This window comes from Pelmatolapia mariae, linkage group LG7 (genome assembly GCF_036321145.2).
Source record: "Pelmatolapia mariae isolate MD_Pm_ZW linkage group LG7, Pm_UMD_F_2, whole genome shotgun sequence".
Classification (NCBI taxonomy): Eukaryota; Metazoa; Chordata; class Actinopteri; order Cichliformes; family Cichlidae; genus Pelmatolapia; species Pelmatolapia mariae.
Genome location: NC_086233.1, coordinates 40,322,759 through 40,444,654, shown reverse-complemented (window position 1 = coordinate 40,444,654; position 121,896 = coordinate 40,322,759). Strand labels below are relative to the sequence as shown.

Genomic DNA, 121,896 nt, shown 5'->3' with positions numbered 1-121,896 from the left:
CAGGTTTGAGTGATGAACAAACAGTACATGAGCTCTTTGAGTTCAGACGGTTCTCACAGATGTTCTCTTCTGCACTTGCTTTGAAAAAAAGGGAAAGAAATCCATACTTTTTGTCATTTTGCATTTTTATTGGTTTCAGTTGAGGTTTGTTTTTTTTGTTTTTTTTTGAAAAGCATTTTGGCTAACAGCCAGCTCATTTTCACTGGAGTACCTCAGACTGAACGTCTAATAACAGCCACTGTAGAAGTCTGACTTTTTAGATGCATTTTGAATGAGTGTGGAGCATGTAACTCCCGATAGCCAAGCAGTTAGCAAGAGTGAGACAATACACTCCACTCCAGACTGGAATAATTTGAACAAGCCAAATTGAACGTAACTGTTGATATTAGCAAATGTTATTCAATAGTTTTGAAGAATCAAATTATAACCATACTATAATTCATTATAAGTTCCTCATTAATGTGGTGAAGCTGCTGTTAGAACTGCTCTGAGCTTTTGCAGCACTCACACAGGCACTCCAAAGGCACACTGATGTATCCTCGACCAGCATGTTGGTGCTGGGGTGAGGCCTCCAGGCCACCTCATAGCCTCCCCAAGAAAGACAAAGCATCCCATCACACTGTAAAACCTGCCTAGGAATGGCTCAAGACGCACAAGTCTGAATGTCAAAGTGTCTGGTGCAAAGGGTTCCCAGCAGTTCGTTTGATTTTAATGACATGCTCGTTGGCTTTTACTTTTTATTTATTGTGGCTGTATGTGCCAAACTAGGAGATCAAGAGCAATAACAGCAGCTCATTAAATTAGACTTCTGCAGTGGCTTCATGTGTCTTTTTGGATTTTTCTTTTAAATAAAGCAAATAGTCCCAAATTCCTTCTGTCTATAGTCAGTCAGTCTGACCCTGAAGTAACTTAACTGACGTCCACAAAACAGTGACGCTGCTGGCTGACGCTAATAGTTTGTGATGACTCTGATACCCTTATTTTTCTATGTGTATGCACTTTAGAGACACCCTGAGGTACTCATCAGCTTTCACAGCAAGGAAACATTCACACAATTAAAAACTCTGCACTTTCATGTCAAATCCTCAATGAAAAGTAGAATGATGATATTTGAAAACAATTATCTTTAATTTCTCAGCCGCTATTGTTTTATGATTTATGGAGAGAAGCTGGTAATTTGTCCAAAGTAAAAAAAAAAAAATGTGAGAGAAACTTTTTAAGCGCTACTGCTGTACAAATGCAAAGCATTTCGGTTTTCTTTGTTTATCAATTCTCACAATTTCTCAGTTCTTCGCTCTAGACTTGTCTAACATTCATCCTATTTTGAATTATAATTTTGTAAAGCACCACTGCAGTAAATGAAGGTACCTTGAAGAAATGCCTCAATATGTTAACTGACATTTTTTTTAACATTGTAAATTAAGAACAAAACTGTTTCTTACTCATAGGAAATGGGCAGAGATGTCCAGAAATGTATAAATGTATTTGTCAATCAACTATATTTCCAGTAAAACTAAAGATTTTGAGAATTCAGATGTGGTCGTGTTCTTTTTCTTAGATGTTTGTATGGAAAACATTTTCATTTTTGGATCTTACATCCTTTAAAAAAACACCAAATGTAAATCTGTATATATATACAAACATTACACCCATATAATTTAAAGGAAATGAGCTATGGGTCATTTTCAATGCTTAGACCTTACTAGGGTGGCTTTGTGTAATTCACAGTTCAGTTGACCTTGCCTCCTTCTCCCTTTCACATTCTTTTAATTGGTGCATATTCTTAGCTCATTATTTTAATTGTATTGTTTGACATGTAGCTATGTTTAATATGAACATAGCCCTTCCTCTAACCCAATTCTTAGTTAATGTTACACCCCTGAAATTTTAATGTGATTAGTCAAATATTCCATACAAACCTTTAGGATTACCTTTTGTGTTACAACGCTGTCTAAAGACAGTTTTGTATCTTACAGAATTCTTATCTGGCATTAAAGGTAAAATTCTTGTTTTGAAAAAGTTTTAAAAATTCCAGAATGACCTGAAGCGTACAGTGGTAGTGAAGGTATGGTGGAAATACTGGGAGACTGATGTATGGTTATGTACAGTTATGTGTGTGTGTGAGTCAAACAAATAGTTTCTTTTTTAAATTTCTGTTTATAGTAACTGATTGCATTTATATTATTACATTCATTGAGTTCACTTCTTGAATGCAGCTGAATTAGGTTGTTGCCCCTTGGCTGGGCGGCCTTGGCTACCCACTGGCTCTGGTTCTCTAGTGCTCCTGCCCCTTTGGTTGTGGGAGCTCCGTCCGAGGCCTCTTTCTTCCCTCTGCTCGTGTGGATGCAAGGTTGTCATAGAGATTACTGAGTTTGGTGTGCTCCTCATGGCATAACAAAGCCTTCAGAACATGATTCAGCTAAAACTGTATACTTTTTTTTTACAACGGCAATAAAGAATTGAGGAGACATGTCCAAAAATTTCTCATTATATTGCTGAGTTATTGACTAAAGCTGAACTGTCCTGGTATTAACCATGGACCATATAAAAGATGGACGCAGCTCCAAAGTCCTGTTTTCCAACTTCTGGATGAGTCATCTTTGTTTTGAAACTATGTGATTAGAAAGAGAAACCACAAACTAAATGGTTAAAAACTTGTCAATTACATGTGGTTAGCTAATGTTTTCTGGATAACCCAGATTTACAAACATACACAGAAGATTTAAAAACTATAAACCACACAGAAATTTCACTAAATGTGACTTTGTGAATACATATATATAGTAGTAGTAGTAGTTTTCAAACATTTACTAGTACTCATCACCTTGTAAATAGCCCAACAACTATAAGGACAGTGTAATAAATAAACATAAGTAAATGATTAATAGCCAGGAGAGGTGTTAAAATATTAAATATTCAGAATAATATAATTTTTTTTTAAAAACACTTGATACTTGAGATTAAAATGTCACAATTCACCATATTTTATGACATGGTTGGTCAACTCTTTTTAAGTCTTTTGACTCAGGAGTGTGCCAGTTTTAAAAAATGCAGATTAAAAAACAAACAAACCAACAATAACAAGAAAAAACAAAAACAAATAAAAAACGAGAAAGGCTGACGGGGGTTTTGACAGTGCCGTGTTTAATTTTTGTGCTTGACAAAAAAGACAATTCTTTAAACTTCAAACAGCTATCGTACAGATCAAAATCATATGTTGCCTAAAATCTCTCCTGTACATATGTATAGATATATTTATATATATGTACATAAACGCTTCCAATAAAACATGTCCTTAAAAATAAAAACACACACAGTAATAATGGGAAGCGTGAATAAAAAGTGAGTTACAGAGTTGGGGATCAGCTGAACACGAGTCGGGGTAACTGATGAGCTTTGAAAATATTTATTATGGCTTACAATTGACAGAGGACATCCTGTATTTATACAGTTCTATTACTTATTGCCACAGCCACCTTCACTATGAAACAAGTGAAGGGCTCAGAACCAAAACTCAATTTACAAACACTATATACAAGTAGCCTGCTTTTCTCAGCTGTTTTGCTTTAAGATTTAAATCACTGTACAAGCGTCCACATACCACATACACCGATCTATAGAGCATTTAGACTTACTAATTCTTATGTACAAATATTTGGTAAAACCCTGATTAATTTCAACAGTATTTTAACCAACCTTGCAACTATTTAAAGATAAAACACGTGAATATTTCAAAATACTTAATACCAAAAAGAAAGCAAAAAAATCAAAAACAAAAGAAAGAGAAAAACCTGCTTTTTCCTTCTTTGATCCAAAAACACTCAGTGGCTTCAGAAGTACAGCATTTCACTTTAAGTACACAAGAATACTGTGCCAGGGCTGTTTTGAGGCAGGTTAAATACTATAAGTGAGTCAGTTCTTAACCCGTCTCTGAATACTGTCACGTACTTGCTGCAGGTTGATGCACTGGAATTAAGGCAACAGTAAAACAACCTGCTGCATTACCTTGTGTTGTTTCCCACACACGAGAAGCCACTTTTCTTTAACCCCAAGCAATCACATAATTCAAATACTGTAATAGAATGAAACTATGGTCCCCAAGTACACAACTGTATTACAGTGTAACAAGTACTAGTAACAAGTACAAATACTAAGAGTCAAAGGTTGTCAGGTACTTAGTCTTTACATCATGACAGGAGGAATCGTGGGGAGGAGGAGGGAGGAAAATGTCTATTTGTTTTCATGCAGGTCTCTGTGGAGAATCCAGATCTCCTCATGTGATTGGTTGTTGTTGTCAATGTTGCTGTAGTAATTGTTGTTGCTGCTGCTGCTGGGTGGAGCCTGCTTTGTTCTGCTGTTGGTGCTGCTGTTTGTAGTTCTGCTGCGGCTGTGGGGCGTCTGGATTCGGCTGGGGCTGTTGCTGCCATTATTGTTATTGCTGCTGCTTGGGGTGGCCGCAGAGACGCGGGTGTGCTGCCCTCGGCTGCTGGCGATGGGGAGCTGTGACTTGACACGTGGGCCCGATCGTCGATCGCTGCTCTGGACAGACGCCTGGTTGGAGCTGCGGCTGGACTGACTGACGGTCTGCGGGATCAAAGATTGAGCCCGCTTTAACGTTTTCATGTCAGTGGACAAAACTGGTGGGGGCAATAATGCATGAAATTACAGAGATCTGAAACGTAATCAAGTTACTGCTTCTTACTACTTCTAGTTATAAGTAACCTGTTTGTGGTGTAGTAGACGCAAAAGGATTAGCAGCAAGAGTAAGCCAAAAGCTCAGGATTCAGACTGCTCTACACAGCTACATTCAGACATTGTTTTTTACTCTTCCTCTGTTTTCCATCAAAAAGTTTGGTTTGCACCTGCTGCAATACCATTTAGATTCAGTGGAGGGCCAAAAGTTATAGTGATGGTTTAAAAGGAGAGGAGCTAAATGTTTCAGTGAGCGGATCAACTCAAGGGCTCCACCAAGGCCCACTATAAGATAAATAAAGGATTAATAACAACTGTTAATTGTGCAAGGCTGTTTTAGTTGAGTGGAAGAACAAAACAAGAGAGTTGGAAATTAGCTGGAACAGGTCTCGTTAAATATCAAACCATCACTAGAGTTCGACTTACAGGCTAATGTATTCATTGCTTTCTGATGCTATTTACAACAACTATTATTTATCATAGTGTTAAGCTGCTAATCGCCTTTGCCTCTTACTCTTTCCATCTGTGGTCGTTGCTGGACTGCGGTTTCTTGCTCAGCCTTTCGTGGGAGCACTGCTTCTCTGGGCAAGCTGGAGAACAGGATCATGTCATCTTTGGTGTGAGAGATCTGTGAGAGATAGAGGAGAGTATTTCAAGCAGCAGCTCATACCTGGAGGAGTTTAACAAAAGTTTTGACCCCCCCGCCCCCTACTTTTCTACACAGCCATTTTCATAGGTTCAAAAGTCGCTGGACACCTGCTGACCAGCAGTTTTATGGTCAGGTGAGGCCAAATTACATATGACGCAGATAAATATCTTGAGTTTCAAGAGTGATTCCAAGTGTTGAGCTTGCATTTGGTATGGTTTCATGGGAATTCTAAATATGATGTCCAGAAAGATGGAGGTTATCATTATGCTGCAAAACCACAATAAACTTATCAGAAAGCTAGCAAAAGAATCCAGAATGATGGGAAGAAGAGAAAGGTATGGAGAAGAAAAAAAAACAGCTCATAATCCAAAGAATACCACAGTATCTGTCCAGCATGAGGGGGGAAATTTGTATGCTTGCCAGTGGAATTGGACCACTAATGTGTAATGATGTGAGTGCTTACAGAAGTAGCAGGAGGATTTCTTTAGTGTTCAGGGCAATTACTCTCTGCTAACATTCAGCCAAATGCTGCAATACTGATCAGAGAGTGCTTCACTGTGGAAATGGATAATGACCCAAATCATACAGCAAAAGCAACCCAAAAGTTTTATAAGCTGCAAAAATATGATCTTCTTCAATGGCTGATCTCAAACCAACAGAACATGCTTTGCATTGTTACTGCAGACACAAGTGAAAGCACAGAGATCAGAAACAAGCAACAACTGAAGGCAGCGACAGGAAAGGCCTGGCAGAGTGTTTCTAGGCAGGAAACACAGTATCTGATGTCCTCCATGAGTTCCACACTTCAAGCAGTAACTCACTGAAAAAGCATGTTCACCCCAAAATTCAAAACAATCCTTATATTTAAAATGATTTTAGTTTATCCAGATCATTTTTAGCATTAAATACCAGTCTGGTCACTCAGCAGTAATCTATATGTCAGTGCAGTGAACTTTAGGTTCTTACTGAAATGGTGGGAAGTACATTTCAAGTTTTTAAAACCTTCCTGGGTCAAAAGTCAGTAGTTGACAACATTTCACATTCAGTATTTATATAAAATTATTAGTGCTGACGAAATTAACTTGTTAACGCACATTAATCCGCCATCACGGTCAACGCGATCAAAATTTTTAACGCAATTAATGTCAAAAATTGCAGAATGACTCAAAATCCCTGAAATGTTTCTGTCAATGCATTTCAGGCAGTTTGTCCAAGTAGAGTTACCTTTGCACATGCGCAAATGGGCAGCTGATCTGGTAGTGACGGGCAGCTGAACCAATCAACTCAATATGGAAGATGATAAACGCACATTGGCCCTCTCAATGGGAAATTTGAGTATTAAAAAAATAACAAGACGGAACAGTCGACCGAAATAAAGTATTATGCACATTGTTCAAGAAGGAATTTTCTTTTCACCGAAGCACCTCCAGCTTAGAATATCACATTGACATGAAGCATACGTTAGTCAGGTATGCTGCTAGGACTTTGTCTAACGGGTCACCCAGCTTGCGACAAACCACTCACGGAGCATCAGGGACTCAGTAAGTCTACCTCGGAAATATTGACCGACACAACTGCCAAGTGGATTGCAACAAACTGCAGACCTATTAATATCGTTGAGAACAGGTGCTTTGGTTCCTCGTTTCAAGGACTTGAAGTGCCTCACGAAGAGTGAGAGTGGATAAATGTTTACACAGTTTTTTTTTGTTAACACGAATGTTCAAGATGTTCAATAAACATGTTAAGTCCGTATGTTTTCCCTTTTTTCTCGAGTCTGTTTGCTCATGCAAAATGAAATGTGATTAATATAGAATAAAAATGAATGATATTTAATCGTGATTAATCAGAATTAATCCACAGTAACCCTGTGATGAATCTGATTTAAAATTGTAATTGTTTGAGAGCACTAATACACATATTATATATTAGTGCATACTTACCTATTAGTATGTAGGGTTTTTAAAAAGTTGTATTTCACAGAAGAGAACCTGTGCTAAAAGATTGAAGAAAACTATTCAAATTCTCTTTGAATTTAAGCATACATTCGTTGTGTTTATTCTGTATTTACTTCATTACATTGCATAAATGTCAGTTACAAGCTTAAATATAAAGTTGAAAAAAATGTAATTGCAACCAGGCTATTGATCAAGAAATTGCGATTAATTACAGAAAATTGTGCGATTAATTTGTTTGTTTGTTTTTTAAATCTATTGACAGCACTAAATTATATGTCAACGGTCTCCCCACTATTTCAGTTTGTCCTGGTCATAAATTATTGTTAACGGCACATTTCCACTGGATTGATAATATAACCAGCATTGAAACGTCTCTTTTAAGTTAGAGTCAGAGTAAATCCATTGTGTCAATGAGTGAGTGGAGAAATGTGGAAAGGCTTGTGAGTGTGAGTACCTTAGTGATGTCTGGCTCAGATTTGCTGGAGCACATCGTCTGCAGTTCTCTGATCAAATCGGTCTCATCATCAGAGAAAACAGACAGACCTTCGGGCTGTCTAAAAAAGTATAAAGATAAAAAAAATTAATGAAAGTAACAATAATTTTTACAAAATATATATGCAAAGGCACCTAACGTACTGTAACAACTACTTAATTAAGCTATTTAACAAAATATGTTTGCAGGTTCTGTCTGTCCACATATTAATATAAGGTACTGATGATAATGCTGCACATTTATATTAATCAGACACAGAACCAACCTCTGGACTTTGCCATTGGAGATCAAGCTGACATCAGAGCTCGAGAGAGAACCTGAAATCATAGGTTAATGTACAGCTTTATTCATACGACATGAAAAAGGGCAGTTCACTTAAATGGCAACAGGAACAGAGCCAAAAGCCTGGGTTTTATTAAAAAGGATTATCTATAGAAACACGGAAGGTGAGCTGATGAGTACACAAACTGTGCACGTGGACACAAACAGACCTTCTACTAATAGTTTTAATTAGAAACAACTTGCTTTCAAATATAAAAGATGGGGATTTGTGGTTTCTCCTGAGTAAAAAGGAGAAAAGAAAGAGGCAGGCAGCAAATGTTAGGGCTGGTAAACAGTGCCACCTTGTGGAGATTGAAGACATGTGTCCTTAATCGGGGCTTTCAAATGTCTAAATCTAACGCTTTACGCCTTACACCTGGTTACCAGCACCCATCGTATTTTAACAAGCTCCTCATATGTGACTGAAAAAATGCTTTATCTGAAGTATCTGAGGACTTTCATTGCTCTGTTACATCCAGAACGTCACAGTGCAATGGTTTTACATTTAAAACACTTTAAACCTTCCAAAATAATTAAAGCTGTCTGAATGTGAAGAAATAACCACTATGACAGAATGTTGAAAACATCTATGTGTTGTGGTGAAGAGATATCGTCTGCACTTGGGTTGGGCCACACGTTCATGTAATACCAGTTTGTACCATAAGATGGTACCAGCGAACCAATGTAACTTTTATTTAATCAGGAAAATCATCGAAAAAAGAATTTACAGCTGCAACCTGGACAAAAGCAAAGGTGAACGATGGGAGTAGATAACAAAGTTAAAAACAACAGCATGCATCCAAAATCAGGTGCCACCCTACTGTTATGGACCAGTTTTAGTTAACACTTACAGAATACAATCATGCCTTGATACCTTTAAATTATTCAAGTAAACCTGCCCCTCCAAAATGACAGATTTTTAAAAGAATATTCCCACAAGTACAAATACATTGTTCATCGTGATCCAATGCAGAGCAGCATTCTTACCCTCTCTGAAGGAACTGCTGCTCCAATTCAAGGCAGGGCTTCCCTTCTTCCGAGGGCTGGTGTTGGATCGTCTCAACTTGCCACTGTCCCGTCCCCTTCTACCTCCTCCGCCGCACACGCTTCCTTTATAGGGGCCAACGGCTGACAGAGGGAACGTGCCACCCTGAAACTCTAGCAGGTATCTGTCGATTTCTGAGGAATAAGGGAAACACTGTCCATCAGTACATTTTTAATCTCATGTCATGTTTTTTCCCTGCTCACTTATTCCCTTTGGGAACTTGAGCTAAACATCACATGTGACGCACACGCACCGTGTCGAGGCAGGGGGCATCCCAGGAGTACAGCCTTGTTGACCAGGATGCTGAGAGCGGCTTTCACCACAGCCTGTTGTCCAGCACTCAGCCCACAGTTGCTAAGACACGGTCGTTGTGATGAGGGGGCTGGAGAGTGAGAGGTGGAAGAGGAGGAGCGCTTGGCTGTTACCCGGGAGATGATGGCTTCTTCTACACGGGGGACGACCACAGCATTCCAGAGACGTGCCAGCCACCTGCACGTATGTGCACACACGCAAACATGTAAGCTTCCAAGCACGCACACACTTCATAGTTCTTCCCTTAAGTCGTTTCCTGATCTTTTTCCTCTAGCCGCAGATTATCTGGTCAACACTGAGGTCGTTTCAGTTCAGTTTAGAATGTTCATTTTATGCAGGTAGAAACCTAAACACTTTATATGGAAACAATCATAAACCATAAATGTGTAGAGCAAGCAGCACTTTTTAAAATGTAACCAAATCAACTAAAAGCTCATTTACAACACATCTACTAAGTAATTCAGTCACTTATGTACAAATATTCACTGATTTTGTGTTTTTCATCGCAGCAAATTAAACTACTCTCACCCTCAAATTTGCAATTTGTATTTTTCACTTTTTTCCTGCTCATTTTTTCATAATGAAATCATCTAATCAGTGATACAGTCAGATGAAGAGGAGCTAAAAGGCACTGCTGACAGACCCCCAGGTCTACCATGTTTTAGCATAAAGAACAGGGAAATATTTCCTGTGGCAACATAAGGAATAGACAGTAACACTGATTCTGATTATTAGCAATAACTAAAATGCTTAGAAAATGAAATACTGATATTGTTTTACCAATATTTTCATCATACTGTAAATAATTAAGCATTACTATCAATGTAAGAAAAAAAAACTTTGTCCTTTTCATCCTATAATGCACCATTATAAAAAACCTGTATAATGGTATGTATTTAGTTGTATTTAGTTCGGCTAGTTTAGTTTTTTGAACAACATTTTTTTATGACTGTGCCTCTGTACAGGTCAAACAATCAACAGTGCAGGGTTTCAGCTTTAATTCAAATCACATAACTCCTTCACTTCACAAATGTGCACTGGAAACAAACTATTATTTTTTTCTAGATAGAGACATGTTCACACACCTTACAATGGCCTGCGTGTTGTTTGGGACCACAGGGCAGGACAGGAAGAGCTGCGGGCCCAGCAAAGCCTCATGGGTCCCCAGACGGGACAGGCAGGCATTGAGCTGCTGCCAAACCTGGCTCACCCACAACACCAACCGCTCCATGACGCCATCAGGAGACCAAAGTCCAGTCCCCATCTGGGGGAAAGAAGCAGGGCAACAGAACTGAATATGTTCTGCTCTTATGATAAAACACCATGTGGCTAAAGTGAAATATCAAAAGGATATATGGGAAGGAATATCACAGACTGGGTTTCCTGTGAACAGTTCTACTATGTTTTTGATCACGTCTCCCTGTGCTACTCTTAATGATCCTTTTCCTAACATTTGAGCTTGTTTGGGATTACAGGTGGGAAAAAAAATATGATTTTGGTTGTGATTAAAACAAAGCTGAACTGGCCGTCCACAAAAATGATGCAGTCTCTCTGGCAGCTGCAGCTAAACCTCTGTCTGACCTTGTGAAGCAGCTTTTTGCGGAGGTGCCTTCCCAGCAGGCCGTGCAGTGGCTCCTGATCCCAACGAAAAGTTACCCAGCGGAAATGCTGCTGGAGACGAAGCTCTGCTCCCTGCAGGCGGGGCTTCGATAATGTCGCAATCAGAAAGTTACCCTCTCGGAAGTGGTGGGGACCTGAGAGAAGGAAGGACAAGACAAAAAAGCCGATTTATTTGGCATCATCTTCCTAGTCAGTCTCTTATATTGTTGTTATTATCTGACTGTTGGTTTTGTGGTCGAGCACAGGGAGCGCGTTCGCTGTCCACTCTAGGGCCTGCCTGTCTGCCTGCAGTGAGCTATGTTGTCAGATGGAGGCGGTGTACAAAGTATGTCCTACAACCAGTCTGTGGTCCGTGAGTCAGCCACAGAGTGAAGTTCGAACATACAAAGAGCTGAAGTGTTAAAAACAATGAAAAGTGTCCACTGCAGTCACTGTCTGTGCTTTTCATGATCTTTTACGCTTTTTTGCCGTTCTCCCATTCTCGGTGAACTCCACTATCACTACCATGTCTATTCTGGCCCACATACCTACCAATCAAAGTTAGGCAGTTGCATATGTCATCCACTTCCAGCGGCATGCAGTCAGGATCTTGAAAGAGTGCACGGGTCCCTCGTCCCTCTCTGTCTGACCAAAAGCTGTGCACAGACGGACACACTTGCAGGACTATAAATCCCACTTAAGACTTCCTGTTTACTGAAGAGCACAGACTCTTGTACAAAACAAATTAAAATTACAGCTGCAAGCTGCAATGACAGAGCTCTGATCGAAACTTTCCATGGCGCCTTGGACATGCCCTTCAACGAGAACTCATAAGCTTTGTAATTTAGCTTGGCCAACGTCAACTGACCAAATGTGAAGTTGATCCCATATAAACTCATAACCCCCCCCCCAAAATCAGTCGACTTACTGCTGGGCTTAGAGCAGGGATTCAAGAGGATTTTTGTGCCTCTTGGTACCAAATTTCAAACAGCAGTGGGACTAAACGTTTGACATAAAACTTTCCTCCGCCTATGTGTGAGACACCAGACCTTACGTGTGTGTGCTTTACTACACTGTCTGTATCTGTGCTACAGACTCTGTCTGCAGCCTTACCAGTGTTCAGGACCAGTGATGAAGCAGCGCTCCTGCTGTCCAGACTGTGGCAGAGGTCTCCAAGCAGGCCTGTTAGGGATGCAGCTTTCTCCAGTCCCTCCAGCAGGACTATCACACAGTGCTCAGTATGTCGAGCTGGTAGGCTGACCCCTGACCCCACAGCTGGCACCAGGAAACCTGGAAGAAGAGGAGGAAGGAAAATAAACAGCAATACAACATAAAGCACCATCAATACAAAGACAGGGGAAACTGCACAATCCTAAATGTTGTCACTGCTTTAAATCGCTGTATTTCTGTGAGTTGATCTGAGGCACTTTGAGAGTGGAAGAATGAGTGATTTCCTCCCACCCGACCCTTCCAGAATCAACCATAAAGAGACAGAAAAAAAATTTCTTTTGTGCAATAAATGTAGCTGATTAAATTAAACCATGACTTTTAAATATGAAGCTTTCCGTCTGTGTGTCTGCTCGTGTGTTTTCCTACCACAGCTGATGAAAGTCTCAAGCAGATGCTCTTTGGTCAGGCTCTCTTCCACCTCCACCCTCACCACGTCACAGCTGAGCCCCCCTGCCTTCTGCTTCGACTGATGGAGATACAAAGAAGAGGTGGGGTGGGGGGAGATGAGTGAAGAAGCACAAAGAGGTACGAAGGGAGCCCGTTGTCATGGAAACAAAGGAAATGTACGGTTACTATGTGCCGAGTGAAATGGAGCAGGAGGAAATTCTGAATGAGAAAAAAAGGGCTTTTCCACATCAGAGCTATCAAAGATATTCCTCTGTCCTTCATTTGCTTTTTAAATATTGTGGCATTTCATTGTGATACACAGATTTATAAAAAAAAAAAGAAATCAATAAGTAAATGAATAAAAAGGAATAATTATTACTAAAGCAAGAAATCATCAAAACAGGCACCACAAATAAAGAAGAATGATCATTGTCACATGACTGATTAGACACAAGACACTGTACAGGGCTTTCATTTACATGATTCCCTATGTTTATGTAGGTAATGGTTAATACCGCTCTTATGAGTGAGAATTTCACTTTCTAGTTTAACAGTCGGACAGTTCGGCTTCTGTTCCTAATTCACAATTCTTCAACCTAACCTTATTTTTTCATGTAGCCACATCTTCTTTTGTGTGCATGTGGAAAATACAGTTTTTGATGCCATTACCAGACTAACGTGTCAATCTGAAAGCAGCAGTGATTCAAACAGTTTTTGCCCATGTGCTGGCCAAATATTTAAGAATTTTTAAAAAAGCATCACTGATGATGAATTTGAGTTCCACTGTGTGAGTTCCCCCTATTCCTATTAAATCTGTGGCCTGTGGGAAGGACCAGTGGCTAGCCTTTGGTGTGTTTCATCATGTTGTAATGAGACATTGCATTACTGTTTGCCAGCAATTTCGGTTTCATTGCATCAGCCTGTGCAACAGAGCCAAATGCAACTTTGTTTAAAGATGTAAACTAGACGATTTTCCTCAGACTTAACTGTCGGCACTCCCTGACATGGAAGAAACTCACAATTACACCTCAGCTATGAATGAATTTGCTTTCATGAAACTTTACTTCAAAGTAAGACCATGTTCTCTCACACATTCAGCTGTTCAACACTACCCCCTCCCTTCACATGACTGGCTGAACACACACAGTGGTCAGGTTTTAAGATTGGATCGTAGCACTTCTTTGAGAGCGCAGCTCTCCGAAACAGCGTTTAAGCCGTGGTACCTTGATGTAGTGAGCAACCAGACCGGCTATGTACTCCTGACAGCTGCCCTGAAGCCCATGAAAGATGAGGTTACCATACTGCTCCACCTAAACACAGACACAGACAAAGAAACAGGCAAAGACTGAGCTGACAAGAAGAGAGAATAATGTGGTAGCATGACAGTCTGTCTACATTTAATCCTGTTGTTTAATAACAATTCCAATTGGATTGAGATCTGGTGACTGTGGAGGCCATTTGAATACAGTCAACTCACTGTCACATTCAAGACACCAGTTTGAGTGACAAATATATTGTCCTGCTGGCAGATGGGTACACTGTGGTCATAAAGGGATAGATATGGTCAGCGACAATACTCAGGTAGGCTGTGGAGACACACCCCACACCATTACACCACGACCAGCAGCCTTTTCTATCCAAAAAGCTGCTGGACGAATCTAAGCATTGAAATTCTTTTGCCTGTATATGGGGTTCTGCCACTGATTTTTTTTATCTACACATGCTATTATCTCCTTTCCCCCCCTTTTTAAAACAAACATCTGTGATGACAAAATGCCTGCTTTTGATGCAGCCAGCAGGGGGCAGCATAGCTGCTAGAAAATCACACCCTCCATTTCCTTTCATCTGTCCATCACCCACTCCTCTTTCTTTGCCTTCTCTCTCACTAATGGTGTATCACTTCCTCTGTATTTTTCCAGCATCTTACTCACCAAATCCCCCCAATCCCTCACACTCCTTTGTGTGTATTTGCATAAATGTGTGCAATGTGCGCGCTTACCAGGCGGACATAGTTGTGCAGCAGTGGCAGGGGGAAGAGGGATTCCAGAGCCAATTCATCGAGGCATGACTCAGACAGACCTGTCAAAAAAAACCCACAGACGCACAAATAAATCCTCAAATCCAATCTGCTTTACATGCGAGGTTCCTCTATGCGAGCTGACACTCGCATAGAGGAACCTCAAGGTGCCCTTGGAATAAGAATGTCCTAAAAACTAAAAACACAGCATGTTTAATAGCCACATTATTTATTTCCTCAGTGCTTTTAGCTACAGGCCTGCAATACAGTAAATGTAAACACTGCTGTCAGTAAATCAGAGCAGAGTGAGGGTATGGTCTACGTGGATATTTACTAATAGCTCTTAATGCTTTCTGCCAGTGAGCGGGATGAATTACAGTTGTGAGAGATTTAAATCCACATGCTGAGGAATCTCAGTTACTCATCCTTCCTCAAAGATTTTCACCTAAACCACAGTTTTTAGATGAACTGGAATAATTCTCGACACAATCTCTGAAAGCTTTGTCACTATATTTAACATATCTAAACATTAGTTGAATCTAAATCTTTAAGATCTTTCATATAAAATATAGAAGATCATTTGCTTCAAAAGCAAACTGTGGATGTTGTCCCAGTCTGCCCTTCATAAGAAGTACACACAGGGGTCAGTGAAGTCAGCTGTCTCTGTTTACAGATTCATTTACAAGATAATTTGCAATTGCAGGCAATGAGTCGAAGACTGTGAGGGCAAAGTAAAAACAGAAACAGAAGCTATTTAAATAAGGCTGTACGTATGCCAGTACTGTGGAGTTGGATCGTTGGGATGATAATGTGAAGGATATTTCAAGACATCAAAACCTGCTTTTAGGTATATCTGCCAGCATCTCACGTGCATTAAAGTGAAGAATGTACAAAGAAATGTAGACAAAGAAACATCAAAGTTAGAGCCGTATCTAATATGGGACCACGTCTGGACTCAATCAGAAACGACAGGTTCAGATTCCATATGATTTGTCCTGCTCCAAAAAGTGGGCTGATTCAGTCTCGTCCTGATTCCCAAAAACCATGAAATACGACAGGACCAACACATTTCTGCTGTTAATCTGAAAAAAGAAAATGATTCTGGGGGGCTCGGTGTGCTTTGTGGTAGACGCTGTTTTCTAAATTTCCTCTGATAGTTAAAATTTGTATATTTTTTCAGGATTTGGGGCTTTTTGAAGCTTTGAGAGCATAATTTACATGATATGTGATATCAAAAGCGTTGCCGTCTGAAATGTGCTGTGTGAAAAAAAAGAAAAAAGAATGTGTAATAAGCCAAAGCTTCAGCCTTCATCTGCTCAACGAATATTTGCTTTATTTGTTTTATTTACTTCCATGGGAATTTTGTCATTGATTAAAAAGGTTATTGCATTCATTTTTTTTAAGGCGGATCAGTGAGTGTGGCTGCAGAAGGAAAGTGATGAAGCACAAACCTTTCAGTAGCTCAAAGAAAGCAGTTAGGATTAAATATGCAAAAGAACACGCACAGAGAGAGAGATTTTGGATGCATGTTATTTCAGGATCAACCTAAATTGAATTTCCTTAGATCTGATGGTAGATACAGCAGAAAGCCAGAAGGAGAATACAGACCAGACATTGCTAAAAGCACACAAAAGTGTCAACTAACTGCTTTAGTCACACAGTCTACAGTACACATAGGAATCCTGGATGCAAGCTTAAAGAAACAGACCAAAAAAGATTCAGGTGATGATGATCTAAAGATCGCACTGTTCCTTTTCCAGGGTGGAATGTTTTTAAAGATGTTTGCTGTACAATCATTCCACCCTGCAAAAACAGCAGCCTAAAGAAATCATTAATACCTGCTAACATAAGCTGAAAGTTGTATTTCACTGTGTATGGATCGTGACTTAAATGTAGGCCTGAGAACAGAGCTGGTGTTGCATCACTCAAATAGTGAATTTGATTAATTATAATCTTTTATTTATTCAACATTACATTTAAAATGGGTATTGTTTCATGAGACTAATTATTCTGAAAAATGTTCTGGCTAGAGTTTTCCTTCATGTGGTGCGGCTCAGTAGGTAGAGCCTGTTACAACACTGCCTACGCTGCAAATGCATCCAAACAGATTTGTTGGGCCCTTTCATCCACCAAATGGCATTTGTTACCAGTGATGGCGGCTCTGATTCTGGTGTGTGCTCTGAGCTGCTGAATGAGCACCGACTCTGATCGCCAGGTTTTTTCGTGTTGTGTGGTTTTTTTGTTACCTTTTAGGCGGATGGTGATGCACTGGCTGAGAGGTTTCCTGACCAGGTCCCAGGGGGATACAGGCAGCTCCTGACCTGGTGACCACTCAGTATCTCCTGAAAGAAAAAATAAAAACAGACCCATTACAATCACACAATCTGAGCACACAGTTGTTAAACAAACAGTTTACTCAAATGGTAACACAAAAGGACTGCATACACAATTATAAGTAGCCTATTGTGCAGTTTATCAGCATGTTATGTAGTTGTCCTTATCTGTTCTGCCTATTTGTGGCATACCTGTATTAGAAAATGGGATTTTTATATACGTGTAATGTAACAAGGCCAGAGACGGAAGAAAAGAGTAGAAAGAAGAAAAGAAGAAAAATGGGCAAAACAGGAGAAACAATGAGAATAAAAGAAAGTGCAAATAAAGCACAACAGGTCACCAACCGGTGCATCAATAACATAACAGTCAAAAGACAAAGAGCTACTGAAAAAATAACAGATACACAAACAAACATAGGATCTTCTCTGTGTGTGTGGGTGTGACTGTTTGTCACGAAACGTACTTGATAATGAGGGTGAGAAGCCATAACAACACCCCCCAGGAGACCTGGACCGCCCACAGCCCCCCATCAGCACTGAAGAACCAAGGCCACATGTCCTGATGATAACCGCATGCCCTCCCTAGACGGAGCCTCCGCAGCCAAAGGGCAAGAACGCCAAAAGATCAGAGGCAACGGCCAGCTGATCCGCCAGACACCAACCATGGATTTAAGTATTTTAATAAAATACAAATGTTTTTATGAACGTCATTCATGTAAAAGAAAACAAAATTATAATTACAAAATCATTTTATTAATTTCAAAATATCTCCGATCATCCCAGTGTGCGTCACAATAAGAAAGCTTAAACAAAACGTTCACCACCAGGGGGCAATGTTTTACCAGTGAGTGTGCTGACATTTTTTTCAGGAGTGCTCCTGTTCTTTAAACTTTTTTTAAATTTATTTTTTCATTCCAAGACACTGTGGCTCTTGATTGCATTCCCTGCTGTCATAAATAAGAATCTATTTTTATGACTATGTTGATTCATTGCCCGATCTTGTGGTCCAAATTGATATTACATGAAAGTATACCCCAGCTATGCTTACTGTCAGCTGATATCTCTTCAACACGCTAGCACGCTAGTTGCCCACCAGCCCTAAACTGATCATCCCACTACATAGATGGACCGAAACCTTTTGTATTTTAAGGCAGAAGCTGCACTTGTTACCATTAACCATTTTTCATGGAAGCTAGCTAGATCATTTGAGGGCTCAAGTCATATAACATGCTTGCAGTATTTTCCTGCAAGCAAGCACTTGCAGAAGAAAACCTTTCAGGAAGAAATCTTCTGACACAGGAAGAAGTCTCCGACCGAACCAGTAACTGCACTGCTTCATACGTATTAACCAATTCTCATAACATCAGGGGAGGAGCAGCTTAATGCAATTGCCCTGAAGGCTGTCCCACTGCCGGCTGAATAAACATTCAGTGAACGTGAACTAAAGAATGTGGAACACGTAAAAAGTTCAATATAAAAACAGTGGAGCACATTTTTTTAAATTATTATTATTAGTAGTAGTAAAGCTGTGGTAGTACAAAAGCACTGCAACTGTTATAGGATTGTACTACTGTAGTGGCTTTACAATACTATTCTGTAGTCACCAAGTTTGGGGAAATTAAAAAGCTAATTGGTGATTCAGCTGTGAGGCTAACATTTCACCTAAAGAGCCAATGACAGATGACTTCGATGAACAGTGTTCAGTAAAACTGCCAGAAGTTGGGGCTAAATTGCCCTGTGCTGACTACAGCTTGTGCTTTTGTACAAGTCTCCATTTGTACAGCAAACTGAGACTCAGCTCCACTTTCACTTCAACCCAGAGACAAACTGTTCAGGAAAAGGGTTGAGAGTTTTCTCACTGACTGGACATCCAACTTCCTTTTTTTAAATTATATTTTAAAAAATATTTTCACACTACTGCAGCAACAGTTTCCATAGCAAAGCCAGCAAATGAACGATGTAAGGCATGGGACTAACACTGCTCCCAGACCAGCCTGGCAGTAGCTGATACTAACTTGATTAGTGATGATTATTTGTACATTTTTCAATTAATTAGTGAAAATAGCAATAATCATCAGTACAAACCCCCCAAATATTTAGTTACAGTAAAAACAGAAATTAGGAAAGCAACACATACATCTGAATCTAAAAGGAACACATATCTGCCATTTTTAGGTGTTCTGAAAAGCTCAAAAATGTCACAAAGAAAAACAGATTCACAATTTAAATACTGGGAGCTCTCTTTTTTTTCTTCTTCTGATTTTAAATTTGAACAAAGATTAAAGCTAAGTGATTAGTATTCAAATATTTTTCAGATACCAATAATTTAGTTTCCCTGTTTGTGTTTGTTATTCATTCTGTTTTTGCCCCAGGCAAACAAAAACAACAGTTAAATATCATGTTACTGTTAAATCATAAACTGTTAAATAAAGGCTTTTCATATTATCATCACGCCATCTTTGCTGTGACACAACAGCACCGATACAGGTAAATGTCACTGTATCAGCAAGTCATCAATGCCAACATCCTTACTTGGAGCAGATTTGGGTGTGTCCCTAATTTTTATCAGCTATATTAATCGAATTCCCCGCAAATGCAGCAATTTGATCTTGTGCAGAATATTTCTGCAACTCTCAACTTATAAGTCTTATAACGTCATTAAATTTCACTCATCTAATAAAACAATAAATTGCACAAACTGAGACGTGTAAACAGTTGCAGAAGTCAGCGCTCAACATAAAGGTAGCTTAACTGAACGTAAACACCCCGGTAAAGAGCCCAGCATTGAGCAACAAAAACACAAAGGGAAATGTATGCGACGTGCTGAAACAAATGAGACGTGGATGCAGACTCTCAGATAGAAAGTCAGACACCAAAAAGTGTCTCTGTGTCTTAAGTTTGATCCCGGTTGACACAGAAGACCGTCATTTTCTCCTAAATTGCCGTCTTCCTCCCCTTTCTTCGATCCCTTCCCCCCCAACTTCATGCATTATGCATCCCTCTTCTGCTCATGCTTTCTTTCATCATCATCCCCAAAACACACACAGAAGCCTAGCAGTCGCTAAGCCTCTTTAAAGACAGTAACAGCACAAGAGACAGTAAATATGTGACAGAGAGCTGTAACAAGAGACTACAGCAAAGAGACGAGCAGTCCTTTGCTGGCCGAGGACATCGATTTCCTTTTTATCAGTCTGGAATTCAGAGGGACCTTTACTGCAGCACACACACACACACACACACACACACACACACACACACACACACGTAACTCTAGCCCTGAATAAGCCTCAAGCTCAAGAAAGGACTGGCTTCATAGCGGTGACATTTGAGGACCAAAAAAGACACAAACATAGGCGCAGCACATAGACTCTCCACATTTCCCAAAAGATTAAATATTCATTATTTCAAAGAAGAAGAAAAAAAATCATGTGAGAAGCTCTGAGCATCAGCCAAACAAATACAGTCTCACAGCAGATGGCTACAGCTGAACATACAGGAAGCTGATAAAAGATTCTACTGTGGATACATTTATACAGACTACAAGCATTCAGTAGAATGCTTTTACACAATTTGTCCACTTTTTCTTCTGGACTAGTTTGTAGCAATAAAAAACAAGGAGTCTGAGGATGGACAGCTCTGCCAAGGCTGAAAGCCTCCACTCCATGCATAAAATTTTGAACCCAGAATGTTTTTTTCTTGAGCACATCAAAACAATGCCAACCAATCCTTCTTTTTTTTCAAATTTAATATGAATTTATAAGGATGTGATAAGAAATTTCTCATTTTGTTCAAGCGCACAATAGTAAAGAATCCTTCCAAAAACTCTGAGCTCAACCTCCAATAAAAATAGCACCCAAAGCCTAACTAACTATGCCTGTTAAGTAAGAAACTGAACTAATGACAAAACCTTGGAAATTGTTTTTATTAACATGCTGATGTAGCTGATCTGACTCTCAACTTACCTGTATCAGAAACTTTGTAAGGCATTATTTGATAACTTGCAATAAAGTTTGATTTAAAACCATTGATCAGTCTGGTAAGCTACTAGCTAGCATCTGAATGACTTTAGCTTCAGGTGTAACCAGTAAATATCTCCAAATGAACAACCAGACCAGGAAATCCTGTTAGATGTGACAGTCATTGTTTGTGCTCCAGTTGTGCTTTTAAATCTAATTATTTTAGGTGATAGCCAATGGTTTGTTCTCCATATGGACTTTTTACCTGCATGTAGCCAAAGTACACCCACTGATAGCAGTGATACTGCTCGGACTGCAAATTTACTACCATCAGAGCTAAAAAGACTTAATGTAAGCAAAGGTTTGCAGTTTTAGAAAAAGAAAGCAATACAGTGGAGTATTAGGCAGACCTAGCCAAAGCAGACTACTTCATATGACTGTAACGAAGCTTCTATTTGTTTTAGTGTATTAATTCAAGAAGTGTGTTACCTTTACACTGCAAGGACAGCCACTGCCAACATTAATCTGCACTTGAATGAAACAGATGCACTCCTGCCAACAAGCTCTTTATCGCATTTAAGGGCATGCAGCCTCTGTAATAGAGCAGATACATGAAAGAGTAGCAGCTTTTACACCAATAGAACGAAAGCACAGATGAGTCCTATTCTTTGTCCTTTCATTTTGCTTTGAGAAGATTACTGAGCCCAGTGACACCAAGTTCGAGGAAGATTAAAGGATGTACATAAGAACGGGAGTGCATGAAAGGATGAAGAAAGGATATATGGCAGGTAAAAGAAAAAAAGAGTAAAGAGTGAAAGAAAACAGATGTAAGAATTCTAAGTGTGTTAGGAAGGTGAGAAAGATGAGACAAAGATGCAAAGGAAGGAAAAGAAAGACAAAGCAGTGAAGGAACAACAGAAAGATAGAAATACAGAGAAAAGGATAGTGTCTCTTCACCTATGAGGGCGGAGGCGATACTGGCAGGACTGAGGCCTAGTGGGGGGCGCTGCATCTCTTCTCTGGCCATCTGAGATTCTCCACACAGGATCTGGAGGTGGGAGGTGAAGGTGTGGTTAAGGGCAGCGCTTAGCTGGGCCCAGCGTGTTGAACGATCAACCGACACTCTGCCCAGCACCCAGTGGGTACTGGAGAGCCCCTTCGCCACATCTTCTTCTAAGGCCTCAATGGGGCACATGGACCCTGTCCCTCCTCCTGAACACTGGAGATAAACCTGGACCCGATATAATTCTGTGAAGACAAAGGAGAAGAAAAGCATGTGCACAGAGTGGGAAGAACATCAGCACTGTGTGTAATTACATAAGGAGTTAAAGCCACATTTACGACACGTATTTTTGCAATAATAACACAAGCTGAAAAGTAGACCTCCGTGTGATACTTTTAATTTAGTGTTGCACACAAAATGAGCAATGCAGTGGCTTACCCAAAAAGCCTTCAAGCAACCAACACAGCAGTAAACAGATAAAGTACTCCACCTCCTTCCCCACACATCACACCATGGTGACTGGGTGCAGTTTTCACAGTTTCAGTTGCACAGTGGGGAAATAACCTGGAGACTACAGCTAACTTTCAGTTTTACCTTCAGATGAAAGTTTTCTGCATCAGCTGGCTAAATTTCTGCCTGCTTACATTTTGTTTGAATGTAAGCAGGCAGCTTAGATTCAACCAGCTTGTGTATCTTGCCTCAACTGCACCAATAAAAATGATGCCCCAAACTGCAAAACCTAGTTCCACGATAAGTATAATGTGGTTCAGAGGTGCACAAGGAGATGAACCTGAAGAGCAGATCAGCCAAATTCAAATCAGGAGTAGTTTTTTTTCCCCCACACAGGGCTCATTTGAACACAGATAGACACACAGCAAACACAGGCAGCTACTCACGGAGGTTTTCAAGCAGATCTTTGCAGTCATCAGTTGCCACGTCATGAATAGTGCGATTACACTTATCCCTCCTCTCAATGTCCTGTTCACTGTGACTGCACAGCACCTCCAGACACTCCTATACACACAAAACAATAAGAATAAACAAAATGGGATGCAATCACATTATTTTTTTGTCTTTATCTCTATTCTAGTCAGACATTCTAGCAGAAATGCAAACTCGTCTATCTATTATTCAGTTTTGGTCTGCCTGTATTCCTCAATTTCTTGTCCTTAGCTGACGGGAGTGGTACCCAGTGTGGTCATCTACTGCTGTAGCTTGTCTGCTTCAAGGTTTGACATGTTCTGCATTCAGAAACGCTTTTCTGCATACTTTGGTTGTAGTGAGCAATTATTTGAGCTACTTTTTTTTCCCTGTCAGTTCAAAGCTGTCTGGCCTTCTCCTCTGATCTCTGGCATTAACACTTTCACCCAGAGAACTCACTAGATATTTTCTCTCTCTATAAATCCTAGACATGGCTATGTGGGAAAATTCCAGCAGGTCAGCAGTTTCTGAATAATCAGATCCTCACATTTGACACCAAAGTCACTTTTCATCCTCATTCTGATGCTCAGTTTGAACTTCAGCAGGTCCTCTTGATCATCAGCATGTTCATATGAGGAATTATAGAGTGAATATGAATGCAAAAAGCCAAAATAGGAGTAGGAGGATGTTGAAAAGCTCTGTAAACATGCAAGGAGTTGACAGGCATCTTCCACATGCAGACTCGCTATAATCATATACATATTTTTACAATTTTTACCTTAAGGCCCAGGGCTGCAGCCATGTGTGCAGCCGTCCAGCCATCACTGTTGGCCTGGTTCAGCAGGGCAGCAGGCAGTGCCAAGGTGGCAGGAGTCACAGTGGGGTCACTTTGGGGTGGGTGGTATAGGAGGAGACGCAGCATGTCGGCGTGTCCCGAGCGCACAGCAGCATGTAAGGCTGTGCAGTTGTCCTGCAGAGAGATAAAGGTGAGCATGTACGCTGTGTTGTGTTGGAGTTCAACTGACAGAATCTATTAGTGATACCTGACACCTTTCAAGTGAAGTGAAGGTGTTACACACTCATATCAACTCTGCTGCTTAGATATACAAGTGAAACAAAATCACCACCATCTATTATTCTAAGTTTTAGTGGTTTCAGTTTATGAGAAGCATTAAGAAGAAAAAAAACCCACAAACACCCAAAAGACCTAAAAGACAATTCAATTCAGACTTTTTTGGCATTTTCTAATTACAGGATAAAAAAAACAATGAAACAAAAGATTTTGAAGAAAATTAGCTCTGACATACTACACATTCAAGCTGTACTCTTAACCCAGTTCAGGCCTCTATGTTAAATCATTACATTTGACTGAACACACTGGCCAACATTTTCTTGTGGCTAAAAATACCTCCACGCTCAAAAGCTTAGATATGCTATAGAGACTCTGGCAGCTCTCTGGCTCAGCAGGGAAGTCAGGCTAAATGAAGACCAAAGCAGGTAACTAAATATAGGGGCTTCGTCACACACTGTCACAGTAACTAGCAGGCTCCTATGGTTACCATGGAAATCCAGAAAGCCCATACATCAAAGGGCTCTCAGCAGAGAACAGCCCCCCAGAGAAAGCTGCGATCCTTTATGTGAAATGGACAAAGTGTTTAACAGTGAACATCATTAGTAACAAGTGACTAAATGGAAAAATGTGGAAAAGGAGACAGCGGTGTGTGTTTTAATGAAAGGATTACATTCTGTGCAGTATTATCCACAATATACGCTCAGGGCAAAATTATTAAACAAGGATTAAAACTGTAGCAAAGTGTGGTTTTTGTGAAATCACACACTTATGAACTTTTAACACAATATTATATGCGAACGGTACATCTTCTCACTTATTATGCAAATGATGACCTTCAAATCTGAAAATTGTCTAAACATCAGTTACATCGGCAAGCAATTTAAAACATTAGCATTAAAGCATCTTACATCACTTGGAAATATCTGTAAGGAACTGATGATGTTAAAAAAAAAACACACCAAAAAAGATATTAGCATGAGTCAACAACCTAAAAAAAAAAAAAAAAGCCCATATAGCTAAATTTTCTTTTAAACGAAATGAATGCTCGCTTATTTTGATCTATATGAGCTGAACTGCTGTGAACTTGTACTGCAGTGATACAATGCTACTAACCTACAAGTAAGTTTAATCTGTAAACAAAAAAAAGATATCTAGTTGGTGGATATTATTATTATTTTTAAGACAAATGAGCATGGCTATCTATACAAGTCACAGGAAACCAGGTTTTCCTATTACGTAGAAGTCAAACAAAATTCATTATTGAGTTGTAACTTAGACTTACCACAGTAGTCAGTGAGCGATCAGCTCCAGCGCTTAGCAGGACCCGGGCACAGACCAGCCTTCCTGCCTCACAGGCCAGGAAGAGGGATGTCTGCCCCCCCACTGCCACTGTGTCTACAGCAGCTCCTGCAGTCAACAGCACCTCCACACAGCTGAAAAGAGTTAGGCAATGTAAGTATCGCAAGAGGCGAATAACCTTGGAAAGTATTCATTATCATTCAGCTCATTCAGCTGACTAAACTAAAAATGAAACATTACAAATGATATAAAGGACATATAACAACCATGGTGGTATCCCACGGGTATCTAAATCAATTTAGGTGTCAAAATTATGGCCAAATAAAACTGAAGTGCTTCAAACGACAGCAATCAAAGATTAAATTACATTAATGTATACAAATTCTGGTAATTATTCGAGATATTTTGTTGCATTTATTCTTTACTAATCATTTACAGTTGTTACTCCTTATGGTACACCACCTGTTCACAGCTATGGGAAGACATCATTCACATCAGTCTGCTACAAAACTGATGGGAGTCCAGATCATCTCAGGAAAACTAAGCCTGTCAGCTAACACTGGGACTAAGTCATGATACCCAAGGGGGAAAAAAACTTCACACTGTAAAACAAGCTGTGTGTGCGTGTGTGTGTATAAGGACGCCTTTTGGATATCCCACTCTATAAATAACATGGTGATCAGATATTACAGCATTGCACATTCCCCAGCTGGCTCTGTGCATCCTCGCTCAGTCCACTGTGGCTGACACAGCCTGACTCTAAGCACTGGGTTCATCTTGGCAACGCATCACAATCAATACGAGTGATCGCAACTGACAGTGAAGATAGTGTAGGAGCAGATGTTTCACTCATCTTTCACGGCTCATAATGAAGGATGTAGTAATGTTTGAAGAGGAGAAATTAGATAAAGTTGCAAACATGAACAGGTACTGCCAAGTCAAGCTGACTTTATTTCAGTTGGTTTCAGAAGAGGAGCAGAGCTAGTCTCAACTTGATTAATTAGAAAATTCCCTTCAGGCATTATTGAAGTTCTTACTCTTAGAAGTTAAACTATGCTCTACCAAACTACCAGTTTGAACTGGTGTCATTACAGAACTGAGCAAACAAGCTGCCATCGCTCTGGGCAGTGGAACCCAGCACAGTTAGCAGCATCTGCCTACCGGTTGTTTCACACATGGGAGGCTCCAGCTGTGCTTGTCTTCCAGCAAAGTATGCATAATGAGTCATCAATTGACAACACACAAACTGACTTCAGGGACCAGTGTGACAACAAAAAAAAGAGAGCTCAAGTCCCGAAAATACCAGTAAACAAAACCAGGATAACTATTAACAAAGTCACACTTCACGGTTTCTGAGACTTGACACTTGTTTTACTCAGGAAAGTGCCAACTGAGCTACATTATCTTTTTTTGTAATTTAATTTGTGAAAGCCAACTGAATCAGATAGAAAGGAAAATAATACTTAAATGTAATTAAATAAACACACACACGGACACACACACATGGACACACACTGCTGGTGTTGCTGCTTCTCACCAACCATGATCTGTCAACAGTCAGCGGTGGCTACGTTACATGATCAAACCAATGAGTTCTTGGGGGTTCTAGTAAACCTTTTCATAATCCAATGAGAAAATAATGCAACCATCTAACCATGGAAAGTAATTAAATGCTGGCTGTGTTCTTTGTGTGCACATCCACCACCTTTTTCTAAATGTATGTGAACATAAAAATCCACCCAAATCAAAGTGAGAAAATCTGATTAGAGCTGAGCTGATAAGACCTGTACCAGAGATGCATTAGCAGCTGAAAAAAACCATTTCAGTGCATGTTTCATGTTTTATTTAAATGCATGACCATTAATGAAAACGTGACCTAAAATGTTTCTTTTGTGCATCACAGTGAGTAGTCTAGTTTCTGGACTACTGGTGAAATACAACAAGCACTTGTAGACTTCAGCTGGGAAACCTTTCACAATTGACCAAACTGATGCATATCTGTTTTTTTTTAGAAGTGGCAAAATTGTGACCACTCTGGCTAAAAGGCTTTAAAACCATATGAGCTCACCTGCTATGGCCATGGGCAGCAGCAAAGTGTAAAGGTGTGAATCCATTCTCATCCGAAACATCAGCAGGCGATCCCGAAGACAGCAGCAGCTCCACACAATCTGACAGAGAGAGGAAGATGGATGAATCTTTTGTAGTCTGCTGCTACACAAACATGACTCAGAATTAACAAAAATACTGTAAAAGATTTATGACATATAATACAAATACGATCCATCAGGGCAAGCAAGGCAAGCAGCACTTCTCTAAAAGTCTATAAATCATCAAATAAAATCAGAGTGAAATTAATCTATCTAGCTCAGTCTCAAACAGTATTCTGCCCCATATGCACTAGCCTTTAAATTAATATATTATCTTATAGCAACAGTTGCCTACTGTGTCTGGACCTCTGCTTGCCCCAATTCTACCGCAATCTAAATTTGATGGGTATGTCCGTGTCCTGTTAACAAAGACTCAAGCTGGGCAGGCCAAGAGGCCACAAGCTTGTTTGTTTGCACATCTGCATTGTTGATAAACCTGTGACAGGAAAGTGATGGGAGACAAGTAGACTAGAGAAGGTGCTAGAGGCTCTGCTTTCACTGTTTGGAGATCAGTCACCACCTGTGTTTGTGAAAACAGTGCTGTCATTAGCAAGGACAGTCACACAACAAGCACAAAGAACTGTGCAAGTCTTGAACTATCCTTCAATTTGCACATTTCAGCATATTTTGCTTGGGGAAACAGGAAATAGATGCAGTGATGTATTGAAACATAAGCGAACATAAATGGAAATACAGTATATAAGGAAAAACCAGAGTTTGTACAATTCTAACCAGCTTGAAAGTCCATATTTGGAATGACTATCTTCATTCTTTAACACAGCCTGAGCTCTCTTAGGTAGCGTTCCTATACATTCTTTAAGCAGTCTTCAGGAATAGGTCTTAGGGTTCTTCAAGAACATTCCAAAACTCTCCTTTTAATGTTGACGGCCTTTTGTTCCATCCTCTGTCTCGATGATCCCACACTGCTTTAATAATATTGACTTCAGACTTCTGTGGAAGCCAATCCATGCTTTTATGCACTGGCAGTGCGTTTGTGATCTTTTCTTACTGAAAAATGAAGCCAATCAGACACTTTCCAGATGGCATAGCATTGCAGATTAAAATCTAACAGTACTTTTCTGGGCTCATATTTCCCACCAATTTAACAAGATTCCCAACACCACTGCCTGAAATGCAGCCCTAAACCATGACAGAGCCTCCACCATGTTAGTTTCACGGCTGTAGATTGGCTGTTGTATCTCTGTCTTGACCACCTCTGTAAGTATTGACAATTTGAAACAAGCTTTGATTCAAACCTCTATAAGACATGTTGCCATTGATTTTTTTAGTCCAACTCTATTGTAATTTGACACACACACAGAGAAAGGACTACAATGTCAGAAAACCTACTATAACATCTCAGAGTGAGAACCACAGTGTACACTGAACTCAACAGAGCATAAAAGCCTCTTTATCTTGTTGCCATGGATACTGTAGGTAGTGTAATATGGATGGTATCGCTGGACAAAAAGAAGCAAAACAATTATGAGAGAGGACTTCTGTGAATCACTGAATCCCTTCGCAGTTATTGAATTGAAATTTTAAAAAAGCAACTTGTGTATTTATTACAAAGACACAGTTTTGTGTTACAAAGACACTTCACTCCAAAAATCTTTTTCATTTTGTAGAGCATTTGTCCATATAGATTTTGTTTTAAATGGGGGGGCGGTGCTCAGGTTTGGGGTAACTGATGTACAAATATCTACCTAAAATCAACCAATTGGCACTGTTTTATGCCAAAATGTATGTGTGTTTATAAAAATATATCAGAAATCATGACCCAGTAACTCAAAATTCTATAAACCTTGGGAGGCCAGTTTCATGTACATAAACACACACACACACACACACACACACACACACACACACACACACACACACACACACACACACACACATTCCTTCTGCACAGGGACACTGTGAGGTTCATCTCAGCATGACATCATGTAAACATTGATAGTGTTTGATTAATGCTAGCAAAATGCACGTGTGTGTGTACGGGTTCGTACTATCCTGGTGGGGACCAAAATCTGACTTTTACTATCCTGGTGGGGACTTTCTGCACCGTGGGGACCAAAATCCAGGTCCCCTCGGGGTTGAAAGCAATTTTCACACTCAAAATGCGGTTTTACTGTCAGGGTTACAATTAGGTTATGGTTAGGTTTAGGGTAAGGGTTAGGGTTAGGCATTCATTTTTAATGGTTAGGGTTAGGGTAAGGGGCTAGGGAAAGCATTATGTCAATGGGATGTCCCCACGAGGATAGCAAACCAGACATGTGTGTGTGTGTGTGTGTGTGTATGTGTGTGTCAGGGGGGTTGGTGTATCCAGGTCATGATTTGGGAAAGGCATGTAAACAATGGTGCTGAGTTTTTCCATTTCATGTTTGGAGCTTTGTGCAATCCATGACAAGTGCCCTCTAGTTCCACTATTTTCATGTGAAGGCAGTCATTTCTAAAACCCTTTCATCTTTTGAAATAAGATGAATAATAATGATTATCAGCTACTATGGACCAGAAATTTAATCTCTAGAAATATGCTACAAGAAAAGGTGTTGTTATCTTAAAGTCGCGGGTTTAACGAGTGACTCTATCTTATGCATTTGTTTGGCTTGGGTGTATTTACTCTGTCCGAGTTCTCTGTTCAGTCTGATGATAGTCTGCGTATATCTGTGAAGATGAGAACTGGGCCCTATGTGAATAGCTGCTTCCTCTGCCCACTCTCTTTGTTCCCCTCTCTGTCGCACAAGACCTTTTTCTGTTTTTACTTTGTTTTTGGTGAATAAACTGTTCATCTTTGCATCTAACCTTGTGCTCTGTCCTGGGTTGTTTGAGGCTTTTTGAGCCAGCCATATTTAAAACATATTTGAAACAGGGAACTCAAACCAACTCTCCCTTTTAACATTTATCATAGAGAGTTTCTATCACCAGATCCTCCGAAATGTCCAATATTCTGAAATATTGCAAATATTGGACAAAGAAAGGACAATAAACTAAAAACAATACCAATTTGTTTTCACACGAGTGTTAGCCATAGGGGTGGTTTAAAAAAAGTTGCACTGTTATTGTACTGTCAATCTTTAAAGAAATAGAAAGAAAATCCCATTAAAATGTTGTATGTTTAAAAAAAAAAAGCAATAAAGGAAACTACTAATGAGATCCTACAGTTTTGAAAGCTTGTGCTCTCTGTTTGCCAAAACAAAATGTTAAAGTACCTGGAGGTATGTTGTGGTATATGTTCCCTTATCAAAGTCTCAATACGTATATATAGTCCAAATACACAAATGTGCCTTTAGCTTTGGAAATGTCCAATTTGTAGAAGAGTGAAGGAGGATAAGTAAAGAGCATTATTCAAATAATTAGATCAAATCAGAAGGAGAGCTCTTATGTGCATTTGGGTATTTCTGAGAGTGTCCTCTCTGTGGTGGCACACCTAATATAAGCCTTCAGTTCAGCTGTCCTTCAGCTGCATTTGTCATGTTCATGGATCAATGATTCTCAGCTGACAACTGGGTATTATTAAACATCTCAGCAGGGAAGCAAATCATAAAAGACCTGTGTGTCTGTGTGTCATTATTCTGCATGCATTAATTATTCTGTTTTTGTATGCAGGGTACTGTGTTTGTGTCAGGTGGATGAGCATATACTCTGTGCTGAGGTTACAGCCTTGACATGAAAGGCTCACAATCTCACTTAATGGCAGCCAACATAATGCGATGAGTCACAGCTCACCAGCACATGTCTAAGTGTTTATCAGCATCAGGCCTTTGTCCTCACTACATCTTCATACAGCTGCTGCAAAGAGCACGTCCTGCCAATGCTATGCTACACCTTCTTATCACCTAACTCAGCAGTTCCCCTTAGAATGTTTCAGTTCATGATTTTGGCTTCCCAGCTCTTGCTTTTCTGTTTTAGTATTATTTCATTTGGGTTACAGCTGTCAGCTCTTTTCAGTACGAAGACCCTAATACTGTCACTCTATACCTGCTTCTCACCAACAAACAGCAGAGAATCTCCGAAATTAGCTGGTGAAATTGGGGAACAATTAGCAAGCCTGGCAGCTCCCTTTGAAAGTGCAGGAGACCAAACCAGGGCACTCCAAATACATGCAGTTTTGCTAAATACACAGTGGATGTAAAACAAAGGAAACGTTTGCAAATAAGCCCATCTTTTTGCTAGGTTTTGGGCCTAGAGATTCTTCTTGAGATACAACTACAAATACACTGGTGCCAAACACCGACACTTTTATTAAAACATGCAGGCACTCTAAATGGTATACCTTAAGATTTGACTGACCGTTTTTCTGATTTACTGTTTTTTACTGATTTCTGTGAGAATGTGAATGTCAATGCGAACCTGTCCAACTCAGTTTATGGAAGTGACAGCCAAGTGAAATTGAATAATTAAACTGATACGTTACTTGGGCTTTTTACCAGTTTATTTTACCAGTTTAGTTTAATCACTTACACTGATAAGTATCTTCAAATGTATTGAGTTATTGAAGAATTTCAGTACACTGATACCACTGTTATTGTTGTAGGATCATATTGTTTGCTCCTCTGACTCCCTCATGTACTTTTTTACTTGTCAACCCCAGTACATAACCTAACACAAAATGTAAAACCTAAAGAATAATCACACCGTAAGTAAAGCCGTATGACAGGACAGAAAATCTGCTATTCAATCTGACCACAAACTGAGCAGTACAGCACTACAGGCTAAGAAAAAGGAAAAAAATCAAGTTAAATTTAGCTGAAATTACAAGATGAAGCTGCATGTCAGCAGAGTATTAGCTGTGGTAAATACAAGGAGGTTTTGTGGTTAAACTGTTTTACAGCTTTTAAGTAATGTCACAACTAAATACTTTTACAAGAAACAGGGAAATGGCAGCAACTCAGTCATTAAATCAGTTAAGCCTAATTTGTGGAGGCAAATGAACAAAGCCTTTGTGTTGTTCCATATGGTCACATCTGAGTGAAGAAGCCTCTTCAGCGTGTTATTCAAATGCAACTCGTAGATTGCTGCTTACAGGAAAAGCACTATTGTAGCCGCATATCTCGTAGTTAATTCAACCTCTAGGGTCTTTATCGAGTTTGCTTGTTCATTTTATTCCATCCCACGGCACCCATGAAGGCACAGGTCCACTAACAGAACTGTGTGCTTGTTAAAATACACAGTGAATAGAAATGCTGATAAGCTAGAAGTTATTTGAAATGGGACAAGAAAAACGTTTGAGTAACCGAAGCTTAAACATATATTAAAGGCTTCAAACTAGAGAAAAGTAAACAAGAACAAACCTCAGTTTGTAAACCGTCTCTCAGAACGCAATTCACACTTTCAAAGCCATTATCATTTTATTTTACTTTAATGAGCAGCAAAAAGAAAATACTAGGAGCAGGAGGAAAAATGCACTGTTTAACTATGGTGCATGCTATTTATATATACAATGTCATTAACTACACAACCCACTGAAGACCTTATGCATCATTGTGATCAGCAGTTCAGCACAATCAATCCAGTGTTAATCCTTTCTTTGTGTTTTAGCCTATCACCTCTTATTCACAGTCAATACAAATCATCACCAGATCCAGAGTGCTCCTTAACTCTTTAACAATCAATAAATAAGTCAGCCCATCAGCCAACCGCTCACCAAACATCACATTAGATCTCCACTGACAGTGGGTGAACACACTATATTAAATTTGCCAAAAAGATAGCCACATTAAAAAATTCTGAGTCTAAAAGCCACACTATCCATCTACATCTCCCAAGTTGCAAAAAAGTATCGAATTCAAACAGAACTAAATCAGATTCAGACACCAGGACTGATGAATCAAATTCCACTTACCTGTGTGTCCATTCTGAGCAGCAGCAAACAAGGCAGAGGTTTGGTTGTGGTTGAGGTCATGGTTTTGATTAAGATGACTGGATTTTTTCTCCATGGTGGTGGTAGAGGTGATTTTGGTGGTAGAGGTGGTACTGATGGATGTGGTGGTGGTAGTGGTGATGTCGTTGGTGGTTGGTTCTGGTTGGTTAAGCAGCATTGACAATAAAGTGACATTTCCCTGGGAAGCAGCTTGGAGGAGCAGGGGTCGCCCGCCGTCCAGGGCAGCAGGCCCACCGCCACTTAGAGAGGAGACTACGGAGGGACACCAGCCTGCAAGGGGAACGAGGAGTAGGAACAGGACAGGTTAAACTGGGAGGAGGAAGAGCAGAAGGTAGAGGAAACAGCTAGAAGTACTAAGTGTTGGAGCACAAGGGTGTAAGAAGGTGGAAGGGAAAGGACAGCATATCTGTTTCACTCATTCAAAATAGTTTGCTTTGTCAAAGCAGCAGACAAAGTTGCAGTAGTTAACCATTTCCACGACAGAAACAGGTGTAGTAGATGAATTAATCCTAGAATAAATGCTGTAAACAGCTATGCTGCTAAACACTGTTCAAACTCTTCAATCTTCATTCTTCTTATTGTTGTGAAGATCCCACAATTTTAAAAATAATAAAAATGAAAGCTGAATTTGGAAGAAACACCCTTCAGTCATGTTATGAGGGTTGACTTTGCACAGTGTGTCCATCAGAGGGCACTCTGCAACTAGAAGTCACAAACACAAAAACAAGCTGATCCAATTGGACAGATGAGTAAATAAATAACTACACTCATTCCTTAACAAAACATGATGAGTATATCAGAATACTGGATTTTTAGATCACCAAATAACTTGAAAACAAAATCTCAAAAAGTCTGATTAGTGTCTAATGAAACTGAAGCTTCTTAAAAATGTATAGTTTTAAATTACTCACCTTAAACCAAGACAGAGACTGTACTTAATATCAGAATGTCTGGAATTGCTAATTGCTTAGTTTGTCACCACAGAAAGCAAACCTTTTAAAATAAGCTCTCAATTTAGCTTCTGCTATTCTACCTCAAAGCTATTACAAAACCTATGTGGTGTTTATTGTAATATATATGTAATATATGTAAAATATATATATATACACACACACACACAAACACACACACACATCATTAGGATTCTAAAAAGATTATGGGAGTAACAACTAAAGTTACATCCTGCAGTTTTGTTCCAGGAATCTGTGGTTTCCTCGGCTCCACTTTTCTCAACCTGAGATCAACTGTAATGCCTAAAATATTATCCTTGTTACAAGCAAGCTAAACTCTAAAATCACTCAGTCTGCATAAATGTCCTTTAAGGTTTAAGCAAAAATTCTAACCAATCATGCCCTGCACTGATGACAATTAGTGCATTAATTTGAAATATTTTATACATCCCCCTGTTGTGTCTTTGGTTATCTGAATTTTAAAGTCTAGCTTACCAGAGGGTTTGAAAGAGTTCTTAAGGTGACAATATTTATTTTTACCATCTACATTTTTTTCACATTTTTTTCTGTTGAATTTGTTACCCTGCTGTGAAAAACAGATATTAAACTGAAAGCTTCCTTACAGGGGTGGTTCGAAGTCTGCTAAAAGAAGCCTGCTAAAAACGGCTGTGATTTAATCAGCTTGTGAAGCATCCTGCAGTCTGGACAGAAAGCCTGTCATCGCATGTGATTAATGCACAGCAAGAGGACAGATAGGTCTTTAAGTACCATCAGTCATCCACAAACACAATAGACAAATATATATATATATATATATATATATATATATATATATACATATATATATATATATATATATATATACATATATATATATATATATATATATGTATATATTTATTATTTAGTCAGATAATGTGAAAACATACACAGACTAATAAATTACCACTGCAAACAGACAAACAGATGAAGTGAAGAAAAAACATCTAATTACCAACCCCAACAATTGCGCTATGACTACTAAACATGGGCCTATTCAGAGTTGTCATACTTATTTTACTGTGGCAATTTCTGAACAGTCAGGGTTAAAAATAGGCTAAAGAAAGTGGAGAATTTGAGTGCTGAAGTGTGTCAAGACAAAAAGAGACAGATTCAAAAGAGTAAAGAAAAAGTGCAGCATCAAATCTCAAGACGAAGAAAGCCCCAGCAGTTGTTCTGGTTGGAATTTTTGTGGTTTTGGTGCAAAAGCAGGATAAGAACAAAAGCTACAGAAACATGTATGCTGACAGCTGACTTTATGGTTTGGCTTATAACTGTGATAGATAATTCAAAGTGCGGAATTTCTTTTCACACTACTCCACAGCTTTGTCAGATTTGTAAGTGGGACATGCTGCAATCGAATGCAAGAATTTCATATAGGCTGGCAATAAAGGTGGTGGATCTGCTATTTTCAAAAGAAAAGAAGAAAAAAGTAAGATATGGCCATAAAAACATAGTCAGGTTTTTCAGTTGCATGCCAGATTCTTAAATATAAGGTGCTTTTCCATTTAAGGTGTTTTGCTCGTGCCAAAACATAGTTACATGAACAGACAGATCACTATATAATGCATATACTATAATATATGATATATATTAAATATACCCTGGTAATGGTTTTGTAGCTTTTGCTATACCCTCATGGAAATCTGGGAAAACACACATTACTAAGTGTTGCAACCAGACAATACAGAAATATTGAACCTAAACATCAAAAAAATACCCAAGTTCTAATAAGCTGGATTTAACTTTAATCACACCACACAGTGCAACCAATCAAAGCATGAAATTCACATTACAGTGAATAGAAATGCTAACATTTATATCAAAGCAAACAAGTTGCATACAGAGTGCTGTCAATGGCAAACAGTCAGTCGGACTAGTTAATGGAAGCTGAAACAGGAAGTAGTGCAGGAAGTGGAGGAGTAATCATTGCATGCTACTGGAGGATGGAAAAGGGGAAGGGAAGGAGAGAGCAGCCTCTGGCATCAGCTTCAGAGAGGATAGGGGGTTACTTTTAGAAAGCCCAACAATATGAATACATGAGAGCACCGGGAGGGGCGCTGGCCTGTCTCAGTTCACCCTGAAATTCTCCTTCTGTTAACCTCTTGTCTCTGAGCAACAGTCAGACACATCCTAGTGACATGTTCTAAATGTCTGCTGTTGATACTGATGCTGACATGTCTAATGTGACATCATGGGAGATGAAAGGTGCTCAGGGGGAGGGCATATTAAAGGCAAAGAAGGAGAGATAAGTTGAGAGAAAATGCAGTGAGTAGCATTGGATCTTGTAAGGCTTTTCAGGGTTGGGGGGCAAGAACATAAACTGAGCTGACCCATGTGTCGTTTCTGCAGTTATACCAGTTTTCCTGTGAACTGATCCTTATGCTGTGCTAAGCTAGGCAAGGCTAGCATCTTGGAAAGACAGGTAAAGAAAAGAGGCAGTGGGCAGAATTGGAGGGAGATGCAGCAAAAAGGAGCCCCTTTACCTGATGCTGTTGCCAGGGGGCTGCCTGATGAGGCACGGGGACTACAGGAGGATGGAGCACTAATGGAGGAGGAGGTGGAGGGGGGGTTTATGGAGGAGGGGCTACTGACAGTGGTGGCAGAGCTGATGACTGGGGGGCACTCTGAACATGCTGCTGCTGGATGCTGCTGAGGGCCCCGGCCAGGCCCTGGGGAACGGCACGGGGGGCAGGCACCCACCTGAGAGGCCGTCAGGGCTGGGACCAGGTCCAAGGCCGGTTTTGGCGGCAGCTGGGGTGTGGCTGGTTTTAACCCAGCCCCAGGGGTGCGGCTGCTGTCTCCCACCCCCTTGATGGGTGGATGAGGAGGAGAAGGTGTCTGGGAAAGCCCTGGCTTTTTGGGAGGTATAGGAGGAGGGTTTCCCCTGTCGATCCTGGCCACCGTGGGAGACTTGAGGCCAATGGGGTGGCTCAGGCGGCTGGGAAAAGGGCCTCCCTCTGAGGCAGAATGGGGCAGGCCTGGACGCAGGGGTCCAGTCCCTCCTGCAGGAGGGCTGGTGAAGCGTGAGAGGACCTGCGTGACGGTGTGACGTGCTTGCTGCTTGGCAGCAAAGTTATCGCGGTTGGTGGGAGAAAGGTCACGGGCTGGAGGACTCTGGGATGCCGTGCCATTTTGGTCCTGTTCCTGGAACTTGTAGCGGGCAGCCTGGACACGGGGACTGACCCCGCTGGGTAAGCCGTGGGGGGCATTGCCCTCTGAGCCATTTTCTGTCTGTGCTAGTCCTCCTGAGCTGCTGTGGATGATCCCCCGGCCAGTCGTCTTTGGCAGGCTCAGGCCCACATAGTTGGCAGGGGTTGGTTTGACAGGTATAGTGAGAGGGGTCTTCTTAGGACCCTCCACCTCTGTGGGAGGCAGGTCCGTTTGGCAAGACGCTGTTCGTGAACTAATGGGCTCTGTAGCTACAGAAACAGACGTCAGAGCTTTAGGTTTGGGTGGCGTACTGGTGGCAGCAGCAGGTTCTGGTCTACTAGCAGCAGGCAGACCAGCTCCATCCTTGCCTTCACCCCTTTCAGTCCTGAGCTGCTCCACCTGCTGCCGCAGACTCAGGCTTTCTGCCTCCTCACGGCCCAGCCTTGCACGCAGCTGTTCGCGCTCCGTGTCAAACTCTGACAGCTGCTTCTCCATCTTCGCCTCCATCTGTTGGCTGCGCTGGCGCTCCGAGCTCAACTCATCCTGGAGTCGGCCAGAGGTGCGACTCTCCTCATCCAGGCGAGCCTGGAGCTCATCAAAGCGCTGTGACTCCTCTACGACCCGTGTGGCAAGCTGCTTGCACTCTCGGACTAGCATCATGACAATATGCTTGTTCTTCTCACGCTCATCCTTCAGCTGTGCCGTCAGCTTGCGGTGCTCCTGCTCTAAACTCTGGAGCTGCAGTTTCTCCATCTCCAGCTGAAAAAGGAAAGAAAAGACACATGAAGTCTGAGAGCAGTATTACAGATCACAGACATTACAGCTGAAACTTGAATATATACACAATAAGACACCAAAAAAGAAATCACACTAAGTAATTCAGGTTACATGTGTGCAGATACAAGAGGATATAATTTACCTCTACAACGTCTTTAGTGACAGTATTACCACTGGACATGTGACATAATGACAACTCACTGACATCTTTCAAATAAATCAATTGCAATCAAGCATACCACAATACTCACAGATTGTATGTGCTGTACAAGCTCAGTAAGTGTCACACGTATGTCAAATATCCAATCCCCAGCTCACACCTCACCAGCACCATGTCTTTGATATGATCTTATAAAGCAATCTGACACATCTTTTAATACCATAGTAAACTTCAGGTTCAAATAGCTGAACCTGAATTGAAAATCCAACTGCTTACATTCTGAGGCAATGCAGCACCTCAATTGTGAATGCATTAATAAATCAAACAAAAACTGAACTTTTTTAGGAGAACAGGGAACATAGTTTAACACAGATTAATCAAATCAGCCAGACAAAGTAACTGAATTAAAACAGACAGACAAGACAGGTCTTATTCCTCTACAGGGTGGTTGAATTTATGTGTCTCTATGTCAGAGTCTCTGCATACGGTTGAATTTCGATGACTTGTCAGACCAGTGGCCTCTATATCTGGAGCATCGCTGCTATTATTAGCTCAGAGTTGGCTTCACAGGGGGGGCTTAACTGGGGCTCTCCACCCAACTGACCCCATCTCTCTAACAAGCCCCAAACAATAGAGCTGACACTCTGCTGCTCCTATCCCAAGTGAGACCCCTCCCAGCCTTAGCTAACTCCTTCACTCCTGCTGTTCCAAACCATCAGGGAATAGATATCATCACCAGCTGATGCTGAGGAGAAGTAAGGGCTTTATAAGCAGGAGGAGAGCCAGGGGAATGCCAGTTGTTACTCAAAAGGAGGTGTTACGACTAGCTGCTAATTGGGTGAGGATTATGTCTGCTGTAAGTCAGCCTAATGCCTCAGAAAAACACATTTAGGAACACTGTACATGTAGAAACACACTGGGAGGACTAGATTAAAACCATGTGGGATTAAGATAACTCTGTAATATGCATGACTCCATGTCTCCGATTAAGGACAACTGGAAAAAGCTACGGAGTCTTTTATTATATTCATTTCTAAATGGTTTGGCGTATTGTAGACAATGGTGTAACAGACAGAATACTTTGCAGATAGAAAACTTCCCAGCTTTAGATTTCTTTAAATTCCAGATTTGGAGACTCACACCCCACCAGCACCATACCACACCAAGTTTTTTTTTTTTTACTGTAGGTGTGATTTTCAATTATCTTATAGATTGTCTATGATGATTTTTTAAATTACTGCTATTGCTAACAGCACTCTTAATACAAGTGGGCTACAAAGAGTTTCCAGAAATCTTATACTATGCCTACAGATGATACAAATTGTTATGTAAAATCTCTTTATACAGGTTAATGCTGGTCCTTTAAAGTGGCAGTAGGGTGTTAGTTGTAGGGTGGGACAGGGTCTTTCTCCAACTTCATGACTGATTCATGGAGAAGGAGATAGCAGGACTTGGGGATTGCCTTTATTATTCCCATGAACAAGTTCAGAGTGTGTTATGTATTAACTGCCTGATTGTCTTCAGCTTGGCTAAGACCTCATGGATAATTCAGTAGCTTACTCACAGGAGGACAACAGAAGTGGAAACAGACGGAGGGGATAAAGATAGCGCGAACTAGCCAGGTGAAATTCACTCTACCCAGCAACCAGAAGATCTCTCCAAGCATGCTAAGCCTGTGTCTTTTAGCAGTGCTGGTTTGTTGTTGTGTCACTGGTCATTTTAAGAGTTCCAGTGAAACCTGCCTGACACATTTGCTGATTGATTGTTTGGCTACAACTGGGCAATCAGTGGTGATATGGTGATTTATTATACACTAAAAAGAGTACACAGCTTCCATCTTAGAAGAAGATGCGCTCTTCTAGTACGTTGCTCTGTTGTGCCAAACCAAAAATCATAATTTAGCACCACAGCAACTGCAAAAAACTTAAGGAACAATCTCATACAAATCTCAATTTCACCAATTTATATTCACCATGTCAAATGAGAGTACATTGCTGTATGTTGTTGCTTCTTTTACATTTAAGTGTGTTTTGGGGGGCTAAAAAGAAGCAAAACCGCTGTAGTTCAAAGTCATACAACCATGTTTCTCAGCAGTACTGAGAGTGGTTTCACAGGTGAAGTGGTGCACTTTCTGTTTTCAGGTCAAACTGTCTTGTGAGAATGTTGAATCTGCCATGTGATGCACTGTGTAATCCTAAGAAAATAACCATAATTTTCAGTTTTACTCCTCAATCCCAGAAGACTCCGCAAACCTAACTGCAGATAACACTACAAAAATGGTACATTCCAAATCAAAATACCAGTCTTGGCATTGTGGTACAAATCACATGGTTAATTAGGAGATAGGTTAACTTTCGGGCAGCTCCATCACTCAGTCCGCATTTCTTATTGTTTTGTAACATTTCTAAAGGCATAACCAAAGAAACCAAAGAGCTTTTCATGGTGAAGAGATGCAGTATCCATAAAAGTTCGCTGCAATTTACTTATTTGGGACCAAACTAGATGCAGAAAACCCACGACAAGTAAGTGATCCTTTAAAATAAGACCAGAGTGGACTAAAATAAAACCTCAGATATTGTGGTACAACTCAATGAAACTGTTGTATAGTAAAGATGATCAATTTATTATTAAATTATTTTTATTTTAATTATTTCTATTTATTTAACCAAAATATCACCAGAAGCTATTCTCCTGCCCTTTCATAAAAACACGCTTTTTCCAAACATTTGAAATAATCTTTCACCAGTCTCTGACATGAAATTTGAAAAAACAAAAAAAACAAAAAACTTCATTGGTCTTTTAACTTTTTTGCAAAATTTTAAATGGCTTTAAATTCTGGGATATTTTTTATATATATATATATATATATATATATATATATATATATATATATTTTGGTTGAGCTTTCCAGCAGATGGCTTCACAGTATCACTGACTGGAAGCTGCTGAGTCCCAAGACAGCAAATCAACCTGAGAATCCAAAGATTTTAAAAAAGTTTGCTGTACAGCTGGTGTGAAATTGTTCTTCTGAAAAGCTGCCTTTGATCAGCACCGAACATGCCTACAGTTACTGTGCCCATATAACTCTCTTTGGTCTACCTGTCCAGAGAACATAAATTGTTTGTCTGAATCTTCTTTGGCAAACTAAAAATTGGTTTCACAGTTATCTGCAGGGCGTGTGATGACATTGGGGCATTGTGAGACTTCTTTTTGCATTAAACCATCTGTTTTTTGGATGAGTTTCCTGTCGCAGCCAGTCCCAGCCAAACACATACTTTTACTGCAATCATTTTTTAATTAATTTGAAATTCCATTCACAAACTTTTCCTCCTTAAACCCTTTAAGAGACCTTTTTAAATCTTCACCTGATGACAACAAACACTTGTCAGTAACAGAGAAATAGTAAGACAACCTCTACATGTCACAGGTTACTTCTCTCACTTCCTGAAAATGTTCTAATCTTTGCTCCTAAACTGTAACATCTGATTCTAACTTCATGGACAGAGGCATCATTTGTCATTTTTCTATTTAAGATCTGGAAAATTCAATTTCTTTTAAAAGTTACGTTTATATTTTTATGCACACACACACACACACACACACACACACACACACACACACACACACACACACACACACACACACACACACACACACACACACACAATCTATTTAACCAGCTTTCCTGTCAAAACAGCCGACTCCTACCTCTCCCTTCCTTCCACTCCTTCCTTCGTCCATACCTCCTCTCTATGTATTTATGTGTGTGGTTACTTACAAAGGTTCAGTGTGGCTTCGAACTAAATCTGTATTTCAGAGTTCATGGACAGGACATACACATAAACAGAGTATTTTCTTTATTGTTCACACACTCAGTCCTCCAGCCTCATGTCTGAACACTTTGTGTTGAAATATATGAGAGGAAAAAGAGAAACAGCGAAAATGGGACAGAGGGATAGCAGACATCTGGCTGCACAGTTAATCAGGGCTTTCTAATCCTAAAGAGACCTCGAACAAACACACACTCAAATACACACACTGCATGTGTGTATATGAGTTTGTACACAAAAGCAGAACTGACACACCAGAAAATAGGTATTAGGTTTGCACACAACACAGACACACTGTTACTCCACTCTTACCCCATTCATATAATACCCATGCATTCATGAAAAACATTAATATACACAGACAAGCGTCGAATTTTCTCTTTCCCACAACTTCCTTTGGAGGATTTCAGCCTCAGAGATTTGAATTCTGTGTAAATAAACTCAATCTGTGGTCAAACAGAAGATGCAAATAGATTTCATTAAACTTGACTGAATATAGCCACCTATTCACTACAATTTAACTTAAAAGAAACATAAGCTCAGAAATTAGACATTTTGTAAAATGCGACTGACCATTCTCTGCTACCGCAGCTACACGGCTCTAATGATGGTGGTGTTGGTTTTTCTGCTGGTCCAGCTCACAATGAAATATCTCAGTAGCTTGCGGTTAAATTCTCCAAACTTTCACCGTCCACAGGGCACGATTCCTGATTATCTTGGTGTTCCCTTGGGTTTTTTCCTAGCAGCACAACTTCAGCTTATGACAAGATGATTTAAAAGAAAAAAAAATTCTGCCAGCCTTGGCTTCACTTGAAGACTAAAGCTAAAAAGCAGTAATGCTAAACACTGCAGTATTATTGCTGGTAAGGAAATGATGTGAGCTCAGAGGCAGCTTAAAACATAAATATACTATTAAGTCAATGTAACAATATAGTGACTATTTATATCTTTCAGTCATATGACCAATGCAGAACTGATGACAAAACATGGTTTAACATACTAGAGCATTTGCTTCAAGACATTGTAGATCACCTCCAACTAAAGAAAGTCCATGAACAAGCTACAAATTCTGACGCACATACAGCTCCTTCCATGTACTACATTTAAAGGCAAGAATTTCTTTTATGTCAAATCCAAAGTAATACTTTTGGAAAGGATACAACACAAATTTAATCAAAGCTTCTTTCATGTGTTCAGATTCAACAACCATTCGGCATTTTGGACACACAAACCTTGTAACTGTCTGGCAGCACAGGAAACACTGTTCTATGTGTTTCCCTCCTATAATGATTGGATATCATGTGAAATTTATCAATGGGCAGTTCATGAACCTCTTCTAAATGAATAATGTCAACATTTGTTTGACTAATTATACAATATGCGGTGCTGCAGGAAGCAACACCATAAATAAATAAATGCACTAGTTGCTCTTTAATCCATTTTGTTCCGACGCCATGCAGCAGCTGATAATCGTTCCAGTAGATTCAGTCCTTCAAAGCATTTCTGCACAAGGACTGTTTACAAAAAAAAATCCAATTAAGTTACAGTAATTATTGTCAATGCCAATGCCTGCAGTAAACATCCTGAGACGTTCAGCTTCCACTGTTGTGCCTGGTTGGGAGTTCTGGTTTAAAAAAGCAGAAGTGAAGAGATTGGATTTCATGTGAGAAATTAAATCTTTCCTTAGCAACCATACAGGTGGCGTTTTAGTTTCAGTTTCATGGTCACAAGGCCATGCACTCTCTATTTTTGTTTTCAACTCCAACCTTCTCCACCAACAGAAATCCCCCCCGCAATGTCTTACCCTTTTCTGACGGCTTTCGGCAGCAGCCAGCTGGGCCGACATGCGTTCCTGCATCTTTCTGCAGTGTGCCATGACGGCCTCCAAGACGGAGATGGGGCTGGACCCTAGGGGACGCCGTTCCTTGTCTCCTCCGGGGACCCCGCCTTCGAAGTCCCTCTGAAGTGCCAGGTAGGGGTCAGTCAGGCTGTAGTGGCTGTACCGTTCTTGGAGAAAAACCTCCTTCCGCTGAGCCTGGAGGGGATACAGAAAAAGCAGAAAAGGTGCTATTTAACTTGTTTACACTACATGAAGTAAAATGATTTTGATGAAAAATAATATATAGAATGTTTCCAGGTTTTCAACCAGAATCACACATATAATCTCATACTGTAGATATGTTATAGAATTAGCGTACAACCAGAAAACAATGCATTAACTAACAGTACTTTGACATTGTTATAATGTAAGACAAAAACAAAAAGCCTTTGATAAGGAATGACTTTCTCTCCTTAACCTCATCCAGTGACCTAGATCAAAAGTGTACGTGTCCAAAAAGCACACGGGGTAACAACATGAAAGGCGTCAAACTGTGGTTCATTTTCTTCACTTTGTTAAGCATTCCTCAACTTTATTTGGAGATCTCTCTGCTACCCATGGGAAATTTATGTCCCAAAGAGGTTGAAGCTCAAGCAACACTGAAACTTTATTACTTGACCAACTCGTCTGGTCCCGTGGCCGTCATCAGGGTCAGGCTGTGTCCCAAACAAACTCACCCGTAATTACATTACATTAAATAACAGCTAACGAGCAGGAGAGGACATATTTATGGTGATTTGGAGAGCTCAAAGCTTTTACCAGTCCACCATTAACACCCAACCTACCCTTACACAGTGCTTCAAAAAACAAAAAAAACCAAGCAAAATAAAAGGAAGCTCAGGCCATGCTGTGGAACTACGAACCAACCAACTCTTCCCCCCTAAATGTTATTACCCCAACCGCATGACTCCACAAGCATTCAGCACTGAAGCAGGCACAACTGCGCTCAGGTTACACTGGTACATGGCGATGGGAGATACCTCTGACCAGCTTGGAAGACTGTACACACAGGAGGGCTGTGGTATAATAAGAGAACACGGCTATACTGGCATGACTGTTTCCATTCTTAACTGAAAACACGACGTCCCTTTGCAGTTAAGTAGAAGATCCTTTGCCAACTACAAACTTCAAGCATGGCTGAAAATCTTTTCAGCTGCACAGCTGCAGACTCCAATGTTTATCATTCATCTTCCAGCTTTGGACTTCCAGTAGAATGTAAACAGAATGCTTAATGCTTCAGCAAATCAGCGTCCCAAGACAGCACGTCTTTCCAAACAGCATATGAATGCAGCAGACTCGTGATTGGCCAAAAAACAAAAACAAAGCTAACAGCGGTAGTAAACATCTGACTTGTTTTCAGCAAAACTTTGTCAAATGTATACAGACACCAGGGGGAAAAAATTCACATTATCCGTGTGGCTTTAGAGAGTCTGGGTGTACACTTTTGCAGGTAGAAAAAAAAAGAAGCTATCAAACAGAGCTGGCTGTACACACAGCAGGGGCAATGTGCTCTGAGTGAAACACTAAAACTGCGAGTCTACACTTGTGTTGGGTTCAGTAGTCAGTGTGTACCTATGTTAAATTATTTATTTTTTCTAGTCATAGCCACAACTTTCCTGTTTACGTTACAGTTCTTGCCAACTTATCTTTTTTGCCAGCAACCACCAGGCTGACCAGTTGCTCTTCATAGACTCTCATTTTGCAGTTGGACCGACCCTAAAGACTCTAAAGCAGTGTTTCCCAACCACTGTGCCGCAGCACATAGGTGTGCCGTCAGAAATGATCAGGTGTGCCGTGGAAGATTATATGGTTCCACCTGATTAGTACTCTAATAGTGCTAATAATACACTGGTTAACAATACATTAGCATAATAGCTTGCACGCTATATTTTCAAAGAGGAATTTGTTTTTCTTGATGTATATTCCCCTGAAACAGCTCACTGCATCAAATCCTGCAGGTTATAGAGGGGAAACATCTTCTGTAAGATCCAGTGTTATTCACGGCTGCTTCAAGCAGAATCTGGCATTTATTAGCCTCAGTAACATTACCCCTGTTGAACCGGTCTTCTTCTGACCAAAACCAAATGACCATCGATTGGCCAAATACTGCCTAACCAAAATCCACTTGGCGGCAGTAAAGCGGCTGCAAACCTGCACAGACCATAAGTAGTGCTGAAAGAGTAATAAATGTTTCAGGAATACACTGCAATAAAACAAAAGCCATCAGAGTTGGGTGAAGGTCGTCTTTCGATCTATAACATATAACTGAGTCAAGGCATTTATGAAGGACAAACCATTTGATGTGATCTTTAAGCAAAAGGGAGGTGCCTTAATCTAAGATTTGAATTGCAGTTTTGGAATGATTTTACAGTCATGATTCATATCTATCAGCAGTAGAAAAATGGTGAGTAATTAATAACTAGGGTTACTTAAAGGGTTGGGACTTAAATTTTATGTGGGGGGAGGGGAAGCCAAAGTGTGGGACAAAGCCACAGACAGCAGGGACAGAGAGGAACGAATGGCAGGACGAAGCTGCAAGATGCGTTTCCAAAGAAGGAAAAGTAAGTCTGGAGAGTCAAACAGTAACACGCTCACATAAAGAGCACAGAGGATAGAGATTGATGGTCAATTCTAAGAGGGCTGAGGCAGGTCTGGATACTGATGGCCGACTGTGAGCAGGCCAATATAAACATGCCCCCGAGGAAAGGTAGGTGTGCGTGACAGAGAGGAAGAAAGAGCACGAGTAACCGAAGAACAACAACAAAAAGGCCGTGTGGAAAGACTGGAAAGAGGAAAGACTTGACAAAAAGCTGAATTTTCTCACAAACACTTCAAACATGAAGATAATACCTGCAGGAATAATTTGATACTTTCAATAAACTTTGAGTTGACATTAAAAACCACAATTATAACTAAAACAAGCAGTTTTCCGTATTCAATTTAATTCTAGAGTGTCTATAAAATGGTCAACAGCAGTTAAAAACTCAAAATTCATGTCTTTAACCCTTTTTTTTTAATCTGATCAAAAATTCCAAAATTCCAAAATAAACCACCCAGAACACAGAAATCAGCAAAGTGCAGAAAATGGCACCAGTGTCACATTCTTCAGTTTCCACACCAGAGGGAAGTTTTTAGTTAAAATGGATGAATCTTAAAAAAAAATCTTAGTAAAAATACTTATTACAATATATTTTCTACTTAAAGTATTTTCTATACTCAAAAATCTTTACTGACATCAGCTGGGTGAGTACTCGGAGTAGGGGTGGGCGATATAAACGATATACGATAGAAACGATATAGATTTGGCCAACGATAGAGATTTTGACTATATCGCTCTATCGCGATAGCGCATGTTGATGATGTCATCAAGCTGCGCCTGTTTTAGTCGAAAGTATTGCAGCGGCTACAACCATTATCATCTGTAAATTATGTTCTCCTGACTGAAGTTTGGCCCGTGTATAGCATCCTGCTATGCGATTGCATTTGTCCCTGACAACCAGAATCCCTCATGTTAACTTTTATCGAGTGGAAAAAAAGTTGGCGTTCATCCACCAGCTTCACTTTGCTAATGTTATGCTAACATAGCTGTGTCGCTAGCAATCACGTAGCACAACATTATATACCAGGTAGTCCAACTTCGGTAACCCTGCAAACGCCACTGCTGTTTAGTTTTCTGTCTTCATTTATGTTGGGAGTGATAGCAGTGCTGTACGTTTGAATTAGTGTCAAAAACCTCTCATTCAGAACATGGTATGAAATGTTTAGGTATAAACTAGCGAGCTAACTTCCTGTTAACTTCTAACTCCGTTAAATTTAATAAATTCTGTTTTCATGGATGCATGGATGTTAAACTTAATTGTTACACCCGATAAAGCAGCAACGCTGATGATTTTATTAAAGATGAAAGAATTTAGACTGTTTAACTCTCAGTGTTCGTTTGACTTTGGGACCTGAAGGGGACTGAGTTTTTGGACCCAGATTACTCCTCACTACGGCAGCCGTAATGCTCTGACATTCCATCAAGCAGTCCATCAGCAGGCTTACCAAAGTTGTACTAAAACATTTTTTAACAGATTTCTACACGCCAAAATCGGTTCAAGGTCAGTGAGCACAACAAGAATTCATACATAAGGCACACTCTCGATTTTTGAGAAAATTAAAGGATTTTAAGTGTGCCTTATAGTGTAGAAAGTATGTTATACAGAAGAAAAGAATATATCGTGATATATATCGTTATCGCACATGCTTCAAATTATATCGTGATATGAATTTTAGGCCATATCGCCCAGCCCTAACTCGGAGTTAAGTTTTGAGCTCATACCATAGATGCTTATGCTCTGAAGCTACATAATCCAGCTTCAGTGAACGTATCATCTAAACCATCTTAAGGGAATCCATCTGTAAAGCTCAGGAAGAAATAATTAGGAGCAATGTAGTGCCATCTTTCAATTCAATTTTATTTATATAGCACCAAATCACAAGAACAGTCACCTCAAGGCGCTTTAAACTTCCTTTCACCTCTCAGGATCTCCCTGTAAATGCTCACATAGAACCAGGGGCCATTTAAGTCCAGTTCAGTCAGTCAGCGGCTCTTTATGCTCACATTAGGAACATTATTTATCAGGCTAAAGGTTTTTGGGTGGTTAGGTGAGCATTCCCATTAAATATCAGTAAACTATTCATTTCACAAGCCTCAACTTACTAGCATGTTGTTTCTTTCCTTTCTCATTATTATTAAAAGAGCCATTTATGATACGTGAGTAGTTCGACAACTTTTTCCTCAATCACCTCTGTTTTCCCTTCGTATTTAAACCTGTGAACCAGATCATCAAGATTTCCTGATTGGGGGCAGGGGCTCAGCCCTCAACCCTATTTACAGAGTCAGGGCTTGGACCAATAGCACGAAATCCTTTGAGACCTCTTCAGCTGTCAAATGCTAAGCTCCCCCGAGGCTCTTAATTCCATAGATACATTGATTATCACAGGGAAGCTACGACATACAATAGGCTTTGAGGGGTATATGCTTTAGGAGCAAATCCAAAGAAAAGATCTGTCTTTCTTTTCTTAAAAAAGATAAAAATTTAATCAATATGTTCTGGTCATCTGTTTGATAATGCTGATGAATAATAGCAAAGACAATATTAAAAGTCTTCTTAGAATAAATGTTTGTAATAAATTTGGGATCCAGGGTTTTAAAATGCAGCTGAAATAAATTAATAAAAGTAGGGCTAAATCACCCTTGAACTGTAAGTTTCCAGTGACTTTAGGATGTAAATATGGTTAACATCCCTATATTTTAGTTACATGTCATGAGCCATACCCCCTGCAGTTTACTAAGGTTTAAGATAAGATGTTTATATATTCTGGTTTGGGAAAAACAGAGGGGTGATTATGCGCTAGTAACTCTAGAGTATTTACTAGTGTAGCATTGGTGGTGTGCTATGAGTGAGATGTCAGTATTATTAGCATCAACCTTTATAGGCATGCTGCACTCGCTGGGAGATAGGGTTCAAAATTGTGGCCAGAAAAAGAAAGGTGGTCTCAGAAGAGCAGTAGGGATGGACTAGAAGAGAAGGCAGAAAAAGGAGAGTTGTAATGAATAAAAATCAGAGAAAAAAGAGAGAAACACTGAAGTGAAGGAGGGAAAGAAAAAATCTATTTGAAAAGAAATCTGGAGAGGGTAATCCAGACATTGCATGGTGGAGAAAGAAGCAGCATGTATTCATGTGGCTCATTTAGACCTACTCATAAGCATGTGAATATCAAGTCAGCAGTTGGCTCCCAACTCAATCCATATAAAAAAAATTCAAACAGAGGAGCTGTTCATGTCCGGAAGAACACACACAAGCATTAGACCAAAATAGAGGGATGTGCTTTGAGGGCACTTGATTTGAGTGTGTGTTGCTTGAGATGCTGCTTAGCTCGGTAGTCAAAAAAAAGGGGTGTGATAAACTGATAAAAAAACTACTATTCACATGATTCATGAACACCTGGATGGGAGGTATATCCTAAAAGGCTTTGCTTCAATGAAAGATTTAAAAAAAAATTTTTAAATAAATAAATACATCAGATGAGAAGGTTAACTTTATTCAGATGAGTGATTCAAGAACTATAAACACAGTCACGTGTCTAGATTCCAAAAGACACCTGTACAGCTCTTTCTGCTTAGCATATATATATACGTACACACATTTTTATAAAGCCTCCTGTCATGAACAGCCAGCTGCTGGTTGTTTTTTGCCCTATTGAAAAGTGACTCATGTATTCAATCGTTATATCACCAAAAACACCAAACACCTTCTAGTTCCAGCTTCTCAGATGTGATGATTTGCTGGTTCTCTTTCTTGTTTGGAGTTCAGTATTGTGTGTTGGGTTGAATAGGATGACATCAGATGATTGATTTGTGGCAGCAGTTTCCTTCCCTGAACAATACAATCGATCAATTGTACCTAACTTGAAGAGCTATCAAAGAGCATTCTTAATATTGGCTTTAACCACTCAGGTTGGTCTTATTTCAGTCAATCAGTTTATTATTTAATTGTTAGAATAAACAGAGTAAAAGTCAGTGTCAGTGCTGCTTTGTTATAATCATAAGAAAACAGACACTCAAGGATTAGATCAGTTAAACTGAGAGTAAAAAACCAAAACATAATTTTGTCTAACAATTAACATGATTTATTGAATTGTTTTCATCTAATAAAAGTGCTGCTAATTAAGTCTAAACACATTCATCATTACTGTCAGATTGTTGTCCACACTCTGCCTTAAAATAATTTTTTTTCCTTTCATGTGTTATATTCAAACATTTGCCATTATTTAGGTTATCTGTCTTCATGAGAGTATTTTGTTCTGATGGATTGTCCTGTTTATTTTCTAAAATGTAGCCATGTAACTACCTTTGGCTCATTTTAATTACAGTCCTTATGCATAAGTAGAAGATAATCATAGATACATAATACTGTATAGTATAGCTCGCATCATACACATTGGGTGGGCAGGGGGATATCATACCATCCAAAAGCTTTCCAGTCTGTTTGTGTGTGCATTTGTCACCAGGGGGTGTGGATAGTCCCTCGGGATGAACTGACCCTGGGGAGGATGGAAAATTTCTGCAGTACCATCTGTCATTCACACACATGCACACACACACCAATTAAGTAATCTTCACTTCAACTGTTTTCTCTCAAATTATCTATCAGTGAGCTGATTTGGGTGTCACATTTAAACCAGAAGGCCCTAACCTCATGTATTAAACCTAGGTTATGTTAGCAAGACGGAACCAGTAACTCAATGCAAAACAAGCAAACTAAAGATAAAATTCAATGGCCAGTCTCTGGGCCTGTTTGATTAGGGCTTTGGCAATCAGTTTCACAGCAACTGCCAACAACCTCTATCCTCCACAAGCAGTCAAAGAATTGATACCTTTCCCTTCTAGTGGTTGCAGATGGCCTTTAAGTAGTCTGTAGGCCTGTGTCGCTGAGGCTTTATACTAAAATGAGGAAGTTACAACGAATGTTTGAATGTGTATCTTGCCTGCATTCACACTGTGGAAATGTAAACATTTTTGATGTGAATTGTGGCATTAGGTGTATCTAAAATGTCTCAATAAACTGTATATCACATTCATTTCTGAGGTTAATAGCCGACTGTTTCCAGAGGACCAAGGCAATGCAGGGGGTAAAAAAGAAAGAAAAGAAAAATAAACTTTAGAAACTGAACTAATTCATTCTACTTGGGATATGGTTACCAGGTCCCCACTATGGACCCAGGCCTGGGGAGGGAGCTCGAGGGAGATCTTCAGCTGGTAGCTGGTCTTAAGTCATGGAGCCTGACCAGGCACAGAATAAAGAGGTGGGTGGTGAGCCCATAGGAGGGCAGGCCCATGCCATATGGATTGGGTGCAGTGTGTGTCTACCAATGGTTGGGGCAGAGGGTCTGTCGGTTCAATCCCCAGCTGCTAAAGCTGGCTATTGGGACATGGGACATTATCTCTCTGGTGGGGAAGGAGCCTGAGTTGCTGTGTTTGAGGGTTAATAGATGCTGGCTAGATATAATTCGGGCTCACCTTACCACATGGTTCGAGCTCTGGAACTAGTGTCCTGGAGAGGGGCTGCACCCTGTTCTGGTGTTTGCCTCTAGCATCTGCAGTGTGGACACTGTACTGGTCTGATGGGGTAAAGAGGGAGATGAGAGTAAAAGCAGTCTAAGCCCCTAACCTAACCTAAGGTAATGAGAATAAGATCGCAGATTCAAGCAGTGGAACTGAGCTATCTCCAAAGGGTGACTGGAATCAGCCTAAGAGATAGGTTGAGAAGGAGTCCTTCAAAATGACTGAACTCCCAAATGAGAGTAAAGCTGCTACTACTCCACATCGAAAGGAGCTAGCTGAGGTGGTTTGGGCATCTAATAAGAGTGCTTCCTGGTTAAACAATGTAAGTCAGGTAAGGGTGAGGAGGGGGAGGTCTGAGCGGTTATCGATAAAGGACGGATGGATGGATGGATGTCATATAGTGGATTCATGCCCTAGCTATTATTTCCGCAAAATATTTCATTTTTTAAAACTGTTGCTTAATAACTTCTTCATACATGCTAAAAATGTAAGGAATATGTAGGTTCAAAGAGCTGCGAGGGGTATCCCTAACATTTTAAATCAAATGCACTTGTAAACACTACATATGAATCCTAATCAGTACACAGAATGATGAAGTGTGGTGGTTACTGTAATTAGAAAGCTATCCTCACAGTGAGTGAGAAAGAGCATCTGACACTTGATGACCCACAGTCACGAGGGATTTATCTTTGCTGCAGGGATCAATATGTGCAAAAGGATTAGATCTGACATAGAAGAACAGATGACTGTTGCACGCTGCAGGAGATATGGTGGACTCATAAACAGGGGAGGTGGAGGATGTACAGTATAAATTAGAATAAGATAAAAGAAAGGAAAGGAAAGGAAAGGAAACTCAGAGGTAAAAAAAGAGGCAAACAGAATGTTTTAAAAAAGTAACTATCAGAGAGAATGTGAGAGATGTGTGCATTAAAGGAGAGAAAGAAAGGGAGGATAAAAGGGAAAGATGATAACAGGTGAGAACCAACAAAGCAGATGTTAGCTGTCACCTATGCTGTGTTCACACGCAGCTATGACCCCACTATGAGCTGACAGTTCAAAGCTTCAGAGAACTTGAACAGCATCATGTTGTCAACCACCAAAAACTCAACCAAAACACAGATCATCCTGCATTTCAAGGTATGGCAAAGATTCAACATTGTGTATGAGTTTCAGACTCAGATTAGTTTTCTCTCTTTTTTTCTCATGAACTGATGATGTGTGAGTCAGTGTTTGGGTTAAAAACAAACAAAAAAGAAAAGCCCAGTATGTTTTCAAAAGACCATAATGAGTATTTATGGGTTAATTGCCTGGACTAGAATTAAAGTTACTTCTCACAAAACAAGAGCAGTTATGGTTTCACATTAAACAAATTATAAACAAAAATAGTTTTTGCCATTTTTTCATTTCTTTGTTTTTGGCTTTCTTTGGTTATGTATATTTTTTATTTTCTGTGCACTACAGGTTACTGCCACCCGTCCCTGAAACTGGTAAAAATGACCAGATCAGTCCTACAGCAGATCAGCTGTATCCTAACTCACAGCTGGTAACATTGCTGTAAGTTAGGAAATTTCCCGTTTCATGCCATTCTGTGCATGAAATGTGTAGCTGCACTAAACTATTTTAAGACTTATGCAGCATGTATAGCCTTGGCATTGGCTGATTATTTGCTCCAACATGAGAAGCCAATTAAAGTTTGATGAGGCTCACAAGGCTGTACAAGCTTGACCTAATTTAAAAGAAACCCAGGATGATTTCCACCAAACAGTGAGTGGCAAGCACAGTATTAATTGTTCCAATGCATATGTAAAAGTATGCTAAATAATAATTATATTGAAATTCAAACTGAAAGCACAGTCAAAAATATCATGATGTGAGTGGCATCACATCTGAAGGCTATTTAACTTGACTGGTGTCAGTGGGAGCAATTCAAAAATCCATCACTCATTTATCTTTCCATCAGTGCTGTCAGCAGAGGCATAGCACTGACTGTACACTGACATCAGTGAGGAACCAGGCCACTCTTACATAACCAATCCAGCAGAGGAGAGATAACACCAGCAGTTACAGAACTAAAATGATTGGCTCCTGGCTTCCACCCCCTGCATTTTGTATTGTGATGCAGCTTTAGAGGTCAGATGCACATGTGACATAACCCAACAACTGCAAGCAGAATTATCCATATTATGCACCCCAGTGTTTTGTTGTATCATCTTATCTTCAGGAACCACACTGATATATCAATTACAAACTGGTACTGCTACATGCATTATCAATGCATGGTATAATGTTCTGCAATTCATGACAACTGCTTATTTTAAAAGTTAAAATGTAGAAAAACAAAACAATAAATAATCCAGACATTTTCTTCATCTTATCTGTAGGTTGCGAGGGAAGCCCTGACCTCTGTCTTGCCAGCCACCTCCTCCAGCTTATCTGGTGAAAAACTGAAGTTCCCAGGCTATGCACAGCTGGAACACCTTACCCAGCATGCGACATAGCTGGCTCCTTTCAATGTGGAGAAGTAGTTGCTCTACTTTGAGCCCCTCTCGAATGACTGAACTCAATGCTAAGGATTGAGTGCTCATTCACCCTTTAGAGAAAACTCATTTCCGCTACTTGTTTCTGTGATCTTGTTCTCTTTTCATTCAAATTACATGATGTCTAAGTTCCTGCTTCTAAATTTAGATAAAATTGAGGGTATTGTACTCTGCCTTTAAAGTTTTAGAAATATGGTATCTAACCAGATGCTTACTGTGGATGGCATTACCCTTGGCCTCCAGTAACACTGTGAGGAACCTTGGAGTCATTTTTGACTAGGATATGTCCTATAATGCGGATATTAAAAAATATGTAGGACTGCTTTCTTCCATCAATGCAATATCTCTAAAATTAGAAACATCCTGTCTCACAGTGATGCTGAAAAACTAGTTCATGCATTTATTACTTCTAGGCTGGACTACTATAATTCATTATCAGGATGCCCTAAAAACTCTCTGAAAAGCCTTCAGCTGATCTAAAATATATCGACAGGCACTAGAAAGAGAGTACATATTCCTCCCATACTGGCTTCTCTTCTATGGCTCCCTGTTAAATCCAAAATCGAATTTAAAATCTTTCTCACCACATACAAGGAACACCCCAAAAAAGCACTTCGACCTCAGACTGCTGGCTCATTTGTGGTTCCTAGAGTTTCTGAAGGTAGAATGAGAGGCAGAGTTTAGTTAGACTGCAATAGGTCTAGGATGCTGGGGTGTCAAACCCTAATGCTAATGCTAAGATTGTGGCCAGTAAGCTCAAACAAACTTTAGCCTACTTAAAAAAAATACACTAGATCTGAAACACAGGCACCAAGACCATTATTTAGACTTTAAAAAGAAGCATATATAGCTGAGTAGCATCAAACCAGAGCATAAGGTGGTGCAAAGTCAAGCTGTGTCTTCACATTAAGTAGCTACATCACTATATAGTTAATAACCAATGACTTTACCATTTTCCTTTTTCAATATATCACAACAGACAAACTAGAAATTCAATCAATTCCAAATATGTCAAATCTGCAAAACAAATTTCCTTCAGGGAGTATTACAGCTCTTCCAATTCATTTCAAAAACATGACTCTTAAATCGCTTCACTATGAACTTGGCACATTTTGTAAACAAGAACGCTCATGCCTCTTTATGTGCTACTATGTAGACTAAAGGCTGATGGAGGCCTATTGCAGTGATATTTCACACTCTGTGGCAGCTTCCATCACTCATATTTAATGAGCTCCGCTGACAAGTTCAATGAAAGTTTGATAAAGCAACAGATACTTTAAACTATATGTAGATGAAGTATTTCATGCCAGCATTTCTAAAAAAGAACCTAACCTAAAAAATATTTTTTCAGCAAATCCCTTCATCTCATCAATTTTTCCATGTCTCTCAAAATTAAATCTGAACAGCATAACCAAAGAAAAAAATCAAAGTCAAAGGAAAAGTCTATAAAAAAAGACTTTCAGGCTTCACAACAACACTCCCACACAACCCTACACATTTGGAGCCGATTAGCTTGTCAGTCACTTATATGTAAATACTGTTTTTAAATAATGTAATGTGAGGGAGGGAAAAAAAAACTCCAGACATAACATACTGAAGAAATGCTTCAGAGAACGCCCACAAACATACATTTTTACTAAATCATGCGCACACACACGCACACACACACCACATCACTTGCGGCTGTGTTTAAGGGTTCAGCTACGCAGTAAAGTCAGCTCCTTACATGCTATTTTTATCCTCAATGCCACAGTAAACCAACACAGGGCTGCTGCTTGATTAAACCTTATAGTCCCTGTGGGCAGGAGCACAACAGCCCCCCCCCCCAACATCTGATAGGGCCGCAAGTGTGTCTATTACTTACTGTCTGTATGTCTGTGTGAATGTTAGCTTTTTGGGAGAAGTCAGGTGCATGTGTATCTATTTTTCTGATAAAGTATGTGTCAGCACATATCCAGCTGATGAAAGGAAATCTTTCAAGCAAATACACATAGATAAACACACAACTCTAAATTGCAAAAAAGACACTTAGCATGCATGCACACTTAAAGAAAGCAATGTAGATGATACACTCCTCAGACTACATCAAAAATGATTGGAGACAAATGATCACAAACACAGACACACATTTCTCAGCACATAGAAGCACTCAAAACATATTAAATGTGTGTATTATCACCAGTTTTGGCAAGCAAGTCAGAATGAAAAAGCACCGAACACAAGCCAAAGGGCTTGTGTCCAACAGCTCCTCTGATAACACACATCAGTTGAAAATCACAGAGCTCAGCAACCCTGAACACTTGACCGCACGCACGCACGCACGCACACACACACGCAGTAATGCTGCCCAATCGCAAATTATGTCAAATGCAGATGAAAAAAAATGCTGCAGGCATTGAGTCAAATTGTGAAAGGCAATAAAAGACCATAAAGTCAATTTCACTCAAAAAAGAAGAACTAAGGGGAGATACAGTGGTTACCTAAGAAAACACATCCACAATCAAATGCTTTTTATAGAAGACTTTGTTTTGCTTATCGTAACATTAATCAGGCTAAGTGGTCACACAAAGCTGGTTATCGACTAAGATAACCCAGGGTTCCCCTTTGTGGTCACAATAAAGGGGTGGAGCTGGCAGCATTTAACGAATCACGGTTATGGATCAGTGTACTGGCAGTACAGCAGCTGATTTTACTAAGGAAGAAAAAAAATATTACGGGAAAAATATGAAGGCAAACACATAATACAAGCAACACAGACACTGCAGACAAAGCAAAGTGTTGTATGAACGCATGGGTGCTTTAAACTTGAAGTAAGACTTGAAGAGACTCAATATTTTTTTGGAGTAAAGCAAAAAAAGAAAGAAATTGTACGTTTGAATATCACAACTCTATTAAGACATGAGAAAATCTGATGCATTATAATCGATTATAATCGAGCAGCATTATTTCATTAGGCTAAATTAGTTTAAGTTTTAAAATACATTTCTTGTTTTTCTTCTTGACAGTATTTAATGGTCTGAAAGTAAAGCATAAATATTAAAATGAAATTCAAATATGGTCTATCTGAAAATATAAGATCAAATGACGTCTCACTTCAGAACCAAAAGGCTTATAGATCAATAAAATTGTTTTAATTTGCGGCCAGCAGCAGGAAAGAAAAAAAAAAAATCAATAGTTGAGTTTAACAATTTATATTTATTACTGATGCTGATCAAGGACAAAAAAAGACTTTAGACACAATTAAAAACACTTTAGACTCTCCTGCTATCTGTGCACAGATGTCAGAGGGATCTTCCAGGAATTGTAATGCATTTTCTACAGAACTGATTAGTAGACTGTTTCATACCCGCTGATGGCTAATCTCAAACATAACCTGCTCCAAAGCAGGACAGGAGAGTTTGCTTGGGTCCAAAAAAAAAATCACCATTTTGTCATCACCACCATGATGAAAATGTCAGCGTGAGTGAGTGCCAGGGTTCGTGTGGGTGTTTGTGTTGTTGTTTTTTCTGACAACATGGATGAGTCCACAGAGAATTTACATTGCCATGCACCAACTATGCCTGTGGCCCAGGTGTAAAGAGGACTTCTAATAAAAATAAAACGGGACTGACTACTTGGCTGTAGTGTCTCCAGCTGTCCATGAATAATACAAAGCATAAGCAAGGCACAGAAAACCCAGGGTTAACCTTTAGGTTATCTACACAAGACAAAATCCTCCACAGGCCTCTGAGAAACAAGTTTGTTTCAAACTACCACTTATTACGCACATTATTTCTTTCTCATGATTTCTTTTAGTCTACAACATTTTCCTGGCTGACAATTTAACTTGGCAACAACTTTATCAGGTACGCTTTAAAGGAGTCCATTATGGTCATAAAGGGATGGACGTGATCAGTAACAACACTCAAGTAGACTGTGACATTGATAGTTTCCTTTTCTTCAAAAGACAAACCAACATTTAAAAAAAAAAAAAAGATCCAGAGAGAAAGAGGAAAAAAAATTATCTTTTGTGAATTATTTTTCTTATTTAAACTACTAATTCAACAGAATAACAATGTACAAAAACACAGATCTCAACAAGTTCACCACAATAAGAAAATAGTGAGAATATTTATTTTCATGTGTGTCATTTATGCGTCTACTTCAAGTGTCTAATAAAAACACAATGGCTGTGACCCTCACAAACACTCAGTCACATGTAAAGTTATGTAGGAAATTAACTCAGTCAAGTGATGAACATCGAAGGACAAAGTCTAACAAAAGTTCAAATCTCAAAAAAAGCTAAGATTCTGTCTCACAGCTGAGTAAGAGAAAGGCAGAAAAAAGGCCGAGAGCTCTCCCTTCCATCTCCATCTATAGGCAATGATTTGTCTGGAGCGGCGGTTGAGAGATCCTGATGATGTTCCCAGTGACAAAGTGCCCTGAGCAGACAACAACTCCACAGACTTGTTCCGAGTTGGTCTGCCTGTATAATCCCTCTTATGAGAACTGACAGGGTATGTGGCAGCATTTTACATTTCAGCCTTTTTCTTTGTTGTTTTATTCAGTGATATGCAAAGAAAAAAAATGCAGGCGGGAATTCAGGCCATTGGCTATTGCTGAGTTCAATGCTGAGGTGTTAAACAAATATCATCAGATCCATAAATATTTCGACAGTGAGAGTGTTTTGGTTTTGTACTAAGGATGTCACCAAAATTCTGTTTGTCATTTGGGTACCACACACAGTATTATATGTACCACAGCTGCAGTGCGGTACATATACTGACAGAGGCAGCATACGCCTTCAAGTATGCTAAACCATCTTTGCATGCTAAAGAAGAAGAAGAATGTTACTTATATTTATATTACATTTGAAATATTCAAATGTTTTTAACAAATGAATTAATCAATAAAACATAATGATGATATAAGACGACATCTATTCTTCCCCTTTTATTGGAAATCCTGTTCGTTGAGTCAGTGAGTCTCAGCTGTGGCGGCCTAAACTCACCAACTCAAGTCAGTGTGAAAAAAAAAACAACCCAAAAAACCCAAAGCCTTTAGTCAAGAAGAAAAGTGAAAATATGGTTTACATATGTGGACCTGCAGAAAAATAATTAGAATCACTAACTATTTTTGTGCAGGTTTTCTACCTCCAGACAGTCGAGGGTTTGTAATCCTGCGCTTCCAATAGTGCGCTACCACAGTTTCAATCTTCTCTGTCTGCACCTTCAAACCTCCAATAATTAAGCCTGTGGTCATGGTTGAGCCTATGAGGTTGGCTTCTGAGTGAAAACAGCCCCCTTTGTGTTGGCCTCCACTTCCAACTGAGGGTTTTTTTGTTTTGTTTTTTGTTTTTTTGGAAGTTGAAGTTTCTTCAGGTTGGTTAGTTGGAACAGATTACCTATTACTGTTTTCTCCAGGTGTTCTTTAAAGTGGAAGTTTCAGTGTTTAAGAGGTAGAAAAAAGAAACAGAAAAAAAGTTTTTCACTCTTAGACGTGAAAAAGAAAAAGAAACATTTGACATGCTTAGTTAAGATGAAGAGAATACAGGTACTTTCATATGTAATAGCTAAATACAGTTTTGCAATGATCAACAACTATTTGCTCTGACTATCACAAGATTTTGAGAATGCTGTGGAACTGTATTTAATTCCAAAATTTGTATTAATTTATTTATTATTCCTGCCCATCCTCAGTTGTTTACTATGTACACACATCATACAGTCTATAAATTCTGGCAATACTTAACCTTCATAACCTTTGCATACAGTTGTGGTCAGACGTTTGCATGTACTCATGGGCATAAATGTCATACATTTGGGGTTTTTAATGATTTCTTTTTGTTTGTTTTGGGGGGTTTTCAGGAGGGAATGATTGTATAGCATGCATATTTAGTGGGTGTATTATACAAGGTTTTGTGGCAGACGTTTGAATTCATTTTAGATTTTCTCTAAATACATAAATAAATACATAACACACATAAATTATACAGATAAGAGAAAATTAGTTATGATATTCAGTAACAACCGAGGAACCGCCAAGGCTCAAGCCTGCTAACTGGAAACTGCTGGAACACCAGCAGGCTAAAATATAAAGAAAGAAAATCATAACAAGATCACAACAATGTATCAGTTTGTGGCACAAACAACCAACATGACCGGTCCACTGGTTATAATGTCTTGTGTGTAATTATGTGTGCCTATGCCAAGAGGCACACATATTACTATTCGTCGGATTTATTATTATGTGTGCCTATGCCAAGAGGCACACATATTACTATTCGTCGGATTTATTATTATTATTATTATTATTATTATTATTATTATTATTCTTCAGTTTCCGCCTGAAATTTTGCAGCGAATCTCGCCTCGCAGTTTTGAGACAAGCTTCATATATGTTACCTCATTTTGTGCGGCTGGATCAGGAATGGTGTGCTATGACTTTTGGTGTTTATGACTATTATAGTTTTTTAAATATTAATATTTTAGTGAAAATTTTCCCGCGCTTCTCTGCCAAACAGTTTTGACAATAGGGTTACATATGTTAGATCATTTTGTGCGGCTGGAGCTGGACTAGTATGGTATACACTTTTGGTGTTTATGACTTTTATAGTTTTTTAAATATTAATATTTTAGTGCAAATTTAGAAAGATTCTTCTTTTGGCGCCATAGAAACAGACTTCATTTGTGGTGTGTTGGCTCCATCTTTTGGTCCCACTGATACAAATTTCAAACTTCATTTGTGGTGTGTTGGCTCTCTCTAGTGGTATGCCGGGAGTAGTACGGCCTGTCTACCCTTATTTGGATTACCGTAATGATGACAATATCAACGGTGCGCACAGCGTCGCTGCTTTCAGGAGCCATTGGAATTTTTAAGGTTGCGCAAATCATTCAAAAGTTACGGTAATGCTTGGTGGAAAACTCAATATCCCACAATTCATAGCACGCCTCTGCCGAGTCAAACAATGGCGGCCATCACTTAGTTTTTATTTTCCTCTTAATACTGTTTCTAGGTCACAAAATAAACTTTTAAGATATTTTCAGGCGAGAATATAGGTGTGTAAACTTCAAATATCTGCTCATTTTGTCAAAACATCCCATATTAGCGACAATGTTCTGACGATGTCGTTTCTGCTTGAGGCTAGCTGGCTAGTGTGGCTAGCGCGGCTTTGCTAACAAGCTACAGCCGGCCTGGATGACAGTGAGAGCGGCTTACTCTGGTTTCACACCCGGTCCTTCGTAAAGTCTCGTGGTCACAGCTGGACTTATTTTAAATAAATAAATGATTTATTTATTTATTCATTTTAGTAACGGTATAAACAGTGAAAGGTGGTGGATTGGCCAGATGTAAACTTCAAATATGTGCTCGTGTTACCAAGACATCCCATATTAGCTCTGATGGTTTCGGTGCCTGCAAAGAGCTAGACAGCTAGCTAGCTAACTGGCTGTCTTTTTGACTCAGGGTCATAGCTGGACTTATTTTTCATTTTTATGAGCCGATGAGGGGTTTTTTTTAGTAACGGTACAAACAGTGAAAGGCGGTGGATTGTCCAGATGCTGGTCGATGTGGAAAAAATAACTGAGTTGTTTGGTGGTCGCTGACGCGGAGCTACAACCGAGGGCAGCTATGCACCGGTGTGTGTCAGACAGAGCATGCAGGGAACGAGGCGGCGAGGCGACCGCCGATCAACCGGTGGTAGATCGTGGATCAGGGAAACCGAAGGCAGGAGAAGCAGGCGGCTGCCGGTCAGAGCGTGAGGTGAACTGAATTTCAGGTAAGAAGTTATGAACTGCACTCTATTTGGGTCAGATATAAACCGAGTTTAGGTGTAGTTTATTTCCGTTGTGCTGACTTTTTACAATCAGTTATAATAACTCGTACTGCGTGCTAGCTAGCACGACGGAGTTTCTATACAGCTGTGTGCGCGCTAAGTTACTGATGTTGAACTTTATGACAGCCTCCCCTGTCATTCTCTCGCCTGTTCAAACTTCAGTCATGAAACTGATCAATGATCGGCTTTTCTCTCTTGTTTGTTTATCGCGCTAAACAACAGCAGCACGTTTAAGCTTGATCAGCTGTTGTTAGAATTCATTTGATTTTAATTTCTAGTATCAGCTGATGTTTGCTGGAGCCACAGCTGTAGAAGAGGCTGGTGGAAACCAGGAGATGACCTTACCGAATCATCAGAGCTGAACTGGTGATGGAGAAACAGGTTTACCTTTTTTTTAGGTGACATGAATGAGTTGAAGGGAAGTTATGAACTATTTCTGAGAGAAATAAACACCAAGCTCCTTTTTTATTTAGCTGACAGCTGGTAACTGTGCAGGGGCGGATCTAGCAAAGCTTTTGCCAGGGGGCCAGGTAGGGCATCTTACAACCAAAGTTTGTATAATAATACACAAGATTGTCTGTAGACCATTGTTAATCATTCAGAACACTGTGTAAAAATAACAAAAAACAAAAAGTGAATGCAAAAGTGCATAAATATTTATTTTACGTGATTGATGTGTGTGGCGGGGCGTGGTCTGCAGTGCCGCTGCAGGGGAGGTGGACCCACCTGAGCGGCATCTGCAATCACGCCTCTCTGGCGTAGTCTGTGCTCTCTCGGCTGTTTTTTGGGTGTGTGTCAGGCTGTGAGTTGAAAAGCTACAGCCGGCTGTGTGGGTACACCAACTATGTGTGAAAAGTGGTCCATAATGTAATGCTTCAAAGCGTGTTCATGCAAACATTGTCGGGTCTGCCGTGGTACAATGGGACTTCTGTTCATGAAACTATGTGCACAGCGTCTGCAAATCGGGGCTGTACAAAGTCACTTCATCTTTACCCAAAATTGTAAGCTGTCATCTGTGAGGTGCGAGCGGTGTTTGTTTTTACCATAGTTCATGGTGGAGAATGGCTGCTCTGCTGAGTTTTGCTCTCTGTAGCTGTATGAATGGCAAACTACACTGTTTACCAGCGGCATAGGCACACTTAAAATTTCTTCTGAAATTTTCGCTTTCTAGTTATTATTATTATTCTTCAGTTTCCGCCTGAAATTTTGCAGCGAATCTCGCCTCGCAGTTTTGAGACAAGATTCATATATGTTACCTCATTTTGTGCGGCTGGATCAGGAATGGTGTGCTATGACTTTTGGTGTTTATGACTATTATAGTTTTTTAAATATTAATATTTTAGTGAAAATTTTCCCGCGCTTCTCTGCCAAACAGTTTTGACAATAGGGTTACATATGTTAGATCATTTTGTGCGGCTGGAGCTGGACTAGTATGGTATACACTTTTGGTGTTTATGACTTTTATAGTTTTTTAAATATTAATATTTTAGTGCAAATTTAGAAAGATTCTTCTTTTGGCGCCATAGAAACAGACTTCATTTGTGGTGTGTTGGCTCCATCTTTTGGTCCCACTGATACAAATTTCAAACTTCATTTGTGGTGTGTTGGCTCTCTCTAGTGGTATGCCGGGAGTAGTACGGCCTGTCTACCCTTATTTGGATTACCGTAATGATGACAATATCAACGGTGCGCACAGCGTCGCTGCTTTCAGGAGCCATTGGAATTTTTAAGGTTGCGCAAATCATTCAATAGTTACGGTAATGCTTGGTGGAAAACTCAATATCCCACAATTCATAGCACGCCTCTGCCGAGTCAAACAATGGCGGCCATCACTTAGTTTTTATTTTCCTCTTAATACTGTTTCTAGGTCACAAAATAAACTTTTAAGATATTTTCAGGCGAGAATATAGGTGCGTAAACTTCAAATATCTGCTCATTTTGTCAAAACATCCCATATTAGCGACAATGTTCTGACGATGTCGTTTCTGCTTGAGGCTAGCTGGCTAGTGTGGCTAGCGCGGCTTTGCTAACAAGCTACAGCCGGCCTGGATGACAGTGAGAGCGGCTTACTCTGGTTTCACACCCGGTCCTTCGTAAAGTCTCGTGGTCACAGCTGGACTTATTTTAAATAAATAAATGATTTATTTATTTATTCATTTTAGTAACGGTATAAACAGTGAAAGGTGGAGGATTGGCCAGATGTAAACTTCAAATATGTGCTCGTGTTACCAAGACATCCCATATTAGCTCTGATGGTTTCGGTGCCTGCAAAGAGCTAGACAGCTAGCTAGCTAACTGGCTGTCTTTTTGACTCAGGGTCATAGCTGGACTTATTTTTCGTTTTTATGAGCCGATGAGGGTTTTTTTTTAGTAACGGTACAAACAGTGAAAGGCGGTGGATTGTCCAGATGCTGGTCGATGTGGAAAAAATAACTGAGTTGTTTGGTGGTCGCTGACGCGGAGCTACAACCGAGGGCAGCTATCCACCGGTGTGTGTCAGACAGAGCATGCAGGGAACGAGGCGGCGAGGCGACCGCCGATCAACCGGTGGTAGATCGTGGATCAGGGAAACCGAAGGCAGGAGAAGCACGCGGCTGCCGGTCAGAGCGTGAGGTGAACTGAATTTCAGGTAAGAAGTTATGAACTGCACTCTATTTGGGTCAGATATAAACCGAGTTTAGGTGTAGTTTGGTGGAAACCAGGAGATGACCTTACCGAATCATCAGAGCTGAACTGGTGATGGAGAAACAGGTTTACCTTTTTTTTAGGTGACATGAATGAGTTGAAGGGAAGTTATGAACTGTTTCTGAGAGAAATAAACACCAAGCTCCTTTTTTATTTAGCTGACAGCTGGTAACTGTGCAGGGGCGGATCTAGCAAAGCTTTTGCCAGGGGGCCAGGTAGGGCATCTTACAACCAAAGTTTGTATAATAATACACAAGATTGGCTGTAGACCATTGTTAATCATTCAGAACACTGTGTAAAAATAACAAAAAACAAAAAGTGAATGCAAAAGTGCATAAATATTTATTTTACGTGATTGATGTGTGTGGCGGGGCGTGGTCTGCAGTGCCGCTGCAGGGGAGGTGGACCCACCTGAGCGGCATCTGCAATCACGCCTCTCTGGCGTAGTCTGTGCTCTCTCGGCTGTTTTTTGGGTGTGTGTCAGGCTGTGAGTTGAAAAGCTACAGCCGGCTGTGTGGGTACACCAACCATGTGTGAAAAGTGGTCCATAACGTAATGCTTCAAAGCGTGTTCATGCAAACATTGTCGGGTCTGCCGTGGTACAATGGGACTTCTGCTCATGAAACTATGTGCACAGCGTCTGCAAATTGGGGCTGTACAAAGTCACTTCATCTTTACCCAAAATTGTAAGCTGTCATCTGTGAGGTGCGAGCGGTGTTTGTTTTTACCATAGTTCATGGTGGAGAATGGCTGCTCTGCTGAGTTTTGCTCTCTGTAGCTGTATGAATGGCAAACTACACTGTTTACCAGCGGCATAGGCACACTTAAAATTTCTTCTGAAATTTTCGCTTTCTAGTTTTATATATTCTGCAAGTCCATGTAATATAATGTCATCTCAAACTTCGGCTGGAGTCTGTTTTTTTGAAACATTTTCGGTATTCACCCTGACGAAAAACCTTATAAAACAGTTATGAGAATAATTTTGTTCAATCAATTTAAATGTACATTCAAAGGCATCTAGTAAATAGCTGCTATAATACAATGACTTGTCCTATTTCTAGGCTAAGTAATTAATCTTTAAAATATCACAACAAGGCAATAAACCTTTTTTTTTAACAAAACATCACGTTTTTCAATGGACAAAAACAAAAAGAATACATAAAAAAAACTTACTGTTAGAGTTTTTTCTGAGACAGCTGAAAATATTTTACCAATTAACAAATGATCCTGGATGAGACATTAAGAATAAGACCTTTCAAAACACATAACTGTATCTCTACAAATCTCTCTGAACATTCTCATTCCTTGTAACCTATAATATTTCCATTTTGCCCCATCAAGAATTACTTTAGCAGTCTTTTTTTGCATTGTTTTTCGATTAAGCTAATACAATCTAAAGTGTTTAGAAAAAGAAGTAGGTTGCTCATAATGACATATTCCAGAATGGAAACTATATACACTCCATCCTGACCTGGCACCTCTATCACAGTCCAGTCCTGCCACGTGGCTGGTTGGAGAGGTGAGAACTGGCAAAACAGAGAGCCAGTGCCACAGCGTCAGGGCCAGAGCAGCAGGTAAGCCCTCTAATTTGTTAGAGTCATACCGAGATGAGCTGGCACTCTATAAAACAGTTATTCTCAGCCCTGTGCCATTAAAGCCCTGGAGTCTGCTGGTTTTCATTCCAACAAACCACCACAGTGTCCAATTTTGCTGATTAGCAAGTCTTTATCCAGGGAGAAAGAACTAATTAGTGCAATGGATGGAAGAACAAGTCTGCATCCAATAAGGTTTCATTGGCACTGGGATAAGAACCACTGCCTTAAGGAAGTGGCACACCGAGATTTGTCCTACTGTACAAAACTGTTATATTTCACCTAAAAAGAGTAGACATTATCTTGTTTTACCACATTTTATTATAACTGAATATTTTCCTGGAATGCATTTTAGTGATGTCAATAAATTTATTAAAAAAAAAAAAAGATTTCTAATTAGATTCAAAAACACTGACTGAGATTATCCTTTGAGGACATTGCTTTGTTTAATGTTGACATATGCTGTGAACCACATTCTTGCTGAATAGTCCACCAACTACAAAACCTCAACTTAGACATTTAAGTTCAAATTTAAATAAGTTTAAATCATTTTTAAAACCTACTGAAATTCTACATTTCTATGAGACATTAGCCGTTGATCTTCAGATTACACTGCCACAAACGCAGTTCCTCTTGCTCTTCACAGTAGCTGAAACTGGCCTGTTTAAACATGATGAGTGACCGACTACTCTGAGTAAATCTTTCAGGAAACCAGAGAGTTTCCAGTGCCACAGAGCTGGTCCATTGCCTACAGAAATTCACAGAATTTGAAGAAGCATTATTTTTATCCATTTACTTTAAGAAACAAAACAACAAAAACAAAAACAAAAAAAAGCTCTGTATTGATAACCAGATCTATGAATGCGATGAGTTAGGCCACAAATTTATTATCTGCACCAACAGATTGTGTGATCAGCTGTCACCTGTTTCAAATGTCAGATACACACACACACACACACACACACACACACACACACCGAGTCCATTTTCTACACAGAAACCTTGTTTTCTGCTGATCTGACCAGAAATTGCTGTCAAGGATGAGAACAGAGCTGCCAGTGTTACTCAGGAACTTGACATCTAACAAAGAGGTAACTGTGTTGAAGCAGACCCACCCCCCAAAAGCACTTTCTTCACCCACATCAGTCACGACCTCCAGCCCCCTCCCATGGCAAAGTACTCAAGCTCACCCCAAACAAGATGACACCATGTAGGAATTGAAGATGAAGGGAGGGCGGTGGGGTTTTAGGGCTGTTGTCTTCGTGAGCACTGACAAAAAACGCAGATGGAATGCTGCAGTAGCTGCTGAATGCTGGTAAATTTAATTGCTTTGCTACAATGCATTACTGTGAAGCCAACGGGAGACAGTAAGCTGGGCTGGAGGGAGGCACGATCGATTAATGGCTGAAGACTTGAAGGAGGTAGAAACCCTTATTCCCACACTGAGTCAATTCAAACTTCAAGCACTTGGCAACATTAGGATTAGAGGATGGTTAAAAGAACAGCAAACATGCGTGCTTTTAAAGGTGCAGTTATCCAACATTTATTTGCTTTTAATAATATGCAAGCTTTTAACCATGTTACATGCTAAGTTTTAGTTAAATACATTTTGGCATTACAACCAGTAATTTAGGAAGTAATTTAACAAATGTTGTGAACATTCACTATGATGTCAAATTCTTCGTTCGTCTGCCTTCACATGCATAAGAACTTGTGACATCCCATTCTTAATTAATAGGGTTTCATATGTTGCCAGTCAACTCTTTGCAACAGCTTCAACTCTTATGGGAAGGCTTTCCTCCAGCTTTCCCTGGCTCCATTGAGTCGTGGTCAACATTGCCTTACAGGCCAAAGGTCCACAGTGCAAGACCCGTAGGAAACATAAAGCCTTGTAGGGCCACAAGCTAGTATACTCCTTGTCCTGGATTCAAGCATGGATAAATGGGAGGAAGGGTTTCCTTTGAACAGTGGCTGAGTTCTGCCTTAGCAATAAGGTGAGGAGCTCATCATTCGAGAAGGACTCTAAGTACAGTTGCTGCGCCTCTGCAACGAAAGGAGCCACTTGAGGTTGTTCAGACATCTGAGTAGGATGCATTCTGGGCATGTCCTACCAGAAGGAGGCCCAGGGACAGACGCAGGACTTGCTGGAGAGATTATATCTCTCGGCTGCCTTTGGGGTGGGGGGGGGGGAGTCTGGGCTTCTCTGCTGAGACTGGTGCCCCTGCGACCCGAGCCCAGACAACTGGCAGGAAATGGAGGGATGGTATCTGATGTAAAAATTTAGGAATAACAATTATAGCTGTATAACTTTGACCTGATGACAACTGGAAGTTAAAATTAATCACCGTCCCAAGTCAAGAGATTTCATAGCATCATGTGGGGAGAAAAAAATCAACAAAGTCTGTCGGCTTTTTTGGACTTGATCAGCCACCATCACTGTCTTGAGGCAGCTTGTATGGTTTAGAAAACTTCACATAATTGGTGCAGTCTCTCCAACATCCTGTGAGAAATTGGCACTGGCCCACAATCCCACACCATCGACATCTTGGTCTGAACAGCGATCCATTTTGTAATGACTCATAGGCGTTCTTTGACATTTAGATTAGAGCGTCTCTTCCGCTCACAGCCTCTCACACACCTCCTCCCTGTTTCGCACATGTTGAGACTCAGTCGCCATCTTTCTGTCACCATCTCGCACAGTAGCTCGAGGAATCCAATTCTTGGCAAAATCCCTCTGACACACATACAGTACATTCACCTAAAGTGTTAGACTCTACCAACCCTGCCAGCCCTGAGTGGGCTCTCTCTGCAGCAGGTAGGTGTTTCAGCATTTAGCTATAGGGCACTTAAGCAGGGATGAGTCTGAGTATTTGACCCTGTGAGATAAAAGTTGCCCAGTTAAAGATCTTCCACAGAACTCTCTTCCAGTTTGTGTCTATTTTAATCAGCTACCTGAAGCACTTTAAACATAACAGCACCATTACAAAGTGAACGCTTCAAAGAACAGAGGAATAAAAAAGTGAAGTGGAAATGACTGAAGAAAAACACCAATTTTTAAAAATGACTGACACATAAAAAGCAATGGTTTTTCTCCTTTATTTGGGATGTCAAGTGTAACTGCGCTTCCCTCCACCACTAAGATGTTCCTTTTATATGACTTTGATTTGTGGACTTGTGGAAAATTCTGAGTAGTAGCAACATTGAAGTCTTGAGAAGCCCCTTTTCTCTAGTTTGTTTCACCACATGATTTTAAGAGTCACATTCATTTTTTAACATATTAATAATTTATGCTTACTTGCTAAATAGTTTTAAGAGAGAGCATTCAGTTTCTGATTAATTTGCATTATTTAAGGGTATTTTAGTTGATATTTGGGTAAATAAAAATATGAAACTGAATTAATTATGAAAGCCACCCAGTAACAATGGACTTAAATTGGGAAAAGGCTTAAAGAAAAGGTTGGTTCCTCTACTGTTTGACTTTAAGTTATTTAAGAAAAAACAAATTATCTCACTAGCAGGCAAATATCAGTCAGTCTGTTATTTATAGCAATTTTATTTTATTTGAAAACGATGTTAAGCCACAGAAAAGCTGCTTAAAAAATGAAAAAAAAAATCAATTAGACACCTGCGCTTGCAACTCGTTTAACTTTGAGCTTAATGTGTGCTAATAATCACATTCAGAAAGCACTTTGGCTACATTAAACCTCCTTCAGAGTGTCACAACAAACATACTGTAAATGTCATAGCTGATGTTATTTTGCAGACTGCATTAATTACTTTCCCCCCCCCTTTCTTTTTTCCTGGTATGTTCTTGTTGAGCTGCTGTTACAACTGGAAGACTCCCACGCTCCTCTCTGCTGCCGCTGGCAACGTCAGCAGCATCGGCAAGAAGCAGGTCAACTGGCTGGACAAAAAATAACAAATATTGTTTCATATGTAGAGATTAAAAGAAGGGAAAAGGATAAGACTGAAAACATTCTTTTAAATCTCCTGCTTTTTGGTTTTTTTTAAAGCAATCCCCTCTATTTGTCTCTTCCTCTTCTTCCCTCCCTCCCTCTCTCTATGGTAACCTGAAGTCGACCACTCACAGCTGCTGCTCTCATTCTGCTCCAGCTGAACACCCACACTCTATTAAATGGTGTGTGTCAGAGACACACATACACTTCAACAGGGACTGTGTGTGTTTGAATGAAAGCAAAATTTTAATCTACTGTATGTGAGACCAGCAGAAAAAAAAGAGAAAAAGTCCACTTACTATAGATAGACTTATGGATATAAATTTTGGTCTTACAGCTTCTTGTTTCCGTTGTTATACCATCGCCTTCACTTCACTTCAGACTTCACTGTAATTTCATTTAAATTCTAGTGTTTCACACAATCATAGCAAAGTGAAAAAGTGTGCTGGAGTTAAGCAATACAAAGAGGTTTACTGTGAAACACTCAAGCTTCAGCTCAGAAAAGAGTTTTCTTTTGTAGCTGTAATGTTTATTCTCATGATTAAAGACTTTTGTGGGTCTTCAAAATGCCAAGAAAAAGAGCGGAAAATGTGCCATAAAATTTCCAAACGCCCAGGTTTACAACTTTGGTGGTGTTTTGCTGCAAGCCCTGACAATAAAATGTCACTGGTACTATATGAAGGGGGCTTGTTATGCTTTTTTTTTTCCCTTCTTCAGTTCATCTTCTGTCTAAACCAAGCTGTTTTACCCCATCACCTTTAAAAACAATTTTATGAGCTACTACTTTGGGCTGAATGAGGACTAGTGTGTGCCTGTATACATCGGCGGAGCGGGGGGGTGGCTTACTGGGCTTAAGCCCGGGTCGTTGTTTCAGAAGCCCGGGGTCTTTTGGAGTGTAATTTGTTTCATAGTTAGATGCCTGACTGACAACTGTATAAAACAAAAACTACACGCAATATTCGAAGCACATAGCGCACAGTCGTAAATTCCCCCTTATTATGGTATGGTCCGAGCTCAGGCACTAGGCGACTGAGCACACGCATGTGAGCGAGGGGGGAGAAGCTGCTGCCTGTGAGTTTGCTGTAGGAGAAGCACAGCCAGGCAGACAGAGGAGAGCTTAAGTTTGACCAGGTACCAAAGCAAATCATTCGTACTGTACAAAATTGATATCAAACTGATCACTTGACCCATATTACATTACTTGCTCTTCGAGTGAATCAACAAATGACGAAATGAAAAGCCGAACAACAATGCTGTTTTTTAGAGAGTCTTAGCTTACATGTGTGTTTATTTCATATTTTCAGTTGTTACCCTCCACGGCTAAACAAAGCACTCTAAATCAGACATAAGGGGCTTCTTTCAAAGAAAAAAATTCTGGTAAATGTTATTTTATATATTATGCTTATTATTATTGCTATTGCTTATTACTATGCTATTGTTCAATATATTTCTATGCAAAACAAGAGGAATTTCAATACACAGCAGTATATTCACAGTTGAAACCAGATATTTACATACACTTTAGGGAAAAAACATAAAAACTTTTTTTTTTTTTTTTTTTTAACTGTTAAACACGAATTTAGAGTAAACTTGTTTTGTTTTAGATAAATAAATATTGAAATATCTTTTGAATTAGTTAAATGTCAGAATAAAGAGAGAGAGAGCTGTCTATTTTTTATCACTTTCATCAAATGTAGGAGTATATATATATATATATATATATATATATATATATACATATACATATATATATATATAAACTGAGTTTATTGTGTCTTTAATTAATAAGAAAACTCCAGACGATTCCATTCTGAGCTTAAGAAGCTTCTGATAGGTTAGTAGAGTCCATGTGAGTAAATTGGTGGCACACCTGTGGATGCATATAAGGCACCCCCAAAACACAGAGCCTGTTTCTTTGTCATGGGAAAAAAAATCAAGAGATATCAACCAAAACACCAGGAAAAGAATTGTGGACCTCCATAAGTGTGGCTCAATTATAAATACAATTTGGGTGCCATTTGCAATTAAGAAATACATACAATTTCTCTCTTTACTCTTAAATTTAACAAATAAATTTTTTATATTTACCAATCTAAAAAAATAAACATTTAGTCTGACTTGATGTTACAATTAAAAAGTGTTTGTGTTTTTATCTGAAGAGTATGTAAATGTCTGGTTTCAACTGTATATTTGATGATGTTGGTGTTTGGCTTGATTGTCAGCACAAAGAGGGAGAGAGAGGAACAGAGAGGGAGAGGGAGAGGAGAATGAGGACAGAACAGAGATGGAACAAGAGCCAGGTGAGACACACATGTTAGTCAAATGGTTGTTTGCCAAAACTCATCAGAACATGCATCTAGTACCTAGTGTATCTTTTTAGGTTTGTTATTTTTCATATTCTATATTTATTAAGTTATGCAGGCTTGTTTTCATTGATAGGTTATTGATAGGTTCGCAAAACTCAAGCCTCGAAGATACAGTCTCATGTTACCAGAATAAAGAGGTGTTGCCAGTGTAGTGCAGGTCTATGATGATTTTCAGTGCTACTATCATCTAGTTTTGATTCTGGTTCTGTTTTGATTAAGTCCTAAAGTAGTCCTGATTTTGAACTGTTGTAGTCCTGTTTTAATTACGGATCAGTTCTGGGTCTGGTTGAATTAGGGTTTAGTCCTCGTGTCTTGATACAGCCCTGATTTTGTTCTGCCTTGCTGCTTAATTAAGGGCTAAGCCCCAAGTGTATAAAATGTCTGGCTCCGCCTCTGCCTGTATGTCCGTTTTAATGACATCTCTCAATCACATCATAAACAGTAGAAAACTCTACAAGTAAGCATGCACATATGTTCACCTGCCACTTTATTAGTTGCACCTTGCTTGTATTGAGTTTGATCCCTTTTTGCTTTTAGAACTGCCTTAATTCTTCATTGCATATCAACAGGATTCTGGAAACATTCCTTAGAGATTTTTGTCCACATTGACATGACTGCATCACACTGTCCACAGCATATCAACGATGTGAATCTCCCCTCCCACCACATCTCAGAGGGGTCCTGTCATCATGATTCAAGAACCGAGTTTGAGATTATTTTAGCGGTGCAGCACGGCACACAAATTAATCCATTTGCTTGTTTTGAAGAACCAAGAGTCCAAAACCCAAAGATATTTAATGAAATAACATTTGTCAAAAAAGGAAGGTTTCCCATTGATTGTCCCATTTTAAGTTTCCCAATCAACTCCCTGGTAGACAAAGTTGCGACCCCCCCCAAAAAATAAATCTGTTTTTTGTAGCTCAAACCATAAAGTCCGTTGTGAAGACAAACAGTTTTGCGCTGTTGATAAGTTTTGTTCTAATAATGCTTTCATACAGGGATGATTGGGTCAGATAAGGCAAGCAGAGTTTACAGTTTTTGCAATTGTAGCACCAACTCTGATTCTTTATCCATCTCGTCATGTGGGCCAGAGTGTTCATAGAGCTTTCAGCCCACATCAAAGAGCAGCCATGTCATCAAATCAACTGACCGAGAGAGAGAGACTAGTGTGACAGGGAGATTTTGGACTGAGCTGCTTCAGGCACAAAATAGTAAAATTTACTGCCCTAAAAACATTTTTTAAAAGAACAAAGTACAAACATGAGAATCAGAATGTGACAATGTGAAGATGAGCTATACAGAATTACAGAGGTAAAATCAAGAAACAGGATTTTATTTCTACAGACACCAACGCAGCAAAAACTGTGGGATCATCAAGACAGAGCAACTGATTCTTGCTTAACTTCTGGATGTGCCACATATTAGAGACATTAGAGCTGGGCGATATGACCCAAAATTCATATCTCGATATTTTTTAGCTGGATGGCGATATAAGATATATATCTCGATATTTTTTTTAAAGCCATAAAGTAAGAACAAAAAGAGAGTTCTTAGTCAAAGCTGTGTCCCAGATGTCACACAGGCACTTTTATTAACATACAGCATAGATGTACATGAAAAAAACTACTCAAAAATAAATTATGAGCATTTATTAAATAATGATGCGCTATAAATAAAAGAAAACTATGTTGTTTTGTGCATAACAAAGAGCTCACAATTGTGCAGTCAAAATGTAAACTAACAGATGCTGAGCATAATAACATAGACAGATTTCACAGCTGCTCTGTTCCCAACTTCTACTGCGTGACTGACAGCCTGGAGTTTGAAATCCGCTTCGTAACCGTGTCTCTGAACAGGTGCCATTTATGGTCCTTATACACACACAATACGGTAATATTACGTTGAAGCACAGTACGTATTACTCCGCGAGGCTCCTCGGTAGCTGTAATGCTCCCACAATCCATCAAGCGGTGCAGCTCCGTAGCTTACCAAAGTCGAACTAAAACATTTTTTGACAGATTGCTGAGCGCCGTGTACCACATAAAATCGGTTCGCGGTCATCAAGCACAACCAGAATTCATACAAAAGGCGCGCAGTCAACTTTTGAGAAAATGAAAGGATTTCAGGCCGTGCATGGCGTTAGCGTGGCTAGCTCGTTAGCGTGGTTAGCTCGTTAACACGTTGACGCCGTCCAGCCCCACGCACGGGCGATGCGCAGTAACTCGTTAACGGAGATTTGCCGTGTCCACCTTTCGCTGCCTGCAGGTGAAGCGATGGGGGAGGAGGGGGAGTTGTGTTCAGTGAAGGAGAGGCGAGGTCGAGTAACGTTGCGTAAAGACAAAAGTGGACGAAAGAGAGGCAAACTTGCGGCTCCGCAACTATAATTATAACGTGTAACCCAGTGAGTTTACATGACTCAGTAATGCAATACAGCATTGTTATTGTTAATTTTGATTCATCATTACTCTGTTAATCACAGAGTTGAGATAAAGTAAATCAATATTAAAAGATAAATACTATAAATATAAGAATAAAACCCCAAAGAGTATATTTAACACCCCCTACTGGTTAGGAGGTAACAAGCCCCGCCTTCCCCTTCTCTGTACCGTCACTTGTGCTCAGACACAGAGAGAGACGGAGGTGCACGAGACCATCGCTGATTTTCACCGCCAAGCTTGTTGCTGGAAAATAACCATAAACTTGATAAATTGAGCAAATATCCATACCGGAGACCTGCATGGACCTTGGAGAACCGGACCTGATTAGTTGTGAACATTTTGGACTTTGAAACCATCGCGGTGAGTCGGAAGCTGTTAAGCTAACCTTGAAGCTAAAAAGCTAACAAGAAGTTAACGGGGAATATAATGGCCCAATTTCAATGTTGTAGATCTGCACGGGTGCGGATGAAACGGACAAGATCCTCTCTGAGAGTTGAACATTAGAAGCGTGCTGGTGAGTTAAACTGGGACTGGGCGAATCAGGCTAATTGAAAAGCTAACTAGCCTAATGCTCATAGCTGTAGCTGTAGCTGACCACGTTTTTCACTGTGGGAGAACACACGGGGTTTCTCACGGAGTTCAGCCACTCTGAGCACTCAGCTTGTGTGCTGATGATGTTCTAGTATTACTTGTTGAATATTAAATGCACTAAAATAAGATGATGGGATAAGTTAATTTTGATCTTAAAGGTCATGAATCTATTTTATTTTTGTTACATTTGATGCTCGAGCAGCACTGTATAGATATCCCTGCATATTCCTGTTGTGCCAATGCCTTACCACATACTGTAAAACTACAGCCTGTGGGCTTTTGTGTACTTTTTGGTAATTTTATTTTGTACATTGACTGTAATTAACATATTGCTTCATTGCTATGCAGTGCAAAGCAATGCTCCTGTAATTCAGTTAAAGGGGCAGTACTATAAAAAATGATCTACCATAGTTCATGGTTTATTTATCATTTCTGATAGAAATGTGCACCTTGATGATAGAATAAGCTGATTGTGATTTAAAGATTGCATTCATGATTAAGATTCACTGTATAGACTATAGTTAGAAATTAGAATTAATGTTTTGTGCTTGTTTTGTTATAGCACTTGCATTATTTACTCATATGGCCATATACATCACTATAGTGTGTGAACTGAATTAGTAATAGCCCTGTTGTTTACAGGCTAGGTTTTTTTTGTGGGATCGTGAGACCTGGATTTCTTCCTGACGAGGAAGATGGCGAGCCTTTCCCTTTGAACCGAACCACAGCCATTCCGAGTTGGCCCAGAAGGGCAGGTTGCTCTTCTCTCACGAACAATTGCAACAGTGCGGTAGGACGAAATCGCACCAATCACAGATTTTTGACCTTTGGATTTGACTTGACTGAACACTGACTATTAAGCCGGCAAGACTGACATATCTGAGCTCAGATCGTATTCTGATTGTTATTATTATTGCTGTGACTGTATATTATCTCATGTTTTCATTCCTGTTCATGAAGTGCTGTTAAATTGTTGCTAAATAGTTTAATACAATTCAAAGCAACTTTACCTGTGGCTCCAGTCATTCTTCTCCACGCAACTCACTTTATCCCTCCTACGAATCTAGCTATTGGCCCATTCTCTCCATCTTACTTTAACTTCCCCTACCCTATCCTGTACTTGGCTACAAACGTAACATAGACTATATCGATATAAAGGATATTGTCACATCTTACATCTCGTATAAAAATATATCGATATTTTTAAAAAACTCGATATATCGCCCAGCTCTAAGAGACATCCACCAATTTAACCGTATATACATACATACATACATACATACATACATACATACATACATACTAGTGCTGTCAGCGTTAATCTCTTTAAAATGATGTTAACATCATAACCGCATTAACGCGGCAAATCTCCGTTGCGAGTTAACACGGATCGCCCCGTGCGTGGGGCTGGATGGCGCTAACGGGTTAACGAGCTAACCGCGCTAACGCGTTGACGTGGTACAGCCCCACGCACGGGCCAAAGTATAATATGTCTACACTAACCAAAGAGAAAATGGTCATTTCTGAGATTGAAAATTGGCATCATTATTGTGTCAGCCTCTTTATAAACAGGGAGATAGAAATGAATGACATGCTAATGGAGTTGCAGCATGTGCACAGATTTCCCCGCCCTTACCTTCCGGCTGTTTTTGTCACGAAATCAAGGAAAAAAGGCACCCCATCTAATCAGCCTGACTGACAAACTGAGACTGAAATAAGTCAAGCAGCCCACCCTGACTAAATGAGACAGCACACATCTGAAAATCTAACCATCCAGAGAAAAGCTGACTTGCCAGCATGGGGTGATTTCTTCACATATCCTTCCTCCGCCCTTATAAGCTTTGCAAATCAGCAGTGACAGTAAAGCTGCAGGGTTTCCAGTATTAAAAACTGAATTCAGTTACTGTTCACTTTCAAAATGGAAGGAAAGCTGATTATGAAAACGAAAACCGTCAATCAAGCATTAGACTGACAAAACTTTCAAATGAAAAAAAAACAACATTGATTTTACTTTCTCAAATGGGAGGTGATATTCTACATCTTTGTAAATCAAACTTCTTTCAGCAGATAAAGAACACAGTCTAGAGATTACACCACAGACTTGGTAAACTGAAATATTGCCACTTCCTCGCTGACAGCACAAATATCAAAATAAACTGTCATTCCACATTCCCAGTGGCAGGAACCAGGCTGAAGCTGTAGGTTTGATTCCCACGGGGCCAACCATGGTTTAAATATATGCACTCTTAGTGCTGTGAGGCACTCTCCATAAAAGCTTCCATAAAGCAGTCTATCTTATAAATTTATGTAAAGAAAGAATGGAGAGAAAAAAAGACTAAAGGGTGAAATATAGGCCCATATAAGCAGCAAGAGGAGGGATATACGGGTGGGAGGGAGAGGATTACGAGAGGAAGATAGTGAGAGGGATGGTTGCTATGACCTACTTCCACAGCAATTCACAGCAAAGAGTTTTACCGATTAACGGGGCCACACATAGCACAGACATACTAATGTGTAAATATTAAACAACCAATTTATAGAAGAACACTAGGGATGGGTTGATATAAAATTATGGTTCCATTTTCTGGTTCGGCTGCTGAACCACCAGATAACAACGTTTTTAAAAAATTAAATAAATGCTTTTTTTTTTGGTAATTTTGCTTCAATAAATCCTTTATACGGGGTCGGATAATACAAGTAGAGGTTACTGTTATTTGTGTTTGCATCAGCAGCTCTTGTTGTTTCCAGTATTTTGTCACGTGATGCAATTTCCAAAAAAAGGACTGCCTGCCATGTGGGATTTGGATGCATAGAAAAATGTGTGTCTATGGATAGCCTAACAATAACGCAGCAGGAATATATATATTCTGTGAACAGTTATTAATTATTTTTACTTTGTAGTTTTTCTTTGACATTCTGCAGCTACAGTAATACATCCCCCTGCAGGAGCACACGGACCAAATAAGTATAAATAGTTAATAAGTCCATCAACCTTTCAGCTCAGCAGAATGCCCCGAATGTTTAGGTTTTACAGCTAATTATACGTTATACACATTTATATATATATATATATATATATATATTTATTTTTTTAATTTTTTTTTTTTAAGCAAACACACTAGTTTAAAGTCTTAAACAAAGGGATTTGGATTTAATATAGTGCTACCAAATTACAGCCCCACAGGATAGACAACAGAACAATACTTAAATACAGTACATGAATGGCCCACAAAAACCACACATTTGCATGTCCTCCTTCAACACGTCCATGAATCTTCTCTGGGGACTCCCTCTTTCTTTCCTACCTGACAGCTTCATATTCAAATTGTTTGCACATTTGTATCTATATCCGTAAGCACCCTGCTGCAGCCGTTGGAGCGTTGACTTCTTCAAAGATACCACAGTGAAGACCCAAAGGCAGACATCAGCAACCATTATACATGACACAAAAAACTAATAAATGTTCTTCCCAATTAATATTTGACTGATAAGATTAATCAGTTATCAGCATTACATATTTTTCATTGATAAAGGAATTAAATCTGAAGGCTATCCTTATAGGAGCCACTCTTCTCTGTGACCATATCCTGGCCCTACAAGCTAGAAAGATCAGCGTGTTTAAAAATACATGGCGCTGCAATGACATAACCAAGTTGCTTCATGAACTGGAGGCATGTTGAAATGATCCACAAAGTGTGGCTAAAACAATCGAAGCAGTTTTAGACAAGAAGGGTTTTTTTCTTCACAGATGAATTAGTGACCAAATGTTTGCATATGTGGTAATAACATTTTTATTCACTAAGTATATTAATACGGGTTTCATTGGCTCAAGTATAATGCATATATTTTGTTGATCAAATACTGAGAAATTTAAATGGAATAGAAATTTCCTACTTAATCAAAGAAATAAAAGCCAAAAATATAAATAACTGAAACGATTCTTAGCCGCTGCCCTACATACATTATACACACACTCCGACATGCTCTTTCAACCCTGAGACAGTCCACCCCCACGGGACTGGATCCATCTTCTGCAATGACTGACAGTACTTCAAAAATCATCCCACCCACAAAAAATAAAAAGCCAAAAGAAAGAGGCTACACCCGCTATCAGGCTGTACCAGTTTCCTTGAAACGGGGGTTGGCAGTTGTGGCTGTGTCTTTGCAGCCTCATTCCTAAGCAGCATATCAGCGGACGGTGGTGTAATACGAGTCGGGGGAGTGAAGTAAGGCTGGAGAAGTGGGGAAGGTCTGGTTGTTAGGCAGCAAACGGATCACAGCCTGATGCTGATTGGCTTGTGGATGTATCTGAAACTGGAGACAAAGGGTTAACCTACCTGACTGCAGAGCATGGACGAGCACAAGCCTGTCAGTGCTTTATGGCTAAACATTACCACTATGTCACCATGCCACTTTAGAAGGTTCCAAATTAAAGTGTTTGATAGCATGATGACTCAAATAAGCAAAAGGCTGAGGAGAAAGAGCTAAATGGACCGATTCTTATATAGTGCTTTTCTACTCTCCCAGAGCACTCAAAGCACTTTATACAACATGCCTCACTCACCCATTCATACAAGCACTATTCCTATGCAGAATTGCATTCTACCTAACATTCACACTGTGATGGATGCATCAGAGAGCAACTTGGGGTTAGTATCTTGCCAGAGGATATTTGGCATTCAATGGGGGTTGACAGTCAGGAATTGAACCACCAACCTCCCAACCTTCTGATTAGTAGATGACCTGCTCTACCTCCTTAGCTATAGCCACCCAAATGTAGCTAAATGCTTAACTCCCAAAGCCTTTGCATTAGCATCACTGCTTGCCAACACTAGGAATACTTGAAAAACACTCCTCCTTCTCACATATAGCTGATCTGTTATGCTAGACAGTTTTTAGGATGTAAATAAAACTCTACTGCTTAGAGGATTCATAGCAGCAGAGTCCAGACCAACTATCACTCAAAATCAGTAATTCTGAGAAACCTTTCCAGATTATTTAATATCTGCTATATCTAATAGCAGTAATTCAACAATTAATCGACCGTTAAATCACTCTGTTCTAAATTATGAAATCTTCTGTTCTACTTACAACCTCCTAGAATTCTGTAAAGTGTGGTTGAATGTTAAATACGTCCACATCAGCTCAAAAGCAGTTATCAGTTCATAGTCGCACATTATGTGCTCTTTTGTTGCATCAAGCCTAATTCTAAACAGTCACATAAATCCCTGGCAATTATGCAGCACATGCTCTGATAGCACAATAAAGAAGAAAATGAAGTAATTACATGACTTGTCTTTTCTCATCATAATTTCATTTCCAATACCTACTAACCCCACCAAAAAAGATGGGTCAGGTGGACATGCTGATGAAGCTTGGTCTGAATAAAAAAAGACATTTCCATTCATTGATTTATATTTCTTTGCAAAGCAGTAGGGGAAGCTCTCTGAAGCATCTCTCGGTGAAGGGGAAAAAAGAAAATTGCAGCTTTCTGCAGTTCAGAGTGCGCACTCTGTTTTTTTAATACACATTTTGGATTAGCTGTACAGCCCATAGAGAGAGATGCAGAGTGTGGGATGCAGCAAAAGAACAGAAATTCAAAGCTGTATGAAGAGGGAGAGGGACTCCATGAAAGACGGTAACGATGAGTAATGAGCTGCCCTGCTGTCTGTCCAAACAGATAAGAACAGAGATAGAAACAAAGAAGCAGCAAGTGACAAAGATCAACAAAAAGGGAGGGCAGGATGTCTAAAATACAAGATTTACATGAACAAAAAGGGAGATAAAAGAGGATGTACATGTCAAACACTACTGAGTGAGTGGATATGTAGGAGGGGGAGCTGGAAAAGCCCAGCAACAGGGCATGCCTTAAATAGCTAGATGGTCTAAGATAACGTGACGCTGGAGAAAGCTGATGGCTCAGGGCATGTGTTGTGTTGTGCTAAGCATGTATGAACCCATTGCTGACAGCAGATTCATGGTATCTATTAGTCATATGGTAAAATCACATGACTCCCCAAGGAAGCATGCCTGTATGAGGCCGGATGGCGCCAATGCCGGCTGCCCGTCTGGATTAACAAACATCACATCTATAAGAATTTTATTCAAATTCACCTCAAGAGGACAAAATTCATGCTAAGACTAATGCATTAAACTCTCAGAAAGAGGGGTACACAGTGCACCCCTCAGGGCCAATTACTGGACCGCAGAGCAAGTAGGTGCACTTTCAAAAAAAGGGACATATTCGTTTTGAAGCAACAAAACAGATAATTACAAATTTTCGTCTAGTTTTTAAAGTGTTATATCAGAAAACAGTGGGCATTTGACCAAATATAAAGTGAAAGCAGATAAGATTAATTTACTCTAGAAACGTTATTTTTGTTGCGTCCTTTAAATTAAATGAAAAGCATGAGCTGAGCCACCAGTGACACTGGACTATCCTTTTTTTTTTCTCCCCCAACTCTCCACCAATCAAGCTACCCACCCACCCAGCCACCCCCCACACACAGACACACACACACACAAAACATACATTATCCTTGTAAAAAAACATGGAAAGGCATTGGCTGAGTCATTTTCCATTCATTATAAAATACTTGTAGTTGTATTGTGATGTATATTTTTCATTGTTTCTATGAGACAGTGTTCTGTACTTTAAACTATTCTGTCTAAATGTACGTATACATTTCTGCATGATAAGTTTATTAGCTGAAGAAAGAAAAAAAAAAAGATGATCATCAAAAGAAACTGGTTAGGGCCCACCAAAACATTTGTGCCCAGGGTATGTAACTTGATCTGGGCATGATTCTGCTGGGTGATCTGGGTTCCTCCAGCAGTCCAAAGATATGTTACACACCTTCATTTAAGTGTTGATTTGTAGTTGGCTGCGGATTCAGATGAGAGGATTGATAAAGCTTTGTGAGTAAGACTACCAAATGTCTGGCCCATCATATTAAGATACAAAACTGTCAGCAGAGCACAGAACTGTCTAGGCTGCAGCTATTTTCTATTTTAGTAATCGAGTAACCTAGCAATTATTCCATCGATTAATCGGATAAGAAGTACTTTTCTCTTATTAAAAAGCAATAATAAAGATTCAAAAGAGAAAAAACATTCTTTCTGAATGAACTGCTCATTGGTTTTTGGTTTATCTGTCAAAAAAGCAACAAACTTTGTATTTACCTGCCCAATTAAAATGTTATGTTTTTAAAGAAAACATTTTAACACCACTGAGCAACCACTGTTACATTTTTGGAGGACTGCACACAAGTTTGTTTTCATAGCCACTGCATTGGTTCCCATAACCAGTCGCAAGAGCCATTCAAATGGAAACAAACATGGGACTGTAAATCTGGCTTGATGTAACCGGATGGAAAATTTTTAATGCATCACCCAACCTTAAAATGTCAGCAAGTCAAGATCTTGACTCCATTCATCATTTCTCCAGGCTCAAGCCCTTCTTGACCACTCAAGTGGTTAAACTGCATATTCCTCCAACTGACCTAAAACTGCAGTAAACAGCAAGGAGGAAACAATTTCCAATCATTAATGACGTCTTCAGAGATTTGAGTAAGAATGATGTATAAATTGAATTTTTTATTTTTTTATTCAATGCCAGAACAGACATATTGTAATATAACTGCCAACTTCCAGATGAGCATTTTAAAATGACTAATTACGTTACCTTTCTGTATTTGTATGTGAACAGACAATAACGTTCATTCAGAGCTTGTCTGCAGTGTTTTAAAGGCATCTTACTGGGATGTTTTCCCCCAATGGCCTTGCACATAATTGCTTCTTGCCAGTGAAATCATCCCGTCAAATCTTTTTTTCACGACATCACAGGCGTCCAATCTGCACACTTTCATCAGCACAATCTCTCTGTCCCACTGAGACCAAGAACATAACAGCGAGAAAACGTCTGACAAACTGTCCGACTGTCCAGAGCTTCTCAGAGCACACTGAGTGTTTGGTTTACATAGTGCATAGTGCTCTGAATTTTCTTGACAGATTTTTTTTTTTGACAACACTGATCACAACAAAGAAGGGAAATACCTCCAATAGGCACAAACATTTGACCACACAGCATGCAATTAATTTGCAGAATGCATGGTCCTTGATATGCTGCTTAAAAGCGAATGAAAGCCCAGTGAGAATCGATGAAACAAGAGATACTGATAATAGAATCAGAATCTGTAAACTGTGTAGAATAATGCTCATTTTAATACTATAAGTCTATCTGTGCAAATAAAACCATATAATAGTAGTATTGCATGGTGACACTCACACTCATGTAGTGGTTATCTACCTCTACACTTTGCTTTTTCACAGCTAAAGATGACTCTCAGAAGCATCACATGGATACCTTTGGAATACTTTTTGACTAATGTACCACAGTTTCAGTGGATGCTCATTGTTATGCTAATAACAAAGTCAAACAACAACAAAAAAGTATTTCCTCTGAATTTAGGAATAACTTGTCATTGTTCATTTGATTACAGAAGAAACAAAGTATTGTGCCTATCTACATGAGTTTCTTTCTTCGTGTCATGCTAGTTTTCTTCAGCTAAACTCCAAAAGAACCCAAAGATTTTTGATTTCATAAGAAGAAAACACACAATCAATGGTGAATGTACTGCAGGTGTCAAATAATATGAGAATCTATGGACACTGACTGATGAAAAATTAAATTAAACACAAGTGTCATTTACAAGAAAAGATTAAAACGATTATTCTTCACGCAGCTAATAAGAATGAACTATAGATTTATGTCCAATAAAACTGCAGGTGGGCAACAACACAATATGATGTGAGCCCTGTGAGTTGCGAATGGTGGGGGAAGGGGAGGCAATCCTCAGTGATCTATCACAACCTCTTTATGATGATAATGTGTTATCAGTATTCACTTCTCGTGACCAGAAATCTTTTATCCTTCGTAGTGAACACATCCAAACAATATGAGGAGTGTGTTACTTGTGCTTGAACTCGTGTTTTGATTGCTGATAATGATGTTGCAATGGAGGATTTTGTAGTTAAATGTAAATCATGATTATAACTCAAATGCCTTTTCCTTTGTGGTTGTATTTATCTGACAGTTCACACTGATGCAAAGAGAACATCTGAAAGCATAACAAACAAAACTAAGTGACTATTTTAGTATCTAGTGTGAAAACGTTTTTCTTCTTCTTTTCCTTTCTTTTATTCAAAACATTCATTTCTAGCCAGTGTAGAAATAGAGACAGGCTGTGAAATGTCAAGAACATTAAAGAGATTTAACGACCTTGAGATTTCCTACATCTATTCTCTCGTCAATGCTAAAGAGGCTTTAAAAACGGTGTCTTTGTAAAACAATTTCTTTGTGTTAGTGGGAAAGTACCACTGGCTACAAGCCAAAGACTTCATCTTGGTTCTGGCTGGAAAATTTATCCATAGTGACTCAAGTAGCTTCTCAGTAAAAATGGTGAAAGCAGCCACATCATTCTGGAAATGGACCTTATGTCCATGGTCTGTGATCACTGACAAAAACAGTTTGTTTCCTGCACTGAGAACGGTGTAAAGATGCAGTTTCCACATGCCCCCTGAAAGGCTCCTGGCACAGAAGAATAGGTGACTTGTGTAGCCGTCGGCTGTGGTAATCATGTGATATCTCTGTCATTTGGCTAATCTCTTTACAGCCTCCTTTCTTTTTCTCCGGGATGAAGCCCGATATGGCAGCTCAGCCAGCTTTAGCCACACGCTAATTAATCTGCGCCACCAAAGCCTCTTAATGACACCCAAACACCACAAATGATCACTGTACTCATGCCAAGCCAAGGAAGTTTGATCCAAACTTTTGGTGTGGAATCAGAGAAGTACAGTAGGGAATTTGCAACACATTGAACCTGTGCAAAAAACATTAGGAGCTGAGGGTTCAGCTCTCTGTGTAGCTCTGTAACTGAGCCAGTCTAAGGAGCTTTAGGGATGTTGACCATTAAGGCTGGTTAGCTTGATTGGTGGAGGGTTGGGGGAGAAAAATAATGCACAGTCCAGTGTCACTGGCAGCCTTGCAGCTGGTGGCTCAGCTCATGCTTTTCTTTTGGTTATTTCAGTGGGAGTGGGTATAATCCACTCTGTCACACTGTCCTGCTTTGTCGGAGATAATATGAGGCCTCCATTCGTCTTTCTGCATCTCCCCCACCCTCCATTGTCTTTGCTTCAAGTTGAACTCACAACGAAGGGCGTCTCACTCTAGATTTACTTCTATTAACTCTTTAACTCTGTCTCTTATCATTTCTCACTCTCTTCGTCAGTGTCCATTCCTTCCCCTTTAATCTCTCTCTCTTGGATGGGCTCATCTGTGACAGAGCAAATAGGCTCACTGTATCTGTGAGAGTTGTGAGGGTGGCAGAGAGGAGGCTTATTTCATTGAAACCTCCATAGAATATCCATCCACAGGGGAGATAGGGCCTGCAGGGACTCTTTATGCCAGCAGAAAACATGGGTGAAGTGGCAGCAAGGGAGCAAGACAAAAAACAAACAAATGCCAGCAACACAAAGAGGCACAGAACAGGTGGCAGACTTTTCTAAATTTAAAGAAAGGGCAATGGCCAAAAAGACAGACGACCCAGAGAAGGTCTGAGTTAAACATATTAGTAAACTGCAAAGTATAGATGCTGAGCTGTTTAGAAGCTGTTCAGCATCAACCAGGTTGGTAACTGAAGAGCTGCGAGAGAGAAACTCAAACTGTGGAAAAGATTAGCAGCTTGCTAACAGCACATACACACAATAGCAACAGAAAAGCTTACAGAAGCCTTTCGCACAACCCAGAGGTCACCAGTTCACCCAAGCAGCACGTGTAGATTCTTCTCCTCTCCTGCAGCTCAACCTTGTTTTGAGTGTCTTCTTTAAAAAAAAAACCCAAAAAAACCCTTAAAGTAGAATGTGGACAAACAGTGATGACCCAAATACTGAACTGCAGAGAGAGAGAGGAATAATAACTCCTGCCCCAGCAGACAACGAGCAACCTCCAGCATGAGGGTGACACAGGTTCATCATTTAGTAACCACAGATCAATATGTTGTCCCATTAACACTCATCCCAACCTTCATCGGCTTGCCATTATTCATAAACATATAGGCACAAATACAATCACCAGTGAACGCATTAGAGCATATAACTGAAAACCTCACAGTTTGATGGCAATTTGAACAGAGTTGTGGCTCAGGAGGTAGAGTTGGACGTCTACCAGTCGCCAGGTTGGGGGATCGATTTCCCAGTGCTCCTGATGCATCCATCAGGAGTGTGTGTGTGAATGTTAGAAACTGCTTAGGTATAAAAAAATAGCACCTACATGAATGTGAGTGGGTAAATAAGGCTTGTAGTTAAAAAAAATTTAAGTAGAAAAGCAGTGCATTTGGTGTAATAGCAAACAGTCCACAAAGACAAACCTTGAAGTGCCACAAACAGGGGCATTACTCATCCGGTTATCATTGCTAGCCTAACTGGTTCCCGGGTGCAGACAAAGAATGTGATAACCCCGAAGGGTCATGATCATTCATAATAACTGATACCAATGCAGTTCTGGATCACAATTACAGCTAATAGTGTCACTTTGAAGCCTCTAACAAAGGCAATCTTGTTACTGCATAGACAGTAAGAGTGTTATGTATGTGTTGTTTGGACTCACTCTCAAGGCCTCTATGACCAGGTCTCGGGCTTCCAGCTCTCCCTCCATGATACTCAGCAGGGTGAGCAGCTCCGGTTTGCTCAGGTTATCCATGTTGAACTCACATTTCTGCAACAAACACCATAGATAACACATGACAGTCAGAGACAATAGGATCAATTAAGGCTGCTTAATTGGTGCAAAGATCTGACTTATTTTGGTCAGTACTGAGATCATGATTACTAATCATTTTCAGATTTAAATAGGTTGAACGTTTCATTTTCAAACCCTTCCCTTCATTTTAGGGTCTTTACCTAACAATATAAAGCACCTTCAGGTAACTGTTGTGCTGTGATGGCACTATATAAATGAAATTTAATTCTAGCTTTTCTTTTCCTTAACCATCACCCTTTACACTAGAGCGTTCTTTCCTTTTAGGCAAGGCAAGGCAAGTTTATTTATATAGCACAATTCAACAACAAGGTGATTCAAAGTGCTTTACAGAGACATTAAAAACAAAAACAAATAAAAAGCATGATTTGAAATTGATTAAGACAAGCAAACAAACAAACAAACAAACAAACAAACAAAACAGTATATAAAATCAAAAATCAAAACAGTAGATAAAATCAGAACAGTAGATAAAATCAGTAGTTAAAATGTAAGTTTTGAAATTTAAGCTTAAAAGTGTGGATTTGGTGCTTTATTCAAAAGCAGCTGAGAACAGGTGAGTCTTCAACCTGGATTTAAATAAATAAATGAGTGTTTCAGCTGATCTGAGGCTTTCTGGGAGTTTGTTCCAGATATAAGGAGCATAAAAGCTGAATGCAGGTGCTGCGTGTCTGGTTCTGACTCTGGGAACTGATAAAAAACCGGATCCAGATGACCTGAGGGATCTGGAAGGTTCATACTGGGTCAGGAGGTCACTGATGTATTTTGGTCCTAAACCATTCAGAGCTTTATAGACCAGCATCAGAACTTTAAAGTCTATCCTCTGACGGACAGGCAGCCAGTGTAAAGACCTCAGAGCTGGACTGATGTGGTCCACTTTTTTGGTCTTAGTGAGGACTCGAGCAGCAGAGTTCTGAATGAGCTGTAGTTGTCTGACTGATTTTTTAGGTATACCTGTAAAGATGCTGTTACAGTAATCAAGCCTACTAAAGATGAATGCATGGACTAGTTTTTCCAGGTCCTGTTGAGACATCAGATCTTTTATCCTTGAAATATTCTTGAGGTGATAGTAAGCTGATTTTGTTATTGTCTTAATGTGTTTTTCTAAGTTTAGGTCTGCATCCATCACTACACCCAAATTTCTCGCCTGGTTTGTGGTTTTTAGGTGTATAGATTGAAGTTCTCTGGTGACCTGTAATCGTTTTTCTTTGGCTCCAAAGACTATTACTTCAGTTTTGTTTTTGTTTAGCTGGAGAAAATTGTGGCACAACCAGTCATTAATTTCCTCAATGCATTTACCAAGAGCCTGTACAGGGCCTCGGTCTCCTGGTGACATTGTGATATATATTTGTGTGTCATCTGCATAGCTATGATAGTTTATTTTGTTGTTCTTTATAATCTGTGCCAGTGGGAGCATGTAAATGTTAAACAGAAGGGGTCCCAAGATGGAACCTTGGGGAACTCCACATGTGATACTTGTCTGCTCAGATGTGAAGTTACCTATTGATACAAAGTATTTCCTGTTTTCTAAGTATGTTTTGAACCAGTTTAGTACAGTTCCTGAAAGACCTGCCCAGTTCTCCAGTCGTTTGAGTAATATGTTGTGGTCAACTGTATCAAATGCTGCACTGAGATCCAGTAAAACTACCATGGCTCAGGGGGTTGGGAAGCGCATCTGTAACCGGAAGGTCGCCGGTTTGATCCCCGCGCTCTCTGTCCTGGTCATTGTGTCCTTGGGCAAGACACTTTACCCTACCACCTACTGGTGTTGGCCAGAGGGGCCGATGGCGCGATATGGCAACCTCGCTTCTGTCAGTCTGCCCCAGGGCAGCTGTGGCTACAACTGTAGCTTGCCTCCACCAGTGTGTGAATGAATAGTGGAATTGTAAAGCGCTTTGGGTGCCTTGAAAAACGCTATATAAATGCAATCCATTATTATAATATCTTGACACACTGTTCACTGCAATATTTTTTCATTGCTTTAGATGACAGTTTGCAATAGTCACCACGGCACCACAGAAAGACCAGCCAAAACTAATGGGGGAGCTCATTCCTGAATGAGAGGTTACTTCTGAAGCAAGGACATGGTTCGGTTATGAAAAGTCTGATAGGCAGCAAAAAACTGAACTGTGCAAACATCTTCTACCAACTATGCAAGACTCATGAAAGAGTATGGACAGAGTTTAAGAAGGAGAACCAAAAAAAAAAAAAAAAAGTCAGGTGCTCAAAATAAACCTCAGACTCAAACGTTAGAACAGGTTTTTTCCCTGCAGCACGCCATATAATAAAGACTCACGAAGACAACAGCAGCAACTACATCTTATATCTCTAAATATATGATTCTGTGCATTGGTCAAAACACTTGACTCCAGGTACACAACGCCAAGCCGAAAACACTTCACACAAGTCGAGTTGTCTTGTTTATAGTATGAGTGTTGGGCCATATTAATGGAAAAAAATCTGCAACATAGCATACTAAGCTGCAACAACAGATACGTGGATGAGTTGAACAAGACATCCATGTATGAGCTTAACGATGCACTTCAGAGACTGGATACTGTGCAGTGTCTGAGGCACAGAGACTAACAGATCTGCCTGCAAAGCCTCTCAAGTTTAAAGTGAGAAGGTCTGAGGTGTGTTTCCAGTAGTGTCACTCTGTGCCGTGACCCTGGTTTGATGCACTTGTGGGTAGATTGTAGGGCAGTCCTCAGTGTAATTAATATTTATTCTTTTTTTTTTTTTTAAATAAATGTAGTGTTCTGCAAGTATGTAGCACCACACCACTGACTTAAACTACCACAGTGTTACCATCCTTGCTGGTTACCTTGTGTGGTGTCTTACTGAAAGTGGTTAAAAACTTTTTCCTCCCAACGTCAGAATATTTTGCTATGCTTTGGTCATCTGCATAATGTGCTTTCATCCACTACTTTGCTGGATGCACCAGAGTTAATTAATATGAGGAGATATACCCCACCCATTAAAGCTTGGGACCCTGCTCAGTTGCTGACTGCGACAACTGGAGAGCCGCCAGCAGAGCAGTCTGTCCTGTTACACATCTGTGAAATCGGCTTGAAGTCAACTCCCCGGAGAAATGGTTTCTAGCTGGATTGTAATCATAATTCTCTGCAAACAAAGGATGTTTTTTACTCTGCTGAGAAATCCACGCGCAACCTTGTGCTAACCATTTGACAACAAAATTTACGTTACCAGGACCCAAGTGGACTCTAGCAATGTTGCGAAAGCAGAAAGTATAATCCCCACGTAATGGTGACCTTCGTTTGGTCCATCTCCAATGGCAAACGCATAGACCCAAATATTTTTTCCCCATAGCATTTTCTACATGTTTGTCCTCCAACTGTGCAATTGAGTTCTTTGCAAACAGGTTTCTATGTTAATATCTGTAACACACTTTATTGGATTTCTCCTTTCCATCACCACTAGGAGCAGGTTTCTTACTACTGCATCTTTGTTTTGGTTATTAACATTAATACCAAATTCACTGTCTCTGGTAGTGTGACATAATCTCATTACAAATTGTTGCACTGTTTTCTTTGGTTCCTTCAAAGTCTGTAGAAAACTTGGTGTACAATGGCAATTTTAATTTGTGGCACAAAGTAAACATTCAACGTAGTAACCGCCTCATCATAAAGTGCAGATGCTCCAGTGTTGGACAAGGTTGAGAATAGATCTTGCTCATCTCTATCAGCGTAATGAAGGAGTGGAGCTTTGCGCCTCTATTTAACTGTGTCTGCCACATAGAAAGAGCCTTTGCCATCTGTGAACAGTTTGAATACCTTTGCCACAATATCCTGTCCACTGTAGCCCTAGTGTGGCAGGCTCACTGTAGCAGTCAAAATTCATCAAAGAATTATTCAAGTCTTTCTGCAAGCCACTTTGGATGCCACCGTATGTGATTCCAGCTATAAAATTAACGTGTTTACAATCTGGGACAAGAAAAGTTTAGACCTTGATGGATATTTTACCTTTAGCAGCCAATGGGAGCGCCTTTTTTTAGCCGATGTAACTAATGTTCTACTTGCTCCCAGTCTCCAACTGGTCTCATTAAGTGCAGTTCTAAAGTCAGGCTAGCCATCCTATCTCCAAGCCATTAAGGTCTGATTACATTTGGGTAGGTCATTAAGCACCTATTTGGTCAGTAGTAACTGCAGGGCCAATGGGTGGAGATGGCTGTAATTGTGAGCAACCAGAGCACTTCATGCTTCCCTCAAGCCTTTTCCGGTCAACTTCTAAAATTGCTATGTACTGCCTCTGCCCTCTTTTTGAATTAGTCCACTTGTTCTCTGATCTTCTTGCTTTGCCTGATGTTGAATCATGTTATTTATGCTACAAAGATAAAAGAAATATTTAAGAAAATTAGAACTTTATTTTTGGAGTTTACAAAATACAGTTATGTTCCAGCCTATAATTTAGAGATTGATAATGCTGCTGTGATAATTGTGCCAACAAAGTCCTTTTTAATCCTGATACATTTTGCTAATAGTAATTTTTTTTCTTTACATAACTTCCCCTGGGATTAACAAAGTACACTGATTGTGATTTTACTCGTGCTTCATCATGTGTGATGAACATCTGAAGTGAACTCCACAGAATTTTGGGAGAATCAAGTCAGCACAGTGACCAAGATTGCCCTTCGTCACATGTAGCACACAGCAGGAAATACTGATTAAGATGTGTTCTTAGTACAGTAAAAAAAAAACATTCATTTGGTTTGTGTGGGGTGCTTTGCTTGCACATGACTATAATCAGACTTCATATTAGGGAGCAACTGTGAGCTCTCACATGCAGCTCTGTTGACAGCAATGTTTGGGGCTTCAGTGCACGGGAAAACATTTTTAACATTGCATTGTTGCTTTTACTTTTACTTTACTCTCTGGTCACGTCCCTGAATAACCCAACAGATCTGACAGCATTTCAAAGCAAAGTGTCAAAATGTCTTGTTAAGAAGCCTTTAAAGTTACTGTCTTCTTTTCAAGTCAAACCAATGTGAGAAAAATGAGCGGCATTTTTAGCCAGACAGCTAAATAAATACAATGATGTAACTTCCCAGGAAGAAGACAGACAGAAGAAATTCTAATTACCTTGTTGGCCTCTTTTAACCAACTGCTAAAAAGCACCACAACCAGTTGCAAAATATAGAAGCCTTTCACTAGGCTATTTGTTCAGTGCAACTAACGAATGAGAATAGCAAGAGTGTTTCAGCTACATCAGACTGATTGCTGCCTGCTCTTTCTTGAGGTGTCAGTTGTCAGACGGCCATTTAAACCTGATTTAGTATCCTCCTTCAAAACCTCCGCCAACATTTCTTCATTTCATCAAAGTCTTGCACATGTCTACAGAGCACTCTCACAAGGAATATGACTGAACATCAGAATCAGAGATTTCTGTAACATACTACCTCTGTGTGTCTTCTAATGGCATTGTTTATAATAGAGAAAGTTCAAGCTCGAACAACTGACAAATGAGCTAATGTTGCCTTATAAAGGAACGCTCTTGTCTTTGAAAGCTTTTAGATAGGCCCGTATTGGTGAGAAGAGGCTTTCTCTTCTCAGAACAAGAAGCTGAAAAGTAGTGTGTCAATCACATCACAGTTTAGTCAAAGTATGTTTTTATCCTGAAGACTGGAAAAAAAAGCAGAATAGATTCTGTGGGATTGATTCATTCGCATCAAGGCTTCCAATCGATCCTCAAGTTCCCCTTTCCCGGCAGTGTTTTCACCACTCAAAAAAATTGGATGAGTCAGGGGGCCTTGATGGATGTCCACCCTTAGCTGGTGTCCTCCTGTCACAAGACCTTGGGTTGTGGGTGGTGTGAGGTGAAAGCAGTAGAGTTAGTGGGGGGGTTAGTCTGGCATCTGCGCACAGTGATCAGGTGAGGGAAGAAGCAAACTCTAATTTGTTCCATGAGCCGTGAGCCATGCACCAAGGGCATGAGCAGCCTTGCCAGCATTCATAGGCTTATTCGCTGTTAGCCCCAGTCCACTTAATAAGGTCTGTGTCATTTCACTTGAAGCCACAAGGGAAGGGAACTGCTCGTTCTGAACGCTCCTCAACTGTGCTCTGCTGGCAAAATCCTGCTTAGTCCTGCAAGTTTCTCACATACTCATGTCCTGCAAGCACAAAACTATATGACATGACAGCCATTCCATGCATGCAACATGGAAATGCTGCCAAACTGGGAGAATCACAATTACTAGTACATTATTTTCTCATTTACCTCTGGAGCAAAACGAGAATTTTCTTATTATTTTTGACTGTGTAAGGCTCCAACCTGTGTAAGTTTACTTGACTGAAGTTTTTTATGACTGAATACCTCCAAAGGAAAACATGAGAAGAGGTATTTTTGTACTGTAATTTGAGTGAAATGACCCGCTTAATAGGTTGTAAAAATATAACGTTTAATCTTTTCTGATGACTTCTCCAACTTGTTTACATGGTCATTTGAACTCCCCCATATCAGAGCACAGCAAATTTGTTGTCATGAAGAAGCTTCAGCAGCGACATTACAGCCACTCATGTTAATGGCACTCGTCCAACATGGCGGCATATCCCCCATAAACACCACTGGCCACTCTTAGGCTGCTGTTACGCAACAATTCTGCCAGACAACAAAGGTAAGATTTAAAGATGAGGGACAATCCTGTCACAGTTAAAGGAATATTTTGCATATTTCTTTAATTAACAGCATTATCAGATTGTAACAAAACAAGTAGTCAGACACTGATGCTGAAACCATAGACTGTATGCAAAAGATGGTTATAACTATTGTGACATCACCTACTGGTTTCAGACTCCACATTTTGAAGCCTCAACTTTGGCAACATGTTAGTTCTTTGGTACCGGAAGTTACCATATTATTAGCTAATGCTAGAAGGTGGCTTAGCAAGTTGTACCTATAAACTGCACCACAGCAAGGCACTGACAAACACATCTTAAATGGTCAGTGGCACACAGCAAGCCATATTGCTTTTCAGATAATTCAATTAAAATGTTTCAAAAGGCATAAATATAGTGAAGAGGTCCAGTTTAGTGACTCCAATTAGTAGTGGTGATTCTAAACACACACCAACTGGCTATACCTGTGCTATAAATGTGTGTTTACTTTTGTAAATTTGGACCTTTTCATACGCAAGTCTATGGGGATTGATTCGCTTTTGGAGTCAACCTCAAGTGACCTTTTGAGGAACTGAACATTCACGCTAGCTTCATTTTCCTGAAAGGATAACACATTATAAACTAACTTGTCAGAGTACTCAGGTTACATCTCTTGTTGTATCAGGTAATGTGATACCACAGCTTTGCAACAGAAGTAATGTGATAATTAGTTACTTTTCAAGTCTGTGTGTTTTCTTTTTATTGCTGCAAAAAGAGGAGAGAGCTGACATTGGTTAACAATTCTCTCCTACCAGAATCTACAGTATTCTGAACATGGCAGCAGCAAAGATCTCCAATTAACAACCACACCTGCAGTACAGCATCTCCACAACAGTGTTTGCTGATTTGGTAAAGGAAATGCTACCAACATCAATCAACTTTTCCTTCAAGTCATTACATCATTTAAAGAAAGGTCTAAGTTAGAACATCTGGACAACATCCACAAGGAATTGCAAAGGTGTATATCTGGTAACACAAAACTATTCTACAATGACACTTGACCGTCCTCTGTAGGCAATGTCGTACTTTTCAGTGACAATCCTGTAGAGTTACAAGTTTCTTTTAAAAGCAAAATTTCCCAGCACTGCCCAATTAAGTAGTTCACTCTGGGTTAATCGGGTTTGTTTATGTGCTCATGTTTTTTTATGAAACATTTAAAGAATTCAGTTTCTAGACATACTGTCTGATTCACTAACATCTATTAAATGGGTGGGAGGTGACAGGCAGAGTGCCTTTCACTGACCTCTAAAGCCTCTCTGAACCACCCTCACTTCAGAATCCTCACAAACGAGAAACTTCCCCCTGCTCAGGCCAACAACAGAGTCTGACAGGGGTAAGCAAAGAGCAAAGTGCTTTATTTAACCACTGCAGGCATGGTGTTGGTGTTGGTGGTGAGAAGGGGGGAGTGGGAGGCCATCGAGGCGGAAGCCCCCTGGAACCTGGAAAAGGGAGAGTGCACTGGTACTGAAGAGGTGAGGTGGCTGCCTGACTCCCATGTCTCCGCCGCACCTGTTCGCCTCAACGCTAAATGTAAAGCAGCTTCCAGGCAGTACTGAGCACGCTCAAGAGGGGGTGGGGGCTGGCTGACACAGTACTCCCAGCTATGCCAGCTGAGTCACTGAAATTAAGACCAATTTAGAAAGGTGTATGGTGAACGGGGCCAGCACCCCCTCCTCTTCCTTTTCACTGGCTCTGCCCTCCACTCACCCCCACAGCTCTTCTCCCACCATCTCCTCAACACCCACACTACCACCCACCCACCTCGGGGACTGTGGCTGCTGTTCTATTATTGCAACACCACACATTTCCACTAGCCTACCTCTTCAAACTCTCATCCAAAGAGGTTTTTTTCTTCTTCTAAACTTGCTGTATGTGTAACAAAGTTGAAACAAGGACAAACTAGAAAGAGTGTCACTGCTCATCCTGCCTCAGGGTTCCAGTCAATAACAGCAGTCAGACAGGTTATATCATGGAACAAGCAAAAGGACGGGAAGGTTTCATGGCCTACTGCCGGCTGGGGCAACAGACCGATCCATTTGCACATAGGGGGTGCTGGGCTGCTGTGACCTGAGAAAGGGCACAGAGAAATCACAACTAGGTGCTTGTACACATGTGAAACCCAAAACCAGCTGGTGATAACAAAGGACTGCTTGAAGAAAAAAAAGAAAAAAAGCTTAAGCCTTGAGTCCTCAGGTCTGACAGTCTGATCTATGGAAGCCTGTGAGGTCTCTAAGGACTGCCAATTTAAATAAACCACTTTCACACCACACTTAGCTCCACATGCCAAGTGTTCATCGTTTGCGGAAAAATTTAGACAAAATCAAGATGGAATGAAAAAGGTTTCACCTCTAGCGGCGGAGCTTTGGGGGAGCAAACGACAGCTTTAATAAATCTATACTCAGTTTTAAGTCTCCTGCAGCCAGGCGAACAGCTCGCTCCAAGTCTCTACGCATTAACTCATTTACTGCAATGTAATACTGTATATCAACCTGTACAGCCACCGACGCTTTCTCTTCCATCAAGCACACGATTACATTACAACTGAGGGATGCCTGCCTTTAAAGCAGCCGCTAGAGGAGAACAAAAGAATTCACTGCTGGGGGAAAACCAACACTGTTCTGGCTTTTACGGAGGCTACTGAGAGTAATTATGGGTTATTCATCAGCCCAAGCAGAGACGAAGCCCTTGTTTTTCCCCAGACATTGTCGCGAGGCTCGCGCTGGCCACCGCTGTTGCTTCACGAGCCCGTGCGAAAATAGATGCGCGCGACATTTCGCCCTCTTTCCCGGGTGACTGATAAAGGAACACGCCGATAAAAACACACGTGTGGCTTTCGCTTTTTCCCAAAGCTTCCTACCGTGTCAACGCTGCCCAGCACGGTGGTTGCCAGTGTTTGTACCGGGGGAGGCTGCTCTCCGCTGGCTCCCTCCGACGCCATCTTCGTACTGTAGCGGTCTGCTGGAGTGAGGGCGCATCCGGCACTCATTAACTATTGCACTGCTGAACGCAAATCTCAGCACGCGCGGCCATGGAAGAGGAAAGACAAACGAGATTTGACAATCTGAAGTGAGGGGAAAAGACGACAAGTGTCCGTCGTTAAAAGCCTACAACTGAATGCGTGCGGGCTGCTGCAGCTGGGAGGGGGTGGGCAGTGTGGGCGTGGACCGAGCTACGCGTAAAATCCAGATGAGAAGACCCGGTGCGCTCCCAACTGGAAAGGAGGTGCTTTCTGACAGGCTGATTGACAACAGCATTTGTTGACCACTGTAGCTATAAAATCAACAAATGAGCGCTTTCCAAACTTTGATCAGGGGCCTTTTGTAACTATAATAAACATTAAGATGTTAAAAATGTCTTTATTTACTGTAAACTGTTATTTCAAAATCCTTTAAAATTTGCCTTATCTCCAAGACATGTATGCGATGCATTACAATGATATCACCTGACAGTCATAAAGAGCTGGGTGTTCATGTAACACAACAGTCATTAAAGTACAGTAAGTATTTTTTTTGATTCTTTAATACAAAAATAGAATGTTGTATTAGTAAATATAGTTTCATTAGTATGTAAATACATCTTTCATCAGCTAATGCATTCTTATTAACTTATAATTAATCCATTAAAAATACATAGAAGCGGTGCTAGTTTGTGGAAGCCTGCATGTTACCCTACGATCTTGAATATAGCGCTTGAGATGGACACTGGCTAAATACTGGCCAGATACGAAGCACACAGAGGCCACCATAGACGGAATTATGTACTTGAATTGGGACGGGTAAGAAAATAAATTCCAGCTGACTGAAATATGCAATCTACTGAATCTATCTAGCAGTGAGGTTTTACACTCTGTACATTTAACTTAGACTGCAAGTCCAAGTTAAAGGTTTTTCCATATTTTTGCAAATAAATAAAGTTTGACAAAATTTGACTGAAATATATCCAAAATTTAAAGGTTTAAAGTCAAGGTCACTGAAATCACAAAACGTACATTAAAAATTCTTATAGTTAGTCTACTTATGAAAAAGTTTAATACATATATATAACTGCATAAAATCATGAAGGTGTGTAGTCTTTATAAATAATCAACTTCACTTTGACATCATAATTTTCACTTAATGAAAAGCCTTCTCAATCTCATAACGTCCAAACAGAATTTCAGATTATTATATGCTGAAAGGCTACTGCTTAGATTAACAGATCAGTGAAAGTCTCATTCTAATTTTTAATAACTCTACAGTGTTACACTATAGAAAAGCTTCATAAAGAAAAAAAACATGAATAAAACATAAACAGCTTTCAGTGAAATTATCATTATTAACAATTTGTATATGTATTTCAATAATGTAATTCATTCATTTCTTTACTTAAACCTAGCAGTGATGTTGCCTTGATGCTTGCTCAATCATCCAGGTAAGGAAATCCCAAAAAGTTGATTCTCTTCATCTGGTTGTAGCGTAACAGCAGTTTGAAACACAAAAATACAAATGTGGAAGCAGAGCAACTGAGGATCAAAGTTTTATCCTTTCTCAGCAATGTAAAGCCCCAATCATCCAACATCAGCATGGAGGAGAGGAAGGCTCTCACATCACTTTGTAATGACAATAACATTAACATTAATGTCCTTCTGGCAGACAAGGGTAGGTGCAGTTTTGCAAAACCAGAAAGACTATCATGAGAAAATTATTTCACTGCTCAGTGACAAAAATACTTATGAGCCCCTGAAATGAGACCCATGTCCATCAGTTATTGGGACATTTAAAAGCTGATGTGTACCGTAAACCAGCGCATACAACTCAGTATCTAAGGTTTGACTCATCATCTACTGGAGCACAAACTGGATGTCATCAGGACACTACAACACAGAGCGAACACCATCCCCACAGACTGAGCGGCCAAGAAGGCAGAAGAACGTCATATCAAGAAGGCCCTGAGTAAATCTGGTTATTCCAGGTGGACATTTGTCAAAGCTGGGAAGACACCTAAAGAAAGCTCCAGACGATCATAGAGAGAAGAAGGACAACTGCTGCCTAAGTGAAAACCCTTAGTGATCAATTATGTGTCAGGAGTATCAGAACAGTTAGGACACATTTTTTCTAAACACCGAGTCTCTGTGGCTTTTAAACCCCAAAACCCGCTCCGCCAAAAATTGGTCCACCACAAGGATCGGGTCCCCTGACACAAACAAAGTAATATAGTGTATGCTGTTAAGTGCCAGGAGGATTCCCTTGATTTATACATCGGGGAAACCAAACAACCTCTGTGAAGCGGATGGCACAACACAGAGGAGTTAACCCATCAGGCCAAGACTACGCAGTCTATTTACACCTACAGGCCAGTGGACACTCTTTCAATGATGAGGATGTACACATCCTGGACAGGGAGGAAGGCTGGTTTGAGCGCGGAGTCAAGGAGGCCATTTACATGAAAAAGGAAAGACCATCTCTGAATCAAGGAGGGGGCCTAAGGCCACAATGCTGTTATTGCAGCCATTCCCCAACTCTCTGTGAATGGTACTCATGGCAGTGACCATAGATTAATGGTTTTTGATCAGTGGTTGTTGATCAGTGATCATGGCAATTTGCATATTAATGATCAAGAAACTGACCTCACAGTCCATTGTTCATCAGTGGTGCTAGTTTCAGGCATTGTGCAAAGGTACTGTTTATAAGGGTGGGGAAACCTACAGTCAGCTGAGACTGAAGAAGTCACTTGGATGAGTGATGAAACATTTCTCCAACTAAAAACGCTACGTTATACCAGTTGACAACTTTTACTGTCAGTGTAAATGGAGAATTAATGGAAAGAACTCTAGTACAACTACTTAAAAATTGTACTTTAGCACAGTGCACTCCTTCATTAAATTAGTACAGTGACTCTTCATCCATCCTCTTCTGCCCTTTACAAACCATCAAAACCTCACATGCTCATTTGTTCCTGCGAATACTTGCATGACAAGTGGTTTGCAGCACTGAACAAGCTTTAGTTGTTTTCTTAAGTGAACTGCACTTTTAATGACTTCTTGCTCAAGACTTAAAAAGCACCCATAGTTAGCACGCTACACACAAATAAGTGCCAATGTACATTTGACAAATGTTTCTATAGCTGAATGTAGCTGCAAACTTGAGCAAAAAACTACAAAAAAGAACCTTAAACAGACAATCAGACTTGTATTCAATAGCCATGAGAATACACACCAACAACAGCCAAAAAGCAAAGAATCTGAAATTATAAGCCCCACTGTTAATCTTACACAAGTTGATGCTCGGAGTTCAAATCTCTCAGTTCTGATTCTGTTTATCCCAGAAAAACAGAGGATAGAGGATGGGGCTCTCCCAGCTCCCAGATGTGGCGTTTAGGATTAACTGATGCTGATCCAGCCTGGACTTCTGGAATGAGGTTATTAAATCTCCATTGAGGTCACATGTTGCATGATTGACATTTGCTGGTTTCATTGAGGGCTTGACTGTGTGTTGATTAATGAGGTATATTTTGTTTTCACCAGAAGTGCGATAATGTGCTTAACTTGCAAGTAGTTTTAAGGAAAATCTGGGAATTGTTAAATGTTGAAAAATAATTCAATTCAGTTGCAAAACTATGGAAAGAGAGCCAAATTTCAATAACTGCAGATGATTAAATAAAGCAGTGACATATAAACACACAGAGTGGAAGGAGATGAGAGAAGAAGAAATACTTAAATCGAACCCTGTGGTAAGCTGTGACTAACTTTTGTGTGTGAAGGAGACTCCCCATTTACATGCACACAATGGATGGGATCATTTCTATCAGATAGATATGATTCAAACAACTGCAGTGCAGTTCTTTATTACCAACGTTTTTTTTCTAATCTCTGCAGCAAAATATTGTGGTGAGTGACACTGAGTGCTGCACATAACATCTCGGTCTAGCAGGAACTGTCCACTGTCAGGGGACATAAGATCATTTGGAACTTTTACTGGTGCTGTTTCTGGGCTATGTTGCACTCTAAACCGTTTCCTCTATTCCCTTGCAAAGGATCAGTTAATCATTTAACAACTACTTTTTCAAGAATTCCTGAAATAAAAGGAAAGTTAAGAATTGGTTTATAATTAACTAAGACAAATGGATCAAGTATTGACTTTTTAAGTAGTGATTTAATTACTGCTACCTTAAAGATAGATTCCTGATATTTAAAGTTGAAGCATGAAACTTCTTTGAGCAATCTTTTAGAAATGGGAGAAATCTCAACAGCTCACCTCAGAACTTTAAAAATCTGATTAATTCAACTATACTTTGAAAAGTATTTTCCTTTGATCTGACACGCATACAATTTACACCACACGTTTCACTCTTTTCTGTTATCCTCAGGGAAATTTACACATATAATTCTCCCTTTCCTGCTGAGATTTTTTTCCTCTTTTTCTTACTCTATCTTGCTATGTCAAATGCCAAACTCATGTTTTACTCTGATGTAGAGCAGCACACATGGAGCTGTCATAACTACTCTGGAGATGTTTTTGAAAGTTAACTGTGACCATTTAAAGAAATGGTTACATTTAAACCATGGTTCCATGAAAAACATTAAAGCAATATGAAGATTTTTCTTTTTGTCAACAGATTACATATCTGCTGCAACATCACCTGTTACTTTGTGGACTCCGGATTGTGAAGCCTTGATTTTAGATTTATGGCTGGTGCCATGTTGGCTTTTTTGGAGCCAGAAGCAAGTGCATTTGGAAATGTGTAGAGTCCAATTTGCTAATCATATAAAAGAGAAGAGAAACAACACCTAGTTGACCAGTGTATTATACTGACAAAACCAACTTATAACTACTTTTTTGGTCATTTTTAACATCAAGGAACAGTACCTCAATGTGAAGTACTGCATGGTATCTATTAAGTTACATGTTAATAAAATAAAGATGATACATTTAACATTTAGTAACATTTAGTATTTCTGGCACTGACTATCAAAGCCAGCAAAATTTAAATGTCTGGTTTACTAGTTGCCAGCATAACAGTCTATAGATCCATTTTGAACACTGATTTCCATGATAGCATTATGGTTGTTTTAATGTAGTGTAAGCTCAGAGCCAAAGGATCATGGGCATCCAGTACTGATTTTTAGCCTTGTCCCCGAAGACATTTTTCCACATTCTCAGAAACTTATAATGATATTATGTACTGTAGATGATGAGATATTCAAGGCCAAATTTATCCTTGAATTGTTCCACAAATATGAAGATAATTTCAGAGAAACTTTGTCTCAATAAGATTTTTCTTTTGTATTGAATAATGTTTCTGACCTGCTGCCAATTAACCAAATTAGCTACAAAATATCCCACCAGCTGTAAGTACCACTTATTTTTCCAACCTGTTGTTGTCCTTATCCTAACTTTTTTGAGACATGGTGCCATCAAATTCAGCATGATATATTTTTCATGAAATATTAAAATGGCTTTGTTAATTATTTTATGTTTTCTATGTTTTATTGCGAATAAAATATGGGTTTATACGATTTGGAAAACATTGTGTTCTGTTTTTTATTTATATTTTACACAACGTCCCGACCTTTTTGGAATTGGGGTTGTAGAATTTGAAGAAATAGAAGAAGTAGAATAGCAGACGAGGAATCTTATTATATTTTGGAGTATCAAGCCATTGGCAGCTCACTCAAAGAAAACCTGCAAACAACATGGAGAAAAAAGCTCTGAGGAAGATTTCAACCCAAAAACTTTTTGTTGTGAGGTCATAGCATTAACCATTGTACTACTTTGCCTCCACTGAAACAGAATGAAACTTGTCTTTAAATATTAACTACAGACTGTAAAACCTTAAAATGGGAGCATAAAATAATACTTATTTTATAATATCAGTTCCTGGTATCATAGTATGAATGTATACCTTTTTGGACCTCAGAAAGGTAACACAGTTATCTTTAGGTCCAGTAACTGGCTCTAGGCACCACAGTTGTGTGGACTGTACCTATAGGGACAGAAATTGACCCATATTCCTAAAAATAAGTAATATGTGTGTGTGTGTTTTCTCATCCTAGTAATAATTAATTCCTACCTCTTTTATTTATCTATTTAGTTTAAATTACACTCACATAGTTCCAAGTACTTGAAGTGCTACTATTCAGGACCCTGCATGTGTAAGGTCATGTGCAGACTTTATCATCTACAAGCAGCTGAAGGCAGCTCAGTTTGCTCACTATATCTAACAGAACACTGACTCAGTGCCAGATTTGTCTAATTATATTTTCTGTAATTGGCCTGACTGGAGCATGGAAGGGAGGCCTGCACCATCACGGGGGAAGTCACTGATATGAGGCATGAAGTATATGGATAACACTGCCTCCAGTTCAGCCTCTGTAATGATGTTAGGAACTGAATAGCATATGAAAGCATGTGAATAATAATGCATGAAAGTCTCTTGAGTGTGAGGAACATGCAAGTAAACAAAGGACAAATTTTTATATGTGAGTAGAAAGAGGGTGGAGTAACATTTAGTCCTATTTTAGGGGCTATTTTTATTTTAAAAAGGCTGATCGGCTGCCTGATTATGATTCACATTTAATGTGAGTACAGTGTCATATTATAGGTTAACTGAGTACATTTTTTAGCCTCAGCCGTACATGATCATTTGTAAATGTATTGTGTATTTACTGGAAAACTACATAGTACATTTAAAAAAATATATAATGGGGAAGAGGCTGTGTTTCAGTGCTTCTTCTGTGTGCTGGATGTGGCAGCAGCCTCATTACTTACGTGTCAATTTGACCCATAAACAAGGACCAAGGGTTCTATTACAGGAAGGGAGAGCATGGATGAGAAGACAGTGCAGCAGCCTTGAGTGTAAATGATTATCAGAATCCCTGCGGGAATACATGGCTCATATTAACTTGCTTATTGTTGGGGCACACAGTAAGTACAATGACTCCCTTTTTGTTGATGATAGCGTAATGGACTGACAGGTCAGGCCATCACCGGAGCCTGTGTGCTCTGATGCATTGGTTGGCCAGCAGGGAGACAGGAAAGAAAACAAGAAGAGGGACACAACGAGCCCTGGATCCCATATCCTGGCCATTGCTTCAAACAGGAGAACATGGAAGGTTTAGATAGTGACTCTACAGACAGCGAGAGGAAATGGAAGGAGGAGGAGGTGGGCATGAAGCTCTGGGATCTAGGCCACATCTCTGTCTGATTGTCCCTGAGGGGCTGCCATTAGCTGAACCAGACCTCTGTTCAGTCACCATTCTGGCTGAACTGAACTGTTTTTCTTCTCTCTCTGAGCTCCAGTCTCTCCATTCACCTTGCATCTTCCCTTCATTTTCTCCCTCACACTGTCGCCCTCTGTTTAATCTCTAGCCCGTGGCTCATCAGTGGATGGAGCAGGTGCTTTTACTAAATAGTGAAAGGCTCTAGTCTCTGTGGGTTTTTTTCCCACTCTTATTTTAAGGACTCACTCAGCAAAACTAGCCAGAGAGGAAAGGTATAAATGAATTTAAATCTGAAGGAGAAGAGCGTCCTTGTAAGTGTAATATCCTTAAAGGCCTCTTTCACTAAAAATGGATGAACTTGTGCTCTGACGTTTGTCCTTCATTGTCTACAATGAGCTATTTTGTACAATAAAACTGACGAGGACTATAACTAAAAGGGTAAAATGATGATAAAACATGGGAGCGGGTGCATGAGCATCAGTAGCTACAGAAGTTTAAAACAGTTGCAACACTGGTTATGAGGTAGCTGAAGCTGTATGGCCAATAATGAAAGATAAAGATGATAAGATGAAATCTAAATGTCTTTTTGAGCGTTAGCTTTAGAATGACCACAATACCTGCACAGGGGTAAGAAGGCTGATAGCATTGATTCAATGATTTGTACCCTCCCCAAATACTATAGATAAACAGGAGAAGAATTTTCACGCTGTAACAGTCGCACTAGAAATAGACGGATTTTCATTCAGCAAAGCAACTTTGGATGATTTTAATAAAATAATTCCAGCAAAGACATACTGAAAAGAAACTCTGTGATGAATGACAGAGAATATCTTCACATATATGTAACAGATTGGTTTGCAAGTACTCTCCTTAATATGATGACAGCTGAAACTGAATCCAACTTAAAAACGCTACAACGATTTACAATTTTGAAAAATGTAACATTATATTTGTATCACATCTGTGTACTCTGTTGTGTTCAATGGAGACTTATGTCAGATTTATCTGATAAATAAGTTCTCCATTAGGGATGGGTATCGAACCGGTTCTTGTTGAGAACCGGTTCCCACTGTTTCAATTCCTTGGAATTGTTTGCCATTTTTGCAAACGATTCCCTTATCGATTCCAGTCGCCTCGAATGACGTCACCACGTTGCGGAGCGTCATTTACCTGGCAGGAAACATGGCGGCTCAAACACTCAAAAGTTTGGTCATACTTTACGAGAACGGATGACAACAGGGCAACTTGCAATACTTGCAAAGTAGATATTTCATTTAAGGGAGGAAACACATATGCAAAAGTATTTACTCACAAAACACGCAACAACCTTAAATGAATGTCGTGTTTTTAATTCCGCTCCGGACTCGTGAATCACAACCCAGCAGCAGCGGTAACGTTTGCACGTCCTCTCCCGTTAATGCGGCAGGTAAATAATCAACTAACAGTGCATATTATGTCAGCGCGATCTGCCTTATTACAAAACCTGCCATTACTGTGCATTTAGGTGACCATGATGAGAGAGACAGAGTCTGGCTGGGTCAGATGCTGGCAGTTCTCGCTGCAGTCTACCGGTAGCGTCTCCTTTCAGGCCAGGATAGACGAATGTCACCGAGCAGTGACTAAGTTTGTGGTAAAAGGCTTGCACCCATTTGCCACAGCAGATGCCCCCGATTTTCGGTAAGTGAATGTGTTTAATTGTAGGCAGGGACATTACTGGATATTCTTGTGTAATTGCTACAGAATAATTTATGTTATACTTTGTTATTGCTACAGAAGAATATTTATTATTTTACATTTACAATTTTTTTTCCTGGGGACCCTGTGACACCCCATTGAAGAGGCATAGGCTGTGGATCTCTTAACATCTCACTGTTGGGTTTGTAAGGCCATGTTACTCCTAAATTTCTATCTTGTTCAAAGAGAAGATATAAAACAAAGTTCTAAGCTAATCGACCTTAGTGTTCTCATTTTTTAAAAATAAGAATCGATAAGAGAATCGATAAAGAATCGAATCGTTAAACAGAATCGAAAATGGAATCGGAATCGTGAAAATCTTATCAATTCCCATCCCTATTCTCCATGTCTTCATTAAAAAGTTTGTGTTTAACACAAGAAACATATGAATGTGTTTTGTGATAGCTTCTTTGGTGCTATCATGTAAATGTGTAAAACCACAAATATACTGGATCACATTTTGTCTTTAATAATTAACACCATAAGATCAGATTATGATAAATAAAACTTAAAGTAAAACCTTAAAATCTAAGAGTAAAAATAATAATTTGTTTTTTCTATTTGGTCAAATTCAGGCCGTTTCCTGCACCTAACGCATAAACTAGGGCTGCTCAATTAATCTAATTTTAATCGTGATTACGATCTGGGCTTTCAACGATCATTAAAAATGACTTAGCCGATTATTAGCTCCTCCTCTCGCGCTGCTCCGTGTGGCAAATCGAGCGCACCTCTCTGTGTTTCGAACACGCGTCACAACAATTAAGAGGACCCGAGGGAAGCTCGGAAAGCTCGGAAAGCTAAGCAGAAGTTATTTGGAGAGGAGAGGATAATGGCTGCTGAAGAAAGAATGCCGTTGGTTGAAAAGAGAGGTAAAACGACTTAAGTGGTGTGGAAACATTTTGGGTTCGCGGAGTCAGACGTGGATCAAGTAGACATAGTGTGTAAACTTTGCTACGGTGTCGTAGCTGCACCACAGAACAACACTACAAATTTATTCAATCATTTGAAGACCGCTCACAAAGTGACATACGATCAAACAATGAAGGAACATAGAGAAAAAAACTTTTGACAACAGCTGCTTCATCCTCACAGACTTCCATTCACGCTACCCTGTACAACGCGACTAAATATCCCACCAGCTCCCAGAGACACAAGGAGATAACAAACGCGGTAACGTTTTCCTCGCCAAAGACCACTGCTCAATTAACACAGTGAACAACCAGTATTATGCAGTATTTTGAAGTTCACTAAACATAGATGTTTACATTTTTCATTTATTTTTTATATTGCAAACATTTGCACTGTTATCAGTATTTGCACACTATTTTATATTATTTTTTGACATATTTAAAGCCATTATTCAATACATTGTTATTGTTAAATAAATATCGTAAAATAATCGAGATCTCAATTTCAGTGAAAATAATCGTGATTATCATTTTTGCCATAATCGAGCAGCCCTAGCATAAACATTGGAATTGATATTGCATATATTACGCTATATAAGGTTTTCAATCCTTATAAAGGTGCAGTTACTCTGAGGACCAAAAAATAGACCTAAGGAGTACTTTTGTGTCGATTCTAGATGTAGGGACACACTTTTCCTGAATCCCTCTGAGAATGCACTGCAGCTGCCATACATACATATGTGAAAGACTCACATAACAATATTTGCATGCATAGCTTATAATATTCAAACACAGACATTTCATCTTGCTCACTTTATATCTTTTCAGTGCTCAATAATTTGGCTGAAATCTATGACTGATGACTGATTTATATTTTTATTTTTATTGTTGTAGAAAAAGACTTACAGTTGTCTGCAGTAAAGCATTTAAATCCAAAGTTTTCCAACTTCATTGTGAAAAAGAGTTATAGCTAATGTTAAGATGTCCCGTTATTAGACATCGTAAGTACTATGGTTAAATGTAAAAAAGGGGAACACTGGTAAATGCGAAATTTTTGCAGTAGAGACATGTAAATAAATGTCATGCAGAACTGCCAACAGGACCATCTTACTTATTATAATTTTCTTTGTATTTTTTGCATTTAGATCATGGCAGAAACATTTTTGCCTTCGCAGCAAGTATATTTATTGTTTACATTGTTTACATATTCATATGCCAAAAAGAGATTAAACTGAGTCTCTGTAACAAATTCCTTAATGTGAGAATGTGTCGCCCTCTGCTGGATTACAAGTAGGTTTCAGTGAATTTTCAGCCATACATATCATACAAGCGCCTCTAAACTCTAATAATTTATAATATCATAATTAGAAAGTGTTGCCCCCTTTCTGATTCCACTCAAAGTATCAAGAAATTGTTTTTTCTTCTTCCTTTTAATTTTTAAAATTCTTTGTGTAACAGCTTACAATCATTCAGCCATACACCCTGCTCAGAGGCCTTTCCCACTGTTCGGGAAACAGGGTCATAAAAGAAAGCAGCATAGCTGCCTCAGAGAAGGAAGTTGACAGATTATTTTTCAGTCTTTGAGCTTTCTGTGAGGTGTTTTGAACTCCAGTTTCTCCCATAGCCCGAAGACATATACCTCAATTGTAAATACAAAACAGGTACCTTGAAAAGCATAAAATGATCTTTAGAGTTCTTTCACTGAATTTGTGATTTCTAATTAAATTTGATAATCAATACCATCCATTCATCCATTCACTTCCGCTTATCCTTTTCAGGGTCGCGGGGGGCGCTGGAGCCTATCCCAGCTGGCATAGGACGAGAGGCGGGGTACACCCTGGACTGGTCACCTGTCTGTCGCAGGGCTAACACACAGGGACAGACAACCATTTGCACTCACATTCCCTCGCGCATTCACACCTATGGGCAATTTGGATTAATCAATTAACCTATCTCCACAAACTGCATGTCAATACCCTACTGGAAAATTGACACAAATTTGGGTTCTAAGATGATGAAGATTTTAAGGGGAGTGACAAAAAGAGGAAATGCAATGTACAGGAGACAGACTATCAAAATAAGACAGGTAGAAACCCAACTCAGAAACACCTACGACAGTGACAAAGATTTGATAACAAGAAACATAAACATGCTAAGAAGTCCAGACTAATTAAAACCAGAACACGAGTGAACTCCAAACAGAATAATGAATCTAACAGAACTCAGAATGTGAGAGTCATTATTGAAACAATAACCAAAGTCGACTATAGTCATTGAGACTTGGACCTAGGTATCGAGTTTTGTGGATTTGTGTTTAGTTTTTGTATTTTACTAATAATGCAAGTTTAGGATCTTAAACATTATTTAAGTGTGAATATTAGTGCACTTAAGATGCTGATCCATTATTCAGCTCTAAGCAGCCTCTCTTTTTACCTTTAAAGAAGCGTCAGCAGCTAATTTGAGAGTTAACCTCCAGTCACATCTGCTGCTCGCACATATGTGTTTTAACTTAGTGTATGTTTCAAGGACACACACACTGGGTTGAAGTTGAGGGTAACCCTGAACATGTTATGGGACATTATTCAGGCTTTGAAATGCAGTTTTAGTGCTGTCCTTTGTCCCACACCGCTCTGTCACCTCCATGTAAATCCCAAGCTGGCCTGTTAAGGCATAGAAAAAGCCAGTTGTATTTCAAAATTGTCCCAAGTGTTTCCGTTAATGAAAATTGTGGGTTTAATGGATTAGTCTTTGTATGAAAACAAATAAAACGGAACATCAAATGTCATTCTAAACCAACGAAAGTCTTTAGAGAAGAACTAGAGTTAACGTCAGGCAAAAAACAAACGTTATCAGCTGACACTTACACCACATATACTGAATAAGTTAGGTCAGTGATTCTCTGCAGCTCCGTAAACAGTTCCTGTGAATGATATGAGGTATAAACACACCTGCAACAAGCGATAAGATTGCTTTACCTTGAACCAACGTGCTTGTTCCCAAAGGAAGCAGCAGGTGGGTTAAGCTTTCTCTGAGGTTAGTGCCACCATTTAAAAAGTAAAATTGTCCATAAACCAGTTTACCTATGAATGCTCACATTAACCAGTGGCTGCTTTTTGCATTTACCCGTTATCCCTGTAATATTCATTTATGTCCTGTTTGTCATTCAGATGAATTAATTATTTGCTAACACACCAGGCAGCTTAAATGCTGCTTAATGTTTCTTTAAGTCAAAGGGAAAAAAGGTGTTATTGTCAGATATAGATTTTACTGTATTTGTCTGTGTTGGAAAGCATTTCATTTCATTTTTCTGTTTTTTTGTACCTTTCATAGTTTTATTTTGATAGTTTTTAGTGCCATTATACATGTTATACTGATCAGGAAACATATGAAGTTTCACAGGAGAGAAAACCCATATGCAGAAAATGGTCTAAAGAAAAAAAGGTGAACCTTTAATGGTTGATATAAAAATAACAGAGATACAAATGGTCTAAAGTGCTAGAAAAAAGGAACCGGAATCCAGGCAAGATACAAAAACCATGACAGAGCCAACAGATGAAGTGACAGCTGAAAAGGGGAGAAGCAAGGCCATATCCACACAGCCTGATCAAACCAGTAAAAACCAATGAAACAAATATGAACGGGCTAGACAGTCACAAAGGAAGGAAAGTAACTAGAGACACAAAGAAAGCAATAACAAAATAAAATGTCATGGGATTTAAACAATCACTCTTAAAGATAAAACACACACACAGAGGTGCTTTATTGGAGGTTTATTGAATTATTTTAAAATGTTTATTTTGTTGATCAAGTGACTGTTCAATGATGATGATGATATTTTTCAAAGAAGAGTTGGATTGTTTGCATCATGCTGGTCATCTGTCTGATAGAAAAACATTAAGATTTATTATGAGAAATTCACTACATTTTCAACAATGCAGTGTGAGGAATAGTATACTATGAACTTAGGATAATAACCTGAGATTGTTCAGCATCCATACAGCCTGTTGAGCCTGAGGATGTCCATCTGACTCATCTCAGTGGCATATCCAAACTCGACATTGGCATCAGGGATAGCCACCAAAGTGGGCTGGTTGTTCTTGGAGAAGGCGTACCTGAAAACACAGGGTGTGTTTTTTTCCAAGGGAAATTACTGAAAGCTATTACGCCTGCTGTATAATAAATATTTGCCAAATTGACTATGAAATTTTACCAAGCCAGAATAAACGATAAAATATCAAATAGAGAGTACAAAAATATTTAAGAAATACACAATCCCAAAGAAAAAAGCAAGAGAGAACAATATGAAAAATTCTGATTCATATTCATTCAATTTTCATTGCACTTTAACACCTGTTCGAACATCTTTCATCATTTCGGCAGCCACAGCTGTAACATGGAGCTGCTGGTATTGATACCTACTTGTGGTAATGCATAACAGAGCCATAGTCATAGGGGGTTCCCTGGTTCAAAGTGTTGATTTTGTCAAAGTTGTGCTCCTTTCCTAGAGACAGAAATATCATGAGCCCCATTATTCATTCTTTATCTTGTTTCTGTGGCTTCAGTCCACTCTACATTTCTATGAGTGCTCAGATAGTTCGGCATTTTATGATGTATTGCATTTTGCTTTCTTGTAAAGCACTATGAAGGTTTGTGTGCTCGTCGATTTCAATACTGGTTTAGCTCACGTGAAATAAGTGGGTTATAGTGGGTTAATGATGATTGACAGACATGTTGGTATTATGAATTTGCTTCTTGTCCGTCGACATTGTTTGTGCAAAGCTAAGCAAAGCCTGAAGTACAGAATAGCTGTGACAGCTGTAGCTGTCTTTGCATTCAACCTTTGGTTAAAAAAAAAAAAAAAGCCAATCAGCACATTTTCCAAAATGCCCAAGTAATCCTATATTTTGTGCCAGTAAATATTTTCTTTCTGTATTGTATTTATATTGTTGTCATGGATAGTGAAAAGTGAAAACAGACAAACCCGCAGTGATGTTCTCCCACAAAACGCGGATGTGTTGGTCGCGGTCAGAACGTGTCTGCTCGTGATTGAAACCCAGAGCATGGAGCACCTCATGCTGGACAGTGTCGTGGTAAACACAGCCTGATTGCTGCAGGGACAGTTCCTGCGCATTGTAACGACGGCCGATGTAGGAGTAGCACCTACAAAGGTACAAAATAAATCTTGTTACAAAAGCTGCAAAAATGTCTTCTTTTTTTCACATCTGTAACTGCACAAACTTTTTTCGAAATATGTTTCATGTTAACACAACAGGGAATAGTTAACCAATTCTGCAAGTATTAAAACAACATTTTAAAACAAAAAGAAACATTTTGTATGGATGGAAACGGAATTTTGGGGGACTGCAGTAAACTTTGCTGTTATGAAGCTTTTCTTTTTTTTACTCGTTCTGATTGGTTGGAAAGTGAAAACTTTGGCCTGGATTAATCGATCCAAAGTCTCCGCTGCATGATTTAGTAGTTACATTTAGTCTTATGCGCATACTATCTTAAATCCTTAACTAATCCTTAAATGAACAAAAAATAGTGCTGTTAGTGAACATATTAAAATTAAATACAGGTTTTCTTAGACAGATTGGGCAAAGAAAGAACGTGTTTTGCTCATGTTTACCCATTAAGACTCTGGATATTCAAGTAGTCTCTCTCGTTTGTGCGTCTGATTAAACGGATACAAGAAAAAGAATCGAAGGACTGCAGCGCACGCTCGATGACTGCCACCTCACGAGAGGCTGGAAAAATGGAAAACACATTTTAATCCACCACTAGACCAACATGATCCTGTGATATTTTGCAGGAAAAATATGTGCAGTGCAACGCACCATGTTCCTTCAGATAAGTGCAGAGAATAGCATTCATAGATGAGTTTACTCCTTACTGTACACGCTGGAAAGGGTGTAGGGCACGTAGACACGTCCATCAGCGGACTTGGGCCACATGCAGCCAGAAGCGGTGCAGGGGTCAGCGTTTCTCTCCGCCTCAGAGCCATATGCGATATCATCCACTATGTAGGGTTCATCAGGAGAACGGACTGCAGCAAACACATTGATCAGTTCAACTGTCTGATTCACTCTTACATCATTCTCCCTTTTTACTGAGATCTAAAATATTTGTGATAGTCCAAAGGATCTGAGTACCATAAAAGACACTGAGATTCTGAGAAAAGGGGAGGGAGGAGAAAAGAGGGTTAAACTTTTTTATGGCTTTAAAAATTCTCACCAATATCTCTATTGGCTCTCTCAATTCGCTCTGAAGTTGACAGAACCTTAGCACCCTGCACAAAAAGGAATGAAGAAGTGCTGTTGGCATACTGATGATCTACCGGCAAGGATTATAGAAGTAAATAATTATTTGATAAACGTTTTTATACTTCATTTTAAAAAGAATGTTTTACAATTAAAGGATGGATTCACTGTCAGTAAATTTGTCTTAAAGCAATAGTCAGATAGATGCAAGTAATTATTCCTCCCTTTCATACTGGCCAAACGACGTGATCTTAATGAGCTCTTAATGGAAGTGACTGAAAACCACAGTTGTCAGTTGTGATATATTGTATTACATGTGACTCTAATATATTGCATCACCAGTCTTAAAAATATACCAAACATGTTCCAAAATTAGCCTTTTGTGCAAAACAACGTCAGAAAAGCTCTTCAGAGGAGAAGCACATCAAGTGGGAATCTGCAATATTTTCGTAAAGAAGAAAACTAAAGAACAATGGTAAACTTACAGATTCCAGAATTTTCCAGGAGTTATTTACAGACAAAAAGGAGAGAGAAAGAGGGAAAAATGAAATTTGTTCCACATTAATTCCACCAAATCAGTCAAGATGTGCTAGAAAAGGAGAATTCCTTACCTCACTTTCAGCCCAGACAGAGATTGCCAAAAGGGCCACAAGGCCTAGAACACACCTAACCCCAACCATGTCAACAAAATATCTGCAATAATGATACAAAACATATTTACCCAGTTATTCCAGTTCTTCGAAATTCAGTTTAGACGAGGATTCTGAAAGCAGAACTAAGGAGAATTTATTGGTGATACTTACAGCTATCCCTGAAGTGACAGAAACGCATCATAATGAAATGTGGTTGAACATAACTTTATAAAGCCAACTGCACCGGAACAAAAAAGTCCTTTTATGGACATTTTGGAGGAGAAGAGGGGAGTGAAAAGCCCAAGATAAATACATGTCACCTTGATGCCATGTTGTGTATCCCCACGATCCCTTGATAAGACCGGTTCATCGTAAACTTGTACAAAGTTTGTTTCTTAACCAGTCTTGTGTTGCCTTTCTTCTTTTCAGTCAGTTAACACAGCTGAAATAAAATCATTGTAGATATGTGGGATTTATTGTGAATAGGCACAAAATTGTGATAGAAAACCTAAAACAGCATGATACAGAATCTCTGAGAATTTCTTTGCATTGTACTCCAGAAACTTTCTCAAAGTGAATATGAACAAATTGTTTCTGAAAAACTTCAGGAGGATGCCCAAATCTGCGACTTTACATGCCCCTCACAGTGTTCAAATAAAATAAAATAAACAAAATACTTGGAAATGCAACAGATCATTTCACCAAAACTTGCATAGTCTGGATTATAAAATCAAGGTTACTGTAAGATTGCAATAACAACATAAAGTAATAGATTGTGATGCACCATTTTCATTTAAACTGGATGGATTTTAGAGAAAAACATCTTTTTTTAATATAAATTTCTTCTGGAACCTGTGAGTACAGACAACAACCTAAAAAATAATCCTGAATTTTTAAAATGTACAAGATATTTATATGACCCAAGATGTCAGTTTCATCTTTAATTTATTTTTCCTGGAGTGGAAAAGGTGTCTAAAACTTAACAAATTAAGCAGATTTGTAATGAAAAAAATAGTAATTGTTATAAAAACACTTCATTCACCCATTTTTTAAAAAGCATTTTTCTTTATACATTTTTGTAGCAGTTCCAAAGTAAATACAGTTGTAGCTGGGGTATACTGTAATAAAGCAATTTTTATAGAAAAATCACAGATTTATCAACATCACCTTAAAATGAAACTTTAAGGCACAAAATCATTTTATATTTGTGTATAGACTGGAACATATTTGTAAGTAGTCAAATTTTTTTAAGTCTCTTGAGACAAATTTCTCTCCATAGTGAACCATCTGGAATGGCGTTTCCAAATGTTACGGACATTTCCACAAGTTACATGTTTTAAGTGGCAGCTAATTTTAACACGTGTCTAACAGCTCAACAAATATCTGCAAGCAAACAGTTTTTGTTCAGTGTGTCACAAAATGTTTGTGCTACCTAGAGTTTCAGCTGCTTGATTTCCCAGGGAGAGTACAAAAACACTCACGGGTGACAGAACTGATCACTGATATTTAAAGTGGAAATGTAAAAAGGAAATATATAGTTAGGTCCATATATATATATATATTTGAATACTGACACAAGTTTTTTTGTTTTTGTTTTTTTAACCCATTTACTTAAACATATTCCAATTATAGTTACATAGTGGGCATGTGCTTTCATTTGAGGGTATCCACATTCAAATTGGATGAATGTGGATACATGTGCCACCCTCTTTTTAAAGGAACCTAAAGTAATTGGACTATTGACTCAAAGGCTATTTCATGGGCAGGTGTGGGTAATTCCTTCACTGTGTGATTATCAATTAAGTAGATAAAAGGCTTGGAGTTGGCCTGAGGTGTGGTGCTCAGTGTTGGGAAGGTTACTTTTAAAATGTATTCCATTACAGATTACAGAATACATGCCCCAAAATGTATTCTGTAACGTATTCCGTTACGTTACTCAATGAGAGTAACGTATTCTGAATACTTTGGATTACTTAATATATTATCATGCTTTTTACAACTACGTGAATGTACTATTGCTGTGTGATTTATTACTGTTACTAAAGGTCCGCGGCTCCGAACCGTAGTAAAGGGACCTCTGGCTAATACGGCGGGTTCCGTGTCGGGCTCCTAGCCGAAAAATAGCTTTACTTTATTGTGTTGGTCAATTTTGCTTGCGAGAGACAAAGAGAAGCGTTGAAAGGCTGCTCCAACGGAACTTATTGTTTCGGAGGAAAACACGAACACAGCGTACAGTTGAGTCTTAATAGCTTACTTACAACTGGGCTCGTCAGGCACTCTTCTTGGCTGCGGTGGTTATTATTATATTTACATGCTTCCAGCTCCCGTTTTTGCTCGATGACAATTCGTACTTTTCCACTCGCCTTTTTCCTCCCTCCTCGCACTCACAGACACATAACGAGTATGGCAGTCCATTCTCCCTGCAGCACGGACTACACTGCCCATGATGCTACATTCTTTAGGGCTATACCGGTAGTATTCTGCCTATCCATTTATTTCAATAAAGTAACTCTCTCCATGCAGGTGAAACAAGCCATCCTTAAGCTACGAAAACAGAAAAAAACATCCGAGAAATTGCTACAATATTAGGAGTGGCAAAATGGTACAGTTTGGTACATCCCGAGAAAGAAAGAACGCATTGGAGAACCCAGCAACACAAAAAAACCCTGGACCTCCACAGAAGACAGCAGTGGTGGATGATTGCAAAAGAAGAGTATTGCTCACGTGGAGATTGGACTAGATTGGACTTTGGTGAAAAACAAAGAATGGAAAAACATTCTTTGTACAGATGAAAGCAAGATCAACCTCTACCAGAATGACGGCAGGAACAAAGTATGGAGAAGGAGCGGAACAGCTCATGATCCAAAGCAAACCACATCATCTGTAAAACGCGGCACTGTGATGGCTTGAGTGTCCACAGCTGCCAGTGGCACTGGGACGCTAGTTATTATTGATGATGTGACACAGTTCAGAAGCAGCTGAAGGAATTCTGAGGTATTCGGAGACCTATTGTCTGCTCAAACTGAGCTGAATGAATAAATATAATAAATAAATAAATAATTGGGTGGCATTTCATAACAGAGAAGGACAATGACCCAAAACATACAGCCAAAACAACCCAGGAGTTTATCAAAGCAAAGACAGTGTCACTGTTGCCTCACAGCAAGAAGGTTCTGGGTTCATATCAGGGCTGGACTGGGACAAAAAATTGGCCCGGGCATTTTGACTAGAGACCGGCCCCCCAGGTATTATAGGAAAAGCCATAAAGCCTTTGAATGAAAACAGACGCTGTTGTGACAGTGATGTACACTGTCTTGTTGGTATATGTATGATTTCTATACATTTTACGTCAGATAAAAACTTTGGTTGTAAGCTTCAGATAATTATTTAATAAAAGCGAGACATTTTAAATGAGAATAAGAAAGTATTTCTTTGTGCCCCCCTTTCCCTGTTAATGCCCTACCTGGCCCCCTGGCAAAACTTTGCTAGACCCGCCCCTGCACAGTTACCAGCTTTCAGCTACACAGAAAAGGATCCTGGTGTGGAGGTATGGTAATAACGACACGAGAGGTTCCTGTGTCTCACTCCAGCTGTTTATTCACATACTGTCTCTCAGAACTTAAGATACAGTAAGCGCCAAAATCTCCACCCAGCTCTTCCCTTCAACTTGGGTGTGAGTGGAGCCATCTGGTGGTCCGCCACACATACCCCCCCGTGAACACACAGTGAGGTCTCTATTCAGTCCAGGACCCTGGGCCTAAGCAAACGAACCGAACGACTGAACCTGGGAGGGAGAGAACAGGCAGAGGAAGGTCCATCCTGTGAACGAGGCTGGTGAAGGCGAGCAGGAAAGGCAGAAGGGGGCTCAAACGTTGGTGGTCCGGGGGTAGTCCTGCGGGGGAAACCAGAGTCTGTCAACCCCATTGAAGGAGGGCGGCCACGGCGAGGGGCCTGGGCCGGCACTACATTACTGTCCGGAAGAACATGTGCAGGCTTAAGTCTGTCAACACACACAGTCTCCCTGCGACCCCCAAAATCCAAAACAAAATGTTTCTGGCCCGGTTCGATAACCCTGAATGGGCCGTCATACAGCGGCCGCAGCGGTGTCTTGTGGGCATCGTGCCTGACAAAAACAAACTTAGCAGTCTCTAAGGTCTTTGGAACAAAAGTGTCAGGCACGCAATGGTGCACAGGACCAGGAACCCGAAGCGAGCGCAAAAGTGGGTTGAGCGATAGCACTGATAGATCGAAGCAAGGGGGGGGTTCTCAGGCAAGAATTCTCCAGGCACGCGGAGGGGCTGACCAAACACGAGCTCAGCTGGGGAAGCGCCGAGATCCTCCTTAACCGCACAGCGCAGCCCAAGCAAAACCCACGGGAGGCGGTCAACCCAATTGCCATCTTGTAAGGAGGCACGAAAAGCAGCCTTAAGCGACCGGTGGAACCGTTCACACATCCCATTAGCTTGCGGGTTGTATGCAGTTGTGCGGTGGACTTTAGCCCCCAGTCCATCAGCCATGGCCGACCAAAGCTCGGAAATGAACTGGGGGCCTCTGTCTGACGTAATGTCCGCGGGCGGGCCGAAACGCGAGACCCAGGTTGACAAAAATGCCCTGGCCACCACTGCTGCAGTAGTGGATGCCAGGGGGACTGCCTCCGGCCACCTGGTGGTCCGGTCAACAACTGTCAAAAGGTGCGTAAAACCTTGTGACTGCGGCAGAGGACCCACCAGATCGACATGCACATGATCGAAACGTTTGCCGGGTATAAAGAACTGCTCCAGAGGCGCCTTGATGTGTTTATGAACCTTCGCATGCTGGCAGGGAATGCACGCCGACGCCCATTCCTTAACTGATTTGCGAAGGCCTGGCCAAACAAATTTAGAGCTGACCAGTTTAACAGAGGCCCGGACCCCCGGATGAGAGAGAGCATGTACCGAGTCAAAAACCCGACGACGCCAGGAAACGGGAACCACTGGGCGAGGGCGGCCGGTGGAAACGTCACAGACCAGGAAAGGACCACCGTCCTGCATGGGTCTGTCCTCCAGTATGAGGCCCGTCTGGGTGGATTTAAGCTCGAGGATGTCTGGGTCACCGCTCTGATCGGCAGCCATGGCGGAGTAGTCTATGCCGAGAAAGACAGGAGAAACCAGCGCACGGGACAAACAGTCAGCCACATGATTGGATTTACCAGCCACGTGCTGAATGTCTGTTGTGAACTCAGAAATGGCTGCCAACTGGCGCTGCTGGCGTGCACTCCATGGATCAGAAACCTTGGACATGGCAAACGTCAAGGGTTTGTGGTCCACGTATGCGGTAAAGTGACGACCCTCGAGAAAAAAGCGGAAATGGCGAGTCGCCAGGTGGAGCGCGAGTAGCTCCCTGTCAAAAACGCTGTAATTGCGTTCGCTGTCACGCAGCGTACGGCTGAAAAAGGCGAGCGGTTGCCAGACACCCGAGATTCGCTGTTCCAGCACCGCACCCACCGCTATGTCCGACGCATCGGTGGTCAACGCAATCGGCGCTGAGGGGGACGGGTGGGCCAGAAGGGCAGCATTAGCTAACGCTGACTTAGCATCAGAAAACGCTTGGATGCCTTCTGGACACCAGTCGACGGCGTCATTAGCCTTCCTACCTTTTAATGCCCCGTAAAGGGGCTTCAGCAGATGTGCCGCCCTGGGGAGAAAACGATTGTAAAAATTCACCATCCCCAAAAATTCCTGCAGTGCTTTAACGTTTGCAGGACGCGGAAATTCCGAAACAGCGCGGACTTTGTCAGGCAACGGAACCGCGCCCTCAGCGGAAATGCGGTGCCCAAGAAAATCGAGAACGGGCAACCCAAACTGGCATTTAGACGGATTAATAATCAGTCCATGCTCCGTCAAACGCTGAAAAACCTGACGCAGATGGAACAGGTGCTGCTCCTTTGAGCTGCTGGCCACCAGTATATCATCAAGATATACAAAAACAAAGGGCAGCCCGCGCAAGACAGAGTCCATCAACCGCTGGAAGGTTTGGGTGGCACCTTTCAGGCCAAACGGCATGCGCAGGAACTCAAAAAGGCCGAAAGGTGTAATAACGGCGGTTTTGGGGACGTCCTCCGCGCGCACGGGAACCTGATGATATCCCCGTACCAAATCGATCTTCGAAAAAACCGAGGTCCCCGCAAGATGGGCGGAAAAATCTTGGATGTGGGGAATGGGATAACGGTCGTTCTCTGTGACGTTATTAAGACGGCGGAAATCCCCACAAGGTCGCCACCGACCATCAGATTTAGGCACCATGTGTAACGGAGAAGCCCAGGCACTATTCGAACGCTGCACGATGCCTAGGCGCTCCATGGTGGCAAATTCTTCCCGAGCGACAGCCAGTTTAGCAGGGTCGAGGCGACGCGCGCGCGCGAAAACCGGGGGCCCTACTGTAGGTATGTAATGCTCCACCCCATGCTTCGTCACAGCGCTCGAGAAAGTGGGGACAGTGAGAGAGGGAAACTCAGAAAGCAAACATTGAAAAACGTCACCCGAATCCACTGAGTTAGCATGCACCACGGGCTGAGCACCCCGAGTAAAACAGGGTAATGAGGAAAATGACACAGCATCAATTAAACGTCTGTTAGCAACATCAACCAGCAGTCCGTGAGCACAAAGAAAATCAGCGCCTATTATAGGCACAGAGCTAGCAGCAACAACAAAGTTCCACTGAAAGTCACAGTCATGAAAGCAAACAGTCACCAATCTTTCACCGAAGGTTTTGATGGGAGAGCCATTAGCCGCTGTTAGCAATGGCCCGCAGCCCTCAGCTAGCCTGTCCGAGCCAGCCGGGGGAAGAAGGCTCTTCTGTGAGCCGGAGTCCACCAGGAAACGCCTCCCCGAGCGTGAGTCCTCTAAGAAAAGCAGCCTTTCCTTGTTGCCAGCGGTCGCGGCTGCTACCGAGCGCTGACATGCCCGTTTCCCTGGGTCTGGAAACTGCAAAGTGGAAGACAGCGCCGGGCCTTCGCCCCAAAACGCTGGTGATAAAAGCAAAGCCCTTTTCCGCGGTGCTGCCGCGCAGCGATTCCGGCCACCGTGGACGAGTCGGAGGGTCCCTGGAGCATCGGTGAGGAGGCAGGGGAAAACGCTGGTGAGTCCTGAACAACCGCCTGGACGCCGAAACTCCTGGTAGCAAGGAGGATGCGATCTGCCTCTTCCGCCAGAGAGCGGTAATCCTTCGTGGCCAATAGCGGGGAGTTGGCAAGGCCAGCGCGCACTGGAGCCGGCAACTGTCGGAGAAAGAGGTGGGTGAAGAGAAATCCTCCATCATCCGCGCCCAACAAGGACAGCATGCTCTCCATGAGCTTGAGGGCGGTGCCGTCGCCCAGGCCCGCGAGGGAAAGGAGTTTCTCGGCTCGCTCAGCATCAGAGAGGGAGTAACGCCGCAGCAGCAGCGCCTTGAGAGCGGTGTACTTGCCTTGGGCTGGGGGGTCCCGGAGGAGAGTCATCACGCGGCGGGTT

The 121,896-nt window shown here is 40.1% G+C and overlaps 2 protein-coding genes across 2 annotated transcripts; both read right to left on the bottom strand.

Moving 5' to 3' along the window:
* Positions 1-3,129: 3,129 nt before the first annotated feature.
* cttnbp2 (cortactin binding protein 2) lies at positions 3,130-97,815 on the bottom strand. The gene is made up of 23 exons (XM_063479095.1): positions 97,535-97,815; positions 87,857-87,964; positions 44,029-44,259; positions 36,791-38,216; positions 33,277-33,585; positions 27,353-27,452; positions 25,268-25,418; positions 23,692-23,883; positions 22,889-23,006; positions 21,947-22,237; positions 16,947-17,042; positions 14,683-14,762; positions 13,907-13,993; positions 12,663-12,762; positions 12,180-12,356; positions 11,049-11,221; positions 10,553-10,731; positions 9,409-9,644; positions 9,098-9,289; positions 8,055-8,106; positions 7,751-7,850; positions 5,207-5,320; positions 3,130-4,584 (listed from the first exon to the last, which is right to left on the bottom strand). Exons 1-23 carry the CDS (start codon positions 97,661-97,663, stop codon positions 4,231-4,233), a joined length of 4,995 nt encoding a protein of 1,664 aa, XP_063335165.1. The 5' UTR covers positions 97,664-97,815; the 3' UTR covers positions 3,130-4,230.
* Positions 97,816-111,502: 13,687 nt separating this feature from the next.
* LOC134632268 (high choriolytic enzyme 1-like) lies at positions 111,503-114,457 on the bottom strand. Its single transcript, XM_063480929.1, has 7 exons — positions 114,389-114,457; positions 113,752-113,797; positions 113,411-113,563; positions 113,147-113,264; positions 112,499-112,677; positions 111,937-112,018; positions 111,503-111,629 (listed from the first exon to the last, which is right to left on the bottom strand). The coding sequence occupies exons 1-7, from the start codon at positions 114,455-114,457 to the stop codon at positions 111,503-111,505; spliced, it is 774 nt and encodes a 257-aa protein (XP_063336999.1).
* Between the last annotated feature and the right edge of the window lie 7,439 nt (positions 114,458-121,896).

Excerpts from the sequence above, each read along its gene's own strand:
- cttnbp2 (XM_063479095.1), bottom strand. The coding sequence starts at position 97,663 with ATGAGTGCCGGATGCGCCCTCACTCCAGCAGACCGCTACAGTACGAAG. Across the intron at positions 33,586-36,790 it reads CCCCCTGGCAACAGCATCAG|GCTGGTGTCCCTCCGTAGTC; the intron begins GTAAAGGGGCTC and ends TTCCCCTTGCAG. Across the intron at positions 9,290-9,408 it reads ATGCCCCCTGCCTCGACACG|AAATCGACAGATACCTGCTA; the intron begins GTGCGTGTGCGT and ends CTTATTCCTCAG.
- LOC134632268 (XM_063480929.1), bottom strand. The coding sequence starts at position 114,457 with ATGGTTGGGGTTAGGTGTGTTCTAGGCCTTGTGGCCCTTTTGGCAATC. Across the intron at positions 113,564-113,751 it reads GAGAGCCAATAGAGATATTG|TCCGTTCTCCTGATGAACCC; the intron begins GTGAGAATTTTT and ends TGTTTGCTGCAG. Across the intron at positions 113,265-113,410 it reads CACCCTTTCCAGCGTGTACA|CCTCTCGTGAGGTGGCAGTC; the intron begins GTAAGGAGTAAA and ends CCATTTTTCCAG.